The sequence below is a fragment of the Erpetoichthys calabaricus genome, chromosome 12 (assembly GCF_900747795.2).
Source record: "Erpetoichthys calabaricus chromosome 12, fErpCal1.3, whole genome shotgun sequence".
NCBI classification, from domain to species: domain Eukaryota; kingdom Metazoa; phylum Chordata; class Cladistia; order Polypteriformes; family Polypteridae; genus Erpetoichthys; species Erpetoichthys calabaricus.
In genome coordinates this window covers 88,324,389-88,459,386 of record NC_041405.2, presented here as the reverse complement: position 1 = coordinate 88,459,386, position 134,998 = coordinate 88,324,389, and the positions used below count along the sequence as shown (strand labels likewise).

At 37.5% G+C, this 134,998-nt stretch overlaps 2 protein-coding genes and 1 long non-coding RNA gene across 3 annotated transcripts; 1 reads left to right on the top strand and 2 right to left on the bottom strand.

The window, feature by feature from the left end:
- The first annotated feature begins 40,273 nt into the window (after positions 1-40,273).
- Positions 40,274-45,775, top strand: LOC114663112 (trichohyalin-like). The gene has a single exon (XM_028816870.2). The coding sequence runs from the start codon at positions 40,274-40,276 to the stop codon at positions 45,773-45,775; it is 5,502 nt and encodes a 1,833-aa protein (XP_028672703.2).
- Positions 45,776-58,376: 12,601 nt separating this feature from the next.
- On the bottom strand, positions 58,377-60,564 carry LOC127529927 (uncharacterized). The gene is made up of 2 exons (XR_007936527.1): positions 60,415-60,564; positions 58,377-59,691 (listed from the first exon to the last, which is right to left on the bottom strand). It is a non-coding gene; the product is annotated as an uncharacterized LOC127529927 (long non-coding RNA).
- Positions 60,565-62,668: 2,104 nt separating this feature from the next.
- On the bottom strand, positions 62,669-101,144 carry LOC127529926 (zona pellucida-binding protein 1-like). Its single transcript, XM_051935228.1, has 13 exons — positions 100,982-101,144; positions 99,877-99,990; positions 97,892-97,951; positions 94,788-94,907; positions 92,374-92,517; positions 91,086-91,304; positions 88,878-88,954; positions 86,581-86,740; positions 86,312-86,473; positions 69,107-69,179; positions 65,284-65,620; positions 64,241-64,378; positions 62,669-62,750 (listed from the first exon to the last, which is right to left on the bottom strand). The coding sequence occupies exons 1-11, from the start codon at positions 101,049-101,051 to the stop codon at positions 65,308-65,310; spliced, it is 1,512 nt and encodes a 503-aa protein (XP_051791188.1). The 5' UTR covers positions 101,052-101,144; the 3' UTR covers positions 62,669-62,750; positions 64,241-64,378; positions 65,284-65,307.
- Positions 101,145-134,998: the final 33,854 nt, after the last annotated feature.

The following is a 134,998-nucleotide window of genomic DNA, read 5'->3' as shown; positions in this document are numbered from 1 at the left end:
AATCACAAATTAAGTAGGAGCGAAGCGATAACAACAAGCATATATACAGTGGTGTGAAAAACTATTTGCCCCCTTCCTGATTTCTTATTCTTTTGCATGTTTGTCACACAAAATGTTTCTGATCATCAAACACATTTAACCATTAGTCAAATATAACACAAGTAAACACAAAATGCAGTTTTTAAATGATGGTTTTTATTATTTAGGGAGAAAAAAAATCCAAACCTACATGGCCCTGTGTGAAAAAGTAATTGCCCCCTTGTTAAAAAATAACCTAACTGTGGTGTATCACACCTGAGTTCAATTTCTGTAGCCACCCCCAGGCCTGATTACTGCCACACCTGTTTCAATCAAGAAATCACTTAAATAGGAGCTGCCTGACACAGAGAAGTAGACCAAAAGCACCTCAAAAGCTAGACATCATGCCAAGATCCAAAGAAATTCAGGAACAAATGAGAACAGAAGTAATTGAGATCTATCAGTCTGGTAAAGGTTATAAAGCCATTTCTAAAGCTTTGGGACTCCAGCGAACCACAGTGAGAGCCATTATCCACAAATGGCAAAAACATGGAACAGTGGTGAACCTTCCCAGGAGTGGCCGGCCGACCAAAATTACCCCAAGAGCGCAGAGACGACTCATCCAAGAGGTCACAAAAGACCCCAGGACAACGTCTAAAGAACTGCAGGCCTCACTTGCCTCAGTTAAGGTCAGTGTTCACGACTCCACCATAAGAAAGAGACTGGGCAAAAACGGCCTGCATGGCAGATGTCCAAGACGCAAACCACTGTTAAGCAAAAAGAACATTAGGGCTCGTCTCAATTTTGCTAAGAAACATCTCAATGATTGCCAAGACTTTTGGGAAAATACCTTGTGGACTGATGAGACAAAAGTTGAACTTTTTGGAAGGCAAATGTCCCGTTACATCTGGCGTAAAAGGAACACAGCATTTCAGAAAAAGAACATCATACCAACAGTAAAATATGGTGGTGGTAGTGTGATGGTCTGGGGTTGTTTTGCTGCTTCAGGACCTGGAAGGCTTGCTGTGATAGATGGAACCATGAATTCTACTGTCTACCAAAAAATCCTGAAGGAGAATGTCCGGCCACCTGTTCGTCAACTCAAGCTGAAGCGATCTTGGGTGCTGCAACAGGACAATGACCCAAAATACACCAGCAAATCCACCTCTGAATGGCTGAAGAAAAACAAAATGAAGACTTTGGAGTGGCCTAGTCAAAGTCCTGACCTGAATCCAATTGAGATGCTATGGCATGACCTTAAAAAGGCGGTTCATGCTAGAAAACCCTCAAATAAAGCTGAATTACAACAATTTTGCAAAGATGAGTGGGCCAAAATTCCTCCAGAGCGCTGTAAAAGACTCATTGCAAGTTATCGCAAACGCTTGATTGCAGTTATTGCTGCTAATGGTGGCCCAACCAGTTATTAGGTTCAGGGGGCAATTACTTTTTCACACAGGGCCATGTAGGTTTGGATTTTTTTTTCTCCCTAAATAATAAAAACCACCATTTACAAACTGCATTTTGTGTTTACTTGTGTTATATTTGACTAATGGTTAAATGTGTTTGATGATCAGAAACATTTTGTGTGACAAACATGCAAAAGAATAAGAAATCAGGAAGGGGGCAAATAGTTTTTCACACCACTGTATATATAGATTAGTTTCCAAAGTCTGGATACTCGGATACATATGTGCTCCTAATCAAGGCGATTATCCAAATCTCAGTATTTTAATTTATTATGATGAGCACAACAGCTGTTTAAAACTGCACAAAGGGCTCATTTACAGATTGGAAAAGCTATTTTGGTGTCTCCCATCTAATTAGGTCAGTAAAATGCTTGACCGCTTCCTGCCTCCCTTTTGGATGTCTTTTCTGAAGTCTGACGAAATCAGAAATGAAACCACACTTTGCATGGTTGTCATTTTCTACATAAGGCAAATTAAACCAATTCAATGTTGCACCTGCAGTAAGGTGGTTTTGCCTAGACATTGACCCAGCATGTGAGCATAGATTTTTTTCTTCTTCAGATGATTATGCAGATCATCCCCATTGATGCCTAGCAATTTTTAAGTGATTTGCTCACATAGGCAAGTAACGATACAATGTGATATACGAGTACTTTTAAAATTATCATTAAAATGTGCAAAGTAAAGGGTTGCCATGCTATTAGAACTTTCTTGAAATGGATTTTGCAAATCTGTTGTAGAGTCATTACATACTGTATGCATTACCAGTTGTAATATATGAAAATATTCAGAAGAGTGTGTGTGTGTATATATATAATATATAGAGAGAGTGTGTTCCCTCACCCAGTGGGGAGTCCATATGGATGGATGACTCAAGCAGATAAAAGAGCATCCCAAGAAAGAAGTGTAGTACAGTATTCTTTCCCACAGCCAGGAAGCTAATTAAAAAGTATAATATAATGGATGGACAGACATCCCGTCCAGGTTTTATGATGTTGTCTTGACAAAAGATGCTAAATGTGAGGGATGGAAGGATGTCCCGATATGGCTGGGTACTGCTCCCTACCTCATTTGCAAGTCAGGAACAATGGATGGAGAGATGGAGGCTGCCTCCAAAAGACAGCTGTTCTCTCCTTATACTATGTGGCATTACTCCTCTGATGTTTCTTTGTTGTGGTTAGCCACAGTGTTTTGCTTGGGACCTGGAGTACAAACCTGTTAGGTTTCTCTGGTGATGCCAGCGGGCACAGTGGGATGAGGACTCTTTTGCTTCATCATGGCTTCACTTGACCCAGAAGTGCTTCTCAAGTGCAATGTCCTGGAGCCGGAAGCACTCCTAGGTCCAGCATAAGGGGACGCAGCCTTGTACTTGGGGTATTGGAGTCAGGAGAAGTAGGACAAAGTTTTCCTGAGAGGAGTGGAGGCATCAAGAAGAAAGAAAAGAAAGTAAAGATGATTGTACATTGCATTGTTTTTAAAAAGAAGTCTGTTGAAGTTATTTAACTGAAGTAGGAGGGTTTGTTTGAACCCAGGACTGGTGTCTTTGCATTTGTGTCAGGTATTTGGGGCTCTGCGATGCACCCTAGTGTTCACATATGTAAATACTGTATATAACATGCATATATGTCTCTCTATATATAAAAGAAAATCCTGGAATGGAAAGCAAATGCAAGGCTACGACACATGATAATCTCGTAAGACATTTTAAAGACCTGCAAGACCAAAGACACGCCCTACTTACAATCTATCAAATAGGACAATAGGCAGCAGAACATTCAGTCTTGTGAAGGATTTGGGCACACACAGATCCAGGGCTCTCAGCGCGTATAAAGCGAATAAAAGTACGTTATAAATTAAATGTCGACATCTAAGTGAAGAAGAAAGCAGTGCAGAGAAAAGAGACTCAAATGCGTTGGACAGAAAAAAGAGCAAAAAAGAATAATCGAGGTGCAAATTCAGAAAATAAGGAAAGTAATTATTAGCCCGGAACAAGTGGAATTGAAAAAAAGCACGTCCAATCCGGCTCAGAATTAAAAGACAATGAGTAAAAGAAAGTAGAACTTCATAAAGACGTTTACAAACATTGGATCTAAACACATGCTGAGCAGGTTAGAGACTATGAAACCAGTGAAATTAGAAAGGCTCAAAAAAAAAATGGCGCTATACACATGTGGAGAAAGTTAAAGGATATGAAAGTAGGAAAATTAGAAAATATAAAAAAAAGTAAAGATCGCAGTAGCGCTAACAAACAAACTGCCTCATTTAACTATGCACCAGTCTAACTTTGGTTTTGCACAATAATTACTACACTATTGCACCTTATACACTATAGCCCTTGTACAAAAACCTAGACAAAAGCTGGGGTATCACCTTGGTAACCCCATGTACTTTTGGAACTGTGAGAGGAAAATAGCACAACTTTACAGACGGGAGTCCAATGCAGAACTCTACTTACTTTTTAACTTTGTAAAAAAAAATTATTGACTGCTGATGATGTAGATCGTTTTGTCTGTGCTGGTTTCCAGAGAAACCTATCCTGACATCATTAAAAAAGATTCAGCATATTGGGACTCGCAAGATTACAAATATTGTATTTACAGAAGTTCTGAAATAAAAGTGAAACTAATGAAATAGCAACAATTCAAAGAAAAAAAAATCTTAAAAGTGTGTATCCGGAAAACCAAACATGGGGGTTGGCAAGCGAAGCGAGCAGGGGGCAAAGCCCCCTAGTTTTATATAGAAATTTATATATACACTACTGTCAGATGTTTTAGAACACCTCAGTTTTTCTTCACATTTAATCAGTTGCAATGCAATGAATGATGTTACATGGTGAAAAGGTAAGTAGTAAAATGCCAGAGGTTTAAATTTTAACTATAGGTTAGCAAAAACTGGAATAAAATGAAATTTCAGAATATTACAAATGGACCTTCTTTAGAGAACAACTAATAGGTTACAACCTACAGTTGTTCTGTAGCAATTAAAATAAATTAAGCCTTACAAGTTGAAGCAAACAATTTGCACAGGTGTCCCAACTTCTGTTGATGACTCAAAAACCCTCTGTGTGTCTTAAAGCAGAGTTGGAACAGACTGTGTTACTACACCCTCTGTACCAGTGCTTCTCAATCTCGGTCCTCGGGACCCACTGTGGCTGCTGGTTTTTGTTCCAGCCAGCATCTGTTTTTATTTGGACTCCTGGGCTGATTAAGTTAAATGTTATTTCCTAGATTCTGTGTTTTGGGAACAATATGGAAATTAGAAATAACCAAATTACTTTGGTAATACTGTAGAAAATGCATTAAAATTTACTAAGCAGTTATATGGGAATAATGTATTTTTTTTTTCTTTTTAACAATATTTTCATCTTGACTTTCATTCTACTTTTCCAAGTGTTTTAATTGTTTAATTAATCCATTATTCTCTAATGAGTGGGTGTGACGTTAAAGTAGTTGCAGCTTTTCACGATTCAGTGTTGTTTGCCTGGGTGTCTGCTCTGCTCGCTTTAAATTGTCATTATTAAGATACAATGAAGGGAGTAAACTGCCAGAGAAAGGGCAAAATATAATGAAATCAACAAAAGAGAGTTAAGCATTTAAATGTATTGCAAAAACAGAAATATTTCTAAATGACTTATAAATGTAAAATTCATGCTGTTGTGCTTTCCTAAATGTAGAATAAGAGAAGAGAAAAAAAATACCAGCTAATTAAATGAGATCAGTGTTATCAGTTATTCTCACTGATTATGAATCTGGTTGAAACAAAAACCTGAAGCCTTAGTGGACCCCCAGGGCCGAGGTTGAGATCCCCTGCCCTAGAAAGTTGAAAATTCCAATTATAATGGCAAGAAAACAGTAATTATAAAAATGAAATGCACGGCACAGTCTCAAGAGCATAGAGGAGATACCAGAAGAATGGCCGTTACACATGGAGAGCTGGATGGGGCCATAGAAGGGCATCAATCCAGCAGCAGGAATAATATGTGCCACATTGGTCAAAGAAGAACAAGAGGAGCACTGCCAGAGCCCTACAAAATAACCTCCAGCTGGCTACTGCTGTGCATGTTTCTGACCAAACTGTCAGAATCAGACTCCATGAGAGTGACATGAGGGCCCAGGAATCCTCTCTTGGAACCTGGGCTTATAGCCCGTCACCATGTAACTCAATTGGCATTCGCCAGAGAATGCACTGTTGGCAACTCCACTATTGGCTACCTGTTTTCTTCATAGATGAGAGCACATTCATACTGCGTACATGTGAAAGACGTGAAAGAGTCTGGAGATACCTTGGTGAATGTTATGACTGTTTTGGCACTGGGTCAGTGACGGTCTGGGGAGGCATACCTTGGAGGGTCGCACAAAACTCCACATTCTAGGCAACAGTACCCTGACTGCTGTTAGGCACCGGGATGAAATTTCTTAGAGCCACTGCCAGACCTTATGCTGGTGCGGTGGGCCCCGACTTCCTCCTGCCTCATGTGTCCAGAGTGTGCAGGCAATTCCTGGATGACAAAGGCATTGATGACACAGACTGTCCGGGAGCTCACTGATGTCCTGATTTAGTTCTGGGAGAAGGTCCTCCAGGACTCCATCCAGCGTTTCATCAGGAACAAACCCAGCGGTGTTGGAAGTGCCTACTGGCACATGAGGGCCACAAACACTACTAACTCACATTGTGAGTTGTTGTGATGAAATTCACTCAAGTTGGATCAGCCTGTGATTTCAGTATTTGACTTTGATTATTGGTGTGATGTTAAATCCAGCCCTCAATGGGTTGGTGATTTTGGTTTCCATTGAACATTGTTGTTTTTGTGAATTACACAGTATTACTCAGTGAGAAGTCAGCAAAATGACATATTTCATTGGCTAACTAAAAAGATTACAATATGCAAGCTTTCGAGGCAACTCAGGCCAACACCCTAGTACTGCAGACAGTATTACTCAGTAAAGATTTTCTACATGAATATTCAGTTAATTGAGATCCAATGTATGATTTATGTGTTCCCTTAATCTTATTGAGCAATCTATATAAATGTATGTGTGTATACAGTATATATATATATATATATATATATATATATATGTATATATATATATATATATACACACACGTATACATGCACACACACACAAGCATGCACTACATCAGGTTTGATTTTGTTCTAAAAAATTTTTTTTTAATAGTTCTTTAAAAATGCACATAATGCATCAAAAATTTAAAAAAAAATAATAATAAGTGAATGAGAACCATGCTATTGAAAGTTTATTAAAATGGAATGATGGAGCTTCCAAAAATATCAGTCATATCCATGTCAGATGTTCTGCTTACTCTCACTTAGACCCATTCCTATAATCTCTGGTAACATCACAGTAACATCTGACTAAACTGGTGAATAATTCAGTAAAGTGACAGTTTACTTCATTCTTACAAACCTGTGGTTAGCTCAAACAATAGTAAACTGTCAGTTATCTCAACTTTTACAATATTTTATAGGCCTATGTTGGCATGTATCTTTACAGTAGCTTTTACACATTGATTCATTTTTAATGTAACTAGTGTGACGGACGCCCCTGCTGTTTATGTTCCAGGGGAGCAGCCATGGACAGCTCAATACCTCCCCCGGGACACTTGGTGGCAGCCTCCCTGGCCAACGCTGATTCCCCAACCTCCTGCCGGGCTCCGTGGGAGATGGAGTCTTCCACAGCCTGGTTGGGAGCTTGGATGACCACTGGGGGAGCTGCATGGACTCAACAGCCCGGATGGATGAATCCTCAGCCCCACCCGAAAGTGCAATTAGGACCAGGTGGTCAAGCACCTGGAATGCTTCCGGGTAGGTTATAAAAAGGGCCAGCCACCACCACTTGAAACACAGAGTCGGGAGGAGGAGGACTAAGCTAGAGAAGGAGTGGTGGTCAAGGAGAAGAGTATTTTGGGACTGTGTTGGGCTGTGTGGCACGGGGAAGACGTGTCCCACAGTTGAAGAATAATAAAGCCTGAGTTCAATGTGTACATGCCTCTGCGTCAGTCTGTGCCGGGTCGGGCACTATACAGAGTCCAGATTACACTAGGAAAGATCCCTCAGAGTCAACTACATACAGAATACAGAAGAAAAAAAAAGGACACAGGTGCAGTAGTCCCAAGAATCAACTTGCAAGAGCCATCATAGAGCAGAAGAACAGACCACACAGGTCAACAATATGAATTAAAATAAGGTTTGAACTAAAAACCTGTAAGCAAAAGCAAATTCTGCTTACAATAATATATTAATTACTTCTTTCCATGCTGATAACTTACGTTATTAACTTTCTGAACTTATACCTTTAATAAAGTACATAAAGTAAGACATTTAAAGATTTTAGCTTTAAGAACTAACCTATATGAAATCACTTTTGTATTAAATATTTGATTTTGTAACAGTTATCCAAATGACAGCAAAACCCGTAAGTTCTGTTCCAGCTATAGCACACTCTCAGTGCTCAAAAACTAGAATTTTTTAGAAATGGGGCATATCTAGTGATAAACAAAGAGGTCACCCACGTAACAGTGAGTCGTTTTTGAATTAAGTACTCCTTCACACACCAAATCGGACCAATGTAGCTAACCAACTAAGCTAAAGAACTAGATGGTGTGTCCTTATTTGCATGATTCTCATATGTTACTTTTTTATTATAAGTCTTGGTTGACCTTATTATCTTTAAGACTGGCAAACATGGCTACAAGTAAAAACTGCAATGACGTTGTGTAGAGTCCGGACATTGGGGCATAGTGTGATTACATTATCAATGATGAAGACTAGAATTTTAATAATACATAGTGTCTGTCATGATGTTTACTAGGAATAAGGAGAACAGGATCTCATCAGCAATGGGAACTGGGCTTGGAATGCAGTCTGCCTTTTCGTGATTTTAGTGGACTCCCATTTTTAATCTAGAATGGAAACAATGCATCGAATACTCTGTAAATGAGGATATTCCAGCTGAGCAGAAGGGTTTGAGTCACCTAATACCTCTTGCAATGCAGTGATGCAAAATGTCCAGTGGAGAAGAGATGTCAGGTCCAACGTATCTGTTATTCCATTGATTCATCCATCTATTTTACAACCCATTTATAAAGTTCTAAACTTGTAGCACTGAGAGAAAAACAGGACTCGACTCTGTTCATGACAGCACTTGATGAAAGGACATACTCGTTCATACTGGGCCAATTTGGAGTTGCCAGTTTACCTTACTTTCACTATCCTTTATAAAGTTTTCCACAAACAGGTGTATTTTTGATGCACACTAAACCCAGAATTAGTCTATAGCCCACATTGCCTGGTTCCAAAGATGAAATAATGGCAAACTGCATTCTAGTTTGTCATGACTTAACTACAGTAAGTTCTCATTAAAGACTCTAAAAGATCACTACCATGACATGCTGAAGTATTTCTTCAGTATTTCTAGAGATGACAAGCAGGAAAGAAATACCCCTATGAACAAGCCATATTCAGTCAGCCAATGCATTGGCCAATACAGCAGCAACAAAACTCGCCATATGACATAGCACTATCAAAGGCCATATTTGAACCACTTCAGGTATTTATGTGCCTAATACTTTGTATTACATTTCCACCAGGTAACAATCTTTATACAAGAAACAAGAGCTGTAATAAAATGCTTTACATTATATGTTTTTATTAAGCGCAATAACAACGGAATTGACTTACTTGGGATCACACAATGGGTTAGAGATCAGATTCATACCTTTTTATAAATAATCTGACATTTCTTATTTAAAAAGATTTTTGGGGGCATGTGATAGTCTAAGCCCCTAAAAAGTGACTTAATATTAGGCTATTACCTGTACGTGTAGTAGAGTGTCGAATAGTGAAGCTGCAGAGTGTAATGCAGAAACGTGAGTACTGCTCAGGTCTAAATCTACCAGCCCTACAGTGCAGAGATGGACGCGCGGATGACACAAGGGTGATCTCAAGCGGTCATCGGAGGTCGAACTACAATGACTGGTGGAATATTCTGCTTAATACGCCTCACATTACACAAAATGAAATGCTAACTTTTATGTGCGGATAGTTGAAGGTCCTGAAAAACTCCCCCGTTACGCAGTTTAGTTCAGCCGTCTCGTTACTAGGCAACATGAGCGCCACCTGGGAAATTTTAAAGTGGATCGAGGAAGCGTGAGCTAAAATGTCATCGCGCGTACTGCGTGTGTTTACACCACGGAAGACGTGGATCACGTCTCTATTCAGTCAGTGTTGTATTACGATGCCGTGCGAAAACGTTCTGTTTGGCATACATTTACTGTCTTATACGATATCGGTACAGGCTACGTCTGGTAAGGATCGAGTACAATACGCTGTTCACCAGGTTCCTGAATCGATTCTGTTCCAAGCAAGCGTAAAACCTGCAGTTCACTGGTAACCCAGTGCCAGGTAACGAATTAGGCATTGGCCAAGAGTTTACGGCTGAGTTTCCACACGAAGTGAGCAGCATTGTAATTTCGTTGCGAACTCTGAAAGTTTCCAATACTATCCACTTGCAGAGCTACAGCACCATACATCACCGCAGTTTAGACCCGCCAAGATATTGCTGCAGACCCGGAAGTGACGTCCCCGTCGTTTCAGGACTGACTTCGTAAAATTACTTTTGGAAGGTCTCGGCAAAGCCCGGAAAGTAACGTCGGGTGAAGGACCCGTTTAGAAACCAAGTAATACGCATCATTATGAAGTTCAGAGGGTTTCTGCCATCACGTCGTGTCATATATCAAATTAAACAATACGGATCGTTTCTGTGAAATACACTATTAGCTTTTACGTTGTGTTCGGGTCTGTGGGAACCATTTAGCATGTCGACAAAATTAAAATCATCAAGATCAGTGTTAATTGAAAATAGTTTTTCGTTAAAATTCATGAAACAAAGTATACAATATAATTATAATGTTTACACCACGTTAGAGTTTAGTAAAACGCTAATAATAAAAGTGATTACTTTTTTAAAATGCACTATGCATGTGTGCAATATTGTTCTAAACCAATTTAGAATAAACATTTAAGCCAAAATAATATTTTAAAACATGTATGTGAAGAAAACGGCAATACATATTCTACACTGAATTATGCAATATATGAATTGCCTTATATAGAACTGCTCTAGTTTTTGTCACTTATTATTATAAAGAATGGGCCATCAAAAGAAAAAAAAATTAAAATACTAATAAGAATACAATTTATTTATATAGCACTCTGCCCAAAATTCAAAAACAACAACAGGACCTATAAAACATTGGGTAAAAATAATATCTTCACTAAATAAAGATAAATACAGGATATACAAAACATTCAAATAGCATAAAAGACAATAATGGAGACTAAAATACAACATAAAACTAAAAAAAAATCTTCAGCAAATAACATAAATTGTGATAAAAATTCAAACCCCGAGTACCTGGACAGATAGAGGGGGTAAACTGACAGAAGGGGCAGAATGCCAGGTCTGTTTAATGTCCTCCTAAACAAATGAGTTAAAACAAATGAATGGAGTCAGCTGATGTCATTAATTTTGGGAGGTCATTCCACAGTCAGGGCGCTATATACAGCTGAAGGCCCTGCTGTCTCCCACTGAGTGCAGGTTAGTGGGGGGCACAAAATCAGAAGACCTTAGTGGGCAGGTCAATAACAGAATTTGAGCAGTAAAGATGCAGCAGGATGTCTGTGATGTGCTTGCTGTTGGGTTGTTCGTGTCAGGACTCTTGCAGTTGAGTTTTGAATCAGCTGGAGCTGTGATATAAGATTACATTATTATAAAATTAAGATAACTTAATTATTATATTATAAATTAAGGCATGAGGGTTGCCCTGGACATGACATAAGCTACATAGGGTCTGACAATGGGTCCAAGGATTTCATTCCAATACCTAATGGCAGTCAAGGTGCTGCTGTCTAGGCTGTTGAGGTCTGTGTGTCCCTCCATGGATATGCCTCCCCAGACCATCACTGACCCACCACCAAACCAGTCATGCCGAATGATGTTACAGGCAGCATAACGTTTTCCACGGCTTCTCCAGACCCTTTCACGTCTGTCACATGCATGTGCTCAGGGTGAACCTGCTCTCAACTGTGAAAAGCACAGGGCACCCGCCAGTGGTGGATCTGCCAATTCTGGTATTCTATGGCAAATGCCAATCAAGCTCCACAGGGCCCACTAAAGGATGTCAGGCCCTCAGGCCACCCCCATGAAGTCTGTTTCTTTTTGTCAGAGGTCAGAGACATTCACACCAGTGGCCTGCCTGCTGGAGGTCATTTTGTATGTTCTGGCAGTGTTCATCCTGTTCCTCCAGTCCTGCTGATGGGTTAAGGATCTTCTACAGCCCTGTCCAGCTCTCCTAGAGTAACTGCCTGTCTCTTGGAATCTCCTCAATGCCATTGAGACTGTGCTGGGAGACACAGCAATCCTTCTGGCAATGGCACATATTGATGTTCTATCCTGGAGAAATTGGACTACCTGTGTAACCTCTGTAGGGTCCAGGTATCGCCTCAGTAGTGACACTGACTGTAGCCAAATGCAAAACGAGTGACAAAACAGATGAGAAGGGAAAAATGTCAGTGGGCTCCCTCCACCTGTTAAACCATTCATTCCTGTTTTGGGGGTCGTCTCATGGTTGCCCCTCTAGTGCACCAAAGCAGCTGAAACTGATGAACAAGCCCCTCTGCTACTTAACTGACCAGATCAATAGCCCACAAGTTTCATTGACTTGATGCTATACTCTCATAAAAAAGGATTACTTTAATTTTTTGAGCAGTATATTTTAATGTAATATTGTGGTTTTATAAGTCACTACACATATTACTGAAATACACTCAATGATAGTTTTGGATATCCCCTCACACTTCACAAATGCAGTAGTTTACAAACATTGTATTTTAATTTTTCTTTGAGAAGCATGAAAAATAATTGTTTTGAATCTCAATTTATGGTTACATTTTTGCTACATATGTACTATTGAAAGACTTTTTTTTTAAATCAGATGGTCAATTTATTTTAACAAGCAATGTATAAAAAATAAAAAATAACCTGTTTACTCTTTACTCTCAGATCACATTCTATTTGTTTATCAAGTAGAACTGAATATTTAAATTTTCTACACAATACTGTAATAACTGTACAGTTCAGCAGGCTTAAATAACACAGTGAGACACACAAACACACTCACCATGCATACACACTACTGGTGCAGTCATTGGTGTCCCTGTGGATTTGACTGTTGAATCTTCACAATGGCTGTACATGCTGGGGTCTTTGGCACATGTTGTCTCAGTAGTATGCGAGGTGTCACCAATGGTTTACCCTGCTCCTCAAGAAGGCCCTGTCTCCTGCTCCCTGTTCCAGTCTCAGGTCAAGGCTGTCGAGATGACAAAAGTATTTTTTTTCTGAGATGTTCAATATGTTGAAAAAATTGCCTGTGGCCAGCATCCAGCGTAATGTTTTGTCTAAATTCTCCACTCCTCTTTTTGTAGCATTATAGTCCATTATCATTTCTGGCCATGGCATCTCCTATCCCTGTGCAGATCACATTGTTCACCAAAGATGTGTCATTTGTTTAGACAAACCTTCTTGTCTTCACTGGCCTATTCTGTGTGGCCAGCAGTTGAGATGAGAGCTCTGGCTTATTTTTATTTATTATGCTAAGCATTGTTACCTTCCTCTTGAGGGGCTACTGTCCCAGTTTGTGTAAAAGTTATTGCATATGGCGTTGTGGACATGCAGCTTATGTCATGTCCAGGGTAACCCTAATGCCTTAATTTCTCACAGCAGTTCCTCCATCTGACTTCCCTTTGTTAATGAAATGACATCCTCTGCTCTTCTGTATCTTATGCTTCCCCTTGAGCAAGTTATTCGTAGCTTTGGTCTGGGTTATCATTTTTATGCAGATGATGCTTAGATCTATTTCAGTGTTAAAAGTGACACTTCATCACAGCTTTCTCAGCTCATAACTTGCCTCAGTGAAATTAAAGTAAAATTGAAACCTGAACAGAGCAAAACTCTTTAAAATGAAATTGCAACATAACCAAACTCCTGCAAAGTGGCACTAAAGTGCAATTTAAGAAAACAAGCTCCTCTTCAGCCATTCTTGGTGATGATCTCATCAGACCTTCTTTTACTGGAAACAATCTCGGTGTCACTTTGATTTCTCCTTTTCTTATTTCACCCATGTGAACAATATTAAGAAACTTTCTTACTTCCACCTGTGTCACATTACTTATGTTTGCTCATTCCTCTCCTTTTCTAATGCTGAGAAACTTGTCCCTGCTTTTATCACATCCTGCATTGATTATTGTAAGTCACTACTACTTCACTGCTCCCTGTGCCTTACAGGATTGAATATCAAATTCTGTTCTTGACCTGCCCACTAAGGTCCTCTCATTCTGTGCCCCCCACTAACCTGCACTCTGTGGGTGACACAGCTGTATATAGCGCCCTGACTGTGGAATGACCTCCTGAAATTACTGACATCAGCTGACTCCATTCATTTGTTTTAACTCATTTGTTTAGGAGGACATTAAACAGACCTGGCATTCTGCCCCTTCTGTCAGTTTACCCCCTCTATCTGTCCAGGTACTCACAGTTTGAGTTTTTATCACAATTTATGTTATTTGTTCAAGATTTCTTTTAGTATTATATGTTGTATTTTAGTCTGCATTATTGTCTTTTATGCTATTTGAATGTTTTGTATATCCTGTATTTATATTTATTTAGTGAAGATATTATTTGTAGCCAGTGTTATATAGGTCCTGTTGTTCTTTTTGAATTTTGGGCAGGGTGCTATATAAATAAATTGTATTCTTATTAGTATTTTAATTTTTTTTCTTTTGATGGCCCATTGTTTATAATAATAAGTGACAAAAACTAGAGCAGTTCTATATATGGCAATCAATATATTGCATACTTCAGTGTAGAATATGTATTGCCGTTTTCTTCACATACATGTTTAAAAATATTATTTTGGCTTAAATGTTTATTCTAAATTGGTTTAGAACAATATTGCACACATGCATAGTACATTTTAAAAAACGTAATCACTTTTATTATTAGCGTTGTACTAAACTCTAACGTGGTGTAAACATTACAATTATATTGTATACTTCGTTTCATGAATGTAAACGAAAAACTAATTTTCAATTAACACAGATCTTGATGATTCTAATTTTGTCGACATGTTAATGGTTCGCACAGACACGAACACAATGTAAATGCTAATAGTGTATTTCACAGAAACGATCCGTATTGTTTAATTTGATATATGACACGACGTGATGGCAGAAACCCTCTGAACTTCACAATAATGCGTATTATTTGGCATCTAAACGGGTCTTTGACCCGACGTTACTTTCCGGGCTTTGCCGAGACCTTCCAAAAGTAATTTTTCGACGGAGACGTCACTTCCGGGTCTTAAACTGCGTGTCTACAACTGCAGGTCTAAAACTGCGGTGACGTATGGTGCTGTGGTATGTGTTGCCCCCTAGTGGACCGGTTTTATGTTGCTCTTTCTTTCTGATGTACGCTTCCTGGGGATTGGGTTTTCATGTAACCCATGCACGACCATTAAGAGTTTACTGCATAATGCTCCCCAAATATATGACTGTTTATTACAAACATTACCCTTTTACTGCATTCATTGCTGCCCTAAAGCTTACATTGCATTATTCAGTAAAATCGTTTCAACCAAAACTGTACGCAGCTTTAGTCAGATTTATGTAGGTAATTTTAAGCTATCAAATAACGCGATAAAACGATTGTCACTGTAAAACACTTTTTAAACATCCTTTAATGAAATGTGCTTTCTTTTAGCAAATACTGGACCAGAAAATTTCGCCATTACTGTTCAAGAAAACGGGACCATCGCAAATTCTGATCAGGGTGGGTTATTTTATTTTGGAACTTGACAACAGATAAATTGTTACGTATAATATGAACGGAATGTGGCTTTGAAGTTGTAATTAAGATCTTTTTATTTAGTTAAAAGACATCAACTAAATAAGACCACCTACCTTTGTTTTAGTATAATAGCCTTCCTTTTTCAGGACAATAAAAGCAGAAACATTATTTGATTACAAAATCAAGCTGAACTTTAGTCTTTCTATGCAGACAGAGTTTTCCTATTGAATACATATTTTAAAGGGCAGTTACATGACAGCTTGTGTACCCCCCCCCCAATGCTTAACAATACACTCATTCACAAGCCACTTACCCTAATGTATTTTCTTAAATGTGAAAAAATAATTAATTTTGTCACTGTGAATTACAATATTGGCAGAATGTCACTATAATAATAGTAACAACCAGTTGATGTGTAACATACCAATAAAAATGTCACACAAGGTTGACAAAGGCAGAGCGTGTTATAGTTATATTTGATCACTTGGGACCACTGTCATTCTGTTAGGGTCTGCAGTCTCATTTTATTTCTGGTTGAGTGTGGGGCTGGATTTCTAAATGTAGCAAAAAACTAACAAGCATTAGCTTGAGGATACTTACATTTTAACAGAATATTTAAAAAAACATATTGTTCATTTTTCAAGATATGAAAGCACCACCAGTGCCTGTTAAACCTAACATATACATTTAAAAATAAGAAATGTATGGTGTTAAAGTTTTGTTCATATACATACTGAAAATGTAATTAGGTTAATTTTCATTTTTGTGCTTCTGAGAAATTGAAGTCCAAACATAGGACAATAAATAGTGCATACTGAAAATGAAAAAAACAGCATAAATTACATCAAGCCAAGGATCAAACCAAAACACCCTGAATAAATATGTAACATTTACTTAAACAATCCAGTATTTCCACTTCAACAAAACTCAGTAACAACATTGCAGCATTACAGTTTCTGCATGCTACGAGCACAAAAACAACACAGTTAATGGGACCCAACTGTCTAAGATTGCTCTGTTAATAAGATTAAAACTATTACAACATCAGTGTTTGACAGAATTAATAGTGTAATCACTTAATGGGCTAATCATTAAAAAGAAAAATAAAAGATAACGCTTCAATGTTATCGGAGCTTTATTCAGGACAATATCCTGGATTCATTTATTCCATCAGATGTCTTTAAATAACCACATTTAAAATTAAATTGTCAGTCAAACACAAAACAACATTAGTAACAATGTTAAGAATTATGCCAAATGCCACTACAACTCAACATTCTAATGATGTTAACGTCCCTAATCTTTGTCTGGAGCCAAAAAATAAAGAGTGACACCTTAATGACATCAGGTGTTAATGACGCTGTGCACAAGTGAATTCTGTTTTAAAAACTACTGAATCATCAATCATTCCAGTCAAGCATCCTTAGGTGTGCAGATGGTCATCTTGGACTCTTCATGGTCCTCTGCATCAAGGGACCCCATTGGGCTTTGTGGGAAAGCTTTTATCCCTTCGTCACTCTCTGCACTCTTACCATTGCTAAATGTATTTTGGTAATGTTGGTTTGGAAGAGAGATACAGTACAACTTAGAAATTGTCTTATTAATGTTGTCCCCTGCTACATGGGCAGGTCCAAATATTTTTCCTGCTGTCATATTTAGCATTGACCCTACACAATCTACTCTAATAGGAACATTTTGGCTCATACTCCGATATCTGAGAGTATCGATATTGGTGATCCATCCATTATCCAACCCGCAATATCCTAATTACATGGTCACGGGGGTCTGCTGGAGCCAATCCCAGCCAACACAGGGTGCAAGGCAGGAAACAAACCCCGGGCAGGGTGCCAGCCCACCGCAGATATTGGTGATCCTTCATGGCAAAGTGGCACAGAATGAGCAGCAGCCATCAATTTTGGCCTTAAACAAATGCTATTTTGTCATCCCCAAATCAATTTAATAGTACCACCTAGTACCAGAACATGTTCTTCTGGGATAATTGCTTTCTTAACGTTATGATCATAAAAGTTGAATGATTTAATATGGTTGAAAGGCAGGATTCCACTTCTCAAAGCAAATTCTGATTCTGTATTTTACTGATATATTTCAGAGATTATGAAATGGCTTGGCTGATATTTTTTAACTGCACAAGAATTGGTGTAGCTGGACAGAAAAATGTTTTTTTCCACATCAAAGACTCTGGTTATAGTTTGCATGCAATAGCTGCATGTTACATGCTGTTATCTCCTCCTTAATGCCCAAGTGTTTTCATACAAGGTGGGTCCTCAAATTCTTTGCTGCTAATTTCCACCTACAATGTACTTTATTCTTGTTTACTTCTGACATTGCACTTTAGCTGAAAGTGATATTAAGGCTGCTGGTCAAGAATGTAGGAGTTGAAAAGAGTCACCTAATTAGAAGGAAGGGGCAAGAATATCTGTGAAGAATGTAATGAGGGACCAGTTAGCTACTGTAGATGGAGGTGAAGGACATGATTGTCAATGAAGGAGACAACACAGGTCCAGCTGATGGTGGATGTTGATGCACAGATAATTGTGAAGGAGGCCATAAAGGGCTAACTGGTGTTGGAGCTGCAGACATCAGTATCTGTGAGGTGGGTAAAATCAGTTTGGCTGGTGATGGAGGTGGAGGTGTGTATGTCACTGATAGGCTTAGTACAGACTCTGTTGGTGAGGTTTGTCAGCATGGGTACAGTGGTAAGGTGTAGTGCAGGTCTGGCTAGGCACTGAGTTGTTTGTATTTTGAAATCTGATATTTAATTTGTAACAAGGAGGCCAAGGTTCAAGCCCCAGGAGCTCCCTGCGGGGATTTTGATTGTCCCTCCCCCGTGTCTGTATGTGATTCATCAAGGTACCCTGGTTTACTCCCACTATCCAAAGACAGGCAGGTTAAGTGAAATGGCATTGTTATTTATTTATTTATTTGTTACATTTTATTGGAGGGAAATAGCATTCCATACAATTAAGTTGAATGTAACAAAACATAATTCCACCCAACCTGAAAGAAATGGCATTGTTAAATTGGCCCTTATGTGTGTGTGTGTGTTTACCCTGAGATGGACTGATTCCCTGTCCTGGTATTGTTTCTGCCTTATACCTGATGCATGCTGGCATAGCCTCTGGCTGCCCCTCAGTTCTGCCCTGAATAAGTGGGTTAAGAAGATGGATGGATGGATGGATGGATGGATGGATGGATGGATGGATGGATGGATGGATATAAATCCAAATCATATTATGTGATATCATCTACTGTTAAATTCTGCTCTATACTTGTAATATTTTTATTTTGCTATTATACTGTATTGAGGATTACTTGTGTTCTGTTCTGTGTATTGTATATACCCCCTTTTTTGACATCCACTGCACACCCAAGCTACCTGGAAAGGGGTCTCTTTTTGAACTGCCTTTCTCAAGGTTTCTTCCATTGTTGTTTTCTCCATACAAGGGTTTTTTTCCTTGTCTTCTTAGAGAGTCAAGGCTGGGGGGCTGTCAAAAGGCAGGTCCTTTTTGTGGCACTCCATGTGTGATTTTGGGCTATACAAAAATAAATTGTATTGCACAATAATAATAATAATAATAATAATATGAACAGCACACTGCAAATATGCGAGTGACACAAGTGTCACTTACAGATTCACCAGAATCACTTTTAGTTTCACTGACCATTTCGATTTCACTGCCTGAGGGCAGATTCACTTCATCATCACTGTGGATGAGAGGTGTTTCTTACGAGACGACACTGTGAGGCTAGGAGAAAGCACATCTACACCTTTGCCTGGGTAACTCTTCAGCCTGACACTTACGTAACACACTTTTATAGCCCGAGTAAACCTCAGGTATTACGCAAAATGATTCTATACCGTTGCCCAAGTAACACTCGGGACTTATGCTTTTAGCACTGTTTTTACAGCCCAAGTGATGCCTGGGTCTAATGCTAAGGAGGGTTACTTGATTTAATAAAAAAGACGAACACTATTTAGAAGCAGACAGATCATGCAAATATGATTTCTCATGTTAAGCAACAGCTGCCTAATTTTTACTACTGTGATGACAGAGCAGCTTTGTAAGCTAGCATAATTAGAAAAGTGGGTTTGAGAATTTCCTGATAACTCCATGATTATCTTTCTCAATACAACAGCTTTCCAGTTCATGTCTTAGCTATAGTTTACTGTTTGGCTAGACTGTGATTTGGTAGTTCTGTAGGTTTCATATAATACAGTAAATATGCCAAAAATCTGTGCATAGATTCTGTGTAAATAAGTATCTACCTGAACCCAACATCCAGCTCCATCCTAAAATGTCCAGTTCTGCCCCCATTCTGCAGGGTGCGGTGAAGGCATGACATTAGATGTGTATTTTTCAATTCACTAACAAAGATATTCTTTTATTTATTAAATGTGATACTAATAATACTGTAACTCTATCTCACTCACTTGCGTGCACACACGCACACCCCAGAAGGTTTCTCAGGATGGCTCTGCCTCTTCTGACAGCAAATCTCTTTGCCAGATCTTTGTACCCTACCAGACTATTCATGCCAAAGAAACCACTGATTAATTTATTTATTGTTATTAAAATGTGCTATGATATTGCGGTAACATTTTTCAAAAAACACAGTATGGTTTTATTTGTTGATAAAGTTACAGTTCACAATAAACAGAAGCTTATTCCTGCTAACCAAAAGAAAAAATATATTTTGCATTAATTGTGAGGTAAATTATGTCCATATGCATTATGTCCATCATCAACTTCTTCCATGTGAACCCTGAATACAATGAGGACTGATTGTGAGGTCATTTATGTTAGGTAGAATGCCTAGAGGGGGCTGGGAGGTCTTGTGGCCTAGGAACCCCTGCAGATTTTATTTTATTCTCCAGCTGTCTCAAGTTTTTTTTTGTTTTTTCTGTCCTCTCTGGCCCTTGGACCTTACTTTTATTCTATGTTAGTGTTCCCTAATTCTATTTTCTTATTTATTTTGTCTTTTTTCTCTTTCTTCATCCTGTAAAGCACTTTGAGCTACATCATTTGTATGAAAATGTGCTATATAAATCAATGTTGTTGTTGTTGTCCATATAACACCTGTTCAGTTTTTGTCACTTGATTGCAGACTGCACACTTGATGGATCTCTCTACCACTACCTGACACTAGACGACCAAAGCACACGTGTGCACAATGATACTAACAGTATGAAGGTAGTTTCTTTATGAAGTACAACAATATTTATTTTTTACAGTGGCAGGAACCAGCCTCCATAACAATAAGCAATAATTCTTATTTTTCACACAACAAAATGTCTTGTCAGTTACATATTGTGTCCAGATATTTTTATTTGCTTTTGTTTTTGGTCTGGTTTGATTTGGTCACTAACAATTTGTAGTGATCTGTGAATTAAGGAAAATAAATATCTGCATTATTTCTGCTATGCAGAACTGTAACTGTTGTATAGTGGTTTCCTGCGATGATTGTAACAATAATCCTCTGCTGTGTGAAGGCCAATAATGTGCCTTAATCTGTGTAGTGTAAGCAGGCAAGCTGGTTTTCAAAATTATAACAGTGCAGTACATTGAATGCTGTAGTCCTCTCTTAAAGAAAGACATGTTGCAAATATCCCTTTCATTTGTAAGGCAGTGGATGAGATGCTGGGATGTTAATCATTAAACTGGTGGCTCATTCTTAATCACAGACTGAATATGTGAGCTTGAGCAAATCAGTTAATCAATCAATATTAAAATAGTTGAATACTGCAAACAAATTGTGACTTCCAAAGAGAGACAGGCTGAGAGAATGGTTAGCACTGATGCCTCATAGGTCCAGGAAACTGTATCCAAATCCATATCCCATGTTTGTTTTTTTTAAGCATTGCAGTTTTCTTCCTTTTTTCTTTATTTGGAGATAGAGAGGTACCCAAGTGAATGGATGTGAACACCTGAGTAAATGAGTGGGCTCTGTGATATATTGCTGTCCCATTCAGAGTTGGTTTTTGCCTTGCACCCTGGGCTCCTGGAAAAGATAGAATCTGGCTGGTCATGACTGTGACTTTAGACTAAGTAGGTTAATGAATGGGTGCACGATCACTCATGGTAAAAGTGTAATGGGAGTCTAGGTCACACTTATAGGTAATCTAACCTAAACACAGTTAAAATATCTGTCTATGCCACCCACTTTTATTAAGAGTCTGGAAAATCCTGAACTTTAAACATAACATTGCACAGGTTTCTTTAAATTGGGTGGTTAGTTATCACACAATGAAAGACACAGCAGCAATTTTAAGAAAAACAACAATATCTTGTATTACACCAGACAATATAAAATCTACCAATAAGATAAAAGTACATAAGAATCTAACAATATTAGGAGTGAAAACCTTTTAAAAAGAGAACACACAGTCCACACTTTAAAAATACAGCAAAATAGTACAGTGGAGGATCCAACCTTTAGTGGTACGAAGTCCAACTTGCATGCTGTGTTAACACAATGATTTGTCTTCCAACTGTCCCACTGAAACACTGTTCGCTGAATGCTTATTTCCCAACAGAAGTCTTGCTTTTTGTCCACCAGCTTTGCTCAATCCCTCTCATGAACCTTCCCTCTCTCGCTGCATCTCTGGTGAAACTGTCTCTTTCTCCCTGGAGGTAGGTGTCACCGTCCGTGTGCCTTGCGTCTTGTCAGCCACGTACCCTCGTCTGCCTGTGATTCCCTGCACTCAGTGTGAGTGATCTTGATAGTGTTCTTGGTGCAGCATCTCTCTCCTACACTGTCGGCCCCTTCACACCATCCTCTGGACTCGCTCCATCCCTACTGTTCATTCTCTCTCTCTTTGAATCGTCCAAACACCACCCACTGCCCAGAAGTATATAATTGCTTCAGTCTCTGCTTTGATCAACATGGCGATCGATTACATTGGTACATATCAATTTCCTTTGCTTATTAATAGTGTCAACACATTTTCATTGATTAAAAAAAAGTATTGTTGTTAGCTATGAAGAAGTTCATATACTACTGTATGTTGTTTAGAAACCAATGTCCCCAGAACATGTTAATTTTCAAAGGAAGCAGGCAGTCCTGTATCACAATATTGTATATTAATGAGATACCAATCAAAGCAGTCTGTTCTTCAAAGCAGATAACTCTTTGCAACACAGATTAATATCTACATCCCGTAGACAACCAACACAATAACCTGTAACAGAATCATTCAGGAAATTTGCCTTTTTACTTATCACCCCAATCTCAATAAATGGTGCCTGTTGCCCCTTCATCTATTGGCTTTTGGAATTATTATTACCTGTTTTTTGCCAAAGAGAAAAAGAAAACCACCCATTGTACAAAAATGTTTCCCTCTGTCAAGAGCATCTTCTAAATAAATAAAATGTAAGCACATAAGCAAGTTTGTTTTCACACCCTGAAACTATAGTACTTTTTAAAACGTTTAAATATTCACAGTTTCAAATCTGTAATATAACTCTTATAAAGTTGATGAAAACAAGTCCAATAAATGGCATATTTTCTGTTTTGAACATAATATATGAGTGAAAAAAAAACACATAACAGAAGAAAAAGATGCACATGCCATATACGATGGGTGTATAGATGCAAGCACAAGGTAGTCCTACAACCACCCTCACCCCAAAATTCTACTTCTGTTGCAGCCTTCAGTCTTCACTCAGACCGAATTGTTAAGTTTATTAACTCTGACATTACAGTTAAGTGTTTTTTTTTGCAGCTGTGATATATTTTCTAAGAAGCACAAAAACTGCACCTCACACAGTCAATATTTTTGCACGTGGAGTTGTTTTCTAACTACTCGAATTTGGTGGAAAACCCATACATCTGGGGCCTCATGTATAACGCCGTGCGTAGAACTCACACTATAACATGGCGTAAGCACAAAAGCGGGATTGTGCGTACGCACAGAAAAATCCAGATGCAGGAATCTGTGCGCACGCATACTTTCACGTTCTTCTACTACATAAATCCCGATTTGCGTGAAAAGTAACGCACGTGCACGCGCCTTCTGTCCCACCCCAACTCCTCCCAGAATTACGCCTCTTTGAATATGCAAATCAATATAAATAGCCTTCTGTGAAAAGACAATGGGAAAAGCACGGGAGAAAATATAAGAATTTCAGCGAATACCAAGTGGAGGCAAATGAAAAACGTACTATTTGTTGGTTTAAACAGTGGTATAATCAACAAAAGGAAGCTGATCGAGTGACAGAGTGTCGGAGAAACTCGAAGGCTCAACTTCACAAAGTCGCACAGTGCCCGAAATAAAAAAGAAATCACATATCAAAGTCGCCGTGAAAAAGCGACTCGTAGCCCACCGTCTGAGTGTCATATGAAAGCTTATTAGGGTACAGACAAAAAAAAGGCACACAGTGGGGAAAAAAGCACGAAATGTCAACTTTAATCTCGAAATGTCCACTTTAATCACGTAGTTTATTTTGCCATTAAGGTAGAACATCATAAACTTCATCTTAAAATCGTTTAATTTACTAGTTTCTCAAATCCTATTGTAACTAAAGTGGCATGTTAAATGCTTTGTTCTGTATTTGATCTTCTATGTGCTCTGTGTGTATGAATCACTGCCTGCTTTTTAAACGGGCTTTCTCTTTCTCCGACGGGACACATACTCCATTACATTCTTGATATTACAGCTCTCTGAATAATTAAAATACTGAGATGTATACGTGATATCTTTTTCATGATGATAGGAATGAAAGCATGTTATTAAACATGGGAACACGGTGGCGCAGTGCTTGTTCATGTCTCACGCAAGAGGCTTGCTGCGCCATGCGCAACCTTCAGTTAAATAATTTATCACAGCAGTACTGTCTCTTTCAAACGTACTAACCTCCAATTCCTGTCCTTACTTTTCTTTCTCCAAAAACTCAATCGCCACACAATAAGCTATGTAATAGACGTGAAGCCATCTGTAAGCTTAGAACTTCGATTCTTCAAAACTTTTAAGGAACATTGAAATATCTTAGTAGTACGTGTTTAATTATTATATCCGTCTATCCTTCCAGTGTCGCGTCAGCACCAGCAATAATACAGCGCAAGGCAGGAACAATTACTGAACTAGCTAGCGCTGCGGCACCGTGTCCTCACATGTTTAATTATTAACAATACAGATTATTTAAATGAAGTTAAAGTTTTATCTGTATAATATAATCAACATGTTTTGCTGCATTTCGTCTTAGAAATGAATACCGTCATCACATGTAAATACGCGCTTTATAAAGTGGCGCAGGTTGTGCAATATTATAACTGTAGTGCAAGTTTACAGTGGGGTAATTGTACTTATAAGTAAACAGTTCTACAAGGAGCACTTGATGGACTGATTTAGTGTGTTTAGAGTTCTTGGGATGAAACTGTTTCTAAACCGCGAAGTCCGTACAGGGACTAAAGCGTTTGCTGTGGCTCAGGCAGCATCTGCTTCATGCTGTGTACCGATAATTCTCTTTCCAATCAGCTGCTGCTGTGATTTCCCACTCAGATACAGTGATATAAATACTCCGAGTGGTGCAGTGAGAGTAATGTGGGAAAAGATGATCTGCTGTGGCAACCCTTAACGGGATCAGCTGAAAGAAGATGCAGTGAGAGTAACAACGCTAAAGCAGTTATGATATTTGGAATACTATGGATATTCCCTGGACCATTATATTGCTGCAGGTTAATTACAATCAGATGCATTACACTAATAAACAATATGCAGTTAATTTCAGTGTATTTATAAAGCCGCGTCAGGAATGTGGATCTAAGAAAGAAAGGGTGTTCACGCAGGAACAGTAGCACTGCTTTGACGCTGGGTGCCGCCAGTCTGCAAAACCGGGCGGATAAATTGCGTACGCCAAGGAATGAGTTACCGTGGAAATTTGCGTGGCTTTACGCCAAGTTTAGGTTTTATACATCGCGATTTGAGCGTGGAAAGGTTCGTACGCAACATTTCTGTGCGTACGCACCGTTTATACATGAGGCCCCTGGAAACCATACCAAGGACCGACCTTTTTAGCACTATAAATCTAATACTGCGTACGACATGGCACAAATCAGGCATGGGAGAGCAGATTGGGTCATGACATTGATTATGTTTTAGGTTTTATGTGGTAGGTAGCCTAGGAACCAAACTATAACTTCTGACCAGAGCAGGATTTATAGAATAAGCCACCCCAGGTCCTGACATATGGGCATGCTACTGTACTTCTTGCTGATGCTTCACTTGTAAAATAAATACAGTCAGGTCCATAAGTTTTTGGACAGTGACACAATTTTCATGATTTTATTGCTGTACACCACCACAATTTATTTGAAACAAAGTAATCAAGATGTGAATGAAGTATAGACTTTCAGCTTTAATTCAACAAAAATATTATATGAGCTGTTTAGAAAAGACAGACATTTTTATACATGATCCCTCTATTTTAAGAGGCTCAAAATTATTTGGAGGAACTAATATAATCATAAATATAATGATTATTTTGAATACTTGGTTAAAAATCCTTTGCAGTCAATGACTGCCTGAATTCTGGAACACATGGCCATCTCCAAGTGCTGGGTTTCCACCCTACAGTTGCTTTGCCGGGCCTTCACTGCAGCTGTCTTCAGTTCCTGCTTGTCTGTTGGACTTACTGCTGTCAGTTGTGTCTTCAACAAGTGAAATGCATGTCCAATTGGGTTGAGGTCAGTTGTTTGACTTTGAAGAATATTTCACTTCTTTGTGCTGAAAAGCTCTTGATTTGCTTTCACAGTATGTTTTGGCTCATTGTCCATCAGTTCTGTGAAGCATTGTCCTATCAGTTTTGCAACATTTGGCTGAATCTCATCATACTATGGCCCTTTACACTTCAGAATTCATTCTGCTCCCTCAGCCAGCAGTTATATCATCAATAAACAGTAGGGTATTCTCATGCCATAACACCGTCTCCGCTATGTTGCACAGATGATGTGGTATGCATTGGATCATGAGCCATTCCTTGTCTTCTCCAAAATCTTCTCTTTCCAACATTCTGCTACATATTGATCTTAGTTTCATTTGTCCAAAGAAAATTGTTCCAGAACTGGACAGGCTTTTAAAAATGTTTTCTGGCAAAGTCTAATCTGCCCTTCCTATGCTATGAGTTTTACTAGTGGTTTGCCCTTTCTGGTAAACCCTCTGTCTTAATTTTCATGAAGTCTTCACTTGATTGTAGACTTATATGATAGGCCTATCTCGCAGAGAGCATTCTTGAATAAATATTGTGAAGAGGTTCTTCTTCACCAAGAACAGAATTCTGCCATTATCAAGCACAATTGTCCTCCATGATTGCTAAGCTCACCAGTTCATTCCTTCTTTTTAAGAATGTACCAAATAGTTGATTTTACCACTCCTGGTGTTTCTGCTATTCCTCTAAAGGGTTTATTTTGTTTTCTCAGCCTAATGATGGACTGTTTTTACTTGCATAGACAGCTCTTTGGACCTAATATTGAGTGTTCACAATGGCAGCTTCTAAATACAAATTCCACACTTGGAATCAATTCCAGATCTTTTACCTGATTAATCTTTAATGACATGAGGAGGGAACTGCTCCCACCTGAATATGGAACAGCTTGTCAGCCAAATGTCCAAATACTTTTGAGCCCCTCAAAAAAAAAAGGGGGGGGGGGGTTATGCTATGCAGAGAAATGGCTGTCATGCCTAAACAGCTTATGAGACATTTTTGGTAAACCTCTTAAAGCTGAAAGTCTACACTTCAATCACATAATGCTTCCTTTATTTCAAATCCATTGTGATGGCACACAGATTCAAAATTGTAAAAATAGTGTCATTGTCCAAATACTTATGGACCTGACTGTAAATATATAAAAACAGTTGAATTAAAACCCTATAAATTATAGTTACTGTGGAAAGACACTATATCAAATGATTGCTGTTCTCTCTAAGTCAGTAATTGTGACACATTCTTCTTTTAGACAACGTCTCTGCGGTGTCGGAGAAAACAACTTTGCAAGATTCTGTTGTAACCACAGTGAAAATCCAGAAAAGCAACTGGAATAAAGGTGAACATTATTTTCACTCAACAGCTCTTGTTGCCTAATGTGTTTTAACTTCAGAGTCAAACTAACACAAAGGTATATATAAAAAATGAATAACGTATACGTTAAAAATCGAGATAAGCAAAAGAAACACTGTGTCCTGTGTAATTTTGATAAGCTGTATTATGCATTTTCTTAAATCATTTACCCAGTCATAAAAGATCTGCATATAATATACCTGAAAGGATGTTCATCTTTATAAATAACAAGGGAAAAGTCTAATATAGCAAAATTTTGAATTTTGCAAATCATTTTAAGGAAAGGCACATATTAGTTAATAGATAAATACTAATTAGTAAGTAAACAAAGACATTGTACTTAGGTAGAAGGTAGGCAGAAGTTGCAAATCCCAATATATTAAATGCAAACCATTCTTTATTCACCTGAAACTCACAAAGTTAAATTTATTAACCATAGTTATTTTAACATTGAAAACCTAAATGTAAGCTTTTGTGCATCTTTGCATATATATATATGATTTCCAAATCACAAATATAACTTTTTTGTATTTTGTCTTGTATGTTGTCAAAACTGTGTTTAAAACCACCTACCATCATGATCTATGTCTGTCTCACTGCTCCATAACATGTGTGCATGTCTGAGAACATTGAAAAAGAAACAGCTAGATTCTAACACTAACTTATCATTATTATCAGGCATACTTCCCTTCTAGAATGCCAGGAGTAGACTCTCAGTCAGAGGTCATGTTTTTTTAACTAAAATGAAGTAAACTTCTTTATAGTTCTCACAACTTTACATTACTGTCGCAAGCCAATTATCTAGAAGGAATATTACTGGAAGGGGCATTTATCTACTTCCTCTTTCTTACTTCCACGACTTCTTTCTTGCTTTGCCCTGCCTTCAAATGTCCTTCATAGACATTGGCACTCTCCTTCAATTATAGATACTTGAGAGCTCAGAGGCGTCAGAATTTTCTGCCTTCCTTGTAGTGACTGTAGTGATTGTCACTGTGTATCAATAATGGTATGGAAACGGTAATTGTGCTGCTGTGTTTCAGCCAGGGTCCGACTGATATTAAAATATCTCATTTGTCACTATTTTTTTAATGTTAACACTGTGGATTATCTAGTTTTTATGTGTTGATGCATCTTCTGCTGTGTTCCTTACGTTTTGTGATTGGTCCACTAGGAGGCAGGTCCACCTGCCCATTACTGCAAGGGCCTGTCCTCAGCCCTATAAAGTTTCAGGAAAACTAGCAGTCCCTTGTAGTTCATCAAAATGTAGTGGGAACATAGGTGAAGCTAACAAAATGGAAGGTGAGAAGTTTGATTGCTTGGGGGTCTGTCTTATCTTTTTATGATCAAACTGTAATGAATCATAAGAAGCTACCTGAGAAAAGAAATCAAATGTACTGTGGAACCAGCTTTGTTGAAAAGGTCAGAAAGAGGCAAGATGACTGCCCCATGTGGTCATGTACCCTAAAAGCAATATAATAGTATTCAGAAGAAAAGGATTGGTAGTTCACAATTATCAGAAACCTGCAGTTCTTCCTCCTGTTAGACAAAAGACAAATCCTAACAGCTAGTAGTGAGTTTTGTTATAAAACTGACGAGAAAGCCTTCTGAAAAAAACAATTAGCATCTTGTGTCTTTGTTTTTCAAATATTCTGTCATACAAATAAATAAAGTTTTTTTTTGTTTGCTTAATTTAAGTTTTTGGAATAACAAAGTTAAATTTTGTTTATGTCACAGTGATCCCTGGTCATCCAAAACTTGCACAGTTGATAGTCACCAGCGGCCTAATGTTTGGAGTACTAATAATTCCTGCATTTTTATGGTATAGATTTATGTAAGTAAATTATCTTCATTGCAACTATTATATTGATTAACTTTGATTTGGAATTAACTGTAATTACATAAGGTTGTGTGGGTTTTGTTGATTAGTGTCTCCAAATTGTCCTTATTGAAAAATTTGTGTGTGTATACGAAAGTATACCCTGCGATAAAGTGGCACCTTGTCCAGAACTAACACCAGATTTGCACCAAGTGAAGCTGGAATAGGCTTAGACTGACTCATAACCATGAACTGGATTAAGCAAATTAGGGAAATGTGTTAAATATTCATCAATATTGTTTTGTCTTGTTAGAGTTTCTCTATTACATTACTTTCCCCTTATTATGTAGTCTTTGCCAGAATGCCTCAGATCACATGGCATTACTACTGTTTTTAAGGTATTGTACCTTATAACTTCTCCCCACCTTTACTTCTACATCTACAACCTCAGACAATTAGGTAGAGTAAAAAAGAAAAGCAGGTGTTAAGTTACAATTTTAAGTAATGTAGTTAAGTCATCATTTCTAGCTTTCCTCAGGACTAGGCTGCATGCCTGTCTCAATATGGCTGCTGAGCTGTGCTCTTCAGTGTGTTTTCCTTTTTTTTATTGAATAGTAAGTGCTGCCTGAAATTGTGGGCTAAAACCTCTCAAAAATCCAAGTTCCAAAACCAGCATCTCTCCTAAAACTGACCTGTGCTCTTTGTTCAGAGTCCACTTACTTCTCTCCCTTTTAAGTTGGAGTGACTTTTACAAGCTGCTGCTTTTCTGACAAAGAGGCCCATTTCACACATTCTTTCAACTTGGCTGTACCATTCCCCGTAGCACACACCTTCAGACAGTAAACAGAACCCTTTTTCTTTTTCTCTATTGTCCTCTTTCATTCATACAAAATGCTGATCCGGTGCACTTTCTTTCCAATTCAGTCATTCTTGCACTACCATTTACAGACCTTTTACACACAAGCACTTGAATTTCTTTCATTTCCACTGTCTCTTGTTTTAATTCGACACATTCTTTACTCAGTTCCCATATTCCATTATCCAATTCATGCCCTGCAGTCAGCAATGGCCACTCAAACTCACCAGGCTCCCTACCTTCTATTTGATTTATTTTTTTCTAAATCAAATTTAATTGCCGCACTGGTTACCTTTCCTAACAGTGGCAAATGCTATTGGTGTAACATGTTCTTTAAATAATGGACGGACCTCAGAATTACATGGAGAATGCAGTGGAGTGGAGAATAATTAAAGGAAACATCCTTGCTGTTTTCCTTCCTTTCACATTTCCACTCTTTATCTAGTCTCAGGTAAGTTACCCACCCATGTTTAGGGTTCCAGTCAGATCACGATATTACTGCCCCAACTTTTACAGTTGGCAGTTTACACTCCTTTTTTCCCCTGCCTTCTCTGCTTTCCGCTTTAACAGTGGGTGTTTGTAGTAACCCACCTATCAGGCATCACCACTTTAAAGGGAAAAAGTCCTAAGCATAGGGTAGACTCGACTATAAAAAGTATAAAAAGTTAAAGCACTTATCAGTTTAAATCGTTGAAGTGTGGGGAACATTTTTGAGGTCATTTTTAAATTTGACTCCGGCAGGTTCACACAGCGTCCCGGGACGCTGGCGACAGTTTGGTCGAGCATCCACGTCAGACCAGCTGGAGGACACTGCGCGTAATCTGTCAGTTGTTTTGGTGGAGGTATCTTATAGTTTGGGCTTGTGGTGCACTGTTTGTTTTTCATGTATATACACTTTTTTTTGGTAAACTAGGGGGCTTTGCCCCCTGCTCGCCAACCCCCACACCTGTGCTATGCGCCATTGTGAAGAGGGAGGCTGAATGCACCCCAAGGAGATGTGGTCGCTCCTCCGAAACCCCTCTTAAACAGTGATAAAATGGGAAATAAATACAGTATTTTTTTTTTTTACCTCCTCTTTGCTCGATCAGCTGCTGGCTTGCTGCTGCTGTCGTGCTGCGTGATCTGCATCTCGTGCAGCGCTTCGAATGTTTAAAAGCCTGTACAGCGTTGTCCTTTTGTCTCACTGTCTTGTCTCTCTTCTCCCCCAGACATCCTCAAACATTATTCGAACTCTTTTCGCTGTTCCATTATTTCACCGAGTAATATTTTCCGTTTGTTTGTGCTAATGCGATCTTTACTGTAATTTTTTAAAGACTTTCGCATTTTACTACTTTCATTATCTCTAACCTGCTCTGCATGTGTATCACGCCAACGTTTTTGAATTCTTTACGATGTTCTACTTTGTCATCTACTCTTTGTCTTTTTCCGGTCCCGGGCCTGGTTAAATCTCTTGGCACAAAGTCTAGTCTCGCAGGATGTGAAAGTGTCTTTCTGAGAAGGTCATGTTTTGTCTCTCTGAATAAGTTTCGTATCGCCCCACGTGTTTTTTATATAATAGGGAGATATTTTTGTGCACCTTTTGGATTTTGGTGTGTGCAGTTTCTTCCTGATTGTTTTCTTTCTTTAGGAAGACTAGAGTTTTGTGTATGTTTTTGTCTTTATTTTTCATTTTGAGACTTTCAAAATTCACTGTAACTTCAATTCACTACTTTTGATTGAGATATTATTTTTGTATTTTTTTTGCACCTATAAATAAAGCCCCAGATTTTTGCGTCTGTGCCTCCATGTCTGACTTCTCTCAAGTCTGATTCCAGTCAGTCCTGAACTACATGACCCCCACTGTGTAGTCTAGTGCCAACCTTGCCACTACATGGGGTGTCACAGTGTGCTACATGCTAGCACCTCACATTTTTCATACCAACTGTTAAATCTCTCAAAACTTAAACATTCACACATCATTCTATTTTCACTTTCAGCCATTTTGCTATTTTCTTTCTCATAATGCAAGATAGTAAACCTTTTATAACAGTAGCTGTGTTCTTTATACCTGATCTTTGTTTCCGTACTTTTAATCCTTCCAGCTCCCTTCCGTTTTGTGGCATGCTTGGGTTTATTTGGATTTGTTTTTATTATGAATGTAGGCATTTCTGAGTCTGCAATGCTACACTAATACAATTTGCCAAGTTCATTATGGGTTGGCCTACTTTTGTAACTGTAAGCAAACATACACATGCATACGGTAAATATCCATATACACATAGATCCTAAACAAATAAGTACCGTATGAATGATGCATGCATTTCACCGTCACTTCCTAGCACTTTAACTACATTTAACCACGTAAGTGCTGTATCAATGATGCATCCACTGCCCGACACTCCCTAGCACTCCAATTAGGGCCTCACTATCACTAACAAACATGCGGGTGTCCTCATCCTTGTGACAAACACGAAGTCTCAACACTTTTTTGGTTTTATACCGTTTATAAACCAAACAATGTTTTAATTCCACCACATTTGTACACTGGGTGCCCTAAAATTAACATGCATACACCAAAAAAGAATTCACAAACAGGGTACAAAACATGGTTCCCCAAAAATCCTGCCGACTGCGGCAATTGTTTTGTATTGGTAGAGTTTTATATTACTCTACTTCCCCTTTTGTATTCTTTACTGTGTAGCTTTTGTCAGAATGCCTCAAATCCCATAGACTTAACACTGTTTATAAGGTATTTTAATTTATAACATCTCCCCTCTTCCCTCCTACATATATAACCTCAGGCAATTACATAAAGTAAAAGACAGGCAGGAGTTAAATTTACAATTATAATGTATTATTATTGATAATACTAATAAAATAGTAACAATAAGCAAAATACAAGTGAATTTTGAATTTCTATGGCAACCATAGACTCTGATAAATGCTGATTTTTAGTTTCAGGCGGCACACAGATGTATTAGTTACTTAAATGTCTTTCTTCAGGATTAGGCCGCATGCCTTCAGTGTGTTTTCCTTTACCCTTAACAGAAGTGGCTGTCTTATCAGAAATTAAATTTGGAAGTGCAATGATCTGAGACAAACTAAAGTGCGACAGTTCTCCTGCATTTCTTCCCTGTCTCTGAGGGTCAAAAGACCCCACAATTAATGCACATACTTTTAACAGTGAACGCTCACTGTCTATTCTGTATGGCATTTTCCTTAGACATTGTTAACGCACACTGCTAGTTTCTCGCAACTTTTTTTCCACGTTTTCTTACCTCCTTATCCAATTGCTTTGTAATGATTAATCACATACAACTTCCCTAGTACTGCAAGAGACTTACTTATTATCGACACAAACAAAATACAATGTTTTAAATATATCTCAGACTGTAAATATTACTTTGATCTCTAAGAATATACTCATACATACAAAGACTCAACATCCTTGGTTATAGGCCATTTATCAACCAAAAATGCATTACTTTACATACTGTTCCTTATTACTAGATGGAACTCTTATCCTCAACCTTAATAAACCTTGCAGATTGGAGCATATGGAAAACTTCTGACTGCTCCAGGTGCTATTAATATCTACTTTATTATTTCAATCACTCTAGATATGAAGACAAAGTATTGAAAAGTAAAAGCCATGGTATTAAAAAATACTAATACCAGTAGAGAAAAGCATAAAAAATGTGGACAGCAAAGTCTGAATATATATATTCTTTAGAAAAAGCTTACAAAAAGTTATAGATGTCAAAGATGAATGCCCAAGGATGGCGACAATTTAGCAATCAATATTTATGGGATGCTTTAGCTGACAATCAGATGAAAACGGCTACACATTGCTGGTGCCCACTTCTGATGTCGCTGTCTTCGCTGTTTCTTCTTCTTCTTCTTTCTTCTGACACTGCCTTTCAGATTAGGCTTATTTATCATAAGATTCCATGTAGCATGTCTTCCTTTCCCAAGCTGTAAACCAATTTGGCAATTCTTTGTTCCAGGTGCCCATCCGTTCGCAGGTTATAAAGTACTCAGATACAGTTTAAAGCATCGGCATGTCTTCCTTTCTCAGGCTGTAAACCAATTTAGTAATTCTTAGTTCCAAGAATCTCCTTCTGTTTGCAGGTTATAAAGTCATTGATACTGCTTGAAGCATCTCCTGGATTCTTTTAAACAGATGCTACTGTGGTACAATTCAGGAAAATGGGATGCTTTGATCTCATGTTTCTTAAGTGTTAAATTTATCCTGCCCATTGGAACAAAATATGTGTTTTAATGTGATACAAATTATTTGCTGTCCTTGTAAGATTAAGTTCATTTTTGTTTATGTGAGCAAAAAATAACATAAAATATAAAATCCACGACACTACAGATATGATTCCTGTTAACACCATAAGCAAAATGGGCTGAATTCAAAACTAGTTTTATTAGAATCATTCTTTAAGAAGTATAAAATATATAGAAATGTAAATAATTTTATGACTTATTACACCGTTAGCTGTTTTTATTATTCAGGCCGCTAAACAGAATTTGGCATAAAATAAAACAGACATCTGTTGGACTTGATGGCATATTCAATCTTAGGCATACAAATTTCTTAGGAGAAGCTGAGGCATGTGGAGATGACTTAGCTCTGAATTACTGTAATAACCCTTTCAATTTGAGTTCAGTAAAAAGGTAAAAAATATATTATTTATGCCCAATATATATTTTTCAATGTGAAGTTATATTTCATTCATTAATGAATTATTTTGTAGGTTAAACAGTGGCAAAGAGGAAAAGAAGACAGATGATGTTGAAAACAGCTTGCCTGCTGCAGAAAAGGAAATTAATACAATCACTCACAAGAAAGAAAAACATGTACATTTTGAAAATGAAGAAATAAAAAAAGAGGACGATGACAATGTTGAAACCAACAGTGACATCACAGATGTTGAGTCTGACTTGACAGAGGAATCAGATGTCATTGATAAGGATGTCATAGAAATACTGAAAGAGAAAGTGAAAGGTAAGGAATAAAAAAGCTGGCTTGTTCATAAAAAATTGGCCTCAGTTAAGATGAAGCATCACATGTTACATCAAATGCAATTTAACACAAAGGACAGTAAAATTTACATACAAGGGAAATTCACATTGCTCAGAAATATCATGTTATGCAGGAAATGAATGTAAAGCAGAGTAAGGAAAAAGGAAGATAAATATTGAGGTGTATTAGTATTAATCAAAATCTTTATTTTGCATGTCTACTTTTTGCCTGTCCACCTCCTTTTGGTTTTATTAAACATTATATTTTTGTAGCCCATTTCATCCATCCATTTTCCAACCCGCTGAATCCTAACTACAGGGTCACGGGCGTCCACTGGAGCCAATCCCAGCCAACACAGGGCGCAAGGCAGGAACCAATCCCGGGCAGGGCACCAACCCACCGCAGGACACACACACACACACACACACACACACTCCCACACACCCATTTCAGTTTTGGTAAAAAAATAAGGTTGTGTTTTCAATGCATAATTGCTGATTTAAATTTAATATTGACATTCAATTCAGTCTACTTTTGAACACAAATCTGAGCCTGCTCTCAATTAGGGCGGAGTGGTGGCTCCGAGGCTAAAGAACTTTTCTGGTATCCCGAAGGTTGCCAGTTCGAATCCCCTTCACTGCCAAAAGAGATCCTACTCTGCTGGGCCCTTGAGCAAGGCCCTTAGCCTTCAATTGCTCCAGGGGTGCTGTGCAATGGCTGACCCTGCGCTTTGACCCCAAGGAGTATGCGATAACTAACAAATTCCTAATACAAGAAATTGTATAAGGCGAAATAAAGAGAAAAAAAATGAAGAGTGCTAAACAAAAATAAACTGAACTCAGTTTATTTAATTTTTCATTTTCCACCAGTTATCAGTGACCGGGTCATGGGGGAAACAGTCTTAGCAGTGAGGCCCATACATCCCTTTCCCCCACCACACTTGACAACTTATTCTGTGGGATTCCAAAGTGTTCCCAGGCCATCTGGGAGATGTAATCCTTCCAGTATCCCTGAGTCTTCCCTGGGGTCTCCTCTCAGCTGGTAGCACTCGTGAAACCTCCAGTGGAGGCATCTTGGAGGCATCCAATGCAAAGGGTCAGCTGCTCTACTCTGAGCTTCTCCTGGATGTTGTGCTTTTCACTGTATCTCTATTAATGGAAGAGCCCAACAACCTTGCGGAGAAAGCTCTTTTCCTCTGCTTGTATCCTTCTTTCTGCTTGCACCCTTTTTTCGGGTTTTGCACAAAGCTCATGACCATAGGTAAGGTTTAAAAGGTAAATCAGCTGGTAAATCAAAAGCTTTCCCTTCTGTCTCAGCTGCTTCTTCACTTATAGTGACTGCCTGACTATGCTTGCCACCCCAATCTGTCTGTGAATCTCACCATTCCTTTTTTCCCAACTCATGAACAAGACCCCAAGGTACTTAAACTCCTCCATTTTGAGACAGTAACTCACCTGCCGTTTTGAGAGGACCATCCACCTCTTCCTACTGAGGACCATGGCCTCAGACTTGGAGGTGCTGATCCCTATCCCTGCCACTTCACACCTGGGGCCTCATGTATAACGCTATGTGTAGAATTCACACTCCCTTTTATAAATCCCAATCAACATGAATTTTGACCCACATGTATGCGCCTACAGCCCCACCCTGACTCTTCACAGAATTTTGCACTTCCATTCAGTGTTTTGTTAAAAGACAATGGTAAAAGCATTTGTAAAAAAGAAGAGTTTCACCAAATGAAAAGTGGAGATCCTACTCAGTGAATTGGAGGCAAGGTAAAACATACTATTTGGTGGCTTAGGCAGTGGTATGAGCAACAAAAGGAAATTAACGGCGCTCAAAAGTTCAAGTTCAGAAAGTTGCACAGTGCCCAAAATAAAAAAGAAATAGTCAGATGTCAAAGTCAATGTGAAAGACAAGTGTCTGAGTGTCATATGTAAATGTATTAGGGTCATAGAGTGGGGAAAAAAATAGGGACACCATGAAGAAAAAAAGGTCTATGTCAAGATTAAAGTCAAAATGTCGACTTTAATCTCAAAATTTCCATTTTAATCTCATAGTTTACTTTGCTATTAAAGTAAAACATCATAAACTTTATCTTGAAATCAATGTTTAATTTACTAGAGTTTCTCAAATCCCATCATAACTAAAGTAACACGTTAAACACTTTGAATTCCATGTGATCCCTACGTGCTTCTTTAACAGGCTTTCTCTTATGCCGACAGGAGCAAACAGGCAGGGATCGCCACACAGTAGTAGCAGCAAGCATAGAACGCAAGGCAGGGACAATCCCTGGACAAGGACAAGGCGCCAGTTCATCACTTCCACTGTGCCCCCACAACTTAAATTATTAACAATACACATTATATAAATAAAGTTATACAATGTTTGTGTAAAATTTAATATACATACTTTAATATATTTCATCATAAAAATGATATCAAGTATACATCCTATTATACTATAAGCACACAGCTCCAAGAGGATAGATCATGGAAATCTAAATCAACTTAGAAGCCAGTCATAATTATTTGTAAATATGCTCTCTCATATTGAACTGAATTGAATTCCTTTATTGTCATTGTATGGTACAATGAGATTCAATATGCAACTTCTCCATGAAACAATTTTCCTATAAAATGGTAAAATAATAATAATAATACAATAAAAAATGTACACTATGAAAGTATAAGTACAATATACATGTACATATAGTGCAGATAGTGCAAATGGTTCATAAAGTGGTTCAGGTTATATAATATTACAGTTGTAGTGCAAGTTTACAGTGAAGTAATTGTAATTATAAGTATAAACAGTTCTACTGGGAGCACTTAATGGACTCATTAAATACGTGTATAGCTCTTGGCATGAAACTGGTTCTGAGCCTCAAGGTCCGTGCAAAAAAGGCTCTGAAGTGTTTGCCGGCTGGGAGACGTTCAAATAGACTCTGGCATGGGTGAGTGGAAACCATGCAGATGATGGTGGATTTCCTGAGGCTGCAACGTGTGCTATAATTGTCTTTCAGGCCTGGAAGCTATATCCCATAATCCTCTGTGCATTTGACTCAGCCCACTTTAGAGCTTATTGATCAGCTGCTACACAGCTGTGACACCACACACAGATACAATGGATTAAAATACGTTCAGTGGTGCACTGAGAGTAACAACGCTAAAGCAACTGTAGTATTTGAAATCATTTGGCTATTCTGTGCACTATTATATTTTTACAGAATGACTACAATCAAGTGCCTTAAATTTGTAAATGAAATGCAATTAATTTTGGTGTATTTGATGAAGCCTGTGTCATGGATGTGAATCTAAGGGAGACCACAAAGAAACAGCATCACTGCCTTGACGCTGGATGCCAACCATTTGCAAAACTAAGTAGAAAAGTGCATACGCATGGTGTGAGGATGCTGTGAAAATGTCTGTGGCTTTACGCCAAGTTTAGTTTTTATACATCTTGAAGTAAGCATGGAAACGGGCATATGCAACATTTCCGTGCATACACACCATTTGTACATGATGCTGCTGGTCACCAAAGGTCCTAATGCATGCTGGAGTTCACATCCCAATGAAGACAAAAGAACATCGTCTGCAAAAAGCAGTGCCTCCAAACTGGATAAGACAGCGATTTCAAGAGAGGTGAACTGAAATGAGTATAAATTGTTCACAGAGTAATGCATATTTATTATTATTTAATTACATAATGATTATTATTTAATTACATAATGAATATGTATGACTGGTGATTAGTGAACCCTAATAAATTTCACTTTGCCTTGAGTTTGTTGAAATCAAATAAATGTTCAGCAAATTCGCCAAACTCTGTAAAATGTGTTGAAGTTAATGGAAGATAAATTGAACTAGGCTTGACTAGCTTAGTGCCTCCCTGAGATAAATTTAATAAGGGTTAAATATTAGAACAGTAAAATTTCTTGCAGATGAACAACATGAGCAGGAAGCATGGGTTTACTGAGGCTTGGCTACCACAGATTCCATAGTAGCTACTCATCTCTCTCAAACCAAAAAATACAGTTTTTTTTCCCCTGACACACTTGTTCATACACTACCGCTGTTACCAAATAAGCACAACTCTAAAGTATAAGGATTATTCACTTCTTCTGTCTACATCAATTGTACAGCACTTTGGGTAATACTATTAAAAGGGTAGGCTCATGTAATCCACACAAGTTACATACAAGTTCATACAAAAAGACACAAATACACTGACACATTTCCAGTTTTCTTCTACATCAACATTTCCACTAATTTTTTAGCATACCAGTAGAATAGTTTTTATTAAATTCATACTGGAAGAAGAATTTACAAAGCACCCACTACTAGGATCAGCATTATATACGTGGGGGGCCGTCACATCCAACATTGGCTGTTTTAGCTATGTTAGTAAGAGTTCATAATTATTATATTTCTTGTATTTTTATACAAATAACAAAACAACAGAAATGAAATAAGCACAGCTAATCAGCAGCTCTAATCAGGGTATGCTATGTATTGTATTAAATATGTATTATTTCAGGATGAAGTGTGTACAATGTAAATTAGCACAAGTACTCAAATATAATCAAAGTAGTATGAAGTGGGACAAATGATTTTTGTTTACTTTTAATTGCAATGACCAACAGTTTGTAATCTAAAAAAATCAAATTAAGCTAAACTTGTTTCAATATTTAATACTTCCTCTTTAAATGATTTAAGAAAACATAAAATGTCATATATATTTTATTTTAATGGCAGGGCTATATAATAGAAAAACTGAAAAAAGTATTGAAAAAAGAAAGCAAACTAAACAAGGTCTGAAGAAAAATATAAAAAAACAAACTACAAAGGACAAGAAAGGGAAGGAAGAACATGAAAAGGTGAAAATACTTGACAAAAAGAAGATAAAAAAAGACAAAGAAAGTAATGGCACAAAAGAGATTAGAATTAAAAAAGACAAAATACATTATGAAAAAGAAAAGATTAGCAAAAAGAAAAGCATCACATATTCTGTAAAAGATGAAGATGAGATAGAACATGAGAAAAAGAAAAATGGTGGAAAGAAGGAGGACAAGAAGCTCATAAGGCATGAAAGGTGTCAAAGTGAAATGAAACATCAAATGAAAGAAGACTCTTATGAAATGAAGGAAATAAAAGAACTTAAAAAAGAAGAGCATGATAAAAAGGAAACGGATGGCCACAAAGAGGGAAAGACTAGAAGTAAGTTGAGGGGGCACATTAAAAAAGAACACAGTGATAAGAAGGTGGAAATGGAACATCACAAAAAGAAAAAAATCAGTGAAGACAAGGAGATGGTGCATTTCAAAAAGCAAGAAATCAATAATAAGAAGATGCTGAAGTCTTACAAAACAGAAGTTGATGCTAAAAGGAAGAAGCCTGACCATCATAAAAATGACACAGAACATGACAAAAAAGAAGAAATAAGTAAAAGAGGTCAGGCTGAATATCATAAAGCAGAAGACATGAGTAAAAAGAGGGCGCTGGAATATGGCAAAAAGGAAGATGGTGATGAAAAGAAGGAGCCAGTAGATAAAGAAATAACTGAAACTAGACATAAGGGCACAGTGCATCAAAAAAAGGAAGAAAAAACAAAAATGAAGCTAGAGGAATATCACAAAATGGGAGATTATAGTAATAAGGAACTGGAACAACATAAAAAAGAAGACAAGGAGCAGCAAAAAAAGAAAAAGGTCCTTAAGGAGGAAATGGAGTATCATAAAGAGGAAGAGAATGATACAAAAGATATGCAATATCATGTACAGAAAGACAGTGGCATAAAGACAGAGGTAAAGCATTACAAAAAAGAATACAGCAGTAAAATGAAGGAGACAGAACATCCTCAGATAGAACATAGTAGTAAAATAAAGGAACAGGAGTATCATGAAAAGAAAATGGTTGATAAAAAGAAAAAGGAGCATCAGAAAGAGGAAATATTTCATACAAGACAAATAGAGCATTGCATGAAGGAAGAGAGTGGTAAAAAGAAAATAAAGGGGCATCATGATAAGGAAATGATTGATAAAAAGCAAATGGAGCATCAGAAAAGGGAAATCATTGATTCAAAACAAATAGAGCATCACATGAAAGAAGAGAGTGGTAAAAACAAAATAATGAGGCATCACGAAAAGGAAGTGATTGATAAAAAGCAAATGGAGCATCAGAAAATGGAAATAATCGATTCAAAACAAATGGAACATCACAAGAAGGAAGAGAGTGGTAAAAAGAAAATAATGAGACACCACAAAAAGGAAGTGATTGATAAAAAACAAATGGAACATCATATAAAAGGAGACAGTGGTTCAAAGAAAATAATGATGCATCATGAAAAGAAAGTGATTGATAAAAAACAACCAGAGCATCACAGGAAGGAAGACAGTGTCAAAAAGGAAATGAAAGAACATCAGAGAAAAGATGTGATTGATCAAAATGTAATGGAGTATCACAGGAAGGGAGAGAGTGGGAAAAAGATAATAAGTCATAATGAAAAGGAAATGATTGATAAAAAGCAAATGGAGCATCAGAAAAAGGAAGTAATTAATTCAAAACAATTGGGACATCACAAGAAGGAAGAGAGTGGTAAAAAGAAAATAATGAGGCATCATGAAACAGAAGTGACTGATAAAAAGCAACTAGACCATCATAGGAAGGAAGACAGTGTCAAAAAGAAAATGATAGAGCATCAGAGAAAGGATGTGATTAATCAAAATGTAATGGAGCATCATAGGAAGGAAGAGAGTGGGAAAAAGACACTGATAGAACATCACAAAAAGGAAGGAATTGATAAACAAATAAAACATTACAAAAAGGAAATGATAGATAAACAACAAACACAGGATCACAAGAAAGAAGAGAGTCACAAAAAGAAAAAAATGGAGTATCGTGAAAAGGAAATGATTGATAAAAAGCAAGTGGAGCATCACTTGAAGGAAATGGCAGATAAACAAATGGAGCACCATAGGAAGGTAGATAGTGCCATAAAGAAAATAACAGAGCATCACAAAAAAGAAGTGACTGATAAAAAGCAAATGGAGCATCATATGAAAGAAGACAGCAGTTCAAAGAAAATAATGAAGCATCATGAAAAGGAAGTGATTGATAAAAAGCAACCAGAGCATCATAGGAAGGAAGACAGTGTTAAAAAGGAAATGACAGAACACCAGAGAAAAGATGTGATTGATCAAAATGTAGTGGAGCATCAGCATGACAGTGGGAAAAAGATAATGAATCATCATGAAAAGGAAATGATTGATAAAAAGCAAGTGGAGCATCAGAAAAAGGAAGCAATTGATTCAAAACAAATGGAACATCACAAGAAGGAAGAGAGTGGTAAAAAGAAAATAATGAGGCATCATGGAATGGAATTGATTGATAAAAAGCAACCAGACCATCATAGGAAGGAAGACAGTGTCAAAAAGAAAATGAAAGAGCATCAGAGAAAGGATGTGATTGATCAAAATGTAATGGAGCATCATAGGAAGGAAGAGAGTGGGAAAAAGACACTTATAGAACATCACAAAAAGGAAGGAATTGATAAACAAATGAAACATTACAAAAAAGAAGTCATAGATAAACAAGAAACACAGGATCACAAGAAAGAAGAGACTCACACAAAGACAAAAATTGAGTATTGTGAAAAGGAAATAATTGATAAAAAGCAAATGGAGCATCACATGAAGGAAATGGCTCCTAAAAAACAAACTGATTTTCACAAAAGAGAAATTATTGATAAAAAACAAGTGGAGCAACAAAAAAAGGAAGAGAATGGCAAGAAGAAAATGATGGAGCATCATAAAAAGGAAATGATTGACAAGAAACAAATAGAGCATCACAAGAGGAAAGTGACTGATAAAAAACAAGTGGAGCATCATATGAAGGAAGAGAGTTGTAAAGAGAAAATGACAGAGCATTTCAAAAAGGAAGTGATTGATACGAAACCAATGGAACATCATGAAAAGAAAAAGACTGATAAAAAAACAATGGAGCATAATGGGAGGGAAGATAGTGATAAGAAGAAAATGACAGAACATTACCAAAAAGAAGTGATTGATACAAAACAAATGAAGCATCACAGGAAAGAAGTGAGTGGTCAAAGGAAAATGAGGGAGCATCATGAAAAAGAAGAGACTGTTAAAAAGAAGTTGATGGAGCATCATAAAAAGGAAGACAGTGATACAAAGAAGGAGGTGGAGAGACAAAAAGGGGTAGAGAGTCACATAAAAAAGAAAATGGAGCATCAAAAATTGGAAGAGAGTAGTAAAAGAAAAGTGTTAGAACAACATGAAAAGGAAGAGAGCAGTAAAAAGGAAGAGCATTGCATAAGGAAAGACAGTAGTACCAAGAAAACATTGGAGCATTATAAAAAGGGTGAAACTATTAATACGGATAAAGAACATCAGAAAAAGGAAGAAACTAAAAAGAAGGATCAGCAAATTCAGAGAAAGGACAATGGTAATAAAAAGGAATTAGAACAACATAAAAGGGAAGAGAGCACTACAAAGAAGATAACTGAACATCCCAAACATGCAGAGATAAATATAAAGGCAATGAACCGTCACAAGAAGGAAGACAGTGATAGAAACCAGGAACTGGAAAATCAAGAAAAAAAGCAAAGCAGTAAAGAGAAACATCAAAAAATGAAAGAGGTAAGTAAAAGGGAGATGGATCCTAGAAAAAATAATGAAATGGATCATCATAAAACAGGTGAAAGTAGACACACTGATACCGAGCATCAGAAAAAGGAAGGAAAAAATAAACAGGGAGATGATGGTAAAAAGCACAAGGAGCATCATGAAAAAGGAGAGATTGAACAACATGATAAAAAAGACAGCATTAAACAGAAGCAATTGGAACATAACAAAAAGGAAGACAATGGTAAAAAGAAGGAGGTGGAGCATTGTAAAATGGAAGAAATGCCTGAAAAAGTGCATCATATTGTAAAATACAGTGATACAAAGAAGGATCTGGAACACCTTAAAAAAGAAGCAATTAGTATAAAAAAGAAAAATGAGGAACACCACAGCAAGGAAAAGATTAGTAATAAACTGAGTGATCACCACAGCAAGGAGACTGAGAATCATAAAAAGGAAGAAAGTAGTAAAAAGGAGAAGGAACATCATACAAAAGAAGACAGAAATACAATGAAGGAACTACAGCATCCCAAAGATGTAGAGAACAGTAAAATGAAGAAGATCAAACATAGTAGTAACACAAAAGAAATGAAACATCACAAAATGGAGATGGAACATCAAGAAAAGGAAGAAAGTAGAAAAAAAGATCTTAAACTTTTAACAAAGGAAGACAGCAATACAAAAATTGACCATCTCAAAAAAGAAGATAGTAAAAAAAAGGAGAAACTAGAGCATCACAAAAAAGAAGAGACTGACAAAAAGCAGACGGTGCATCAGAAGAAGGAAGAGAGTGGGGAAAAGATGGAGAAGGAGTATCATAAAAATGATGGCAGTAGAAACAAAGAGGTAGTACTTCACAAAAAAGAAGAAATTAGTAAAAGTGAAATACATGATATAAATGATAAAAAGAAAGTAAAAGGACTACAGAAAGCTGACGTGAGTTTTAAAACGTACAAAATGAAAGGGACTGAAGATCATGAAAAGGATAGCAAAGAAGAGAGTAGTAAAAAGGACACCGACCATCACAAAAAGAAAGAGAGTGAAAAAAAATATCTGGAGCATTACAAAAAGGAAGAGGACAGCAAAATGAAGCAGCTGGAAAGTAAAATTAGGGTGGAAAACTGTAATAAAAAGGAAACACTACATCAGATAGAAATAGAGACTGGCAAAAAACTGGCAATGCATCATAAAATGGAGGAAGATATTCTGAAAAAATGTAAGGAGAAGCAGGAGACAGAAGACAGTCATAGAATGAAGTATAATAAAAAGGAAGAAAATGTTCAGCAAAAGATGGAGTACAATAAAATGGATATTCATCGACCCATCCATCCACTGTCAAAACTGTTCAATCCAGCTCAGTTTTACAGTGGAGCTGAAGGCTACATTAATAACTTTGGGTACAAAATGCATCATAAAATGGAGGAAGATATTCTGAAAAAATGTAAGGAGAAGCAGGAGACAGAAGACAGTCACAGAATGAAGTATAATAAAAAGGAAGAAAATGTTCAGCAAAAGATGGAGTACAATAAAATGGATATTCATCGACCCATCCATCCACTGTCAAGACTGTTCAATCCAGCTCAGTTTTACAGTGGAGCTGAAGGCTACATTAATAACTTTGGGTACAAGCCGGAGACCCGCCCCAGATTGGAGGCTATGGAAAGCAAAAAAGGGTTCATAAAAGCAATAGAAATGGAACCTCAGCATAAGAAAGAGAGTCAGCAAAAGAAGCAAGATGAAAAAGATCAGAAATCGAAGAATGTCAATGATGCACATGGAGTGAATAGTAATAAAATGATGGACCATTTTAAAAAAGATGCAGTCAATACAAGGTCACAAGTAGCATATCACAGAATGCAAAATGTAATTGCAAAGGAGAAGAAGAATGAAAAAGAGAGTGTTAATAAAGCAAAAAAGTTCTATGAAAATGAAGAAACTGGTGAAATAGAAATGTTACATTAGGAAGAAAGATGCACACAAAGAAACAATATGTGAAATCACCAAATTAATATTTCTTAAACTTTTAAGGAAACTGATAAGCAAAATAAAAACAGAAGAAAGATCAGTACACATACAGTAGAACACAGGATAATGTTTCAAGGATCAAGAAAGTTCAAGTCTAAAGGCAAGGTGAAGGTCATGAAATTAACTCTTAACTTAAGTTTTTGTTTATTTGTTTGTTTGTTTTAATAACATCTTATCCTTCATTACTTTCTGATTATGTATATTTTGAGTTTTTTTGTATCTTTAGTGTTTTGTAAAAAAGCTCAAAGAGTAAGCACTCACTGGCTCCCCTGTACTACTATTACATGTTTAAGCAATAGCATGAGAGCCAACTATTGATAATCGTCAAGACTCACAATTTAAATAAAACCTGACATGATGGACATATGAAGGCAATGACTTGTCACTATTAAAACAGGAAAAAATACAAGAGCAGGATGGAACATCTTATCTATGAAAAGATAGTACAAGGAACATAATGGAAAATGTGACAGTCAAAGGAAGGTGCTGCATGGACCAAGTATTGTGTTTTTATATGTACAGTATATGTAATTTCACTCAACAAACTTCATAGCACTGTCTTCATAAAAATAAAAGTAGACTTTGGCCTTCCAGCTTAGAAATGGTAGATTATACTAATATTGGAACTTAGAAGGAATTTCAAATGTAAAAATTAACTCACAGTCAAAGTTAAGTTAAATCTATTACCTCTGAATACAAAATTCAGTTATTCATCCATATTATACTTTTAAAAATAAAACAAGTGAGATACAAAGAAAAAATATTTTAAAAGAGAAATCATCCCTCCTGGTAATGTGTAATAAAGGCTTAGTGAAATAAAAATAAATAAATAGAAATCATGAAATTAAAAAAAAAAACATATAAGAAAAATAAAGAGGACTATTTCTCTTGAATTTTTTTTTCAGTTTAATAATTATAAGTTGATGTATGAAATGAATTTCATTTTTTCACCTTTTTAGGTCATGCCCTTCATTTTTATTTTGTGCCATCAGGAGACGACTTACATTTATGGAAATCAAAATTGTAGCACAGCTGTCATTCATAGAGGCATTTATATTTGTCAAGGCATTCTTTGTCTGCTTTTTGAATGTGAAGAGAAATTTATGTTTTTGTCATGCACAGGATTTGCACCTCATACCCTGCATCACCACTGCAGCAGGCTATACATCAAAATGATTGGTTCTGCAATTGCTTTTACATTACAAAATACACAAACCTGAAAGGGAGAAGGTCAAAGCATGCTATGATTTTGTGTCTAGTCACCTATATGCTGGGAAATTAAATCTTTTAAATTTGTTTCTATGAAAAGCACATGAATATGCAGCCAGACCTGCGTACTGCTGACAATGAAATGTATTCCCCAGTAGAGTGAGAAAAGTGTATGTAAATAATTTGCTTTCTGTATTTTATTAGTCTGACCATATGATTGCCATATGTTTTATTTTACTTTACCTGACCGTGACTCTGTGGCACATAAAGCTCCAGGGCTTGTTTTCTTTTCTGCTTTTAGATTCACTGTGCACAGCTTCTGCTTACATTACAGCAGAATGTCAGGCATGAGTGTTCACACTGCACACGCTGTTCTCACTATGACAAGGCCTCATTTTAAGCACTGCTAGCTTCATTTTAAATCTACTGTCTTACATTTCAAATTTTACCTGCACATAGATGTTCGAGAATATTGCTGTTTGAAAACCTCAGAAACTGCCATACACATTTAGTTCATTTAGATATTCCTAATAAACACATTGTTAATCTTTGCTGACTTGCTGAAAATGGGTTTGGAGCCTTGATCGTAACGGAGGTACTCCATTGAGGAGTGACACACAATGGGTGCCATTTTTAAAAGTCAAATTTAACACTTCATGTGACTTTCAATACCTGGTTCAAATTTCAGGTTATTATCTAATAATTACAGTTTGTTAACATCATTAATTTTCTGAACCTGTTTAATAAATTTAGGATTATATAGTGCCTGTCCATTACAGTTAATGCCATAGCCACACTCACACACACTGAGCCAATTTACAGTCAACACTTAAACTAACACAACTAAGTTTGGGCACATGGGAGAAAAAACAGAGCACATAAAACAAAGTCACAAACAGACATGAAAAATATACAAATCCCACACTGGACCCTAGCTGTGATACAAACCAAGCTTTCTGGAAGTGTGAGATACCACTATGATGTCCTGCCACACAGAATTAAAATCACATAAAATGTAAGGTTCACCCAAAATCTGTCCCAAACTTCAATATTTGCTTTTCTCCGCAACAAAAAAATGTTGTTTTATCTTTTTGAAAATTGTCCTTGTGTACTGTACAGTACATACATGTTTGCAATTCTAACAGTAGGTTAGCACAAGACAGGAAAGAGCCTAACAAGGGCCAAGAATGACAGACACACAGACAGCAGCTGCCAGGGAAGACCAGCACATCACACCATGGGAATAGCAGGGAGCTGTGAGACCCAACAGTGTGAATGGTGTTTTGATTGTAAATATTATGAGGGCAATAGAGAGAGATAAAAGTTAAATTGGGCTACCAGAAAACTCAAGTTTATCTCAATCACCACAAGGCATTAAATGGTCCCTGGGTTTAGATGTGTGTGTTTGGCTGTTCACTGCTGCCTTTGATTAAAGACATCCAACTACTAGTGGACTGCATGCTTGACCAGGACTGGCCTTTGGCATCAGATTTGTTCCATGTGTGAGAGACCCCAGAGAAAATAGGAGTAGGCACTCCTGAAACCTGCCTTAAACGTCTAGTTGCTAAAGGGCAGATCAGTGTGCAAAAGTGAAATGGTCTCAAACAGCCAGAGAGCACACAGGTCCACCACTCATACTGGAACCTAACCTAAAAGTGAACTTCAGATGGGGTGTAAAATGGGCTGTTGCCAGTGATAACTGCATCAAGAGTTGTGAGGGGAGTTTAGAAAAAACCTCATTAGCAAGGTAGAAGACAGTTCAGATATGTTCAGATATACATCACCAAACATTTAAGAAACACCAATGAGACCAAAGATATAAAAAGGGTGTTTTTTCTATTAAGAAAATATTAACACAGGGAAGGGAAAAGGCAACATGTGGAAATAAATTACCAAATAAAAACACAGGAACTAAATTTTATCTACTCCATGGGGTCTAGGAAAACACAAATGTTTTACCCCTGTGGGTACCCATGGCAATTTACCTATCTAATAAAGCATTCAGACCCTCCTTGTACCACCTACTATACCTTTTTCCTACTCTGTCTTCTGACTTTAAAGTTCAAATGACTGATGCCCAGAAGAGGGTTTCTGGCCAGCCTACACATAGACATAACTGTCTAAACCCTACTCCCTAACAGCCCCCATTTTTTGGTGTGAGGAAGTGAGTTTGTGAGGTATCTGGAGATGGTAAAGGGAGGTAGTCACCTGAAATGATGAACTTATGGGCCTACAGTATCTGAGCACATTAGGATAGCTACTTTTCATTTTACTTTTGTTTTTCCTTTAATATTTTTTGCTCTTCCTGAGTTAATTTATTGAGTTCTGTTAACACTGTTATTGAATGTTTTACTGTGGTGAGACCCCTAGGTGAAATTGTTTTGTTCTACATAGATACAGAAACATTTAGGCTTTTATGTTATAATATAAAAGGCAAGAGAAGCATGCTGAGTTGGGGCGTCAATGGTGAGCCCCATATAATTTGTGGAAAAAGAGCAAAATCAGTTGCAATAAAATATCAAAATTGTCCACAAGTGCTGTAGTATCTCCTTCAGACAAGGTCTTTTCGGATACTGAGCTGTGAGTGGTGACATCGTATTTATATCAGCCCGAGAGGAAGAGGAAGGTTCAAGCCGGTAGAATCAGAAGTGATGTTATCATTCTTCTTACCATGGATCTGGGGACTGAGGAGGAAGAACAAGAAGAGGCATTAGGAGACAGTGCCAACCCTCGACTCAGGGTGGAATCACACATGCCCTGAAGTTGTTTCCTATTTGCACATTTGTGATAATGTGTAATTTTGTTTGATTGCCACTTCTTATATTTTCAATTCAGAAAATTATGCAATTTAGTAAAAATATTGAATTGATTTTTCATTTTCATAATGTATAGGCAATAAAAGCTGAAATGTGAGTTTGAGTTGAAATTTTTTACTGTAAACAGTGAAAAGCCAATTAAGTGTAAACTTCATACATGCAGAAAATATGGTTGTGTTATTTTTAATATAATATAAAATATCTTGTGATTATTGTTTTTTATTTATATTTGCATTTCAAATGGCTTTTTCTAAAAAGTATGATATACAGTATGTTAAAAAGGAGAGGATTGAACAAAAATAATCTTTGAGTAGATTGTTTTCAGTCCAGAACAAGCTTCTTGCACCTTTGCAGTGACCAAATGTCTTGATGTTCCAGTGCTATGGGTGTTAATTATCTATATTCATGAATTGAGATACAAAATATAGAGGAAGAAGCCTTACTGCTTAATGCTGCAGAAAATAAAAATAAAATAGTGGTCAATGGTAAGTAGTTGATATAACACTTTAATGCCTCGTGCACTTAACTCAGTCTCAAGACAAAAAAAATAGCTTGCTTGGAATTCATAGGCAGGGGTATGGGTGTGGGTATGGGTATGGATGATCATCTTCCTCTGCTGTCGGAGGAGCTGCGTAAACTCCGTATTTCAGTGGCGGTACTCTCTGTGGTGTGCAGACCGGGGACTGGCCAGATCTCTGTAGGTGGATACACCTGTTATTGGTCTGGTCGGTCTGATGGCTGTCATACTCGGGGATTAGCTGTTGCTGTAGCGGATTAGATTCTTCCGATGGTGTCTGATGTCACTCCTTTCAACGAGCGTATTGAGAGACTCAGATTATGGCACTCTCTGGGTGCCTTGTCTGTTGTCTCAGTGTATGCTCCGACCGCGGTGAGTGATGTCTCGGTGAGGGAGACATTTGATTCGTAGCTTTGCTCGGTGGTTGATGGGTGCCCACGAGGTGACACTCCTCTGATCATGGGTGACTGCAATGCAACCACTGGCACTGACAGGGCTGGCTATGAGGATTGTCTTGGTCCCCATGGGTCTGGTGACCATGGTGAAAGTGGCTCCATGTTCCTTGACTTTGCAAAAGGTCAGGGACTGCGAATTTCTGGATCCTGGTTCCAGCACCCTGAACCGCATCATTGGACTTGGTACTCCAATACTGGTGGTGCAGTGAAGGAGATCGATCACATCCTCGTGGGCAGACGCTGGAGGCTGTTGCAAAACTGCAGGGTCTACAGAAGTGCCCAGTTTGTGAATTCTGACCACAGACTTGTTGTTGCTACTCTGAAGATCCAGCTTAGGTCCAGTAGGTTACCACCTACTTCGAAAATGAGCCTGGACTTGGCCAGATTCCAAGACTAGGCTGTTTCTAATGAGTTTGCACACAGTTTGTGTGAGGAACTTTCAGATTTGGGTATGACTGCCGATCCTAATGTGATGTGGGAGACCTTCCGTGACAAGACCCTGAAGGTTGCTGAGGGTTGTGTTGGTGCTACTGGTGTTCCCAGAAGGAGGTGTTTCATCTTGCAGGGCACCCTGGATATCATTGAGAGGAGTCGCAATGCACAGCTCAATGGCAACTCTGGTCTGTACCGGGAACTGAGAGGGACGGCTGCGAGGGCTCTGAGGGCAGATAAAGAGGCGTTTGTTAGAGGAATCTGTGAGCAAGTGACACACCATCTGTGGTCTAGCAATCCACATCCAGCTTACAAAGAAATTGAAGCATTACGCACATCTGAATCTGTTCCTCAGAGAGTTGCTGTCAGGGCAGCTGAAGGAACGGTCCTTACGGATGACACTGCAGTTGTGACCCGCTGGGCTGGCTACTTTGAGCAGTTGTTTAAAGCTGATCCTCCGGCTAGGACGTTGGGTATCTCTGGGTCCACGGTTCTTGAGGCTGATCCTCCAATTAGCTGTGAACCACCCAATCTCACTGAGATTGCACAGGTGGTGAACCAGCTGAGGGGGAGAAAGGCTGCAGGGATCTGAGTGTGTCCGGGGTGAACTTCTCCAGGCTGGTGGTAAGGCTGTTGTCCTGGCATTGCAAGCAATCTTTTCTTCCATTTGGGAGACTGGCATTATCCCAACTGACTGGAAAACAGGATTTGTCGTCCCTATTTGGAAAGGGAAGGGTGATCGCCTGGATTACAGCAACTACAGGGGGATAACACTGCTCTCCGTGCTGGGTAAGGTCCTTCCTAGGGTCATCCTCAATAGGATCTGTGATCACTTGCTCACCTACCAGCGACCGGAACAGTCTGGTTTTACGCCTAAGAAGTCTACCATCGACTGCATCCTGGCACTGAGGGTTCTCATGGAGCGCAAACACGAATATCGGGAGAGTTTCTTTGAAGCTTTTGTTGATTTTTACAAAGTGTTCGACTCAGTTGATCGAGCTGCCCTGTGGGACATCCTGAGGATTTGCGGGATCCCCTCGAGGTTGCTGGATATCATGGCCAGCCTGTACACTGGTACTGTGAGTGCTGTGCAGAGTGGAGGCAGGACCTCTGTGTTTTTCCCAGTTGATTCTGGGGTTTGTCAGGGGTGTCTTCTTGCTCCTACTCTGTTCAATGCTTGTATGGACTGGGTGTTGGGCAAGGTCGTGGGGTCCAGCGGTTGTGGGGCATCTGTTGGTGAAGAAAGGTTCATGGATCTTGACTTTGCTGATGATGCTGTGGTCTTCGCGGAGTCAATGGAGGCTCTGATCGGGGAGCTCGAGAGACTGAGCGAGGAGTCTGAGTGCCTGGGCTTGCGAGTGTCCTGGATAAAAACCAAGATCCAGGCCTTTAATGACCTCTTGGGCACAGCCATCAGCAGTGTGTCTGTTTGTGGAGAGAGTTTTGACCTTGTTGAGATCCTCATTGTTGGGGACCCGAGTGGCTGGACCAGACCAAGGGGTTGCCCAAATAACACCTGGCTGCGGCAGATAGAGGATCATTTCCTGAGGGTGGGACTGGACCGCGTGTCTGCCTGGGTGGTTGCAAACCAGGATCCCGAGTTGTTTTATTGTGTAGTGGGTGCGGCAACGCACTGTACTAGTGCATGCTCCCCAACTTGACTTGGTATGGGTGGGATATCACATTGGTATCACATTGATTACTACTACAGTTTCCACATGAATTTATGGTGGACTTGGGGGTATTTGAAATCTGGACTTACAAAAAACAAAAAAACTACACTAACACATGTATACAGTATATGGTTGCATTTTAAAATTACCTTTTGTATTGTGTAGCATGTCTTTTAGACATGTTAACTTTTGTATTTTACAGTGCTGGGCTCTTTTAGAATAGCACTGGGTTATTACATGAAAGTGCATTTGTGAATTGAACTGAAAAATGAAGCAAAATGATGGATGGGCATAAAAAAGAAAAGGCTATTAAAAAGAATTACACATAAAAAAACAATGTCAGTTATAAAAATCCAGTTGTGGAAAGGAGACAGAGTGTCAAGAAAAAGTGGAAAGCCTGAATAAAATTCAGAGCGCAACAAAAAAAAACATTCCAGAGCCTTTCAGAAAAAAGTAAAAGATATTATGTATAAAAAGCTGAATCCAAATTCTTTCATGTATGGGTGCTTATTGCTGTAAATATTTCAACTGCTGTGCTGAAGAATTCAGAAAGTGTAATTATTTTCCATATTAAAACTTTGACAATAAAAATCATTTGACTAAAACTTTTTTTTTTGCAAAACTTTAATTTATTTAAGTGGTATATAATTTGACATCCCTTTCATTCATGTATTTCCTAATCCCATTTATCTAATTTCATACTCATTGGAGTCATGGAAGGCGGGAACCAACCCTGAATGGGGTACCAAGCCAATGCGGGTCATATTCATAGACACATACCCACACTCTCCCACACATAGTGAATTTAGAGTTGCTTGCCACCCTGCATATCTGTGTAGTGTATACACTACAAGGCACACCTACAAAAAAATAAAAATAAATAAATAAATCCATGTGGACAGAGGAATAAAAAAAGCACACTCTACATGTGGTATCAGAGCCGGGAAGCACTACTTGTAAAAACTGCACCACCATGCTGCCACCTGTGCTGCTCAAAGATGTTGATACTAGAAAAACAATCCTAATTTACTGTATACATAATCTTAGGTACATTTCTTGGGCACATGACATTCATAGATTCAAAATTGCTAGAAAATCAAATAAACTGGTTATAATATAATAGCTGTTGGTTTAGTGGTGTGCAGTGCTGCCCCACAGAACCAGTGTCCTGAGTTCCAATCCTGTGCCCAGTCAAGTGAACGTGTTCAATAACTGGGCATATTCCCTTTGAGCCTGTGTTGTGTTCTCCTGCTACAAGATATGTGCTTTACATTAATTTGTGATTCTAACTTGGCCCCCTGTGAGTATGTGCACGAATAGTCCCCATATCCAAGGCTGGCTCCCACTTTGTGTCTTGTTCTGCTGGCATAGGCTCAAGCCCCTTAATAATGTGGATTGGATTAAGTGGGTTATAGAAAATTTACTGTATATTATGATAAACATTAGACTCCTCATGCAATAATTTACACCCATTTCTTTACACCAGAAGCACACATAAAGACCATAGCTGAGTTAAGTCTATTCATAAAGCTGACGACCAATCTTGCTGCTTGCTGTAAACTTGTCTTTCCATTACCGCTGGTAATTTATGCTGTGGTCAGATGAGCAATTATTTTATAAATCAGCAAATTCTTACATTTACTAAAATAAATAAGCTGTCAACATTTGAAATGTACAGTTTCTTAAAATGAAACCTTGATAATCCAACTGAGGATTGCATGGAGTAGGAGCTAATCCTGGCAATAGCTGTGACAAGGCAAGATCCTGCCTTGTACTGGGCAGCAGTCCACATACAAACCACTGCTGAATTGTATCTGGACACTGTAAAATTTCTAATTGACCTAAGCAAAGATAGAATAAAACGTACACATAATTTTCATTTATGTTTACCTGAAAGTTTCATTTATAAAGAGGCTAGGAGAAAGCTAGTATTCAAATAAAATAATACAGAGATTCTGGGTACAGTGTGCAGTAGTGCTCAGAATGTCTTTAAAAACAGAAAACAACATTAGAAATGGAGTGTCCTGTTGGAATAATTATGTGAAGAAAGTTATGCTTATGGAAACACTATGACAACTGCATAAAATGATAAAACCTCCTGAAACACTTGGAAGACTGTGCTTTGGACATGATTCAGGCAACCAGGTACAGACTGGACACACTGAGGCTTCAAACACTTGCAGAGATCTTGGACACCCAGATTAGAGGTTGCAGTCCCTCCTTCATGCTTTACCCAAAGAAGATAGTCCTCTTTCTGTTTTGGACCTTTTAAAGCCTCACATGCTAGCTATTAAACTTGTCTAAAGGCACAGAGGTAAATGTATTGAAGAGCAAGAAGCAAAAGTTTCAGCTATGAAGGCAACATCTTCCAATAATATTTGGTGTTTTATTAATATGTCTAATAGGTAACTACATTTTTTACAGTTTCACACAAAGTACGTTAAAATAACAATGCAGGGTGACACCTGTCTAGATTTAGTATTTTGTAATAATCAGGATAGAATTGAGGGTTTAGTAGTCATTAAACCACTAGGGTCAAGTAACCATAATATGGTACAGTTCTCCGTGTTTTGGAAGAGTGCGATTGCAAAGACTAAAGCTGTTAAGTTGAACTTTGGTAGGGCAAATTTTGGTGTGGCAAAGTCTAAGGAGGATAGACTGGGGTAAGCTTTTAAGTGTCAAGACAGCTGAGAAGTAGTGGAACAGGTTTAAAAAGGTTTTACATGTAATGCAGGACAAGTACATACCTACATTTGAAATTAGTAGAAAATTAAAAAAAAACTCTGTAGTGGGTTAATAAAAAGTTGGAAAAGAAGCTGCAAAGTTAAAAAAAAACAGCTGCATAAGGTGTATAAGATTAGTTAACCCCAATGTGAATCGTAGGGCGTATGAGAACACGAGAAAAACCATTAAGAAGGATATTAAGAAGGCTAAAAGACAGTTAGAGAGGAATATAGCAGATAAGGCAAAAGATGTTCCAAAGAGATTATTTCAGTATTTTAGTAGTAAAACATCAGTCAAGGAGGAGTTGAAGTGCATCAGTAATAGTAAAATAAAATTTAAAAATACAGACAGTGAAATAGCAGATGCTCTAAACTTGCATTTTTTTTGAGGTCTTCATATGTGAGGAAGTGGATAACCTCACGGCAGAAAAAGGCACTACTGAGGAGGTACTGAGTGATTTAGAAATTGTACAGGGAGAAGTACTGCTTAGATTAAAAATGCTGAAATCATACAAATCTCCAGGATCAAATAATATTTACATACATATACAAACCCATTTTTTTAAGAAGTAACTGCACAATGGGGAAATTCTGAAGGACTAGAAAATGGCTAATATTATCCCCTTATATAAAAAGGGTGGCCAGGTAGATCCAAAAAACTTTATTCCAGTAAGCTCAACATGCATCAGAAGTAAATTAATGGAAGGAATTATTAAGGATAAGATTGAGCAACATATGGCAAGAGCAGGAGTGTTACTGAACTATCAGCATGGGTTCAGAAGATGGAGGTCATGTCTTACCAACGTGCTGGAATTCTATGTGGAAGCAACAAAAAAGAAATGGTCAAAGTGAACGGAGTCATCCCACATGCTGTATGTAGCAAATATTCCCTGCAGTTTTGTATTGTGTATGCACCTTCTGTGAACTTTGTTTAATAATTTGGCTTGAGTGTTCAACAAATTATATCTTTAATTTCAAAATAAAATCAACTTTTTTAACCTCTTTTTAATTTAATGTGAGAAAGTCAATAATAGAACACATCCCCCTTTATTATAACAGCTGATAGGTTGCTTTGCCTAGTGTTGCTGGCACCAGACCTTGCCACACTAACTAGATTAAAATGAACATTTAAGTAGTTGAAGGTAGTTTATCTATGATTATATACAATTTTTCAAATTCATTTAGGGTCTAGAAAATTATGTACAATGCTATATATCAGGCTATATCTGAGCCCAAGGTCTTAAGAACATTTTGCATTGTCCATCCATCCATCCATTTTCCAACCCTCTGAATCCGAAAACAGGGTCACGGGGGTCTGCTGGAGCCAATCCCAGCCAACACAGGGCACAAGGCAGGAACCAATCCTGGGCAGGGTGCCAACCCACCGCAGGACACACACAAACACACCCACACACCAAGCACACACTAGGGCCAATTTAGAATCGCCAATCCACCTAACCAGCATGTCTTTGGACCGTGGGAGGAAACCAGAGTGCCCGGAGGAAACCCACGCAGACACGGGGAGAACATGCAAACTCCACGCAGTGAGGGCCCAGGAAGCGAACCCGGGTCCCCACATTTTGCATTGTGTTTTTTTTTTTTTTTGGTTTACTTTCATTGCCTTTTAGAAAGAAGGGGCATTACAGCCCCATTCACCATCTCTACAGAGTCTGCTCAGTTTCATTTTGCCTGTCTGGATTTCTTCCTGGTACTCCTTCCACACTCCAAGGTTGTGCATGTTGTAACCACAAGGAGACACCACTGAGCCCAAAACCACAGACACAGTAACTCCCCAGATACACAATATGCTCCAATAAGGGGTTTTATTGAGCCCCAACACCTTCTTTACAAGAATAATAATGAAAAACACACCAAGCACAATACTCCTTTCTTCTCCCAAGAGCGTAGCCCACTGCATCCTGACTCTGACACAATTCAAATGAGGCAGTGGGCTTTCTTTTAAGCTCGACCAGGTAATTGCATCCTGTTTGTCCCAGTCATCCAGTGCAATTCCCGGTCATGTGAAAAACAGAGCAGTCCTCCGCCAACAGCATCCTTTGGTGGACCCCAATCCGACAGGATTGCATTTCCAGACCCCGTTTCCCATGTGGGTGTCCTGATCAGGTTTAGCCCTGTGGAACACTGCCACCTGCCATGTGGGGAAACGATCTGCTCCTGGTGAGTCCAGCCTCCTGGTCGGGTATGAAAGCTTCTGTTATCCCTGCCAGGATGCTTGTCCTCCTCCTGGGGGCCGACAATGTCAATTGGCAACTTTAAGTTCATGTCAATGGGTGAGTTTGAGTACATGTGTGAGTGTACTCAATAACAAACTGTTGACCAGTTTATGGTTGGTTCCTGCCTTTGTACAGTGTTACTAGTGTAGGTGCCGGACCCTGACACACTAACTATAGATTAAAAGAGGTCAAGATTGGATGGATGGAGGAAATTGCAGGGTCTTTTTTTGTCACTTTAGTGTGGCTCATCTTGTACAATCCTTGAGGAACATGTGGGTTCTAACATGGATGGGTGGGGTTTAGCCTATAGGCACTGCATTCTGGTTTAAGAATATTTTAAAGAAAAAACAGTGGTGTAGACAAGTATGTTGTCATGATAAAGGTAATTTATATGTGTAATGTAAAGTCGTAGGATATGTAAAAGCTTCTTTCTGGCTTTTTGATTTCTCCAATAAAAACAAGACAGGAGGTACAACATGTCACTTGGAATGATTTATTTTTAATGTGTGTCCTGCACACAGACATACAAAAGTAGTCAACAAAAACTGCTACAAACATAACATCTTTAATAATGCTGGAACAGCTAAGGTGCCATCCAGTGTGCAAATACAATACATTTCAGAGGGCACATGGTTACATCTTGTCTCTCCTTCTCCTTTTTGCTTCTTATTCATTCACTCATAGATTGGTCCACATTTCGCTATCAAAAAAAAAGAAAAAACCTTGTGTGCTTCTTTAACTCTAAATGACTCCGTGTGCCTCTGGGTGAAGGACTGACCCCATTAACAGTACCTGGGCTTTACATATGGCTGGGGAGGACACTTCTGTGTTGGAAAAAATATTCTTTTAGCCATTTTTAAGAATGAAATACATTTCATTTCAAAGATCATACTATCTGGTGAAGCAAACTCCTAAAAGACAGGTTCATGAAAAATGGTGTTGCCTTGCAGTGATCTATCATCCTGTTTGTAGGGAAAAGGAGTTAAATAAATAGTTACCTGTGAAGTTTGTTTTTAAAGGAGTTTTGTCGAGCCATGTTATTGTGTACATTTATTTTCATACAAATGGTGTATTCTTTTTAGCTATTAGGGGCTTGAGCATCTGAAAAAATTTTGTTCATACCCAACCAAATGTAGAATCTTCATGGTACACAGAACCTACATTTTTGGCTTCATTCTGAGGTCACTTGTTTGGCCGGATGAGATTATTCCAAGACCTAAGCAGCTGTGATATTTCCTTCATTTGAAAATGAAAGCGAAGGACTACTGAAGGACAAATCATTACAAATCATTATTAAAAAATTTCATATGGTGCTGAGACCACCTGTAACATAATGCATGTTTTTTTTTACCAGCTCTACTTTGTTAATCATTGTTGTCATGGAACAAATTAAATCTGATAAACTTCGTGAACTGACAAGATTTGTGAATGTAAACTTTTTTATAACAGAGATTGTGCAATAGAATATTTCTGTAAAGAGTCCAAGATAGGTTGTTTGGCAAAGGATGATCTTCTTTCAGTGTACTCCATGAATACATTGCCCTGGTCAAGAGATTGGTAAAAATACTTTGCTTTTGCTGAATACGTAATCTCTTCAAAAACAGCTGGTTATGATCCATACATGACAGCATGAAATTTTTGTTGTAATGCACAGACTTTTGGATGGATCCATTAGAAAACTGCTCTCTCCATGTGATACAAGCCTACTTATAAATTGCAAGCTGATTGAAGTAGATGGACTCTTTAACTCAGTTCTGTGATCGTATCCCTTTTTTGACATTCTTCAAAATTAATCTGTGGAAATAAGTCATTTCAACAAAATTTAATTCTTAATTATATAAAAATCTAATGACCAAACACCTGACAGGCTCATTATTTAATTTTTTTCTCCTTCAAGGTCAATTTTCAATCTTGTTTTTTACATGAAGTAAATGTATTAAAAAAACTTATAACAGTATGATATAGTGTTGTCAACCAACCATGTCATTTTTTCAGATTGCAGTACATTGTTTCTTAGAAAAAAGACATCACAACTTGGAATTGATACAGTATGCAATATATGAAGATAATGTTGGTAATTTATTGTTAAGGAACTGACATGACATCCCGATTACATAATCTTCCAAAATCTGTTTGTCTACCAAACAGTGGGACAAGTCCTAGCCTAATACAGTGCCTCCAGAAAGTATTCAAACACCTTCACTTTTTACATATTTTTGTTAGGCTGCAGCCATATGCTAAAATTATTTAAATTAATTTTATTCTCTCATCAAGTAAGAATCAATACCTCAGAATAACAAAGTGAAACAAAACACCAAAAAAAGTGAAGGGGCCTGACTCTTAATACTTTCTGAAGGCAATGGACATGAAAAAAATGAAACATATATTGTGCAATTTATCCTTTGCCAGATAAATGTCCTTTAGTGTCCTTAAAGTCAGTTGTCTGTCAGGGCTAAAACACCAAAAGACATTCATCAGTGGGTATGAGCATCAAAGTGCATTGCGTAATTAACTTACCATAATAGGGGCAGTCAGTGAGTCACACCCATTCTTTCCCTGCTGTCCATGGAAGAATGTGACAAATGCTCAGAAGAAAGGTAGTCTTTGTTCACAGCCAGCTCCAACCAAACTGTACTGTGAAGAGACAGAACAAGTTGAGGGTACTATTAATTTTGAATCAATGCAACTTTAATGGAAGAAGTAAAAAGTTGGTACATATACTGCCATTTGGGTGTTATAAAAAGCTCTATAGTTTTCAGTCATGAATGTAATCATATTTAAACGAAACTTGTCTAACTTTATTTAAGGCTCCACCAACAAACACCGAGTTGTCTCTAGGCAATGATGGGAGCAACTGCTAACATTATCAGTTTAATAGTTGCTGCCCGGAGCACACTAACCCACACTTCACTTTAAGGCTGGATATAATGGGGGTTTTCCAACTGAATCTCAAACTCTTTCTCTTGTCTCATGTTTTACAGTAGCACAGTGAGCTCTGATAATATCTAATCAGAAAAAAACATTATGGACAACTAGTGAAGCAGTTTACAACAGTTACATTTGGTTAACCAACAGACTGTTCTAGCTGAAAAAAGAGCAACTGATAATAATAATAATAATAATAATAATAATGCATTTTATTTATAGGTGCACCAATCCCAATGGTATGGAATTGTTAAGCTTTGTTAACAATTCTTGAGACTTGATTTATGGACTTGAAATGGGCCTTTGAGAATGCTGACAGTCCCTATTTTTTTCTCCTGTTCTCCAGACAGATTCATTCTAAAATTGGAGTGAGAACAGAACTGACTGAGATAGTCCTAACGTTTCTGAGCAGGAAACAGCTGTACTGGGAAGTAAGTTTATGTGGATAGAGAAGCTCTTGTAGTTAAATGGGCCATTTATCATCTACAGTACTCTCTTTGGGTAGTGAAATCATCCTGGGTACTGACTATGCCTCAGTTCAGGAGATGGCAATGGATAAAGATTCTAATCTACTGGTGACCAAGTGGTTCCTTGATATACAACAATATAATGTAAAAAATGTATGTGAAAAGCAAGAAAACAAGAAATATCTTTGATGGGTTTATATTAATACCTCTGAGAAAGTGTTACACATATGTACATTCCATTACTGACACAGGTTACTTATAAGCAATAAGCTGTGTTTCTAAAGCAAAAAAGTATTTATCTTAACAGGTACAAAAAATATGCTAAAAGATATGATAACATAGCTGGTAACCACTGATAAACTGTAAATTCCTCCTCCTTAATACATTTTTTATTCCAGAAAATGGCTAAGCTATTTTTTGCCTACATCGGTAACCAGCAGAATGCTGATGGTCTTGTTAAAAGGAGTTTTACATCATAATCAAGAATGCTGCAAGGAGGCTTTACCTGTATATGGATTATATCAGATGTAAGAGACAGATATTTATTTATCTTCCCATACAGAAGAAATGGGAGAACTAAAGTTGTAATCACTCTTTTTGCTTCATTCTATTATTATTAATTCGCTTTTTATTTTTTCTTATTGCTAACTTGAAGGCCACTGCTTTTTTCAGCTTTTTTACTATTCATGTATTTGCTGTACACTGCGACAGGTCAATTACCTGCCCAAAAGATAATCAATTTAAGTAACTAATGTGAATCTTTAAAACAGCTCTCAGAGAAAAACAATGTTTTCAGTAAAACTTGTCAGCAGCATCAGAACATTGTAATTATAGTACAACTTAACTGAAGTTGTTTGCAGGTTGGCACTTTACTACTTGCTAAGCAGGAACTAAATAAGCTAAAAAATTTCACAAGTAATTTCAGGAACTTTTGGAAAAAATGCAGTGCATTGCAGTGTAGTCCCACCCCTCAAGTTTCTGGTACTAGCAGAAAAGCAGCAATAGTCCTCGAGAAGAAAAGTAAGCCTTTACATATGAAAGTTACATTTTACTATTATAAAAATTTCCCAGCGACGATATGCAATGTCCCATTGTGCTTCCCTCTCTGCCTTCATGGTGGCTCTAACTGCAGCTCCTTCAGCCACTGTATGATTCTTAATTTGTCTGTATAATTAAAAGTGGCTCCACTCGATCTTCTTACCAACAGAGATAATACTCATTAAAAACAATCTAAGTTATAATATACATTTTTAAGATTGCATCAAATAGGTTGAAGAATCTGCAAATCCAAGTAAGACTTTTGAATCTAAATGTAATACACATTTTAAGATTATAATAACAGACAATGACCTAACCTGACTTAATATGTTTAATGGGAATTCTGCAGCAACATTCAACATCTGTTCTTCTTCTTCTTTCTTAAATCTTCTTCTTCCTTCAATGGCTCCCATTTTCTGACTTCTATAAGGGGAGGTTTAAATAGATGAATACAGATAAATAGATGAATACAGAAGAGATCCTGGATACTCAGTCCATCAGGATCCACAGAAGGAGATCTTATTAGCCAGCCTCTTAATGCATGGCTAATTCTAATTCTAATTCTTGCTTAAATATGTTTTCCCATTTCCTTCTTTTTAGGTTCAGTCTAAAGACTCTGAGATGTAGCCAATGAAAAAAATAAAATGATTTTTAAATACTGAATGTATAGGTAGTAAACGTTTACCTGAAATTAAGCAATCATTTCATAAACCAAAATATCAAAATTCAAACCAGGAAAACCATCAAATGTAGGTATCAAAACAGTGATAGAACCTACTTCTTAATAACATGCCAAGGTCAACATAAACAAATAAAATCTTAAACTATATGCTTCTTTAGCTTTAACAATACACACTCAGCTTCCTCACCAACAGGGGATTTACCTTGGCACCATTTAAGTTTTTCCTCAAACGTATGCTAAGAAAATTAAAATGTGTTTTCCCCCAATTTCTTTTACGAAAACAAAGTAGAGCCTCTACTTTCATAAAGATCTCACACTTACACAAATGTGAAAACAAGTGAAAGTATGCATGTTCCCAGCACAGAAATACTGATACACACAATCCATGATGCCCATTAATGTGCAATGTGTAAACATACGTAAATGGGGAAACAAATACACAAAACACAAAAAAAAAGAAAAAGAAAACGCTTTATTATGCTCTTTATGTTATATATCTGAATTTAAAAAATGGAAAATAGCAACCGACCAATTTAACTGTGATGATATACGTCCAGCAAGGGAGCAACATATTCAAGGTCAATAGAATCTGAGTACGACTGACATAATTTTCGTGCACTGAAGAAAGCAAACAGCAGCAACAAAATATTAATAAATCTACAAAGAGCAAAATATTGCTATAAAATGTATATACCTGGTTGATTCTCAGTTTACAGAGTGGAGAATAAACAAAAAAGTCACTCCACTAACAATGCAGTCTGTTTATAACCAAGAATTAGACTCTGGCCTGAATTAATAGCAGCAACTAAGGCTTACCACAGACCAACTTTGGTAGATGGGGTGTCATAAGGCCATATTAATATAAATAAACAGAAGAACATTTAAACAGATAAATAATGATGATGGAAAATCCATATTGTTAATGTTTAAAAGGTTCAAGTAATAAACTTGCTAAAGATATATATGAATAGCTGTTGTTACCTTATCGTTCAAAAAGGACAGCCACACAACTCTATTCTCTTGAACATCTAATGGCATGTACTGCTTCTGGTAATCATAGTTCAGGTTTTTGCTTATTAATACAATAAATATATTTCTTAAAAATAATGTGCTATTTTACAACAAACAGTTATATGTAAGTTGTCAATCTATCAGTAGGCACATGCTGACTCATATTGACCAAAGTCAAAGATGTCAATCAAATCCATTCAGGTTTTGAATGCCCACTTACCTGCTTTATCCACCTGGACATGTGATCTTCTTCTGTTCTGGACGACAACACGGCACTTTGCCTTGTCTTCCCGAGATGTAGCTTTGTGCCGCGTACTTGACCACATACAGCACTTTGACGGAGAGTCTTCAGAGAAACCTAGGAGAGATTCAACTCTGTTCACTTGCTTCATGGCTGGATTGCCAAAAACGTTTTGACCAGACTTTGACTCTCTTTATACCATTATAATGAGCAAATATTTGAATAGTACATTTAGGTTTTAGTAAAGGTAAATCCGTAGCAATTAAAATAATAAACTAATAATTACACTGGATGTAATACCAGCCTACTTTAAGAAAGACATATGCACACATATACACTCAATCAGTCATACTGGGCTAATTTAGAGTCTTTATGTAACTGATGTCTGCACCATGCTAAGAAAAACAATTAAAATGTTTCCTATTTGCTATGGGCATCACTAGTGAGCCAATCTTTCTACTGAACTGTGAGAGTTATGCTGGTGGCATGGCCTTTTATAGGTGTTTGAGTCTATTGCCATTCAGCCACAGGCTGAATTTGGGTTGTGTTCTATTAAAAAAAACACAATTGTCCCACAGTAAGCCATTGAGTTCTGAATTTGTCCTTGACCAAAATTTACTTTTGAATCAAACTATCACCTTTTTATATTCTCTGTATAATATATAAAACATGGTACATATGGGAGAGGAAGATCCAATCTGTCAATTTTATTTAGTTAACTATTAGCTAGATTGTCTTATAAAAATGTTGAATGCTATGAAATGCTCTCTACCTTCCATCTTTAAATTTGCTTCCACTATATTTCTACTAGTGATGAACTAGTTTGAACATCATTCTGAAGAAGTTATGAAAACAAAGTTGTAGATTTCTAAAATAACTTGAGGCTTAAATTATTATCGGCATGCTTTGGCTTGTACATACTTCTGTGTTCATTAGGCTCAGGTCATGGAAAACACACTTCATTTGTGTGAAATTTAAAATATAAAGAAAGCTCACAACTGAATAAAATGAATTCCAGTTACCTTCAGTGAATACTCATTCTTCTTTCAAGAACTGTCATAATCTGACATACTTTCATCCTCTGTGGACTCAGACGGATTACTAGTAGCAGGAGTGCTTTCTTCCTCTGAGGACTCACTCTCTTTAGTAGTAGCAGATGCACATGCAATCTCCTCCAGAAAAGGCAGTTTGGGTTTAGGTTTAAGTTTGCAAGGAACTGGTCTAAGAAGAGCTATAGCTTCTTTCAAATCCACATTCTGAACAACTTTTCCAAGTCCCTTGACAATTTTCTTTTTTTCAGGGGATATCTCCTTAATATAGGTTGCAGCCAATAATTTTCGCCGAAATACCCAAAATAACCTAGAAGATCCAAAAAAAAAAAGACTGTCAAATTGTACTCTGATATGCTAGTGAGCACAACAAATCCAGTTTATTAGTGGTAAAAGGGATGAATTTTCTTCACAACTGTTGTGATGTGAAATTTTGCATACAACTTGATAAATATTTTGTATGTCTTTATTTGTAACTTAGGCAAAGCAATGTAATATTAGTGTTGCATTAGTGAGAAGCATTCATGTTTACCTCCCCCCCTCCACCCTTTGAATTTTAGGACAGGGTTTGGAGGAAGTGCCTCAAACAAGTTTGGTAAGTGTTTCTCTGCAGGATTCTCAGTCAACCCCCATAGGAAAGTCAGGCTGCCTAACTGGCACACTTTACCTCAACAAATGGTTTTGGGAGGTGGCAGGTGTGAAGATGTTTTCTGTTCCCCCATTGGTCTGAAGTATAGCTGTTTGGAACTGGCTTGTGTCAGAAGCCTTTAAGTACCATGACACCCTATTGGCTCTAGGGGTTGGACAGAAAACCTATAAATTTGCTTACTTTACCCAGCTCTCTCTCTCTCTCTTACCAAACTGCTGAAAGACCATCTCACACCATGAACTGAAAAGGACAACACAATGAAGAGCACAGCTCGGCAGCCATATTGAGACAGGCATGTGGCCTGTTCTGAAGAAAGCTGACCACAAATGATCCCTTAACTAGAGACATTTTAAGTAACTAACAAGTCTGTGTGCTGCCTGAAACTACACATCACCATTTATCAGGTTATATGGTTGCCAATATTCAAATGTACTTTGCATATTGTTATTATTTATGAATATTATCAATAATACATTATTTTATGTATAACTTAACTCCTGCTTGTCTTTTACTACACCTAATTGCCTGAGGTTATAGATGTAGAAGGGAAGGGTGGGAGAAGTTATATGGTACAATACCTTAGGGGCAGTGGTAAGTCTGGGAGATTTGAGGCATTCTGACAAAGGCTACATATTAATAATACAATAGGGGAAAGTAGAGTAAAATATTACTCCACCAAGACAAATAAACAACCTATTTTATAGACCTGACTATATAATAGTTCACATTAGGAATTGCAACACTTTTCTAATGTTCCATACAATACTTTCTTAAATGCATGATTGTAAATGTTTTTTATACAAAATAAATATTTGAAGTGAACAATATTTATTTAATGGAGAAGTTGACTGGACTCTTAGTTTCATCCCAAATATGTGCTTTTTAGGATAATTGGTGAATTTCAATTGACTGGTGTGACCTTTGGAGGGTGTCTCAGACTGTCAAACCCGACACACAACTTCAGTGACAACAGTCATCTTATCTTTTCCTCTACCCTCTGCACCCCAGGTAAGCTTCATTCTTCTCGAATCTCAACTCTGACTTCCTGTGATGAGCAGAGAGCTCCTTTTTAACAGTGTTATTGGGTGTACTTCCAGTATGTCAATGCTGGTGCCAGGAAGCACTTCTGGGTCAAGTGGAACTTCCACCAGACAGGGGAGCACCCTCCCAGTACCTCTCTCTATCAGCCCCAAAGCATCTCAACAAGGCTGCCCTTCAGAAACACATCTCTCATGTAGCCCTGAGGGTTTCCAAACAGGAGCTATGTCAGAGGGATGCTGTCAACCCACATATTGGGGGAAGACACAGTCCCTAAGAGGCAGTCTCCTGCTGTCCTTCCATAATACCAGCCTCCTGGTTGGCAAAGGGAACAGTAACCATCGTGGTTTGGATGCTGATCTATTAATGCTGTCTATCAATGGCTCCCAGGTGTGCAAGGGAACAATCCTCTATTCCAACTAAGATTCTCTTCCATCCCTGCCTTCCATTACATCAGTTAAATTGAGGATGGTTCAGGGCATATGCATGAAAGACCAATAAATTTGGAAACCTTTCTGAAAACGTATTTTAACTTAATATGAGTCATTGAGTGTAGATTGATGGGAAAAAATGGAAAATGTATCCATTTAAAATTAAGCGGTCTGAATACTTTCTGAATCAATTGTATGTTGCCCACATACATACATGTCCTCAATGACTCTGAATTAGAACAAATGAGTTTGGAAATAAATTAATTAAAGTATTAGAGGCAGCGGACACTGTTAGCACTGTTATAAAGAGAATATGGTCACAAGCTTCTTCATAACATTCCTTGGTCAACATAAACAAATAAAATCTTTTCATGAGCAGGCATAAAATGTCACTTTACTTATCACACCAACAAAAATGTTATTTCAGATCCATCAATGACAATCATATAGCATATAGTTCTTAAACACTTACAGTGAATTTAAATATGGACAGTAATAATGATAAAAAGGTTAAATAGTTAAAATAAAAATATATATTTATTTAAGTTTAATAGGCATAAATATTCTTTAAAAATATACTTAGTGGAACTGTATTTAATGTTTTGTATGGTTCAAAAACATATTAAAAATTACTGTTAGAAATGTTGGTTTATATTCATCAATAACTAACAATGCTCACAATTCTTTAACACTTAATGAATTATGTATCATACAGTTTTACACTAAATTAATAAGGTTTGTATGTGGGGTGATCTCAATGTTCAGGGCTTACATGATCAATAAACTGTTACAGTCAAAGGGATATTCAAATATTGATAAGCAATAAACATGGCTAATCAAAATAATCTTACTTATTTACTTAATGTTTCCAGGATCATGCAGATGGGAATGTGCTATATTTGCTGATGATCCTTTGTTTCCATTTATAACTTTAGCCAAGATGAATTGCCACTCTCCATTTATTAAAAGTGTATATTATTTTTACAAATTAAATTTGAAAATGACAGGCAGATCAACAGCTATAACTGCCATCATAGAGAAAGACAACAAAAGTGCCAGTCTTTAGAGCCAGTAACTTCTCAGTGTTGGACTCATTTAACAATACAGTATGTATTCTTCTTTGTTTTTGCAAATGATAAAACAGGCTTTATTAAAATACTTGTGATTTTATTTTAATAAAAATTACTATAATAATCATTTGGCAAATGGACAATGATATTCTTGTGTTATGTGAAAAAGGTCCTTTGGAAGACGGACTCTGAATTCTGCATAGCAGTCTGAACTACTTCATTATAGCCACAGAGTTGGCACAGATGATCCAATTGTGAAACAGTTAATGATAAAATGGACTTGAATAGTAACTTTGAAATGTGGTTGTCAGATTGTGCGTTTGCTTGTTTTGAAATAAAAAATATGGCATGAGTAAATGACAAGCTGGAACAAGGAGAATAAACCTTACATTTTGATGAGAAGTCATTTTTCATGAAGAATATATTATATTAATAACATTTTATGGATTTCAGCTCATAGTTTTGGGCTGTACCGGCCAATTGGCAACATAGAACAACAGCATGATTTAAAGTATTTTTTGGCTGCAATCTAAAAGGAAGACCATGCTAACTAACTTAGTACATGTATTATATTGTATAAACAGCTTTTTAAATTTGATAATACTTACACAAAAATAGAGATGAGTATTGCAGCTGTTACAGTTACAGTAATTAAAATAATTGACCAGCTTGGTAGTTGACCTGTTACAAAAGAGACAAAATAAAGCAACAAAATCAAAAATTAATTTTCATATAAAAAGGCAAATGAAGGGTTGTAGGACAAAGTGGGCATTACCCATTCTGCTAGGCTTTTGTGGCACATCAGGCCTGTTAAGAAAGCAGATTTAACAGGGATGCAGGCATCCAGCCATGCCTTTTTTTATAGAATGAAGGCTATATCATTGACAGATTGCCAAGAAACTGAACATTTTATGCAAAGTTGACTATTATTGCCTAATTATTATTTCAAATTCTTATTCTGTTTCTTCTAAAATAATTATTAAATATGGAAAAGTAATAGATCTCATTTTGTCTTTAATATTCAGGCAGATGGATATGGAACCTTCAGTGAAATTTTTCACTCTCTGATTGATTTTATGAGGTTTCTTCAAAATGTGAAACATCCCTGTGGTATAGCGAGTCCGGGGCCTAAAGAAAAAGTGGGCCATTTTAAATAAATAAATAATTGGATGCTCTGGCACTGGGGAGTGGAGCAAGTGCAAGCGATCTGCTGAGAAGACAGCTTGTCTCTGGGTTGGTGTGAGGTGGTCAGTCATCCATGCATTGCCTTGCCAACACGTGCGTGCGGTCTGATGGTCTCATTATCAGCCCAGGGCGACATCAGAGTGGATATGAAAGAAACAGAAGAAGGCAGGAAGACATGAGGGGGAGAGAGATTGACGATGGAGGATTTTGGAGGAGAGCCCCTGGAGAGAGGTGTGTGGCAGTTGTTGAAGTGGGTCACTCAGGCTGTGAATGACTTATTGCAGAAGACCGGGAAGACAGCGAGGTTCAATGAGGCTTGAACGGAGAGCTCTATTGTGCGTGCCATGGCCTTTGGGGACCCGAGCCTAGGTCCATAGAGGGAGTCTACTATAGCAATGGAACAGCATGGGCCCGGAACTCCTCTGCTGTGAGGCCCATACAGCATAAGCAGAGGAGACGTCAATTTTAAGAAAGACTAGGGGGCTCTGCCCCCTGCTCGCTTCGCTCAACAACCCCTGGGTTTGGTTAACCGGATATACAATTTAAAGAGATTGTTATTTTCATGGGAATTGTTACATATACATTATTTTCACTTTTGCTTTAAAACTTCAGTAGAAAACAATATATGGAATTAACTTTACTTCATTGAAGTTTGATTCCATGTTTGGACTTACATCGTGACAACGCAACATATAACTGCCCGTGAGTGAATATCGTTTCTTTCTCTCTAAACTAATTGACTTTTTCGAATGTTTGTCCCTGTGATTTGTTAAATGTCATAGCATAGCATAAACTTTTAATACGAATGGCATATCAAGATCTCCTTTTGAATCGTGCTTTGCTTTTGTATATACAGTACACGAATATTAACTCTGTCTTTGATATCTCTGTCTTTCAAAACTATTATCGCTGACAATTCGTCACATGTTGGTTTATTATAAACTAGCAAAATACCCGCGCTTCACAGTGGAGAAGTAGTGTGTTAAAGAGGTTATGAAAAAAAAAGGAAACATTTTAAAAATAACGTAACATGATTGTCAATGTAATTGTGTTGTCATTGTTATAACTGTTGCTGTCTTTTATATATATATATATATATATATATATATATATATTATATATATAATATACACACACACATAAACATTTATATACATATACATATATATACATATCTACATATACACATCTACATATATATACACACATACATAAACACACACATAAGACTTACTGAGTGAAACGGGCTTTCATTGACAATCATGTTACGTTATTTTTAAAATGTTTCCTTTTTTTTTCATAACCTCTTTAACACACTACTTCTCCGCTGCGAAGCGCGGGTATTTTGCTAGTATATATATATATATATATATATATATATATATATATATATATATATATACATATACACACATACATGCAGTTTTAATAACACAGAAATCAATATAAACATTAACATCATTATCATATGAGAATATGAAGTAATATATAAGAAGCACATTTCATATAAATATAAATTATTAAACAGTAAAATCTTCTTCTGTAATTTGCTACCGTGGCAATTTGTGTGTCTGTCCAGGATTTTAAATGACCTGTAGCTCGCAAACCGTTTCACCTATACACTTGAAATGTGGTACACATATAGTACGTCACGTCTACTATCCGCTTTATGGGTGATGATTGTTTTACTCTTTTTATCTTTATTTTATTTTATTGTAGAATCAACTCCTATCTGCGCACAGCAGGGCAGCCGTGGGCGGATGCGTATGGTGTATTCACTCCATGTTATCGTGCATTGCGCTGTCAGTGGTGTTTTGATAAAAGAATTTGAACAACATATAAGAAGCATATAAATTATTAAACAGTAAAACATTAACATTTAAGAAGTAAAGTTACATTAAGTACTACTGCAGTGCCTTCGGGTATATCTCATTTTTTGTTTGCCCATTACATGCTTAAATGTATACATTTTTTGGTGCACCTACCCGAGAACACGCGACATATAACCGAGCGTGGGAGAAGCATGGATTTTAAACACGCGTTGAGTTGATCTGCTGGTCTCCCTCGTGGAATAACTGGTAATGTTTGACTAAAATCTACAGCGAGTAAAACGACATTACCTCCTATTTTTTTTTTTACGATCTCTGAGATCTTGCTTTTTTCGGTTCAAGGCTTCATAAGCTCTTTTATGTTGTATGGTGTACTTATCCCAAACCATCATCTTTGAATGTTGCAAGACTTTCGCCTTGTATGTAGATCGGGGTAATTACATTCATTGCATTCCTAGTCTGAATCACAATGTGATTGTATGGGTGGTTACCTGGCACTGTAGGGTTGCCACCCGTCCTTTAAAATACGGAATCGTGCCGCGTTTGAGAATGAAATTGCGTGTCCCGTTTTGAATCAATACTGGACGGGATTTATCCTGTATTTTTTTTATCATTTTTTTTTTAAAGCAGCGTCTCATGCAAATCATCCCACATGCATTTTATGAAGATGCCTCCTTTCCTACTTTTGATTGGGTAATACTTGATGTCATCGTTAGTTTGATTGGTGTTTTTAACTGTCCAGTGAGGAGGGCGTGTCTTTTAAGTACAGTCTGCAAAGTGTTGGCACTGAGATGTGGCGTCAGCGCCATAGTTGAAGCCCCTAACGTTGCGGTCAGCAAGTCGGCTAACATCCGCCATGTGCCGTCTTTCAGTTGCGAGAAGCAGATCATAGAATGGTTGAAACTGTTGCCCCTAACGTTGCGCCACGGCGTGTGGTTCGTTTATACCTCGTGTGTTCTCATTAAACTTTTATCTCGCGAATATGTTATTGCAATCCGCAGCGGGAGCGTTTCTATAAACTTAATTTAAACTTACGTTTTACACCGTGCTTTCTTTCCCTTATGAACATGCTTGTATGCTTAACTCGCTCCGTTCTCAATTGTTTAGTTAATTTTTTGCTCTTAGCTGTTCGCGGCTCTTCCTCCATTTCCCCCTACTTCATTCTTTTATCTCGCGAATATGTTATTGCAATCCTTAACGGGAGCGTTTCAATAAACTGATTGAAAATAGTTTTGCATTTACCTTTTTAGTAAAAGGCGAGCTTTTAAGCCTGAGAAATCAGCCCGTAAATTCACACGTTTAATTGCACATGTGTTAATATGTATGGTTACACAGTATTAAAAGACAGTGAACAACGTCAGTTACCTTTGTTCCCGCGTTTGATAAAAGGTGAGCTTTTAAGCCTGAGAAATCACCCCGTAAATGCACACGTTTAATTGCACATGTGTTAATATGTATGCTTACACAGTGTTAAAAGACAGTCAAAAATTAACGTCATTTACCTTCGTTCCCGCGTGTGACTCGTGCTGTAAATGTCTTCCTTGTTTTTAGTTCACGTGATTACGTAGGAGGCGTGATGACGCGATACGTGACTCCGCCTCCTCCATTACAGTGTATGGACAAAAAATATGTTCCAGTTATGACCATTACGCTTTGAATTTCGAAATGAAACCTGCCTAACTTTTGTAAGTAAGCTGTAAGGAATGAGCCTGCCAAATTTCAGCCTTCCACCTACACGGGAAGTTGGAGAATTAGTGATGAGTGAGTCAGTGAGTCAGTCAGTCAGTCAGTGAGGGCTTTGCCTTTTATTATTATAGATGCAACCATGATCTTTCAGATTCATATAGAAATCCAAGAAAATTTCTTTGTCCGTGTTTTACAGATAGAATTCGTGTAAAGTGCGATAGTTTTTGATGTATGAATTTGTATCCATTATTGGCTGTATAATTTCTAATACGTCCGATCGTTTAACTCTTTCAATTCTATGTTGCATTCTATGGTGATCAGAAATATTCACCTGATCAAATTGTGGTTTCTTTGAAATTAAACTTGTCATAGCTTTAATTGTTGCTGGACCACAGATTCTCATAGCGTATGGTCCATTATTGTGTAAATCTACATTTTGAGCATTGAATGATGCGAACGCCAAACAACAAATCTTTTAATTCTCGTGGATACGCCTCTTCATTGGAAAGAAACACTACTTTTCCCTGATGGCAACACGAATCAGACAATCTACAAGTCTCCGACTTAAACTTTAAAGCCTTACAATATCTACATACTTCTGCCATATCACCTATGTCCATATATTCAATCTCTTTTTGCTGTTCCATTATTTCACTGAGTAATAATTTCTGCTTGTTAATGCTAATGCGATATTTACTATCAGTTTTTTTATACTTTCAAATTTTACTACTTTCATAATCTGTAACCTGCTCTGCATGTGTGTCGCGCCAATGTTTTTGAACCTCTTTACAATGTTCTACTTTGTCTTCTACTCTACGTCTTTTATTTCTGACACCGCTTGGACCTGCTAGGTTTTCAATTCCACCTGGTCCGGGATGATTATTACTTTCCCTTATAATAATTTCCATTTTTTATCGCTAATACGATCTTTACCATTTTTTTTTTGATACTTTCCAGTTTTACTACTTTCATAATCTTTAACTTGCTCTGCATGTGTATCGTGCCAACGTTTTTTTTTTATCCTTTCGAAATTCCACTGCTTTCATAATCTCTAACCTGCTCTGCATGAAGTTCTACTTTGCCTTTTACTCTTGGTCTTTTATTTCTGATCACGACTGGACCTGCAAGGTTTTCAGTTCCACTTGGTCCGGGCTGATTATTACTTTCCTTATTTTCAGAATTTGCACTTAGATTATTCTTGTTCTTTTTTGCATTCTTTTTTCTCCAACACTTTTGAGTCTCTTTTCGACGCGCTGCTCTTTCTTCTTCGCTTAGTCATTGAAGTGTCATCTAGAACGTATAAAATTATTGTCTTGATAAAAGTTATAAGAGCTGAGAGCGCAGGAAGTGTGTCTGCCAAAAGCATTCACACAACAAAGAGGTTAGATGACCGTGAAAATGGTTGTAAGTAGGGCATGACTTGAAAGAATCTAATGACAAAAGTCACTGTCTCACAGGATGTGCTTCCAAAGGTTGTAAGTATGGCATGACTTGAAAGAATCTCATGTTAAAAGTCTCCGTCTCGCAGTACTTCATTCCAAAAAGTCTCTCTTCAAAAAGTCATGTCTTGTTACAAGGTTTTTTTATTATAATAGAGAGATGCACCAGGCTTTTAGAAAAGGACAATTTCCTGCCAGATGGCTATTAACCTTGTTTTATTGGATTTATTTGTATTTTAACCTCCATTTTCACTTTTATTGGATTATTTATTTACTACAGATTTTGCACTGCACTTTGAACATTAATTGGATTTGTTTATTTTAATAAAAACACTGAGCACTGTTTCACCATCCCTTTGCTTTTTGTGGTGTCCTCATTTGCTCGGCTCATCCCTCAAAAACATTATCGGCAGAGGCAGGTTTAGGAGGCTCCTGGTGGTACCCGGTAGCGTGGGGTTAACCTGCACCATCACAATCCCATGAACTCATTTATTTTTTATTTAATTTTCACCTGTAGTTCAGAATATAATTATTTCTTTTCTTTTTTTTTTTTTAATTTTATTTATTTTAATCATTCCATACAAATAGATCAGTTTTTACAAAAAATAGGATTGAAAACAAATCAACCCCCACCCCTGAGAAAGAGAGCATGGCCAATGGGATAAACCTTAAAGCTTGTAAACATACCTAAATTGATTAGTTTAATAGGGCAATAGAGATGAATGGAGAAGAGAAAAAAATGCGGAGAGAATTGCTTCCTCTGTGCTTTAAGAGCTTATTCTAAAATATTATTGATTAGATTCTGCCAGGTTTTAAAAAAGTTCTGTACAGATCCTCTAACTGGGAATTTGATTTTTTCCAATTTCAAATAGTATAAAACATCGGTTTCCCAATGACTTAAAAGAGGAGAATTAGGATTCTTCCAGTTTAGCAAAATAAGTCTGCGTGCCAAAAGTGTAGTGAATGCAATCACAGTTTGTTTGTCCTTCTCCACTTTAAACCCATCTGGAAGAACACCAAACACAGCGGTTAGTGAGTTAGGAGGGATTGTGACACGAAGGCTCTCTGAGAGGCACTTAAAAATTTTGGTCCAAAATTATGTTAATTTGGTGCAGGCCCAAAACATGTGACCCAGTGAGGCTGGGACTTGATTGCAGCGTTCGCAGGTTGGATCTTGCCCTGGAAACATTTTGGACAGTTTTAAGCGATACAGATGTGCTCGATATATAATTTTGAATTGAATAATTGTATGCTTTGCGCATATGGAGGTCAAGTGAATTCTCTGTATTGCTACTTTCCACTCCTTTTCTGATATATTGATTAAGAGATCTTTTTCCCATTGTCCTCTTGGATCTTTGAAAGGGAGGGACTGTAAAATAATTTTATATGTTGCAGAGATGGTGTTTAAGTCCTCGAAATTGAGCAATATTTTTTCCGCCATGAGGGTGCAAGATGAGGAAAATCAGGCAGGTTCTGTTTAACAAAGTTTCTAATTTGAAGATAGTGAAAGAAATGTGTAGCTGGAAAGTAAAATTTGGAATGTAATTGTTCGTAGGATGCAAAGATGTTGTCTATATAAAGATCTCTAAGCAATTTAATCCCAAATCTTTTCCAGATATTAAAAACTGCGTATGTTTGCGAGGGTTGAAAGAGGTGGTTCTCTTGCAGGGGTGCCACAGATAAAAGATTCTCCATCTTAAAATGCTTTCTACATTGGTTCCATGTCCTGAATGAGTGAAGCACCATTGGGTTATTAGTATAATGGCGATAACTTGATTTATTGGGGCACAAAGCAGGGAATATAAAGAAGTACTGCAGGATTTTACTTCTATTGCAGACCAAGCCTGTGTATGTTCATCTATTTGTGTCCAGATTTTTATAGCTTGTATGTTTGCTGCCCAGTAATAAAACTGAAAGTTGGGTAGAGCCATGCCACCTTCTGCCTTAGGTCTTTGTAGGGTTGTTCTTTGAATACGTGGATGTTTTGAGTTCCAAATAAATGAGGTTATTGTTGAATCTAATTGCATAAAAAATTATTTATTGATGTATATTGGAATGTTTTGAAATAAAAAAGAAGCTTAGGAAGAATATTCATCTTAACAATGTTAATTCTTCCAGCTAGAGTGAGATGAAGGGTTGACCATCTATGCGAGTCTTGCTTAATTTTTTCCATATAGACGGCAAAATTTTGTTGATAAAGAGCTTTGTGTTTACTTGTGATATTTACCCCTAGGTATTTAAACTGATCTGCAATGATAAATGGTAGGGTGTCCAATCTAATACTATATGCTTGAGAATTCACTGGAAAGAGTACGCTTTTATTGAGATTAATTCTGAGACCAGAGATCTTTTTAAATTCTGTAAGTGCTGTTAAGACTGCAGGCACAGAATTTTGTGGGTCTGATATATACAGTACCATATCATCTGCATATAGAGAAATTTTTTGTTCCAGTCCTTCTCTGATAATCCCCTTTATCTGATAAGCATTTCGACAGTGAACCGCCAGTGGTTCAATGGCGATTGCAAATAGCAGTGGTGACAAGGGGCATCCTTGTCTGGTACCACGTTCTACTTTAAAGTAGTCTGAACAAATGTTGTTAATACAAACTAAAGCTTCTGGATTGGTATACAGTAGTTTGATCCATACAGAAATGTTCGGGCCAAACCCAAATTTCTCTAATGTAGTGAAAAGGTATTTCCATTCAATCATGTCAAATGCTTTTTCTGCATCCAATGATAATAATATTTCTGGGGTGTTTGACTTTGCTGGTGAGTATATTACATTAAACAGACATCGAAGATTGGAAGATAAGTGTCGACCCTTGATAAATCCAGTTTGATCTTGTGATATTACCGAAGGCAGCACTTTTTTTATCTTAACATCATTACTCAGAAGTGAAATTGGTCTATATGATGCACATTGTAATAATTCTTTATTTTGTTTAGGAAAGATGGTGATTAATGCTTGGAAAAAAGTTTGATGTAGAATTTGATTGTCTCTGGCTTCTGTAAATGTTACTAATAGGAGTGGAGCTAGCTGAGTGGAGAATTTCATATAAAATTCTGCAGGGTAGCCATCAGAGCCTGCTGCTTTCCCACCTTGAAGTGACTTTATAGCATCTAGTAATTCTGATAGCGCCAGAGGTTTACACAGTTCCTCTGCACTAAAAGTATCTATTTGTGGTATCTGTAATGTATCCGGGCGGCACGGTGGCGCAGTGGGTAGCGCTGCTGCCTCGCAGTTGGGAGACCTGGGGACCCGGGTTCGCTTCCCGGGTCCTCCCTGCGTGGAGTTTGCATGTTCTCCCCGTGTTTGCGTGGGTTTCCTCCAGGCGCTCCGGTTTCCTCCCACAGTCCAAAGACATGCAGGTTAGGTGGATTGGCGATTCTAAATTGGCCCTAGTGTGTGCTTGGTGTGTGGGTGTGTTTGTGTGTGTCCTGCGGTGGGTTGGCACCCTGCCCAGGATTGGTTCCCTGCCTTGTGCCCTGTGTTGGCTGGGATTGGCTCCAGCAGACCCCCGTGACCCTGTGTTCGGATTCAGCGGGTTGGAAAATGGATGGATGGATGTAATGTATCCAGGAATGCATTAGATTGTGCATTGTCTTCTTTAAACTGAGTAGAATATAAGGATTTATAGTAGTCTCTAAATGTGTGCATTATATTTTTATGGTCAATGATTTCATCTCCGTTTGTGTTGGTGATTACTGGGATTGCATTGCGAACTTCTTGCTTGTGGATTTGTTGAGCTAAAAGCTTATTAGCTTACTCTTCATGTTCATAGTAATGATGTCTTGATTTATAAATTAATTGTTTAGTTTCTTTAGTTGTCAAGAGGTTGATTTCTGAATGCAGAGCCTGCCTTTTCCTATGCAGAGCCTCGCTTGGATGTCTGGCATGTTCTTCATCAATCGTAGTAATTTCGCTTCTTAGCTCTAATACTTTCCTGGTTTCTAATTTATTCCTGTGGGAAAGATATGAAATAATCTGTCCTCTTAAGAAGACCTTTAGCGTTTCCCAGAGTATTCCTGCAGAAACCTCTGAGGATGTACAGTATTTGTCTCAAGGAAGAAACTGATTTGTTTGGATATAAATTCTGTGCAGTTCTCGTCTGCTAATAGGAGCGGGTTAAGATGCCGTCTGCGAGGTGAGTGTGTGGGGCATAATGACTTTAGCTCCAAGATCAGAGGTGCATGGTCAGAAATAACAATAGCGTCGTACTTGCAAGATTTAATCATAGGCAAGAAATTATTATCTATAAAGAAATAGTCTATTCTTGAGTAGCAATGATGTACTGGTGAGTAGAACGAATATTGTCTTGAGTTTGGGTTTAGAAACCTCCAGGGGTCTGATAAGTTGTGGTCAGTTACAAACTGTGTATGAGTAGCAATGATGTACTGGTGAGTAGAACGAATATTGTCTTGAGTTTGGGTTTAGAAACCTCCAGGGGTCTGATAAGTTGTGGTCAGTTACAAACTGTGTAATTGTCTTTGCAGTGTTAGATGTCATCCCCCCGTGACAGGAGTCCTATCTAAGAATGGATTTAAATCACAATTAAAGTACCCAGCCATTATAATTTTATGAGTATTCACATTGGGAATGGATGCAAATACATTTTGCATGAATTCCTTATCATCAACATTAGGTGCATAAACATTTATCAAAATCATCTTACAGTTAAATAAGTTGCCCATGATAATCACATATCTCCCTTCAGGATCAGATAATACATCTGATGCTACAAATTAGACTGTTCTATGTATGAGAATTCCCACACCTCTAGTTTTCTTTGTAAAGCTAGAATGGAACATTTGGCCAGTCCAGTCTTTTTGCATCTGGAACTGATCCTTGCTTAGTAAGTGGGTCTCCTGTAAAAATACTATTTTAGCATTTAAACCTGTTAGGTGAGAGAATAATTTCTTTCTCTTTAATTCGTGATTCAGGCCTTTAACATTCCAGCTCACAAAGTTAACTGTCCCATCATGGAGACATTGATTCTGAATTTTTGATGCCATTTTATAGTCTTAACTGGAAGTGAAACAGCTTTAACCTTAATTTCCAATTTCCCCACGAGTTATTACCATGCAGCCTATTGTTACGTTGGTAGTTATAATTATACGAATTAAAAGTATAGATTAGATATAGCCTACTCTCTTTCTCTCCCCCCCTTATCACCCCCTTTTGCCTCCCCACGTGAGACTGAACCCCACTTCACAAAGTCCCAGTCCTCTGACGTACCTAGAGACAGAGCACATCCAAAACAAAACAAGCCCCCATGCAGCGGCGTTTGAGGATTAAAAAGTAGAGATATCTATTACCAATAAAGTCTAAATACTACATGCCTAAAATATAATCATTAACAAACTATAAGCATAAAGTATAATCTTCAGCAATCTTAAAGTATTAAGATAATAAACCCAGGGAATGGTGTTAAAAAGTGGTCTTGGATAAACATAGTAAATCCTAATGCAATAATAACAATAACAATAAACCAAGGGTATGATGTTAAACAGTCTCCTTTAGGGTAGTTTAAAAAAAAAAAAAAAGGAAATTAATTTCTTCCACACACACGTCTATAACTGTAATTAAAACAAACAGAAAGCGTCCTGAGTAATGAAAAGAATGTATAATTATGGTACCCGTTTCATTACAAGTGGATCAGACAGCAGGTGATATCTTCTTGCCATGCCATGACAGGATGTGACTCACTATTATGTTACAGAATAGTATCGGGATCAGCTTTCTTAATTCCTTTTCTGCTTCCTCCTTGCTGGAGAAGATGTAGTATTGGCCTTGTACATCTACTTTCAGTTTGGCAGGATACAAGAGGCGATATTTGATATCAGCTTGCCGTAACCGCTGTTTAATATTGTAGAAGGCTGCACGTTTAGCAGCTGTTGTGGGATAGAAATCAGGGAAAATACGAATGTGGTTATTTTCAAATATAATCTCTTGCTTGTGTCTGAGGAGTGCCATCACATCTAGCTTACATAGTAACCTCTCGAAGAGGACAATAAAAGACCTAGGTTTAAAGGTATTTGATCCACGTATGCGGTAAGCTGCTGCTATATCGGTAACTGATTTAAAGTCCTCTCCAGTTATTTTAGAGAATAATTCAACTGGAAACTTCACTGGGTTTGGACTTTCACGATTCTCAGGTAAACCTTCGATTCTAATATTATTCCTTCTGCATCCATCTTCCAGAGCGAAAGTCTGTCTCAGAGTTTTTGCATTCGGAATTCGCAGCTGTAGCTTTTCCATCGGTGTTAGACGTCAATTGTTTCTGCAGTTTCAGTTCGAGCCGTGAATGTCTGCTTAACGTCATCCAGCTGATCGGCAAGTTTTCTCAGTTTAGACATATTTTCTTGAATGTGTTCCTCAGTTTTCCCCAGCATACCTTTAACGATGGCATCAAAACGATTATATAAACACATTTCCAAGTCTTTATTATCCTGCTGCAAGTCACTTATTTTTTTCTTCAGATTTTTCTGGATTTCTTTCTTAAGCACACTTATGGCTATGACTGTGGCCGTGGCCAATGTTGTGATCATTTCCTTCAGTTCAGACAAATCGCTTCGGATTTCGTGCTCCGTGGGTGAAGTAGCAACCCCGGTTATAGCTGATGCTCCAGGCTCGCGAGTAGTAGATGAAAGCATGGACTGCAAGGATGTTTCTAGTTTCAACTGGTCTTCTGGAATCGATGAGCTATCGTGACCTGCATCACTTGCACCTTTGCTCCCATTTTCGCTCTCAACCGGAGATGATGCAATGGAGCGGGGTCCTGGGAAGTCTGTGCATTCGCCTGCCTGTTCCAGGTCAGTCTCTGAAAGGCCGTACCTCGCACTTGGGCTTGATGTCTGTCTAGACTTGGATGTAGCTTTAAGTTTCCTTTCCACTTCTTTCTGACCCCCTTTCTTGTTACTCATGTTTATATACTGTAGTGGAAACTCCTTGGGTCGGGTAAATACAGGATACCACAAAATAATAAGAAATACGTGAAAAAATAAAGCCGCTGCTAACGGAGCTCCGCTTCAGATGTCCATCTCCCGTAACGGACGAGATCAATATATTTAATAAAATATAATTATTTCTCCTGTTAATAAAACCATTTAAAATAATTACTTGATTACTTTTCGGTTTGTTACTTACCATGCCAATAAATGCTTACAATGGAACAGGAACTGAGTAATGTTTAAATAAAACTAGTGTTTTTAAAAATGTATTCACATTATAAAACCATCAGCCCTGAGCCTGGAAAATAAATATAAATGAGCTGTAAACCATTACTATAGATAGATATAGCTTTATCTATTGCCTCTTTATCTATCAGTTTGGAAGGAATCATAAAGCCAGTTCTGAGGCTCTGGGGCTCCACTGAACCACAATGACAGCCTTCATTTATAAATGGGAAATATTTGGAGCAGCAGTCTGCCAAAGACTGTGTGATGTTTTTTTACAGTGGCTGGAGTGACAATCCTGCAACCAAACCCCATGATTTCACTGAAAGTTGGAGGAATGAGCGGTTGCTCACGGAAACACGAATGATGCACATTACCTGCATTATGAGTCAGTGTCAGTTACGGCACTACGGCCATGTGACATGATTCCCCAAGGGTGATCTGGCTGGCTTGCAAGATCTTTATTGTTGAGGACCTGACTGGCTGGACCAGGCCAAGGGGATGCCAACGTAACACCTGGCTGCAGTAGATAGAGGGTCATTTCCAGAGGATGGGACTGGACTGTGTGTCTGCCTGGGGGTTGCCAACGCGCTGTACCAGTGCATGCTCCCCAACCTGACCTCACCTGACTCTGCCAAACATACTCCAAAATGCAGAATAAATCATCCATAATGACTTTCAAGACATTAGTGGACACCTTTGTAGGAAATCGTCATCCATCCATCCATTTTCCAACCCGCTGAATCCGAACACAGGGTTTTACGAAATAACACTAGACTGATGTGTTACTCGAGAAAGCTGTTTCATTTGGCTATTTTTGAACTCAGTATTGAACATTAGGAATGCCAGTATTTACAAATCACAGAGAAAAAGTTTACTTGAATTATTGAAAATAATTTGTTTCAGTTGTTCATCAGGGTCACGGGGGTCTGCCGGAGCCAATCCCAGCCAACACAGGGCACAAGGCAGGGAACCAATCCTGGGCAGGGTGCCAACCCACCACAGGACACACACAAACACACCCACACACCAAGCACACACTAGGGCCAATTTAGAATCGCCAATCCACCTAACCTGCATGTCTTTGGACCGTGGGAGGAAACCGGAGCGCCCGGAGGAAACCCACGCAGACACGGGGAGAACATGCAAACTCCACGCAGGGAGGACCCGGGAAGCGAACCCAGGTCCCCAGATCACCCAACTGCGAGGCAGCAGCGCTACCCACTGCGCCACCGTGCCGCCCCTGATACAATATAAATCAGCCATTTTAATGCCATTTACAACATTAGCAATATTTTGGCCATATGTTTAAGTGGATTGAATGTTATCTTGATGGAAAATAAATTAATTTATATCAAAAACATGACAATTTGGTGTAATTCTCAACTTTAGAATACTAGTGTTTAGGGTCATGAAGCAGTTGCACATTAAGGCTACAAATCAGAGGTATTAATGGGTCTTTCATAAAAGTGTGAACAAGCCAAACACACTCACATTCTGGGATAGGTAACCTATGCCTACTTTCCATTAGTTGGCAGTGTCCAGGTTGCCCTGTTTTGTTTGCATTATGTCTCCTACAAATGTTCATGAAACCAAATGTGAAATTCCCTGGAACAGGGGGGTATTTTTCGTACGTCGCTTAAATCATCCAAGATCAGATGCCTCATCTTGGATAAGTTAATGCCGGTGACACTCATCCGGGATAGGTCAGTTTTTCAAACGCAGCCATGTATTAGATTAGTCTAGCTGGATCTAATCATACGAGATGAATGCGCGCGCCCGTGCTGAGTGAAAAGCCCATATATATTAAATCTAGAAAACATGATCAGCAAGTCTTTGATAGGCTGTAACAAAATGACGAAAGAACGGGCGCATTTTTTTTTTCACACACGCGGCGCAAGACCTTTTATTCGAAGGACATGAAGAATTTCAAGATTTAATATGCACAAGGGTTAACACTGCAAAAGCAGCCCAGACCAGAAAAGACGGCTGGCAAAAAGTGGCCGACAAATTAAACGCTAAGTAGTGTGCATTGTAATTACTGAATGCAGCATTTCATTTCCTATGTGTCAGATTAATTATTATTTAATATGTCATAATTCCAGATCAAACGTGAGCACAAGGAGAACATGGGAACAGGTTAAAGTGAAGTACAAGAATATACTTCAAACTGGTAAATATTGGTATATAACTATTTAAAGAATTGTTGACATAAATAATCATATATAATATAAAAAACATTAATTTTAAAGCTAATAAGAAGTCAGACAAGCAAAAAACAGGTGGAGGTCCACGCGGTCCAGACCTAACCCCTGCAGAAGAGTTGGCTCTCCAGCAAAATGCCCATCGCCCTGTTTCTGAGGGCATTCCAGGGGGAAGCTCCTCCTCAGAACCAATGGCAGGATGCAGTGGTCACTTCATTTCAGGTAAAGGATGGTCATTGCATATATTTGTCCTCCATGTGTGCCATAGGTATGTTCCATATAGCCTTATTTTTTGTTGGGTCAGTTGCAGGGAATGTCATATCCCTTGAACCTGTGTCTGACCAATGAGATATTGACGAAGGTCAAATATTTGATGAAGACACTGTGTCTGATTATTCATCAGGAGGAGAGGTACATTTTCCAAATAATGTTTGGTCAAACTCCACTCTGATCAGTCCCATGTGCCCCAATCACATTTGGAAATCCTGGTAATGAGAATGTTAGGCTGATTGAGATTCTTCATGGAACTGTGAATGTTTTAGCCTGTGTATTACCTACCTGCAATGGCATGAAACGCCTCTTTTATTGTCTGCACACACAGGTGTCCAGGAAACACTATGAAAACCCGAAGGAAATATTTCAGAGCCAAACAGACTTTACGAATTGCCTGGCAAACTGCACTTTTAGTTAGATTTTCCACATCGCCTACACTACATAAAAAAAGTGCCGCTTGCAAAAAACCTCAAAGCAATGCATACTGTCTGTGTGGTTGTGAGAGCCCGACTTCGCCGAGTTTGACTTCGAATATAAGGTGCTAATAAATCTTTGAGATACAATATTCCCCCTCGGTTAAAGCGGTATCTTTCGAAAAGAATTTCCTCCGGGAGCAATAAAGGATCTTGCCGATCGTGCAAAATTCTCTCTATATGAAATTCTCTTTGTATAATTTGCGCACCAATATTAATTGGTCGCTCATTCATGAACGGCGAAGCCATAACTGGATGACTTCCACGCACAGTCACCGATTACGTGTGTAAACTAATCCTTGTTTACGTAGAAGGATTAGGATGTGTTGCTATGACAACACTTCCAGCAAGAGTTTCGAAAAACTGACAGATCCAGGATCAGGCCAAATCATCAACAATTACATCCGGCTAAACGACTAATACACGTACAAAAAATCCCCCCCAGTTTTCCCTGGCTCTACATATAGAGCTTACACCAGGCTGTTTCCACTTTAGTGTGACCGCTAGATGCACAATTCATGTCATTATTCAGACTTTAAGCCTGTATTTGAGGCCTTACTTCTCCACACATATCGTTTTTTCACTACCAACGTGGGTATGCTCAGTAAAAAAAAAAAAACAACTTTGGAAAAATGTGTAAAAATATTATTCTCTTACATTTGATGTTATCAGTATATACAGTACTAGTATTTTTAATAATAAACACCTTGAGACAGACTGATGGATTCTGTCAGAGTTACCAGGTCTTTTCTGTGTTGGTGTAAAAGAGACACTAATAATACAAATTTCAAATTATATGTGTAAAATGAATAAGACATTAAAGATATTAGATTTATAAAAATAATGTTGTTACCTTTTAAATATCCCAACATTTTGATTTTTCTTGAAAATCTGGTAATATGTTAAGCTAATTGTGAAATCACAGCAATCTGGTTGCTATAGTACATCTACATGTGAAATTGCAATATTTATGTCTTATAAGAAAGATAACTGAAGTAGAATGGATATGTAGTTGAATTTTATTTTTAACAAGAGTGGCTTATTGTTACACCATCCACTTGTCAAACTACTAATGACACCTTGGATAAAGCCACTTTAGCATTGTGACTCAGTGTTTTAACTTTAAAAATACTGTCATAATGTATTCTTATATAGTAGACTATGTAACAATCTCAGAGCACTGCACAACTTTACCGAGTATAGATATATACAAAGCACATAAAATGAAATCAAAAACAAGAATATCATGTTGAACAAAATAACACCAAGCAATAGGTATACAGAAACATGAAAATAGATTGAATATTTAGAAGTAATGAACCTACATATAAATATTAAAATAGCAAAGTATGAACTTATTGAGCTTATTGTGCATTTAACAAGAAAAAGAGAAAAACAAAATTCCACTCTAAGCCGAGTGCTTTTTGTAAAATAGCCATCTAGACCCTTCCTAGGCACTCCATCAATGCCCCACGGCACCAAAAATATTCTCCTGCAAGCTAGAAAACATGAAATGATTTTTTTTTAATAATCAGTCAAGGAACTTACTGTAGCACTGAGTCACAAATTCAGCTCCTTCCTTGGATGTGTGTCTTTTATGTGGACATTTTCTGCAATGTGTTTGTCCATGGCTTGGGTTGTATGTTCCAGGCGGACATCTCAAGCACACTGATTGATCATTGGTGCTATAAAAACCAGGAAAGCATGCAACTAATGAAAGAAGGAAAAACAACAACAAAGAAATTAACAAACTGATTTTATAAACTGTTTTCGAGTGGGTTAACTACATCCTGAGAGATATCCAAAATCTAACTTACCACAACATTCTGGGCATGAAGCAGCACCAACTAAACCTTTTCCAAAGCCTTCTTTACAAATGAGTATTTTTTCTTCAATGAAGGAATTCTTCATATAACTAAACTCTGATGAAGGATTATCAGCCTGCTCCTCAAAGTAGTTCTGAATTCTCTGAACTGCCTATTTAAGTGTAAACAGATTATAAACTCCAATTATAAGGTTACCCTGTAGAGTAATACTCATACAGTATATAGAAGAGATCAACAGAAACTTTTCATTTTACATATTTTATGACAGATGCTTCATTATGATTTCATTTATACCTTTGTGTACTGTATATGTGTAATTTAAAAAAAAGTCAATCCCAAATGCAATAAATCAATGTGCAGTAATAGTAATCCCTTATTATTAGGGTTAATAAAAAGTAAAGAAGCTGTAACCACTTGATGCACTATTTAAAAATCTGCTTACTCTTGGGTGGTATTTACATATAAAACAAGTTTTTGGTCTGCTCTGAGATAAAGAAAGCAATCATGTCATGATGCTATATCTAGTCAGATTACCCGTGTAAGTATTAATCTAAAAGCTGTTATCTTTACTAAATGAATTGAGCTTTGCCTGCAAATGGGTATGGAAGAGCACAGAGGAACACCGTGCAAACACTGCTCTGATTTCATAAATATCAACCCCTTTCTATATGTAGGGGGTGGCTGAACAACTTACCCTGATCTCCTCATTTCCCCATTCTCTTTTTCACCGTTATGCCTCATTTCTTGAAAAAGTCTCTATAATCCTGGTTCCATTTAGTTAATGCATACTTCAGTATCTACAGAGTTTATCTTCATGACGCTATTTCTAGTCTTATGTTAATCTGAACTGTGAGCCTTTGCCCCTCTAGGATGTGCACATCATGCTCTTCCGCACTTCTCCAGAAACTAAAAGCAAATAATTAATCTGCTAAGCCTAAAGATATATTCCCAGAGCCAGGGATACTGTGAATGTTAGTTAGGCCTCTACTTTTTTGATTATTTGCATATTTGTTTTAAGTAAGTGCATATTGATTAATTCTTACCTTCTATTTTTGGTAGGTCATTTATTCAGTTTTTTTCTCATCTATTTCTAACTTGTTTTGTGTTTTCTTTTTTTTCTTGCAACTTTTTTTGACATCCTGTAAAGTACTTTGAGCTACATTCTTTGTATGAAAATGTGCTATAGAAATAAAAGTTATTATTGGTTGTGCTCTTTGATGGATTAGTATTCCTTCTTGCATCTGTTCTCAACTACTGCCAGTTGCTGCTGGGATAGGGTGTAATCCCCAAAATAAAGGTATAGAAAATGGATGAATGTTACCTAATTTTTAGAAGGATACAACCACACATGCATTATACCAAATATATACTAATCTAAATATCTAATGTGCATTTTTACCCAAAGTATAAAGAAATAAGTGGGTGAGCTAATAATTAAACAATTACTTCATTTAGAGGTGCATGCAAGAGAGCGATTAGAAGAAAAACATTCAGTCAATGTGGCTGTTAAAGAACTAATTTACACTCCCTGCCCTTGTGCCTTAAGTTCCAAAATTTATAATGCATATCAAACGAGGCAACAAAATAAGTTTGGGTTGTGTTAATGTATGGAGTTACCATGCATTGTAAACATAAAATGACATTGGGTTCACAAAACATAAATGTAATTTTAGAGAAAGGTGAAGGGCTAAAAAAGAAAAAAAAAGCACAAAGTACAATGTTTAATTCTAAATGCCTCATCTGAACAGTCTCTGCTAAGAAGAAGAGCAGTGGGGAATCTTCTTGAGAAGTAACTGTTCAAAATGCTTGCAGGACAGCAGAAGACTGCAAATATGAACACACCCAGAGAGTCCAGCGAGGAGACAGGACAGATATTGTGAGATCACGTCCGGCTGATGGAAATCTTTTCTGTGGTTGCAGCGGGAACATTTAGTCAACTACATTTCAGTCTGGCAAAAAATAAGAAGCATTTGGAACGTTTTTCATCTCATATTTGTCATCTTCGTGATTTTTGTCCAAATATTGTGAGGAAGGTGCCTACCATGTTCACACAATATGTATCCTGTAAGTCAAAAAGTACAGCTGGATAGCACACTCACACAACAATTCAAGTCTCTTTAATTGAATATGAATATGCATTAATTAAGACAGACTTATTCTATACTGTAATCTTAGGGCACATTGCCACTTCAAATAATTTAACAGTTTACAATAAATAATAAAAGTGTCAACATTTATAACATCGCTTATAATTTTCTTCAGATGTCTCACTTTATTAGAATGCTCACCTCTTTAACTCCACTTTTGGGCTTCATTGAGGATACAGTGTCACTTTCAAAAGGTAGGACATTCTGCTTAGGGTAAACTAGGGAGAAAACAGAGCCTTCTTTAACAAATACACAGAGAATTTATTAGTAGCTTTTTGTATGAACAAAAATAGCTTTCTGATTACAAACTATTTAGTTTCATTTAACAAGAGAAACATTATTAATAGTATTTACTCTTTCTATGGTAGCACTAGATATACATGATGAAGGATTATCAGCCTGCTTCTCAAAGTAGTGCTGAATTCTCTGAACTGCCTATTAGGGTGTAAACAGACAATAAACTCCAATTATAAGGTGTAAGGCAGCAGCAGAAATTACCATATTACCATATTTCTCTTGAATCCGCTTAAATGTTTATCTTTTTCAGAGATTACACTTAAGAATTTATCACACACCCATTCTCATTTTAATTGCATAGTATGTTTCAGCAAGGCTCCAGTTTTAATGCTTTAAAACAAGGTAGCACGGTGGTGCAGTGGTAGCGCTGCTGCCTCGCAGTAAGGAGACCCGGGTTCGCTTCCCGGGTCCTCCCTGTGTGGAGTTTGTATGTTCTCCCTGTGTCTGCATGCGTTTCCTCCCACAGTCCAAAGACATGCAGGTTAGGTGGATTGGCGATTCTAAAATTGGCTTAGTGTTTGTATGTGTCCTGCAGTGGGTTGGTGCCCTGCCCGGGATTGGTTCCTGCCTTGAGCCCTGTGTTGGCTGGGATTGGCTCCAGCAGGCCCCTGTGTTTGGATTCAGCAGGTTGGAAAATGGATGAATGAATGTTCTAAAACATAAAAAAGTAACTAATATGGAATCTGTAAGGAATCTGGAACATTTGAGGTAAAAAAAATGTATTTGTTTTCCATTGTATCACCGTTTAAGAGGGGGTTCTGGAGGAGCGACCGCATCTCCTTAGCGTGCGTTCAGTTCCCCTCTTCACAACACGAGAGGCAGAGACGCAAAGTGGCTGGCGTGTAGTGTGCCCCAGGGGAATAACTCATTCACTACAGCTTTATTACTGGCAAATATCAAGAAATTAAAAAATGAATGAAAATGAATGAAATGAAAATAACAATCTCTTTAAATTGTATATCCGGTTAACCAAACCCGGGGGTGGGCGAGCGAAGCACCCAAGTGTTTACACAAATTAAAGGTAACAAACTGACACAAATTTTGGACCCCAAACCCACAAAGACACGTGTGAGGCCTGAGTAATTGGAAAAGTTTGCTTATTAGCTAAATTTAATGCAGAAAGGGTAGGTGAATTAAATAAGGTGAGACAAATAATAATAAAATAAAGAAGGCCTATGCCTCTCTGGGCCTACCTATTACAATCAATGCTTTATATACATGTGGGGTAGACGAGACGCTTCTCATACCATCAAGCATAGGCTCACACCTTTCTTTTGAAATACGCTGGCTTTTTTTCCTCCCTGACAGGCAAGCTTTTGCCAGTACTTCAAACTCAATTCCAAGCACACTATAAGTCCTTTTAAACTTCAGAGCTAAAGCACTTCGGGGTCAATCTGGGAGTCACTTGTGCGGATGGGCTTGGCCTTGGAAAGTTCATGGGGATGAACTCCAAGAGCTTCCCCAATAGCCACAAGCATCTCTTAAATCTCACTGGTCCTTTAATTCTAAAAGAACCAAACAACTCTGTAGGGCCCTGAAAACTTCGGCAGCTCCACCCTGTTGCTGCCATGTATTATCTTTTGAGAATGAACAGCGTCTTGTTCCGTATCACCAACTGTTCTTCCATTAAGACAGCATCCCCGCCAGGACATGTGATCATTAGATTCCCTTTCAGCTTGCTACCTGCTACATAAATATAAACATCTGATTTATTTTTTGCAACCTTTAATTCTATGATTCACTATTATTTCATCCCCCATTGTGTAATTTTTACTGCAGATTTTGGGAAGTCATGTCTGTTTTATTTTTTGGTACTACTGCATGTGTTTTCAATTTGCAAGAAATATTTGTTTATTGAATACTAAGTTTAACTTCTGGTGCTATGTATTGTCTGCATTGTTCTCTTTGTCTTGACCTAAGAGATTCAATATTATATACACACATTGCATAAGAATAGGTTCTGGACAATGACTTAGCATCAGGATATATTTCTCAATAACACACAACATTTTAGATAGAATTTTTCCTAACAAAAGTGTACATTGTACATACCTCCAAATTTATAATGCAATATATATGACGATAATGATCCAGGGCGCTTTTCCTTCTTACAGTCTGTCTGCATCAGATGCTCTTCACAATTTAATCCTTTTATCAGGTTTTCAAGAGTTTCTTCAATATATTGTTTAAATTTAGTATTAAGGCTGCTTTCACAACTTTTAACAAAAAATGACACAGTCGCATGAATGCTGATTTCAGGATGATGATACACTGAAATAACAACATAAATAGAAGAACTATAATTAATTGTATCATGTGGAAACACCTAGAGCATGCCCTCTAACTTATATATTGTCACACATGCATGTTGCAGGGAAGTGGTACCACCCCGGGGCGTGAAGGGGCACTGTCACTAACACTGTCAACTCTTTATACACCCAAAGTGGCAAGAAGATGACCAGCGAGGGCAAATTACTCCACCCCTTCTGGCTGCATTCCTATAAAGGGCTGGATGCCCCAGAGAATGGCACCTTAATCCGGACCCAAACTGCTACCACAACAGAAATCCTGAGCAAGACCGGGAGCTGCTAGCCTAAGAGGAAGAGAAAGTCTCAAAGACTGCTTTTTATTTTGTTTTGTTGCCTTTTGTGCCATTAAGGACTGATTTTGTTTGTTATTGTGTAGGATTAAAAGAGGTGACTGGGCTGGTACCTCTACACTTCCTTGACATCCACAAGTGTCCTTCCACCCATCCACAACATATTTTATTTTCTGCTGTTCTGGTAAGTCATTTAAACATAAATTATATATGCATTATACAATAAAATCATTAGAATCAATGTTAACAACAATGCCAGTCAATCAATCTCTGTAAAATATTTTAGCAGCCACCATCTCCAAGTGTTTTACAAAAATAATGTCACTGCACTGTATTAGCACCTATGTTCACTCATTCATTTTCATTCAGTAATATTACATTACAATTCTAGTCAATATTGGGTCTAAAATGTTACATGCAGATCCTATAATAACTATAACAATAGTAATAATAATAATCTCAGCATTTTTCTCTTGTACCAAATGCAGAAAGCTTTCTCTGATTTAATACCATGAACTTTTTTCACTGGTTTAAATTGTCTATATTTCTGACAATGTGCCTTACAACCATAAAAATAATTTACCTATAATTAAGGAAAATAGAATCCATCCCTAAGTAAACCTTATTAATCATCTGTAAGAATGATACTTTGCAAGATCAGACTCAAAATCCCAACGGTCTCATCTAAAGATGAAACCATAAATAACATCAAAAAGAATGAAAAGAAAAAAGGTGACTTACCATAGACTAAGTAGTTGAGTGTTACTTGTCCATTCGTTGAAGCGAGTATGTACCTGAGAAAACATGTGTAGTTTCCAGCATCAGATCCCTTAATGTGGTGTAGAATGAGATCTCCTGTTGATGTTGTAGTTAACCTTCTAGACACTGCAATATACACAGTTATGCACAACACGTATGGTTACAATGCAGTACAACTAGAAAAGAAATTTTGTTTAAAATAAACAAAAAATATACCTGAGCTCAGGAAGGTCATATGCCAAGTTTCAAAAAAGAAATAGTTATTCAAAGTTTATAGAATGACGCTAAAACAGTGAACACCTTGAAGGGTTCACAAACTTTCAAGCACGACTGTAAAAACCTAACTATAAATGAACACCTTGAAGGGTTCACAAACTTTCAAGCACGACTGTAAAAACCTAACTATAAATGAACACCTTGAAGGGTTCACAAACTTTCAAGCACGACTGAAAAAACCTAACTATAAAGCCCAGAAAGACAGGCATTTTAGAAAACCGATTCACTGTGGGGCATTATAGTACTGCCTCAGATAAAGCAAACACGTATGCAAACACAAATGTTTTTAAAGTTTTCGTCCCTTCTTCTGTATAATAGTCTTAAAAATTAAGTCTACATCCCACTTTATTTAAAGTTTATATTCATGCTAGTAGAAACTCAAAATATTTTAATAATTATGTCCATTCTGTGTGTAAGTATTGAACTATAAAATTATATTACTACACCTAATATAAACTAGCTGTCTCCTGCGTCTCTGCCTGCGTAGTAGTGAAGCAGGACAGTGAGGAGGGCCCCACCCAGCTCCCTAACCCTGACGTCAGGCTTCCCCCTCCTCTCTGCCCACAGCCTTTGTCTCGGATTAGCGCGAGTATATAGCTCCTGCAAGTGAACTATGATTCTAAGCATGATGACAGAAGTCACAAAATGAACCAGAATGCTCAAGCAAATTATAGAAAAAAGCCAATCTAAATCCGTTAAGTAGTTCTCTCATGAAAAGCAGACAGACAGACAGACAGACAGATGTTGGATTTTATATATAGAAAGATATATAACTACTTAAGCATGGCAAAAAGCACTTAAAGATATACATTGCTGTTATCCTGGTAATCTAGATAAAAACTAACAATTTTGCTTCCATGATTCCGCAGTGTAGATATGTCAACAACTGTATAGCTCCAGGGTGGGGAAAATAATTCTGTATATTTAACTATGAACTTGAATCCCTGTCCAGAGGCATAGCAACAGGGCAGATTAAGCAGACAATAGCTTGAGGCCCTGGACTGGGAGAGGGCCCCCAAGGGCATCCATTTACTAAGTATTAACTGCAGAGAAGGACAAATTGATTGCCTTTACCGCACTACTAGCATGTAGACTTATCTTGCTCAACTAGAAAAATCCCAGCCACCTGTTATAAGTCTGTGGGTAACTGATGTTCTATACTATTTGAAACTGGAAAAAATTAAGAGAATCTGTTTAACACTTTTTCTTTAAATATGGCAAGACTTAATTGATCAACTCTTAGAAGAGTTTATTTCCTGGAAAAGGACATTCTCATTTCTTTGTTGTTTTTAAAGATTTGCTTTTGCTGTTAGCTCTCCTCTCTTTCTCTTAGGCAGGGGTTGATTTCTGGTTTGTCAAGTTTGACTTGATTGTATGGAATGTTGCTTTCTTTAAATAAAATATACAAAAAATATCACATGCACCTTATATTCATTTGCATTTTATTTACTTTTTCATTTATTTTGATTTTTAAAATGTACTTTATTCTATTATCATTTTTCAGCTTTCTATTGAATAGTGTATTATGGTGTTTTATTTATATAATCTGATTTCACAAAATTAAAATAAAGGATGTTTGATTATTGTGTTTATTAAATTCTCCCAGTTGATCTTATTCATGTAGACTTTGTGCTAAAATAATGGTAATAAATTTTACCAAGTGTGAACTCGATAAAGGGTGAGTCGGAGGGCCTCATGGGGTTTTTTGCCTTGAGCTCCCAGATTCCCTAGAGTTGCCTTTATTACCCCCGTAAGCTCCTTCCCAGTTACTCTCTTAACACATCAGAATTAAAAATATGCCCATCAGCTTACAAAGTCTGTAAAATTGACTCAAATCGTATTTTAATCCTTAATCACAACATTAAACACTCTCTTGGCTACTTTTTGTAAAAAGCTCAAAATCGGAAGCTCAGGTCCCATCAACAGAAATAAGCCTTAGACAACAATCACCTTGAGAAATCAGATAAGTAGACAGCCTTGATCATTATTGAGTGGTACAATTGGAAATAAGCATTCCTTTATTTTCTAACCCTCTTATCCAATTCACAACTACATTTACTATGAAAAGTAATAATTTTCATACAAATAAACTAATAGTAAAATAAATAAAATTGAATTACTTTCAGCAACAGGTCCAGTGGGACTAGTCCATGTATATTTTGCGTCAAGTTTTTCTGAAGCTAGTGCCTCGGTCCTGCATCTGAGGATATTCTTGGATGATAAGTGGAAATACACTGGGACTTAAAAAGAATAAAACAAAGATTAACTATTTCAAGCTCTTCATATCATTATATTTGCAAAATTGGACAGAAGAGTGTGACAGAAGTACTATCTTTTAAAACCTGTTTATTTTCTAGAAATATGTTACTGAAATATGTCTGTGTAAACATAAACTGTTGCTCATGTTAAGAGGAAGATAACAGTTTTGAAATATGGTATAATTATAATACTTTCTAGGTTTCTGTTATAATGTATGTATAATAAAAAATAGACAGGACTTACATTATACAGTATAACTTTCAAGTGCCATTTTACAGCTTGACAATAAAATAAAAGGATCTATGTAAAATACAAATCTTCAATTAAACATTTATTATCCCATTCTGAGGCCATACCTGAATGAGAAAACAATTGGCTCAGCATGGATGTTAATATTAAAAATGATTTCAACATACCTGTAACATTCATGTAATACCTTTAACAGAATTTCTAACCTATGTGATCTTTAATTATTTCTTTTTAGTCTATAATGTGTGACATTTCAGCACACTGGTAATGGCACTCTTTATCATAGGTATTACTTCAATTTAAATTGACCATGCATGCACATGCATGCAGATCTTACCTTCTTTCACTAGGGGGACACTTTTACATTATTTTGTGCACTGGGTGGTTCCATTAGGCACCCACTGTTGGGACTGGGGGGTGAGAAGTTAAAAGGCTGTCTGTACTTATTAATGGTATTTGCTGTCTTGCAAGGGAGTCACTGCTTTGAAGTCTGGCCTTGGAGGATGCCTGTATTTACGTGGCTTTGAAATATTGGTTCCTAATCAGCATATCTGTACTTATTAATGTTTGGTAACCATACATTTTGTTAACTTGTGTTTTCATTAATTGTTAAACCCAGGCAATTTAGATGTGCCATTGATTAAACTGTTTGTCCAGGACTGACAACAGCAGGGACTGAAGTAAATATAAACTCCTGGGCAGCAGAAGGCAGGGGGGACAGTCCACAGGAAACGCTGCCAAGACACTCAGACAGGGCACAGGGGGCTCGCAGGCAGACAAGGGTACCTGGCTGGCACGACGTGAGGCACAAGGACGGCAACATTTACTTCCAGGGAGGAAGAGACAGCTCCACAAGGAGACGCCAGTTGTGGGTCCAGCGAAAGAGGGAAGCCGCATGAGAGGACCAAGCGAAGCTGACAGACGAGGAATGAGGCGTGCCTAGGTCCCAGCCACACAAGGAGCCCAGAGTGGAAGAAAAAGGAACAACGAAGAGACGCTGACAGGGAGTCAACAATTTGACACAGCTTCTGCCGGGGAACAGAGTGCATCCATGGACAGTTGAACAATTAAGTATTGGGGTAACACAGTGCCCAAACTGGACTCCGCACCACTAAAGGTTGTATCCTCCAATTCTTGTTGTTAACGGACTTTTAGAGGGTGGACTGTGTATTTTCCTTTTTTAAAAAAAGGGAAATTGATTCCTGCTATGTTTAGTTTTTGTTATGTTCGTTTATCTTTTTAATGTACCTTATATTGTTTTGTGTAATAGAACTTACTGTTGTTTTTTTCCTAAAATTACTGTTGTGTCTTTCATTGTGTGTTTACTCACCGCCCAATTTAAAGAAACCTGTGTGCTATTATTGGTAAATTTCAGGAGTTCCCAGTCTCTTAATAAAACTGGGTGGCGTAGTCAGATATTTTAATGGTGTCTAAGTTAGATTACCTATAAGTGTGACCAGACACCTGTGACAGATAGATAGATAGATAGATAGATAGATAGATAGATAGATAGATAGATAGATAGATAGATAGATAGATAGATAGATAGATAGATAGATAGATAGATAGATAGATAGATAGATAGATAGATAGATAGAACATTATTGTCCCCAGGGGGAAATTTGGCTTTTTAAATAGATAGATAAGCAAGTAAATAAATAAATGGGTGCACACACGCACACACACACACACTTTGGTCTGAAAACAACCAGAATGACTATAAAGTAAGAAAATTCAAAAGAAAGAAACTTCTGACTTGGCTGTCACAGTCTCAATGAGGCATTATGGAGGTGTACTGCTGTTTATATAAAGGAGCCCCACAAGCGTTTTTTGACACACTTATGTTGAATAATTTGTTGTGTGAAAGTCCTCAGTGTTAGTGTGTCAGAGACAGGGCCGGATTTATATGAAAAGAGGCCCTAGGCTATTCCACTTATGAGGCCTTTTCACCTTCCATTTTTAAGTTTGTAAATTACATGAGAGATAATAAAATTTTGCTAACAATTTGAATATAGGCCCCTCTTGATCTTGAGGCCCTAGGCTGAAGCCTAGTTAGCCTATAGGAAAATCCGGCCCTGGTCAGAGAGAGGATGTGCAGCATTGTTCATAATGGCACTCAGGTTTGTTTTAACTTTCTCCTTTTCTACTACCTCCAGCAGGTCTAGAGTGCATCCTATAATGGAGCTTGGCCTTTTAATTAGCTTGTTGATTCGGTGGGTCTTACTTGAAGTGATGTTACAAAGCCCAGCAGACCACAGCATAGAAAATCAAAGTTATAGAAGATGTAAAGGATACCACTTCCAAAATTAGAGGAATGCAGTTTCCTAAGGAAAAAGAGCCTGCTTTGCCCTTTCTAATATAGTTTCTTTGTGTTCTGAGACCAGACAACCTGTCATTAATGTGGACCCCCAAATACTTGTAGGAGTAATATATATGTTACATCCATCCATCCATTTTCCAACCCGCTAAATCCGAACACAGGGTCATGGGGGTCTGCTGGAGCCAATCCCAGCCAACACAGGGCACAAGGCAGGAACCAATCCCGGGCAGGGTGCCAACCCATCGCAGAATATATATAATATACATATTTATAAAATAACAGAATATTATGTTACACCATGTCCTTATTCATTACAACTAATTTCTTCAAAATGTTAATCAAAAATAACTATTTTTTATACTTTTTGAGCATCATTTTATCAACTCAGAATCATACCTGTTATTTGTTCTATTCCGTACACGGGACTGGTTTCTTGATGGCTTTGCTTTAGGTATTCTAAAAGGGAAAAAATAAATATAAATAGTTCTTAAGAGGTCAAATACCACTTTGCAAGTGAATACACAAAGTATTCAACATAGCTCTCATGTTTTGTGTAAATAAGGCAAAAAAAGTTAATTCTCCCTAGAATCTCACACAGATTATATAATGTCTAATGAAACAAGTTATGCATAAAGAGACAATTACATATATTTAAGATTTTGTTTTTCTACCCTGAAAAGTACCATGTAACAGTTCATCCGCTGTACTTTTAGAACTAAAACTATTGCAAACTGAACCAACATTTTTTTATTAAACATAACTGTATAACTGCTTACGCATAAAATGAGTTATAATACCATATAACGTATTTGCATTTTTACATTATTTAATTAATTCACTAGATTTAAATTTTATTAGAAAAGCACAGAAACTTTATCAATAATTCACTACATAATTAACAGAACTGATGAATCCTTTCTGGAAAAAATAGCTTCCATTTAAATTCAATTTTTAAAATTAGTATAGCACAACCGTTGTCTAAAGCACGGGTAGGCAGATTCAGTACTGGAGGGCCGCAGTGGTTGCAGGTTTTTGTTCCAACCCGGTTGCTTAATTAAAAACCAGTCCTTGTCAATTATTTAATTTCATGGCCTGTTGGTGCTTTAACTCTGCCATGTTAAGTCATTCTCATATCCTAGATTTTTTTGAAGTCTAAAACAGATGAGTTATTCTCAGTGCTTCACTTTTTTCTCTTCACTTTCCTTCCAAGTATTTAATTAAACACAATAGTACATGATAAATCCACATAGGTGTAAATGGAAACAAGCGAAATGGAGAAATGCTTTCTTTTCTTTTGTCATTTGCATCTTATTACTAATAAGGAGCCATTAAAAACCAAGACTACAGCTGTTTAAGACTAAAATAAGCAATAAAGGTTCAAAATCTTAACAAGCGAGACAACTAAAGTGAAGCAGAAGTGTTACTTGAGCAATAAGTGCTGTTTATTAAGCAATTAGGTTGGAGCAAAAACCTGCAGCCACTGCGGCCCTCCAGGACTGAATCTGCCCACCCCTGGTAAAGACACAAAATGTATACATTATACATTTTACCTGTAAGAACCTTTTATAAAAGCCTTAGCTAAACAAATAGGCATAAATAAATGTAAAAAAAAAAACAAACTGCAGCCTTGAAATTAAACTTTTGTGCACGTTTTCCAAATACCTTCTAGCCTAATGGACGGAGCACAAACAACACCTATTCAATGGAGTGATAAACTGATCAACAGGTAGGTAACCAATTCTGAATTAGATTACAGAAGGAACAATTTTCACATTTTTATGAAGATTGATATCATTTTGCTTTATACAGGAAGTTTCCTCTAGCAGATATAGTAACAACATGACCAAAGTTCCCATCTTTATTAATCTGTACATTGGTAGAAGGTCTAATTTATTGTACCCAACACTACGCCTTAAATTAAAGTTAACTAACACAACTTGAATCTTTACAAATATGATTCTGTCTTCTGTTTACAACTGATTTATTTCTTCATTTGTTTTATACATCATGCAGTAGGATAGAAAGGACAGGCCAATAAACATGTAAGTAATTCATAACAAGGAAGCCAAAACAGAAAGAACTCAGTGCTTATTGTGTGGGTTCAGTTATACCAATGTATTCCTTGCATTAAACAATTACAAAAAAAAACACAATTAAATGCCTAATTTGAAAACACATATTTAAAAGAATTATTAAGAGAGTCAAGATGAATGCCATTTTATTCACGAGTTGAAAAATTCTGTTGAGCCAATTTCACTCAGGATGTTTCCTTATGATTTATAGCATATCTGAAGTTGTTTTTTTTTTTTTGCCATCCCTGATTAAAACATTTTGTTTCAAATTTCAACCATGACAGAAAAAAAATAAGACCTGTAGCCTACTCATATCATCATCCCAAGATTTCTTCATGTTTTCCAATGACTGCAAAGGAGGTAGGGTGGTTTCTGCTTGTGTTTCTTGATCATCAAGGTTTTGTTTCATTATATGAAGGGGGGCTGAAAAATAATAAAAACAAACTGTTCTGCATTCTTTTTAATCTTGAAAATGTAGCATTAATATACAGTGCATACTGAATATACTATTCGGTGACAGTATCGAGCATCTTTAATCCAATTCAAGAACATTAGCAGCTGCAGCCTGAATGAACAACCCTGGTTGAAAGGCAGAACTCAACCTGATCCAATGCAAAACTCACTGATGCACATCTGTGCGCTGGGGTAATTTAAGGTTGTTAAAAAGTGAAAGTTAAATGTAATGAGATAAACTGTAATCACTTTGATATTAAATGGGTATCAAAAAGTTCATTACAGTATACTAGACTAAATTATATAAAAATGTAAATTTAAAAAGTACTGTAAATGACACATTGAGAAATGTGTAAGATTCAATGTCATATATGTAAAAATTCTTAAAATAATAAGGTAGTATAAAGAATTCATAAATTCACTCTGAAATGGCCCGATTTAAAACACAACCTTTTAAATTTCTTTCTTATTAAATTATAATAAATATTTCTTAAGGATAGATAGTCACCTCAGGCCATGGGTGAGACCTTTATTGTTAAGCTGAAAGGTTTAATCAGATTTCTGAATTCTAAATTTAAACTATGAATTCATATTATGGAGGATATATAAACTAATATACATCCTCATAATGTTCAATTATGATATCCTTTTTAAAACGAAAGAGAACAAATTCTAAAATGCCGCGCATGCCCTCTCGTTCTGTCCTCGAAACTCTTCAGCGGCCAGCTACCTGCGGGCAGATACACCACGACATGGGACTTTGTCACCTAGCGATGCTCATGTCCTCTTTCTTTTGCCACACGTGCCGCCCCTGTCTGTAACCGTAACCGATTCTGGCACAAGCTAAAGAAGAAACTTAAAAAAGAGCAAAAACAAACATTGGGTTGCCTTCCCAAAGATTACTTGTACCGCCCATCGAAACGAATACAGGCTGATTCCTAGATTCCTAAATCGGACTTACCAGCATCAGCCTGAGCTGTCATCGTATACGACAGAAGAAAGATGCAAAATAGAAAGCTTTCGCTTAGCATCTTAAATACGGAATCATTATTAAAAGAGGTAACACGAGCATATCCATGGCCAACGTACACGGATAGCTCGAGGCCGCCTCTACTTTGCCGCTGGTTCCGGTTCAGCCCTTTAACTCCCGAGTGGCTGATGCTGCTGCCTGGCAACGGAGCCGCTGAACCAATTGACACTCAGGGGGTTGTTTCAAACAGGGAAGGGTGATGGATTTTCATCGCCACACGTTCACTTGGCACAACCACTTATGGGGGAAAAAATCACAAGTTTTTGATCTGGTAAATTTTGGTGCTAAAAGTAAAAAAGTTACTATCGCGTAAATCGAACATAAAAATAAAGACAGTAGACAAATCTGATTGCTCAACCGTTACGTGGGTATATATTTATTGGTCTATTTTATTAGCGAAAATGTGGAGCCAAGTTAGTTATGTTTGTATTTTAGTTTGAACACAACAACAAGAAAGAGATTTGTAAAAAGCTCACCAGTTTAAATCTGAAAATATTAAATTATTTTCTGTTTTAATAATACTCTGTATTATAAGGTCGGGACTTTAAAAGACTGAACAGACATAATGATTCATTTACACCACCGATTTGCGTCACGGATTCTTCGTGCTGATTTTTACAATCAGATCGTAGTATAATTTAAGCTAGTCTAGTTTATTCTGCATCTTAATCGTCATTATCTTCTTATAGTTCCTCGATTTCTATTAATTTAAAGAATACCCCTACTTTAACAGAGACATCTTACCTTGGGGTAATTTTTATTACATATTTACTTGTTTCACGTCATTCGGACATAATTCCGTGTATTCGCCCTCTTAAAATGCAGCCAGTTTAGTGGACCCCCTCGAAGCTTTGCAGTTCTGCGCTCCCGTTGCCAAGCAGCAAGTGCCACAATAGCCACCCACTAGTTAAGAGGTAAGCGAGAAGCACCGCAGAGCATATGAGATGTTGAAGTACAGTGCGTTATATGAGTGTGCACAGAGTTTATCATGGATCAGCTCATGTTGTTTATTTTAATAATGAATCCATCTTTATGATGCAAAGAGAATGCATTTGCTTTGGAATATTTCTTCTGTTAGATATAATGACAGGAGATGCTGACGCTGGTAAGTCTTCCGTACATTACATTGGACAGTTCTTTAACCCGCATAACTCCATTCCTGATATTATTTAATCTGGAGACTTTAAGGCTTTTTTCAAGTTTACGCTGATGTCTCACTGAGCTCTTTTTTAAATCGTAAGAAACGACACGTTAATTTTAAAAGTATAAAATAAAAATATATAACATTATTCACTTACGGCACCATTTTCGTGGCAACTTATTGTATGCCAAGATCGACTCTAAAAGTACAGAACTTATTCTTAAACAGTGTGTAGATCACCCTCTAGTGGACTATGAAAAAAAGGCGTCGTTAAGACAAGTGTAAATTTCGCATTTTAAGCGATCAATATGCGGACAACAATTTTGGATGATCCGCTGTGGCAGCCACTAACGGGAGCAGCCGAAAGAAGCTCTGTATAGTATTTTTATTGTAGCATAAACTGTTTTTGTTTAGCAGTTTCTGCCGGACCCTAGAAGTGGGAGTATTAGTGGTCTGGAATGTGAGGAAGGATTCACAAGTTAAAAAATATTTTCGGTCAAATGCTTTTTGTTGGTGCTTCCTTTCTCAGCCTACCATAAAAGGAAAATAAATGTAACATTTAAAACATGCATAATATATATAAACACTAATGTCAATGATTTTTTAAATTCTTTTAGCACCTCTTCCAGTATATCCCACTGTATTTCCTACAAATAATATCAATGTCCAGCAGACGAAGAATGGATCAAAGAAATTACATCCAGAAGTTCCAAGTCAACGGTTTTCAGAAGCTCAGAATCGCATAGGTAGATAAATATACGTTCTTTAGTTCTTTAGTGTTAATGGAGACGGGGTCTCAACTGATGGTGCAAGTGGTGCCAATTTTATTTAACTTTTATCTGGGGATATTTGACCCCAAGTCTTATTAGTAAAAGTGGTGAGAAATCAGTGTCTTTGTGTGAAAAAGTGCATCCTTGGTTTTACTATATAAATTAATTAAAATCTGGTGCACCAAATTATGTACAGCAAATCAGTTGATTTTCAATGGAAAATGCTGTCATGTGGATTTTAAAAATCAGAAAGCAGTGCACGTAGTCCTAAACACTTGGCTTTTACCAACACATCATCCCAAAAATCTTAAATATCTGTTACACAAATCACACCATAACACTAATAATAATAATAATAGGCAGCATGGTGGCGCAGTGGTAGCACTGCTGTCGCGCAGTTGGGAGACCTGGGGACCTGGGTTCGCTTCCCGGGTCCTCCCTGTGTGGAGTTTGCATGTTCTCCCAGTGTCTGCGTGGGTTTCCTCCCACAGTCCAAAGATATGCAGGTTAGGTGGATTGGCGATTCTACATTGGCCCTAGTGTGTGCTTGGTGTTTGTGTGTGTCCTGCGGTGGGTTGGCACGCTGCCCGGGATTGGTTCCTGCCTTGTGCCCTGTGTTGGCTGGGATTGGCTCCAGCAGACCCCCGTGACCCTGTGTTCGGATTCATCGGGTTGGATGATAATAATAATAATAATAATAATAACAATAATAATAAGAAGATGTGTTTGATGGAACAGGCACTTGCTTGCTACATACATGCTTTCACCAAGCAGGCAAAACTGTTTAATTAAATATACACCTCTACAAGTACTGGGGAAATAATTTTTAAAAAACACTCTTTTTACTGTAGTCTAGAGTAATTAAGAATTCACATGAAAAGATGAATTAGGGCAAAAATAAACAATATCACTTTTATTTGGAGCTGTATCTGTGCATATACATTTTATTGTTTTAGGAAAAATATAATACAGTATATTCTTTGAGGCAGTTATTGTCTAAACCTACTTATTCCATTTTAGAGTAGTGGGATCCAACACACACATTAACCCACACTGCACCAATGTCAAGTCACTAATACATGTAACGTAATCTACAATCTTTGGAATGTGGGAGTAAAAGTGGGGTATTCATATGATCATTTCTTATACAGCAGTGGGGGGCTGACAAACTCCAAACAGACAGTGACCTACCCAGCCTCCAGGATGTGTAAGGTCCACTGGTTCAACAGGCTATACCTTGAAATAATAACACATTTTAAAATTGTTTCTATATCTAAATTGGCTTCTTCCAAGACCAAATTCACAACCCCTCTATTCATGCGCAAGGGAGGTGTCAAGAAACACTAGGAAGTCAGCCTCCCAGTGCTTATACTCTGCTGATGGCCAACATGGCACATGTCAAAAACATAAACACAATGCACAGAAAAAAATCAATACAATCTGTACTTGGGAACAATAAAGAAACTAATTTAATTTAATGTAAAAATGTTACAATTTAATTAAAAGTAAAAATGTTACAGCCCACACTTTTGACCCACGTTCTTTTAACTCCAGTAAAACCTATTTGTGAATGCAGCAAATGTTGCAATTTTGACTTCACTGTCCCAATTTTTAGAGAAGGCCTAATATACAGTGTAATAATTTGACAATAAATTATGATGTTAGATAGAAAATACTTGTGGTCTTGAGTGACATTTTTTACTTGAAATGTAACAGAAAGGTTGGTAGATCAAGCATAAGGCATGACACAATTGTGATGAACAGTAATTATCCTATCCAACCACCTTCTGTACAGGGTAAAAAAATCTGAATAGCACATAAATGTTTTTGGTAATATCATGTTAGACACCCATTGCTAATGTTTATTTTGTTGTATGAATGTAGCGTTCCAGTTGAAAGGTGTTTATTCATTTATTTTCATACCCGCCTGTTCCGACATAGGTTTGTAGTGTGATGGAGCCTGTCCCAGTAGTACAAAGTGCCTGGTAGAAATCAACAGTTGATGGGATGTCAGTCCATTGTTGGGGATACCAACTCATACTCCCTAAGTTACTCGCCTATCCCTCCTAACTCACTTATCCAGGGCAGGATTGCTTCAGACCAATTTAGAGTTGCTAGTCTACCTAACAGGCACATACTTGTGATGTAACAGGTACAAATCAAATTTTGAGAGGAATCCCACATGGACCTTGAGCGAACATGAATATTTCACAAAGACAGTGACTTGGCTGGGATTTAAGTCCATTCTACTGGAGGCACAACACATTTTCAACCGTACTCATTTGTAAGGCTACAGAGTAAAATTTTTGTTTGTGAATGTATAGAATGTATCTATTTATTAGGAACGTTCAGAAAGTTTCCACACTTTTATATTTTCTTTGGAAATGGTGAAGGCAGGAGGAGTAGTAATTTGGCATTAAAAAGTTGGTATGACGCTGGGAAATTGCCTCACAAATGAAGGTGACTATGTAGAAAAGTGATGTCATTTGTTTTTGAAATTCTTAATAAATAGAATTTAAAAAAAAGTGTGGAAACGTTTTGAATGTCTCTCATATTTATTTTATTTTCAGTATGTTCTTTGAGAAAATCACAGTCTTCAATATAGGCATGCCTCATTCAGACTGGTTATATTTAGCGGTGCAAAACAGCAGAATAATACAACAATAAAACAAAGATAATATTATTATTACTTCAACAATAATGAGCAAAAAATGTTAGTGTTTTGAAGAATTATTAAAAAATTTTAAATGTTGGCAAAAGTGCTCCCTTTCTACAGTATATCTCCTGGTATAAGTTATTGATTTTATTATTTTATATTGTTCCATGTACTGTATTTAATAGGGAATGTTGTGACACTATAAAGAAAACAATATTTCTTGAATGGATAATTACCAAATTATTTTTATGTCAGATTCTAGACTTCAACACAAGTCAAACAAGGTGTTATCATTAAGGAGCTTACTGGTACAGAGCGGAAATGGAGGGCTATTACTGGGAAAAGTTCGTGTAAAGAAATCAAGCACCCAAAAGAGGCCACGGAAGCCTGGATCTGCACACACTGATGAAACCAACAAGAGCAGCAGATGGAGCAACTGTGAATGAATACATTTTCTTCAGTATAATATTATAAATAATATTCTTAAAAACAATTTCCAACTTTTGCTGTGTTTTAAAGAATTTAAGTAGTATAATGAATGCCAACACTTTAGAGCCATAAATAAATATTCATTATGAACTGCTGATACTTGTTTTTAACACTAACCAGTGAGGCTGGAGCTAGATTGCAGCGTTCATAGGTTGAATCTTGCCCTGACCCATTTTGGACAATTTTAAACGAGATAAATGTGTTCAGTAAAAGATTTTAAGTTGAATGACTGAATGCTTTGCACATATGGAGCTCAAGTGTATTCTGTGCATGTCTGTCTTCCACTCCTTTTCTGAAATATTAAGTGACAGATCTCTTCCTCAATTTACGCTGAGGTCTTTGAAAGGAAGAGACTTTACATTGTTTAAGTCCTCAAGACTTATCAATAATTCTTCTGGAGTAGTGGAGGAATTGTGTTGATGAGAAGTTGTATTTGAAGCGTAATTGTTCATAGGATGTGATGACATTATCTGTGTACAAGTCTCTTAAGTGTTTCAATCATTTTCCAGACATTGAATAGTGTAGAGTTTGAGAGGGTGCTTCCTACATTGGTTCAATATTCTAAGAGAATGATGGGTAATTGGATTATTAGTGATTATTAGTGTTTTCACACTGTATTGTTATACACTATGGAACCACAGTGGGTTGAATTTGGCTTTTTCAACACTAATCAGCAAAAAAAAAGGCTTATGCTAAGTGAAAACAGATCTCTGCAAAGTAGTTTAAATCTCTCTATTATAAAAAAAGGAGATAAGACGTGATCTTCTCGGAAGACAATTTGATGTCCCGCGAGAGACACTTTAACGTCTATAAAAAAAATCCTGGGAGGTAGACTAGGGAGACAAGACGTGATCTTCTTGGAAGACAATTTGATATCCTGTGAGAGACACTTTAAATTCACGCAAGACAAGACAGTGAGACAACATTTAAAACAAGTTGACGGACATCTAGCCAAGCAGTTGTTGGAATGCTTTTGGCAGACAGACATCTTGTGCTCCCAGCTCTTAAAACAACGATAAGCAGAACACGCAGCTTGCCAGCAGCAGCAGCAGCAGGAAGCCAGCAGATGATCCGACCGCTTCTCCTTAGCATGCGTTCAGCCCCCCCCACCTTCACAACGCGAGCGGTAGAGACGAAAAGTGGCTAAAGGACAGCTGCTGTACAAGCTTTGAAATGATCAATGCAAAGCACAACAAGCAGAAAATGCAGCTCGCCAGCAGCAACAAGCCAGCATAAATTCTCTAAGACTCTAAGTAACAGTGCCAGCATAAATTCACACCTTGATCTGACGTGGTTCGTTTTCAAATAATATTGCATTAGTGCGATGATGTTTTCCAATTGGTAGAATTCAGGTCGTAAAATGATTTATTCAAAATGTCACATATATTGTCTCTTTCTTTCTTATACTAAACCAAGTTCATAGCTCCATTATCTGCAAATTATAATGACTTACTAATTCACTGTCACTATAATTTACTAATTTACTAGGGTGGCCAAATGTTCAGGTGACATGGACAGTCCCAATTTCAGGCTATACGTCTCTGTAAATAAAACAAGAATACTAAAATGCCCAGATTTTAAAAGGCTGCCCAGCTAATCAAGCATTGTTCCATTGAAACAAACATCCTTACAATGCAGTATATTTATAATGGTCCGTATGAGACTCGAAGGTGGAACCCCTCATACCACATCCTCTAGTTTGATTTAATATAACAATGGGGTCAGGGGGAAAAGCTTGATTAAGAACTTGTGTTATATTTGAACAGCATGGTAAAAACACACAGTACTTTTTTCTCTCTCACTTCAAGCATCATCACTGATAATGATGAGATTAAGCAGGCATTATGAGAATTGGCTTTATGCTTGGGCATGCATACTACACAAGTGTTTCAGTCTGGGACTTTGAAAATCTACTCAACCTCTAATTTACCATAAAAGTGTCACATTCACCTGATATTCATGACAGTCTCTCATTGTAATAAAGTTTGCTTTTCACTTCTGTTGTTCCCTAACATTTGTCATAAGTGAATAGCCTAGCAATTTCCATTTCATGAAAATTACTACAACCAAACAAAAAGTTTTTATTTTTTAAAATTAGCCTATGTGACTTGTCATTTGCAAATTGTCACTGTGTGTGAATATGGTGTCTGTGGCATGTGTCTATGTATATGTGAAAGAGAGTGGTCTTTGTGATGGACTAGAGTCCTGACCAGGCCTGTTTTCAGCCTTTTGCCCAATTCTGGAGAGACAGTCTTTGGCCAACCTTAACATGAATTGAGAAGGGTATAAAACCTAACTAATCCATCGGGAGCCACAATGCTTGCACAGCCCTCGAACACACCTGAATGTTACATCACGTGTACACTTTCTAACTATTTTTTTTGTCATTGTTATAGTGATTCCCGGATATCCAAGGCTTTCTCGTTTGGTAGTTCTCAGTGCTGCAATAATCGGAGGACTTGCAGCAGTTTCACTTCTTCTGTGGTTTAAAATAATGTGAGTGAATTTTAACATATAGATATAATATTGAAATTTGTATTAAGTGGTTGTTCTAAATGTGGGTAATGCAACTATATTATGCAACTGGCACACATGACATTTGTGGCTTAGTGTTGTCTCTCCAATATTCAAACAGCTACTTTAATGTTACTGGATATATTTTTGGTGACCCAAAAACTATTTCAAAATTTAAAAAATACACAGGGAGAAGAGTTAAGAAAAATGTAACTGTTTATATCCTCCCAAAAGGGTGGCACGGTGGAGCAGTGAGTAGTGCTGCTGCCTCGCAGTTAGGAGACCCAGGTTTGCTTCCTGGGTCCTCCCTGCGTGGAGTTTGCATGTTCTCCCCGTGTCTGCGTGGGTTTCCTCCGGCGCTCCAGTTTCCTCCCACAGTCCAAAGACATGCAGGTTAGGTGGATTGGCGATTCTAAATTGGCCCTAGTGTGTGCTTGGTGTGTTTGTGTGTGTCCTGCGGTGGGTTGGCACCCTGCCTGGGATTGGTTCCTGCCTTGTGCCCTGTGTTGGCTGGGATTGGCTCCAGCAGACCCCCCTGACCCTGTGTTCAGATTCAGCGGGTTGGAAGATGGATGGATATCCTCCCAAAATAATCTTTTCTGCCAACTCAGAGCAGTCATCCTCCTTCAATAATCAAATCACATATACAGTATTGGAGGCTCTGATGGTAGTGCAGTAGGCTTATTTATCTCTTTTTCCACTGCTATTTTTAGTCTTAGCACTTAATATGTATTTTTTTTACAAATTACATAAATTGTAAAATTAAATTTGATAGTAACATCTTCTTATCACTGTCGTTATTAGAATTTGCCAGTTTAGCATCTGCTTATCTTAGTGCATATACAGCATCTGTCAGATGACCTTGCATTCAGCTTTGTGAAAACTTGAGCACAGGGCTATTAAAATACAAGACATACTGTTAACACAGAAATAAGCCTTACACTAATTTGCACTGAGAAGTTAGTTAGTCCTTTTACATATTTTTCTGGTTGTCTTTTTTTCATTGATATGCCACTCATGTGCATGGCATGCTGTTTTTGACTTTTAGCAGTTTCAGTTTGCCTCATATGTTTAATAATGGCATGGATGCCTTTGTTTTTTCTAAATGAAATGTATACATATATTATCTAGTGAAGGAGGGCAAGAGTAGAAAACTAATCAGTCTACATTCAATAAGTAGTTAATGCTGAAAAGATTTTATTATGTTTATACCATATCATCCAGTACCAGACCAATTTTGTTTTTTATTATTATTTTTGATTTTCACAAACTACATTAGGTGGTGACTAATTTCCTTCCACCTTGAATCAGCTGGTAAATGCTGGACACATTCACTTTTTCAATCCAAACTAAAATTAATACTATATTATACTTGTAATGTGAGCTATAAGAATGGAAAGAAATTAGAATTCCAAAATCCTTGTCTTAACACTACCTTAATTCCAAGTATTTGTCATGATTTTTAAAATATGCAACTTATGAAAATACATTTTCTGAAGAAAAATTATTTTTATTTTGCTTTCATTTCTATTACCATTAATTGTCCTGTAATCATTTGGGCTGTCATGCACTGAAAAAACATTTGCTTTTTGAGGCACCGTGCTGTATGATCTAAAGACTGATTTGGTCAAGTCTTATAAATCAACTTCACTTTTGCACTTAAATGTAATTATATTAATGTTAAAAAATTCTAAATTTGCTATTGCTACAACCTTTAACTTTAAATGGACCATAACTATTGCAGTTGTGCTCCACTACCAAAAGTTTGAATTTTAATCTAAACCATACTTAAAGTCCAACCTCATTCTACTTCATGTTTAGTATCAGTATTTTCTAAAGATTAAGTAAATTAACCATCATTCATTCATTTTAAAACTTACCCTTTATAGTAAACAAAAACATTAAAATGACACAAAATGAAATAGGACACTAATTTTAAAAACTTTACATCACATATGAAAATGTGATCCCTTCTTCAAATTCTATACTAAGAGGTGTTCTTTTTCTCACTAATTGTCGATAAAAGAACAAAATAATGAAGCAGATTCACAGTTTTAACATTTATGAGGGATCTATTAAAATATGATCCCACTTCATGTCTTTTTATTAGCAATAGTTTGTCATTCTTTTACATTTTTTGCATCTTGTAATCACTAAAATTGCAAATTTTAGATAAGATTACAAATAATTAATCTTTAAACCTCTCTGACTTTATTGCAGCAAATCTGATGTAAGCAATCATCAAGACATTTAATTTTCAAATGTTTTTCTTAAAAGGCTTACAAGATCACAAATAATTTGTAGTTTAACATGATCATCGAAACGGTGTTCACAAGAAACAGAGAAAACATTATTTTTCTTACTTAGTGGCATTTGCTTTTCCATTTCTCTTACCATTATTTTTAAATTTGTTTTTCATTTAAGCAAGGTACAGAGCACTCTATTAAGGCTGTGATGTGACCAAGGTGCATTCCTAATTTGATGTCTTTAGAACAGAGATAGTCAGCTAGACACAATCTGCCATGCATATGGAGAATTTTATTAAGAGTTTTAAAAATCTGATAAATTATGCAGATGGTCCATAAATTGGTGTAATTTGTATAATTAGCATAATGACTGTTTGCTTAAATATCTGTTTATTAACAGGCAAAAGGGGAATTTGGAGCATGTTGTGAAAGAGGAAATAGTAGAAAAGAAAGAAAGTAAGAAAAAAAAAGGAAAGGATAAGGTTCCTATTGTGGATGACATAAAGCATGAAGTTGTTGATGATAGAGATTATGATTATAAACACCATGACACTTATGAAGATGAATATCGTGAAGGGGATAGCGATTACTATTATGATGATTATGATGAAACGATATATAAAGATGAAGAAACTACCAGCACTGACTCCAGAGAAGATGCCTCAGAGGGTAAAACTGAATCAGAAGAAGAGGAAGAAGGAGAGGGAGAGGAAGAGGAAGAGAAAGAAGAAGATGAAGAGGATGTGAAAGAAGATATGAAGCAGAAGATCATGGGGATGGCAATGGAAAACATAATGGGTAAGAAATGGGTGCAATTTATTTTAAAAACTAGCAAAATACCAGCGCTTCGCAGCGGAGAAGTAGTGTGTTAAAGAGGTTATGAAAAAGTAAAGGAAACATTTTAAAAATAACGTAACATGATTGTCAATGTAATTGTGTTGTCATTGTTATGAGTGTTGCTGTCATATATATATATACATATACATATACACATATATTATATATATATATATATATATATATATATATATATACACACACACACACATATACACATATTATATATATATATATATATATATATATATCATAGATATACACATATATTATATATATACACATATATTATATATATACACACATATATATATATATATACACATATATATATACACACACATATATATATATATATATATATATACATACATACATATACACACATACATGCACTTACAATAACATAGAAATCAATATAAACAACATTAACATCATTATCATATGAGAATATGAAGTAATATATAAGAAGCACATTTCATATAAATATAAATTATTAAACAGTAAAATCTTCTTCTATAATTTGCTACCGTGACTATTCGCTTGTCTGTCCAGGATTTTAAATCACCTGTAGCTCGCAAACCGTTTCACCTATTGACTTGAAATCTGGTACACATATAGAACGTCACGTCTACTATCTGCTTTATGGGTGATGATTGTATTACTCTTTTTATCTTTATTTTATTTTATTGTAGAATCAACTCCTATCTGCGCACACCAGGGCGGCCGTGGGCGGATGCGTATGGTGTATTCACTCCATGTTATCGTGCATTGCGCTGTCACTGGTATTTTGATAAAAGAATTTGAACAACATATAAGAAGCGTATAAATTATTTAACAGTAAAACATTAACATTTAAGAAGTAAAGTTACATTGAGTACTACTGCAGTGCCTTCGGGTATACCTCATTTTTTCTTTGCCCATTACATGCTTAAATGTATACATTTTTTGGTGTACCTACCCGAGAACACGCGACATATAACCGACCATGGGAGAAGCATGGATTTTAAACACGCGTTGAGTTCATCTGCTGGTCTCCCTCGTGGAATAACTGGTAATGTTTGACTAAAATCTACAGCGAGTAAAACGACATTACCTCCTTTTTTTTTTTTTTTTTACGATCTCTGAGATCTTGCTTTTTCGGTACAAGGCTTCATAAGCTCTTTTATGTTCCATGGTGTACTTATCCCAAACCATCATCTTTGAATGTTGCAAGACTTTCGCCTTGTATGTAGATCGGGGTAATTACATTCATTGCATTCCTAGTCTGAATCACAATCTGATTGTAACATCCGCTACGTGCCCTGTTTTAATTGCGAGAAGCAGATATATATAGCCAAATTCTCGCGCTTCGTTGCGGCAAAGTACTGCTTTTAATTTTTTATTAAGAAGAAAAGAAAACCTTTTTAAACGGATCGAAAATATACCAATAACAATTTGTTAAGGATCTGTTTTTTTTTGTGAAGCTCCCTTTTCACAGCTGTCGCGCTACGGCGTGTGTTTCGTTTATTTGACAGTATGTAGATCGTGGTAATTACATTCATGGCATTTGTTTTCTGAATCACAATCTGATTGTATGGGTGGTTACCTGCCAGGTCACGCTTGTGGTTTGTCAGCAAGTTGCCTTACGTCCACCACGTGCCCTCTTTCTGTTCCCAGAAGCAGATCATAGAATGGTTTTAATAGTTTACTTTCAAATAATGCAAAGAGTATGCGACATGTGTTTCTCCCTAATTCTGGGCTCATGAGGCGTACACACTCACTGCATCCCCTCTCGGGAATCGAATCTCTATCGTCAGCGCCAGAGGTGAAGCCCCTAACGTTGCGCTACGGCGTGTGGTTCATTTATACCTCGTGTCTTCTCATTAAACTTTTATCTCGCGAATATGTTATTGCAATCTGCAGCGGGAGCGTTTCTATAAACTTAATTTAAACTTACGTTTTACACCGTGCTTTGTTTCCCTTATGAAGATGCTTGTATGGTTCACTCGCTCGCTTCTTATTGTTTCGCTCCCTTCTCAATTGTTTAATGAATTTTTTGTTCTTCGCTGTTTGCGGCGCCAGAGTTGAAGCCCCTAACGTTGCGGTCAGCAAGTCGGCTAACATCTGCCATGTGCCGTCTTTCAGTTGCGAGAAGCAGATCATAGAATGGTTTTAATAGTTTACTTTCAAATAATGCAAAGAGTATGCGACACGTGTTTCTCCCTAATTCTGGACTCATCAGGCGTACACACTCACTGCATCCGCTCTCGGGAATCGAAGCTCGAACGTCAGCACCAGAGGTAAAGTCGCTAACGTTGCGCTACGGCGTGTGGTTCGTTTATACCTCGTGTCTTCTCATTAAACTTTTATCTCGCGAATATGTTATTGCAATCCGCAGCAGGAGCGTTTCTATAAACTTAATTTAAACTTACGTTTTACACCGTGCTTTTTTCCCTTATGAAGATGCTTGTATGCTTCACTCGCTCGCTTCTTATTGTTTCGCTCCCTTCTCAATTGTTTAATGAATTTTTTGTTCTTCGCTGTTTGCGGCTCATCCTTCATTTCTCCCTACTGCGTTCTTTTATCTCGCGAATATGTTATTGCAATCCGCAGCGGGAGCGTTTCTATAAACTTAATTTAACCCTTTAACCGCCAACTCCCTAAATATTCCCCATGCCAGGAGAAATCTGAACAATTTTCATTTTTTTACTTTACCTTTATTCAAGCAGTATTTACCTGCTGAAATACCTGCTGAAATGTTTCAAATAAATGGTCAATCAAAGGACATAGCTTGAACAAGCGGTCACGGTTTGGATCTTTCTTATCTGGCTCAGATAACGGGCAGCAGTCCAGTTGAGATGCTGGGGATACACCCACTCATCGCCATCGTCCGATGCGTCGTCATTCACAGTATCATGCAGCGCACGTTGCTGATCATCATTGTCGCTAAAATCTTCTTCAGAACTGCTACAATCATGATCAGAATTATTGTCCAAAATCGCCTGCAAAACCTCACTTGAAGTCAGTTTACGTTTCGCCATATTCACAGCTTTCACTTTTGAATCACATCACGTGAGCGGCCAATACAACCGCAGAGTTGTCGAAATACAACGTAGTAATAATACCCACGCCAAACTGTCAGTTATACTACGCGCCAGGCATTCACATAACCATAGGAAAATGTGCCGGATAATTCCGGCAGTAAGGCGTCAGCAAAAACGCTACGATGCCGGATATATCCGGCAGAGGGCGGTTAAGGGGTTAAACTTACGTTTTACACCGTGCTTTGTTTCCCTTATGAAGATGCTTGTATGCTTTACTCGCTCACTTCTTATTGTTTCGCTCCCTTCTCAATTGTTTAATGAATTTTTTGTTCTTCGCTGTTTGCGGCTCCTCCTTCATTTCTCCCTACTGCGTTCACAGTCTTTTCACGTGATTACGTGGGAGGCGTGATGACGTGACACTCAACTCCTCCTCCCACGGCCATCGAGCTGCCGTCCATTACAGTATATTGTGAAAAAAGAGGTTCCAGTTATGACCATTACACGTTGAATTTCGAAATGAAACCTGCCTAACTTTTGTAAGTAAGCTGTAAGGAATCAGCCTGCCAAATTTCAGCCTTCCACCTACACGGGAAGTTGCAGAATTAGTGATGAGTCAGTCAGTCAGTCAGTCAGTCAGTCAGTGAGTCAGTGAGGGCTTTGCCTTTTATTAATTAGTATAGATTCAGAAACAATTTTTATAGTTGAGAAAGTATTGTTCTGGGAAATGTGTGATATGTTTCAAAGCAAAAAAGTAAATATCTGTAACAAAATTATTAGTGTTTTCTTAATGGAAATATTCAAAAGAAACTATTGTGACATCTTGCCCAAAAACAGATATATTTTTATAATAAAGCTGTGGGAGAAACTGTATGTACATCATTAGTGCATATATTGCAAACATAACATCTGCCTATGCCTCACTCTGGAAAAAAGTTCTTCTGAGAGTGAACTGTGTCAGAAAAGCATTTGAGCTAAAACAAATGAAGTGAGCAGATGATACCCAGTCAGATTCCATGCTGGCTGCCTTTTCAGACAGTGTGTTTTGCATAAATGGGCTGTAGCTGCAGTATACCACTGATAGCACTGACAGGAAGTGTTTTACATTTGTTTCTGCTTTCAGTTTGCACGTTTTGTCAAATACCATCATTTTATGAATGGAGCTTACATACTTTATATCTGACGCAATTGACTCATAATTTCAAAATACAATGAAACATCATTCTTGCATATTAGAATTATTCCATTTTAATGTTTTTTTATTATAAGAGATTTTCATGACAGTTTTATATAGTAAGACTGCAAGATTGTTACAGTCTGCTTTATGAATATATATATATATATATATATATATATATATATATATATATATATATATATATATACAGTGGAACCTCGGTTCACGAACGTCTCGGTACACGTACAACTCGGTTTACGACCAAAAAGTTCGCCAAACTTTTGCCTCGGTTCACGACCACACACTCGGTATATGAACAAGCCAGTTTCCCTTTTGGTTTGTGCACGCTGATGATTTCCGCGCGTGTTGCATTGTTCTCGGTCAGACGTGCGTGCGTGCTTTTGCTGTGAACTCTTTGTGCTCTATTTCATTTCCCTTCCGGTTCATACGTGCCGATTACTGTGTTTAAGCACGTGTTCAGCCTCTCCCTGTTCATTGTTTTCAGTCAGACGTGCGTGCTTTACCTGTGAACTCTTTGTGCTCTACAGTATTTCGTGTGCTTTTGCAGTTAACCGTGGTTTCTAAGCAAGTGAAGAGTGGTGAGAAGAAAGTTTTGCAGAAAATTGAAATCGAAGTAAAGAAAGAAATTATTGAAAAGTATGAGTGTGGCGTTCGTGTTACTGATCTTGCAGCCGAGTACAAGAAGTCAAAACCTATGATTTCGACTATTCTAAAGCAGAAAGAATCTATTAAAGCAGCTGATGTTGCAAAAGGAGTTACAGCGTTAACCAGGCAGAAGCCTCAAGTGCTGGAAGAGGTGGAAAAACTGTTTACCAGTTTACTCATTTACCAATTTGAGAACCCTTGTGCTTTCAAGAAGCACAATGTAAACAAAGCCAGACTGCCAGTGATGTGGAGAGCAAACACAAAGGGTTGGGTCACAAGGACTTTGTTTTTGGAATGGCTGCACAAGGCTTTCGCTCCCACCAGCTAAACAGCTAAAAACACCAGAAACCCAAGAAATCACAAGAGAGAAAACATCCCTCCATCGTGGAGCCAGACTCTCCCTCAAAACTGTAACCTCCTGTCCACCCATTTTCTCCTCACTTCATGCCAGACCTCGACTCATGCAAGGTTAGTTTTCTTGGTGGTTTATGGTTAGTTTTTGTATTACAGATTTTTCAAATGTTCCTTTTTTTCCCCTGTGCTTAAAACTCATTAAAAGAAAGTGTTTATACAGCGATTGGTTGCAAGGCTATAGTGCGAACTCCTGTAAATGTTACTTTCTTGGTTGCTTGTGGTTGTTTTTTAAATAAAGTTTGGATTTGTTCAAATGTTCCTTTTTTTCCCCCTGTGCTTAAAACTCATTAAAAAAAGTGTTTATACAGCGATCGGTTGCAAGGCTATAGCACGAACTCCTGTAAATGTTACTTTCTTGGTTGCTTGTGGTTGGTTTTTAAATAAAGTTTGGATTTGTTCAATTGTTCCTTTTTTCCCCCTGTGCTTAAAACGCATTTAAAAAAAAGTGTTTATACAGCGATCGGTTGCAAGGCTATAGCGCGAACTACTGCAATGTTAGAGAGAGAGAGCGGGCTCGCGTGCTGATGAGACAGAGAGAGAGAGAGGGCACGTGCAGCTGAGAGCGAGCGAGCCTGCTCTTGCAGCTGAACAGGGAGCCTGGGTGTTTGTGTCAGTGTTATTCAATGTTTTTGCATTAGTTTACTATTACACTGTGCATTCTATGGAGTAATTAACTATATTTGTGCTTAAAAATCTTTAAAAAAAATTATTTACATACAGTTCGTTCGGTCTGGAACGGATTAATTGTATTTACATACAATCCTATGGGGGAAATTGCTTCAGTTCACGACCAAATCGGTTTACGGCCAGAGGTTTGGAACGAGTTATGGTCATGAACCGAGGTTCCACTGTATATATATATATATATATATATATATATATATATATATATATATATATATATATTGTGGAATATGCCCCGGACAGACAGGCAGACACGTTTAAATCACCCCACACACGTTTATTTTGGGTCTCCATTATACACTCCATCAGTACTCACAAGCCCCAATACCCCAAAGTCCAGGCCTTATCACAATGCCTTCTTTCTCTCTGTCTCTTCAGACCGCCTCCTTCTCTCCTTCAGCAACCTTGTCCTCTCTTCCACCAGACTCAAGTCCATCTCTGAAGGGAGGCGGCCCCTTTAAATAAGCACCCGGATGTGCTCCAGATGTTCCCGGCAATCTCCCACCAACACGCCCCAGTGTGGCGGAAGTGCCAGCTGTCTCTCGGAAGCACTACAGGTGTCCCTGTTCCTCTTCTCCCCAGCACTTCCTGGTGTGGCGGAAGTGCTGCGGTCCAGGGTCCTCCAGGTATTGGGGTCCCCCTGGCGGTGACCTCAGGCCCCTACAGGGTCGAGCTTCCCAGCTCTGTACCCGCGGTCCCCAGGGTGGTCGCCCCCTCGAGGTCTGAAGGAGGAATAAGCCCTCCTCCTGTCTTCCTGGGCGTCCCGGGTGGGTACCACCTATCCGGGCACCACAGTATATATATATATATATATATATATATATATATATATATATATATATATCTGCGGTGGGTTGGCACCTTGCCCAGGATTGGTTCCTGCCTTGTGCCCTGTGTTGGCTGGGATTGGCTCCAGCAGACCCCTGTGACCCTGTAGTTAGGAATATAGCGGGTTGGAAAATGGATGGATGGATATATATATATATATATATATATATATATATATATATATATATATATACAGTATGGTGGCTTCAGTCACAAAGACAGAATGAGTCCCAAAAATAGTTGGGATGCCAACCCGGCCAACTCTCTTTAATTTCAAAAGCAACAGGGGTGCGGTGATGCTCAAACATAAAGAATGCTGGCAGTCACCTCCAGTTTATCCTCTGGTGTCAACTGGATGATAACATGCATACAAGACCGCAAGATCAACCCCCACCCTACTCAGAAGGGGATGGGTTAGGGTTGATCTCACCCTGCAGTATTTTTAGTCGACCAATGAGAAACATGTGTACCAAGTTTCATGAAAATCGCTCCAGCAGTTCGGAAGTGATACTGGAACATACATACATACATACACACACACATACATTGAATTATATATATATACCTAAAGATTTTCAGATTAGGCAAGTGTAACTATCAAACAACTACCCATACATTCATTAATTCATCTGTATATTTAACTGGCATTGGTTTATTCAGTTTTAAAATCAAGGAAAGCTGGAGATTTTCCTGGTAGCATTGAATAAAAGGCAGCATCCAGCCCTGGACATGGTGCCAGTTCTTCACAGGGCAAAAATGGGCACAGACTCAAACTCATTCAGACTGAATTTACAGTTTCTAATTAACATAAACCCCTGGTCTCTGGCATGTGGACGGCAATGTAGACGCTTCACACAGTAACCAGGCCAGGAGTCAGACCCAATACCATGTAGTGGAATTAAGAACTGAACCACTGTGTCATCCTACACATAATTACTTTAAAAAGTTAATTCACACATTAATTTTCCTTTCCCTTTTTATATAAAAATGCAGTCACAGAGAATCCAAAACTCTTTTGGAATCATGAGTACCAATCAATGTTCGATTGATAGCTAATCTACCAAACCCACTACGTTTAGAGTCACCTGATCTAATCTAAACATCTTTGTAATGAGAGGAAAAATCATGCAGGAATATGTACACAGGTGCTGGTCTGGGATTTGACACTATCTGTGTGGATTTTCTTCTTCGTGTCCCCAAGGAACACAATTTACGTCAATTGAAATCTTTATAAAGGACTGCATATAAGTGCAAATTTCATTTAACTACAATCACATTCAGAGTTAGTTACATCCAAGGCTGGGGGAGTAGTTATCAGCTGGGGGAGTAGTTATCAGCTCTCTGTGACCCTGAATTGGATAAGCAGTTTAGAAAACGGATAAATGAATGTGTGAAGAAAAATTTTCAAAGGTCCCTTTTTTTAATTGCAATTTTTAAACATTTGTCTTGTGGATACATTTAAAGAATCTGAACATTTCTGATTCTCCTTTATTCCACAAATTTTCTAAATGGGAACAAGGAGTAAAGTTCATGGCATTTCAGTGAATGGGGCTTGCATGTGCTTTGGTCATTTGCACCATCGGCTCCATGATGGGGTGCTAGTCCTACTTACAAACACATTTAAAATTACACAAAATTATTATGTTGGTTTCTGTATTATTAAGACAGACTTCTACTTATATACTGTATCAGTTCTCTGCTTTTTGGTACATTTGACTCTATTTGAAAGTTTTAACTTGGGCAATTTAAGATTGTATTCATTGTCCATGTAGAATATGTTTTGATATTTTTTTGTTTTTCTGAACTAGGTGATGGAGATAGTCTGAAGCTTGGAGCTGAAAAATTAAAAGAAGCAACTGGGAAGGTGAAAGAAATGAGCAAGGAAATCAAAGGGAAAGTGAAAGAAGTGAAAGGAAAAGTTAAAGAGGTGAAAGGGAAAGTCAAAGATACAGCCAAGAATGTGAAAGGAAAAGTAAAAGAGATGAAAGGGAAAGTCAAAGATACAGCCAAGAAGGTGAAAGGAAAAGTAAAAGATGCAGGCAAGAAGATAAAGGGGAATGTCAAGAAGATGAAAGGAAAAGTGAAAGATATGAGCAAGAAAATTAAAGGAAAAGTAAAGAATTTGAAAGGGAAAGTGAAAAATTTAGGGAAAAAGATGAAAGGTCTGGGCAAAAAGATGAAAGGAAAGGTAAAAAATGTGGGCAAAAAAATAAAGGGCATTGGCAAAAAATTAAAGGGTATGCGTGGGAAGATGACGGGACTGGGTAAGAAAATGAAAGGCTTAGGCAAAAAGTTGAAAGGCTTTGGGAAAAAGGTGAAAGGACTGGGGAAGAAGATGAAAGGATTTGGAAAGAAAAAGAAGAAATTTAGCCTTTTTTAAAAGGTAGAGGTTAAGGAGCACAAACAAAATGATGGAAAAGAAAGAAAGAAAGAAAGAAAGAAAGAAAGAAAGAAAGAAAGAAAGAAAGAAAGAAAGAAAGAAAGAAAGAAAATACTGTATGGACATTCATTCTTGCATATTTTTCCATCACTAATACATCCTAAAGATGTAACTGGATATGAGTACAAGAACAATTAATAAGTATTATGAGTAAAAGAACAATTAATAAGTATTATGAGTAAGCACAAAGGAACTGATAAAAGCCTATGCCACCAGGAAAAATGACGACTATAACACTCTTAACATTTATATGGAAAATATTCATAAGTAATATCACTTTTTAACTGTACCTTGGTTTGCAATAAATCCAGTTTTCTTTTCTCCATAATGAGTCCCAAGTGGTATATCATAATGTCGTGTGTTTACCTAGAGCAATTAACCTTAAAAATACATTGAAATCTTGAGCCAATGGACAATTAAATTGTGATGCAAAAAATTAAACTGTATGCAATGCTTCAAAAGTACAATTTCAATAACTAAAAATCTGAAATTGCTAATCATTTCTGAATATTTGCTACACATGCAAGAATGGGACAAAAACTGGTGGGGAATACAAGAAATGACAAAATTACAGATTTTTGTGGTTTGCTAACACACATGTTAAATTGACAAAATCCCCTATAGCCTTACTTCAGCTATCAGTAGATCAGTACTGTTCCCAATAATATTAACAGAATCAGGGTGGAGTGGTGGCTCTGAGGCTTGGGATCTGTGACAGCAATCAGAAGGTTGCTGGTTCGAATCCCATAGATGTGACTCTTCTCCATATGGTATTATGTTAATCTGTATCCAGCCTGCAAGCAGGTTCTTAGATTTATAGGGATAACTTGGAGGTTAGTGTCAGGAATGGCATTCCAGCCAATGTAAAAAAAAAAACCTTTGTCCCAATCCAGGTGGTTCAATGTGTGGTGTAAATGCTAAGCATCAAAACTGTTCCCTCACAAATCAGAACTTGAGAATATAAATAGGGTCAAAGGTATGCCAATATTTTTGGAACACTGGATCCAAACAATGAGAGGGAGATACTTTGTGGAAGTCAACAAACAACAAGAGGAGAAAGGGATGGCAGAAAGTTTAGATCAGATGAAATACATGCCACATAGAGTGTATTGATTCATGGGATGGAAATGGCAGCGGCTGGAATTGTGTCCAGCCAAATTTGAACTGCTACATAGTGATAGCCATTGTCCTCACTTCCAGACAAGAAAACTGGTAAATTGTACTGTTTTTGTATTTTGTATCTACTTTTTGCCATACCAGCAATTTTCAATTCCTTACTAGTGTCTTAGCTATTCAAGAAAAGTTCATCTGTCAAAAGTAATGTCCATAACTGAAACAGTTGCTGACCACCTCTGCAAAGGTCGTCTTCTACCCTCAAGGTTGTTTGAACCATGGTAATTAAGACTGACTATGGTTTCATATTTGGATTCAGAATAGAAATATACATCCTGTGAAAAGAATCAAGACAGTTTAAAAGCAGAACCCATGTTAAAGATTTGGGAGGCAATGATGAATGAATGAACTTAATAAAGAGTGGACCCAATGGGTAGGGTTTTAGAGTTTATAACCACTACTTTTTTATGGGATATTTGCATGATGAAGAAATAGTCTTTGTTTTTGAATGTTCTACCCATCAGGTTTTTCTAGTTTAACTCTGTGGGGAAAAAAAACAAAACAGCCCTCATTTTAATTGTTCTTCTTGAATTAGGACCTTGGGGACCCACTTGTTTTAATGTATGTCTTAAGACTACCTTATTCAAACCATCTCACCTGCATTGTTTTGCCCATTAAATTAAAGCTAAAAGTCTATAATTCAATCCGATAATGATTGCTTCTTTTCAAATCCATTATGGTAGCATACAGAGCCAAAGTTATGAAAATTGTGGCACTGTCCAAATACTTATGAACCTGACTGTAAGTCCTTGTGAGCTTATTTTGATGTCCTTTGTAAGGAATTAAATAATTTTTGCAGTCACAGAATTAAGTTTTCTTTCTATAATGTTGTTTACAAATAGTCGGGAATCTTTTGCATACGCTCACTTTTTTGTGCCCCATTGCAAGGGAAAACTTCCAATTGTCAGGAGTTGTATTTTAGGAAGAGGGAGGAAAATAGGGTCATGTACAAGAGTGGAGGAAGATGCACACAGGTGGATTATATCCTATGCAGAAAAGTCAATCTGAAGGAGACTAAAGACTGCAAAGTGGTGGCAGGGGAAAGTGTAGTTAAGCAGCATAGGATGGTGGTCTGTAGAATGACGTTGGAGATCAAGAAAAGGAGGAGAGCAAGGGCAGAGCCAAGGATCAAATGCTGACAGTTGAAAAAAGGAAGACTGCAAGGTTGAGTTCGGGGAGGAGGTAAGACAGGTACTGGATGGCAGTGAAGAGTTAACAGACAGCTGGGCAACTGCAGCAGAAGTAGTAAGGGTGAAAGCAAGAAGAGTGCATGGCATGACATTTGGACAGAGGAAGGAGGAAAAGGAAACCTAGTGGTGGGATGGGGATGTGTAGGAGAGTATACAGAGGAAGAGGTTGGCAAAGAAGAAGTGGGATAGTCAAAGAGATGCAGAAAGTAGACAAGAGTACAAGGAGATAAGGTGTAAGGTGAAGAGAGAGGTGGCGAAGGCTAAAGAAAAGGCGTATGATGAGCTCTATGAGAGGATGGACACTAAGGAGGGAGAAAAGGACTTGTACCGATTGGATAGCCAGAGGGACTAAGCTGAGAAAGTTATGCAGCAGGGTAGTGTGATAAAGGAGAAAGACGGAAACATATTCACAAGTGAGGAGAGTTTGTTGAGCAGATGGAAAGAGTACTTTGAGAGACTGATGAAGAGAATGAGAGAGAGAGAAGGTTGGATGATGTGGAGATAGTGAATCAGGAAGTGCAATGGATTAGCAAGGAGGAAGTAAGGACAGCTATGAAGAGGATGAAGAAAGGAAAGGTTGTTGGTCCAGATGACATACCTGTGGGAGCATGGAGATGTTTAGAAGAGATAGCAGTGGAGCTTTTAACCAGATTGTTTAATGGAATTGTGAAAAATGAGAGGATGCCTGAGGAGTGGAGAAGAAGTGTACTGGTACCAGTTTTTAAGAATAAGGGGGATGTGCAGAGCTATAGTAACTACAGGGGGATAAAATTGATAAGTCACAGCATGAAGTTATAGGAAAGATTAGTTGAAGCTAGGTTAAGAAGGGGGGTGATGATTAGTGAGCAGCAGTATGGTTTCATGCCAGGAAAGAGCACCACAGATGCAATGTTTGCTCTGAGGGTGTTAATGGAGAAGTTACATTGCATCTTTGAGGACCTGGAGAAAGCATATGACAGGGTGCCTCGAGAGGAGTTGTGGTATTGTATAAGAAAGTCGAGAGTGACAGAGAAGTACGTAAGAGTTGTCACAGGTGTCTGGTCACTCTTATAGGTAATCTAACTTAGACACCATTAAAATATCCGACTACGCCACCCAGTTTTATTAAGAGACTGGGAACTCCTGAAATTTACCAATAATAGCACACAGGTTTCTTTAAATTGGGCGGTGAGTAAACACACAATGAAAGACACAACAGTAATTTTAGAAAAAAAGCAACAGTAAGTTCTATTACACAAAACAATATAAGGTACATTAAAAAGATGAACGAACATAACAAAAACTAAACATATCAGGAATCAATTTCCCTTTTTTTAAAAAGGAAAATACACAGTCCACCCTCTAAAAGTCCGTTAAAAACAAGAATTGAAGGATACAACCTTTAGTGGTGCAGAGTCCAGTTTGTGCACTGTTACCCCAACACTTAATTGTTCAACTGTCCATGGATGCACTCTGTTCCCCGGCAGAAGTTGTGTCAAATTGTTGACTCCCTGTCAGCGTCTCTTCGTTGTTCCTTTTTCTTCCACTCTGGGCTCCTTGTGTGGCTGGGACCTAGGCACGCCTCATTCCTCGTCTGTCAGCTTCGCTTGGTCCTCTCCTGCGGCTTCCCTGTTTCGCTGGACCCACAACTGGCGTCTCCTTGTGGAGCTGTCTCTTCCTCCCTGGAAGTAAATGTTGCCGTCCTTGTGCCTCACGTCGTGCCAGCCAGGTACCCTTGTCTGCCTGCAAGCCCCTGTGCCCTGTCCGAGTGTCTTGGCAGCGTTTTCTGTGGACTCTCCCTCCTGCCTTCTGCTGGCCAGGAGTTTATATTTACTTCAGCCCCTGCTGTTGTCAGTCCTGGACAAACAGTTTAATCAATGGCACATCTAAATTGCCTGGGTTTAACAATTAATGAAAACACAAGTTAACAAAATGTATGGTTACCAAACATTAATAAGTACAGATATGCTGATTAGGAACCAATATTTCCAAGCCAGGTAAATACAGGCATCCTCCAAGGCCAGACTTCAAAGCAGTGACTCCCTTGCAAGACAGCAAATACCATTAATAAGTACAGACAGCCTTTTAACTTCTCACCCCCCAGTCCCAACAGTGGGTGCCTAATGGAACCACCCAGTGCACAAAAAAATGTAAAAGTGTCCCTCTCTGACATGTACAGGATATGTACGAGGGGAGTGTGACAGTGGTGAGGTCTGTGGTAGAAGTGACAGATGCATTCAACATGGAGGTGGGATTAAATCAGGGATCGGCTGTGAGCCCTTTCTTATTTGCAAATGTGATGGACAGCTTGACAGATGAGATTAGACAGGAGTCCCCATGGACTATGATGTTTGCTGATGACATTGTGATCTGTAGCGAGAGTAGGGAGCAGGTTGAGGAGACCCTGGAGCGATGGAGATATGCTGTAGAGAAGAGAGGAATGAAGGTCAGTAGGAACAAGACAGTAGGAGCAAGAGGAAAAGAGGAAGCCCTAAGAGAAGGTTTATGGATGTGGTGAGAGAAGACATGAAGGTGATGGGTGTAACAGAGCAAGATATAGAGGGCAGGAAGCTATGGGAAAAGATGATCTGCTGTGGCAACCCCTAACGGGAGCAGCCAAAGGAAGGAGATGATCAACAAAACTCCCCAAAACTTTTTTTCGTAGAGAATATACTGTGTTCAGTGGTGATCTTGTCCACTGAATATTTTCCTGATAATTTATCTTTGGCCAGCTTAGATAATTTTTTTCCCCTAGAGCCCCAGGTTGCTTTGTGAGGCCAGCATGACATCATAGGCTACAGCAGCCAAGCGTACAACTTTCAAGCATGCATACCATAAGGTGACTGCCTGATCTGCTTTCCGCATGTGTAACATCACAAGCAGATAATATTCCAACAGAATTTACACCCCAAATGCATTTGAAAAAATTATGGAGTATTAGCTAAACATAGTGAGAATATTACGAATACTGTCACTGAACCCTGTGCACTCGCTCACTCAGTCACTGCGCTGCATACATCATTAGCCATGCGCCACAGGTATGACAAAAAAAAAACTTTTTAAGAGCAATTCCCCTCCCTGAGACAGAATACACCTGAGGCCCAGTAAAATAATAATGAACAACTTGTTACTGTTTACAAGGTTTTTCTGTTTTCTTAATTTAATAAAAAAGTGTGAAGCATTTGCACAAAAATCCTAAACAAAACAGACATTCTAGCTGCACTCAAAGCCGTGACTTCAGGAAGCCAGTCCCACACCACCACTTCGTGGCATGGTCAATGTGTATCTACAGGCTGCAACTCTGTGAGCACAATGATATATATTGATTTACTTATTGCGAGTTTATGGCCATTTTGGTTGCGATTATCGTTTCATCTTCATCTTTTGTTGAGGCACAATGGTTACCACTGCTGCCTCACAGTTCAGATCATATTTTTGGCCACAATAATCAGTTCAGCATACTTGGCAAACGGTTTCCTGTCCCTCATGGGCACTTAAAAAACCACTGCATCATAATAATGCATAAAAAGCTCATTCATTTTTGCCTTTCCCATTGACTTTAAAGCATTTCAATGACTTTGGCGAAGGTCTATGATTCTGTAGAATTTGTTCATCACTTGTAACTAACATGCCAGACAACTTTGCTGATGTAAATAGCTAGGTGAATTTGTAGATGACATAGATGTAACAAAATCATTTCCTAGACAGATTCAGAGTTGTACAGATATATAAACATACACTGCCTGGCCAAAAAAAAAGTCGCCACCTGGATTTAACTAAGCAAATAGGTACAAGGCTCCTATTGGATAATTATTGCATGGGTGATTATCTTTCAGCTGGCAACAAGTTATTTAACCCCAACTGGTGCAATGAGTTGCTTCTCATTTCTTAAACAACCATGTTGAAAGACACATCTCGTGGTCATGGAATAGATGTTAGTCTGTTTGAGAAGGGTCAAATCATTGGCATGCATCAAGCAGAGAAAACATCTAAGGAGATTGCAGAAACTACTAAAATTGGGTTAAGAACTGTCCAATGCATTATTAAAAACTGGAAGGATAGTGGGGACTCATCGTCTTCGAGGAAGAAATGTGGCCGGAAAAAAATCCTGAATGATCGTGATCAGCGATCACTTAAATGTTTGGTGAAATCAAATCGAAGAAAAATAACAGTAGAACTCAGGTCTATGTTTAATAGTGAAAGTAAGAGCATTTCCACAGGCACAATGCGAAGGGAACTCAAGGGATTGGGACTGAACAGCTGTGTAGCCGTAAGAAAACCACTAATCAGTGAGGCAAACTGGAAAAAAATGCTTCAATTTGCTAGGGAGCATAAAGATTGGACTCTGGAGCAATAGAAGAAGGTCATGTGGTCTGATGAGTCCAGATTTACCCTGTTCCAGAGTGATGGGCGCATCAGGGTAAGAAGAGAGGCAGATGAAGTGATGCACCCATCATGCAAGATCTTGGTGAAAAATTAATGCAACACTGGATGGAACTAAATCTTGTGACATTGCAGAAGCTTATCGAAACAATGCCACAGCGAATGTGTGCCGTAATCAAAGCTAAAGACGGTCCAACGAAATATTAGAGTGTGTGACCTTTTTTTTTGGTGGCAACTTTTTTTTTGGCCAGGCAGTGTATATGTACCAGTAATTTTAAACATAAGTAGAAGAAATGTATTTAGCCTTAGGGATTAATAAAGTATTTCAAAATCAAAAATAAAAAATACTACATATTCAATAAGTATTCAAAGGGGTTCTGAAACATGAAGGTAAACCTTCTGAGAAGGACGAATGAATCATATTAGACTTGCTAATGTGCACATCCAGTCATAGTAGAGAAGTAATTAAGAAGGAATGGAATGTATGGTTACATAGCACACTGTGCGGAAATACAGGATAAGCGAAGGCTAATCTTAAGCTATGTAACATATTTGTGAGGCCTGTTTTGGTATAGGATGTGCATGTTTTGTCTACATATTACACAAACAGATTTAATAGTGTGAGAAAAACACCAGGAAAGAATCCCTAGATTTAATCCAAGACTGTACAGTGTGATATATGTTTACAATCAAAAGAAGCTAAATCTCCTTACCTTATGCATGGAGAGGATAAGTACTAATGAGATGAGTGTTTAAAATTAAACTGTTTATAAATCAGATAAATACAGTGGATACCAACTTTTAGTTTAACATGGTTTAACAAGTACAACAAGCTACAGATGAAAATTGATTGTAATATGTAAGTGGTAATTTCATTCAAATTTTATTAAGTGTCTCTTTACACAGAGAACCCTCAAATCTCATCATGATGACATTTTTCAAGTGCTAAGTGGATATTGTCAAGCTGTGTTGAGCTACAGTGCTGAATGATCTGTTCTTGTCAAAATTCTTTAAATGTTTTAAAAATTGTTTTTCATCAGCTTTATAATGAAGACCATTGGACAAGTCTTAGAAAAAAATTCACTCCCACACATTTTGTAAGTTATGATTTATCTGAAATAATGAAAATAAAACAAGTTCATTCCGGGTTTGAAGATCCCCAAGGTGTTACCTTCATCTATATTATAACATAATTTGTCATGTCATTTTCTAACCTGCTTAATTCAGAGGGTCTTGGGAGGGCCTGGAACCTATCCCAGCTAGCATGAAACAGGAACAGGTAGGAACAAACCCTGGACAGGATACCAGTCCATTAGAGGGTGAACACAAACACACACCCTCAGGCCAATTTAGAATCTCCAATTTACGAAACCGGCATGTCTTTGTCACAAGTTTAAGTAATGAATTTTTAATCCTCTAAGCACCTTGTACAATAAAACACAGCCAACCATACAAAATCAATGAGGCTCTTTCCTCTTCTTCCTCCTCCAGTTGAGTCTAGCTCCTTTATGCTGAAGTGGCATGAATTGTGTGGAACACTTCTGGATTGTTTGGGAACCACAGCAGCCCACTCCTGACAGCGAACCCTTGTGGCACCCAGGGACCACAACAGGGTTGCACTAATTATTGTGCCACAATATCCTGTCTATACGCAGGAGTAGGCAAATGGACTTCATCTACATTACAAATAGTATCTTTCTTGGCCAAACAGCTTTAGAAATACTCCCTGGTATGTTTCTACATCTATGTCATCCCAAGCCATCTCCAGAGCATGGAAACTTTCCTCTCGGATAATCAGGAAGTGCACAATGCTGACATATATACTGTCGTGACAGTAAAGTAGCACACTGTGCACTTCCCGTCATCCCTGCATAACATGAACATAGCCCCAATAAAAAAATAAAAAACACAAAAGGAGGTGCCTGTGAAAAACAAAATAACATAATGGAAAAACAGAAACAAGATATGAAATATCATTAATTATCTTAAAATGGAAAGTAACCATAAAATATAGCTTTGGATTCTCCATTGTTCAAAACACTCAAAAGGGAACAAAACACATAATAACAAGCAAGGAAAAAATCTAATCTGCAATAAACAGTAGTTTTTCCTTTAATTCTAGCTAATGTTTGGATGAGTACTTGATTAATTTTTTAAGTATTTCACTTGACTACTGTTTTGGGATACTTTGGACCTTACTAAATAATAGGTCATGGGGTCAGTCTGTTTAATAAACTAGCATTAGCAGAACAGACTTAATCACACCCTTCCATTCATCTGTTTGAAACCTATTTTGTTTTTCAGTATAATTCTCCATCCCCTATTCCTCCTCCTCTTGCTACTGTTAGTAGTGAACCCGCATAAGAAACCCAGCAGGTTTTGCATCCCCATCATAATTCAGTAAGAAATAATTACATGTTGTATTTTTGATTTTATCTTTTTTCCTACCATTTTTGGTCAGTAGTTGGTGATATCATCGAGTGCCACCATTTCAGAACAGATTGCCATTAGACTGTGATTTGCTAAGGTTGTATCAGATAAACATATCATTTAAAAGTGAGATACATGCACAGAAAGTGTCTCCACTTTAATATTCTGATAAATTAAAGACTCCAGTATGAGAAAATACTTGAGAACTCCTTTCTTAAACAATTTCTTTGTAAGATTTTTCATTTTTGCTTTTTGACTTTTGATTTTGTAGCAGATTACTGTCTTCCTGGCAATGATCCCTGCTTGGGTCAAATGCTGTAATAATCTTTGCTCTTTAGAAGTATTGTCTTCTTCAGTCACTCTAAATCAACAAATTATGTGATCTTACGAATTTCTGGTTCAACTGAATACAAGGTTATAATTTTCAGAATTGCCTTTTAATATTTAAGAATTACAATTAAAAATATTTACATTCCATGGTAAATGCTATTAACCTATTGTTACTGGAAAATCGGGTTTAGTAAATATATGGATGAATGAATGGATGGATGTTTGCATCATTTCTAATAGTAAACTATTTTCTTCACAAAGTATTATGTATTTATAGGGATAAGCAAAATGTCTTAATAATATTACCACAATTTTACTCACATTAATGAAGCCTTCATTGGTAGGATTGCCTAGTTTACAAAAAATTAATAAACATATGATTATTCAAAGTCAAATCATCCATATCATTAGTTTTTATTATTTTTTTACATTTTTGTAGATTTTATTTAAGGAAGTTAACATTACATACAATCAATACTTACTTTAACAACAAAGAAAGTACCATTAAATACAATCAAGTCAAACTTAACAAACCTAAAATCAACCCCCGCCTGAGAGAAAAAGAGGAGAGCCAACAGCAAGAGTAATTCTTTAAAACAAAACAACAAAGGAGGGAGAATATTGTTTCCCCCCGATATAAAACCTTAATCTAAAATTTTATTAATTAGGACTTGCTATATTTTAAAAAGGTTTTGAACAGATCCTAAGTGAGAATTTATTTTTTTCCAGTTTCAAATAGTATAGAACATCAGTTACCTACTGACTTATAATAGGTGGGCTGGGATCCTTCCAGTTGAGCAAGATAAGTCTGCATACTAGTAGTGTAGTACAGGCAATAATAATCAATTTGTCCTTCTCCACTTTAAGCCCATCTGGCAGTACGCCAAACACAGCTGTTAAAGGGGTAGGAGGGATTGTGACGCCAAGGCTGTCAGATAGGTATTCAAAGAATTTTGTCCAGAATAATGTTAATTTGGTGCATGTCCAGGCCATGTGGCATAGTGAGTCTGCAGCTAAATTGCAACAGGTTGAATCTTGCCCTGGGCACATTTTGGACAATTTTAAATGAGATAAATATACTCGATAAAAGATTTTAAGTTGGATAACTGAATGCTTTGCATATATGGAGCTAGAGTGTATTCAATGCATGGCTGCCTTCCACTCCTCTGAGATAATAAGTAAGAGATACTTTCCCCACCATACCCTGGGATCTTTCAAAGGAAGGGACTTATTATTATTTTTATATATTCTTGAGATGCTGTCTGAGTCTTCAAAACAGTTCAATATTCCTTCTGGAATAGAATTGTTGGTAGGTAATGGAAATTAGTCAGCTTCCTTCTAAAAACTTTCTGATTTGAAAGTAGTGGAAAAATTGTGTTGATGGGAAGTTAAAGTTTGAAACATAATTGTTTATAAGATGCAAAGTCATTATCTATATACAAGTCTCTAAGTGTTTTAATCCTTAACAATATTCAAAGGTTAAATACTGTTTAGGTTTGACATGATAGAAAAAGGTGATTATCATATACAGGTGCAACAGATATAAGCTTCTCTGTCTTAAAGTGCTTCCTATATTGATTCCATATTCCAAGTGATTGATGGACAATTGGATTATTAGTATATTGATGATAATTTGTGTTTACTGGGGCACAGAGCACGGCATTTAAAAAGTACAGCAAGATTGTATTTCTATTGCAGACCAGGCTTGTGTATGTTTATCAATTGGTGTTGATGTCCTGGGGCCTCATGTATAAACGGTGCGTATGCACAAAAATATTGTGTAAGAACGTTTCCACATTCAAATTGCGATGTATTAAACCTAAACTTGGCAAAAAGCCACTCACATTTCCACAGTAGCTCATATCCTGGCATATACAAGTTCTGCGCTCGGTTTGGCAGACTGGCGGCACCCAGCGTCAAAGCAGTGCTACTGTTCCTGTGTGGTTTATCATTCTTTTTCAGATCCACATCCCTGACGCGGCTTTATAAATACACTGAAATTAACCGCATATTGTTTATTAGTTTAATGCATCTGATTGTAATTAACCAGTAACAATACAATGGTCCACGGAATGGTCAAACTATTCCAAATACCATAACTGCTTTAGCGTTGTTACTCTCACTGCACCTTCTTCTTCTTCTTTCAGCTGCTCCCGTTAGGGGTTGCCACAGCGGATCATCTTTTTCCATATTACTCTCACTGCACCACTCGGAGTATTTATATCACTGTATCTGAGTGGGGAATCACAGCTGTACAGCAGCTGATTGGAAAGAGAATTATTGGTATACAGCATCTAGCACACGGCTGCCTCAGCCATGCTGTCTATTGAACTGCTCTCATACAGGAAACGCTTCAGAGCCTTTCCTGTACTGACCTCACAGTTCAGAAACAGTTTCATCCCAAGAACTATAAATGCACTCAATCAGTCCATCAAGTGCTCCTTGTAGAACTGTTTGTACTTTATAAGTACAATTGCCTCACTGTAAACTTGTGATACAGTTATAATATTGCACAACCTGAGCCATTTTATAAAGCATGTATTTACATATGATGACAATATCATTTTTATATATCAGCAAAGCGCGGGCGCTCCATTCACGGATTGTTCCTGCCTCACGCTGTATTCTTGCTGGTACTGGAAGGATGGATGGATAGAATAATTAAACATGTACTACGAAGATATTTCAATGTTCCTTAAAAGTTTTGAAGAATCGGTGTTCTAAGCTTACAGATGGCTTAACGTCTATTACAGAGCTGATTGTGTGGCGATTGGGTATTTGGAGACAGAAAAGTAAGGACAGGAATTGGAGGTTAGTACATTTGAAAGAGACAGTACTGCTACAATAAAGTATTTCATCGAAGGTCACGTTGTGTGAGACATGAACAATCACTGCGCCACCGTGTTCCCATGTTTAATAACATGCTTTAACTCCTATCATCATGAAAATTATATCATATATACATCTCAGTATTTTAATTATTCAGAGAGCTGTAATATTACGAATGTAATGGATTCTGTGTCCTGTTGGAGGAAGAGAAAGCCCGGAAGCACATAGTGATTCACACACATAGAGCGCATAGAAAATCAAATACAAAACAAAGCATTTAACGTGCTACTTTAGTTACGATGGGATTTGAGAAACTAAACATTAAACGATTTTAAGATGAAGTTTACGATGTTCTACTTTAATGACAAAATAAACCACATGATTAAAGTGCAAATTTAGAGATTAAAGTTGACATTTTGTGCTTTTTTCTCACTGTGTGCCTATTTTTTTTTCTCTGTACCCTATTAATATGATGCTCAGACGGTGGGCTACGACTTGCCTTTTCACGGCGAGTTTGATATGTGACAAGTTCTTTTTTATTTTGTGCACTGTGCGACTTGATGAACTTGAGCTTTCAAGTTTCTCCGACACTATGTCGCTCGATCAACTTCCTTTTGTTGTTTATACCACTGTATAAACCAACAAATAGTACGTTTTTCCTTGCCTCCACTTGGTATTCACTGAAATCCCTCTATTTTCCCTTGTGCTTTTGCCATTGTCTTCTCACAGAAGGTTGATCTTAAGAGCTATTTATATTGATTTGCATATTCAAAGAGGCATAATTCTAGGAGGAGTTGGGGCGGGACAGCAGGCATGTGCACGTGCGTTACTTTTCATGCTGACCGTGATTTATGGAGCGGAAGAACGTGGAATTTGGTGTTTACACAGATTTATGCATCTGGATTTTTTTGTGCGTAAGCACATTTCTGCTTTTGTCCGCATGCCATGTTATAGTGTGAATTCTACGCACAGCATTATGCATGAGGCCCCAGGTCTTTACGACATACACTAGCAAAATACCCGCGCTTCGCAGCAGAGAAGTAGTGTGTTAAAGAGGTTATGTAAACATATATATACATATACATATATACATATATATACATATCTACATATACACATATCTATATATACATATATATACATATACAAATTTACATATCTACATATATATATATACATATGTACATATATATACACATAAATATATTCATATCTACATATATATATATATAAATATAGACATACATATATACATACATTCACATATATATATATATATATATATATATTCACGGCATTCGTAGTCTGAATCACAATCTGATTGTATGGGTGGTTGCCTACCAGGTAACGCTTATGGTTGGCCAGCAAGTCAGCTAACATCTGCCACAGTGCCTTCAGTTGTGAGAAGCAGATCATAGAATGGTTGAAAATAGTTTACTGTCAAATAATGCAAAGAGTACGCGACACATGTTTCGCCCTAATTCTGGGCTCATCAGGCGTACACACTCACTGCACTCCCTTACGGGAATAGAACCTCGGACGTCAGCGCTAGAGGCAAAGCTCCTAACATTGCGCCACGGCGTGTGGTTCGTTTATTTGACAGCATGTAGATCGGGGTAATTACATTCACGGCATTCATAGTCTGAATCACAATCTGATTGTATGGGTGGTTACCTACCAGGTAACGCTTGTGGTTGGCCAGCAAGTCAGCTAACATCCGTCACGGTGCCCTCAGTTGTGAGAAGCAGA

Coding starts and splice junctions, on each gene's coding strand:
- LOC127529926 (XM_051935228.1), bottom strand. CDS start 101,051: ATGCTAAGCGAAAGCTTTCTATTTTGCATCTTTCTTCTGTCGTATACG. Junction 99,991..100,981: donor GACAGCTCAGGCTGATGCTG/GTAAGTCCGATT, acceptor ATTATTTTTCAG/CCCCCCTTCATATAATGAAA. Junction 91,305..92,373: donor ACTCAACTACTTAGTCTATG/GTAAGTCACCTT, acceptor TTGTTATTTCAG/TGTATCATCATCCTGAAATC.
- LOC114663112 (XM_028816870.2), top strand. CDS start 40,274: ATGAAACATCAAATGAAAGAAGACTCTTATGAAATGAAGGAAATAAAA.